Source organism: Falco cherrug, chromosome 3 (assembly GCF_023634085.1).
Source record: "Falco cherrug isolate bFalChe1 chromosome 3, bFalChe1.pri, whole genome shotgun sequence".
Lineage (NCBI taxonomy): Eukaryota > Metazoa > Chordata > Aves > Falconiformes > Falconidae > Falco > Falco cherrug.
In genome coordinates, this window is record NC_073699.1 from 95,988,610 (window position 1) to 96,132,788 (window position 144,179).

Below are 144,179 nucleotides of genomic sequence, written 5' to 3' on the forward strand. Positions count from 1 at the left end.
CTTTACAGGGACACCAGAGTAATAAATACACCTTCAAGCTCATCTCAGTTAAGAAGAAAAGAAAAACAAAAGGAAGAGGGATGTTAGGCTTAAAATATCTATAGAAGTTCAGGAGAATCAAGATTAAAAACTTTTCATTTATGTTCAAAGTAGCAGCGTAACCTACCCGGGAGAAAAATAAATACATGTATACATAAGTAGTACTCCTGCTTAAGCTAAGAGTCCCCTGTACCTGATGTGTGGAACAGTTTCTACCTTGACACAGAAAACCTCCCCAAGGACATTTGCTCTGTCTGTAGGAAAAATGCAATCTTCCTCCTGACCAAATACATATCTACTTCTGAGAGCCACTAAACACTCAGACACCATCTGTGAGCTGTGCATTCATCTGTAACACACCAATTTAGCTGGCAGGCCACTGGGGAACAAGACTCAGAAGTTGCCAAGTTAAAATGGCAATCCAGTACCAGTCGGAACTCCACCAAGCAAACAGGTGAGGTTTGCAGTGAACGCTGTAGCAGAGAGCGATGAAGCTTCAAAATAAGAAACAGCCTTGTGGTATGAAATAAAAAAAAAAAAAAGAGAGAGAGGGGAAAAAAGGCAAATAAATTAGGCACAGCTTTGATCTTTTCCATTCTGGACTTAATTAGCTGCAGCATCACACTAGGAGCATGGGTCGGTACAGCTGGAGTCAAACAGCCACCTTCATCAAGAACCCAGACTCACAGCTGATATGGACAGAGCAAGCAGGAGACACACCGCTCATCACGGTCCTACATTTCAGAAAGACCCTTTTCTCTCTGGCTGCACCACAGCGAAACTTCATCTTACACAAATACAGAACGGTCACGAGGCAAAGCCCCTTGGCTTCTTCTGTTGGAGCTGTTTTTTGCAGCAACAGGCTGAAAAAGAAATTGAATTCCTGCGTGCTTGCCTTGTTTCCCTTGCCACAGTTAAATTGTACGTGTGTAAAGGTGCTGGAGCTGGGATGCTGATTGTTAACCTGAATGCACTGTTTGCTTCACGTGCAGATTTACAATACTCATGCACCATAGGAGTAGGTGGGTATAAAGATGGGAGAAAAAACCTGAATCTATCGCTGTAAGCTTGTACATAAAAACGCTTCTAAAACACTATTAGTGTTATTGCAGTCAGATCTCTAGAAGCTTCTGTACTGATCAGACAAAAATCACCTTTCCTTTTTCATAGCAAATTCTACAAGGAAGAACTAAGCAGGTAAAACAGATGGAGTCTAGGGGGGTGATGGGACATACATTTAGAGCAGTTTTGACTTCAGGAATTAATTTTCTACTTGATATCAATTCCCTTTTTTTAGTTTATATTTTTTGTGCACCAATGTGTCCATGCAGAGAAGAGTTTGACACAAGAACAGCAGTCCATGAAGAGAATGAAGTATGATGTGACCCAGGTAACACCAATTACAATACAGTTAAAAATAAATCCTTGTGGATTTAAACAGTGCCCGAGAACGCAATCCATGAAACTACAGTGAAAATGTAATATATTAAAGAAGAAATCTTACAAACAGAAAATTTTCTGAAATATTTAGAGTATTTACAAGGCGTACTTTGTCTAAATGTAGCTATAACAAACCATTCTGGAAGAACTCTTCAAGATTTTGATGAAAGAGAACAATCTCAGGTTTGAGCAGATGACTGATGTTATAACATTGCATTTAAAAAAAATATTGCGTTAATACAACATGTTTTCTGAAAGAAACAAATCTATTTTAGGCCAGCTTAATTAAATCTTTAAGAGCCTTAGAAAAGAAGGGAAGGGAGTTATGTGCATATGCAGAATACTCTAGGATACTATTATATTTAAAACATCATAAAGCAGTTATCAAGATGAGAAAACTTAGATACTGTACAGATATCTTAAATTCAATTACCTTATGAAAAAACACAGCTATAGGAAATGTTAAACTGAAATCTTTTTAAAAGATCTTTATAAACACCACTGAAATTATGGTGGAAATTATCCATACAATTTAGTCAAACAAAATGCATCACATAATAACAGTATTAACTTTTTCTTTTCAGTTTAATGCCATGTTATTATATTTAGCTGCCTGTTTTAGAAAGTAATCTGTGTTGATGGCTCTGGAGAAAACCAAGCATTAAAGAACTAATTTAATTCCTTCTGAGCTATGTTCAATTCAAAAATATTTCTCTCAGAATGTCCCAGTACTGCAGAATCTGACTAGAAATCCACCTTGAACTATGTGCACTTTGACTAACTCTCTCCCCAAGGCAAAATGATCCTGCATGCAGCAGGGTTTTATCCCGGTCTTCTAAAGGACTTACACAGAATGTACCTGATATAACTGGACCAGAATGTCAACCATGATAGAAATTATGATCAAGACATGGAGGATACATAATGAGAACCTTATCTATTTTACAGTGGACTGCTATTGGTAGGGGAGTACCTTTAGGGGGTTGTTTACAGAAATCAGGTCTTCCGCCTTTAAAAAAAGAGAAAGAAAGAGAAAGAGAGAAGGAGAGGAGAGAAAGAAAGAAAGAGAGAAAGAGAGAAGGAAAGAAGGAGAGAAAGAAAGAAAGAAAGAAAGAACGAAAGAAAGAAAGAAAACGAAAGAAAGAACAAAAGAACAAAAGAACGAAAGAATGTAAGAACGAAAGAATGAAAGAAAGAAAGAAAGAGAAAGAAAGAAAGAAAGAAAGAAAGAAAGAAAGAAAGAAAGAAAGAAAGAAAGAAAGAAAGAAAGAAAGAAAGAAAGAAAGAAAGAAAGAAAGAAAGGAAAAAAGAAAAGAGAAAGAAGAAAAGAAAGAAAGAAAACCGTGTAATTTCTTGTGCAGTGCTCTCCTTCCTGCTTGTTATACTACATGACATAATGGATACTAGCTGTGTTTAAGGTGTTCAAGTAGTGTTATAACAGGCTGCCTTTGGGAAGAAATTCCACGAATTTTCTTTCAGTGTGAAGACATGGCTTTATTACTCTGGTTCCATAGTATAAAACAGAAATTTAAAAATTGCCACAGCTTGTTTCTCGCGAAACAATGTGTGATTGCTAGCTGCACTGGGAGTTTGAAGGATATCCCCTTATCACAAACAATCTCCAGATAACATACTTTCCTCTATTGCCCATAGCTGCATGTAAGACACGGCAAGACAAATGCAGGCTTCCTTTTCTGTTGGTGTCATCTATTGATCCAGGGAAATGCTCTTCATCTGAAATTTCCTTCCCAAAGGGGACATTTGCTATGAGAAGCAAACTTTTCTACCTGATGCTAAGAAATCCTGAATCTTGCTGCTAATTACTGCACAGCATCATGCCAACACATAGCTCTAACAGTGTGAAAAAATAAGCTCAAATGAGACAGGGGCCATCCCTTTCCTGGTAGAAATGTTGATTTGCAATACTGAGTGTAACATAATAAACTCATTATGTGCTTTCTGTGTGCTCTAGATAAAAATGTTCTCTGGGTCTATGTTTTTCTTTGGGGGCATTTCCTCTCAGACACATTCAAAACTGCTGTCCCAGGTGTGACTAAATGGCTCCAGTATGAGCCAAAACACAGAACAGCGTCACCGTGAGAAACACCAGTATCAGAGAATAATGAGAAGCAGAGGGGTAGGTAAAAGATGTTGAGGCACAAAAAGGAGACTATGTCTACAATCAAGTCCCTGCAAGAAACACATTTATTTGTGCATTTACAAAATAGGAGAGATAACAGTGTGCTCGCCTAAGACATCAGCACCCTCAGAGAAAGTTTTATCGACTGAGAGCAGAAAGTGAGGATGTAGTAAAGACACATTCCTTTAAAAATAAAAATTGACTTATAAAATACATAGCTAATCAACATCCATATTAGTATTTGTAGTTTCAAAGAACTTTTTGTATGGCTTCTAAGTAATTGAAATTTCATCAGACTGAAAAGGAACAGAGAAGCATTTATTAAAAAAAAAACCACTAAATAAATCAAATATTTCAGTGGTTGGCAGGTAGAATATTTTGGACTTTGCACCCCTAACCAAAAGAAAGGTTTGCTCAAGAGTAAAGAAGGGGCACATACTTTTTAAAGATGGCAATAAACTTCTTCCTTCAGTTCAGATATAAAGTTGTACTTCTTATCCACCACATGCAAAATTTCTAAAAAGTGACTGTCTAAAAGAGACTCAGTTGTGAGGCTTCACCCATACAATAAGGATTTCTAGGAACAGGGGAACTGACTTTCTAGTAGGTCACACGTCAGTGTTTCTCTCTGTGGGGGCAATAACTGAGGCCCTTCCCCTCTACTCTTATCCCTCTTGCTAAAACTGGCCAGCGGGTACAGAAGTTACTCGAGGCAAAGTGACAGGCAGCCTTACTGCATATACCTTGCTTTCCTACAAAACCTGGCTAAGAAATAAACCCCAGTGTTCAGGAGCCGTTAGACCAAAGCAGAAGAATAATGCATTTGAGCAGAACAAAAGCCTTGTTATTTTGCTGTCTCTGATAAACCATAGTTGGCAGGTATTGAACTTACCATGCAAACAACCTCTCTGTTTGGAGATTTTTTCCATGTGTACATTTGTCTGCAAGTGTATTTGTAAATAATACAAATACAGTTTGTTGAAATTTTTGTTTTGAAGCTCGCCGAAAATATTTTGTAACTGTCATTTTATAAAGATATGATTCTGCTTTTTCTTGGAACCTTTAGATTTTTCATCAAAGAACTCCAAATACCTGAAAGACACAACTGCAGTTTTTCAGTGTGCCCTGTTTACCCAGACAATAAAGGTAAGAAACACTTAAATAACCTCCAACAGGCGCCAAAAAGGTGATTTTGAACTTAAGCTTTGGGGTTCCCTTATTCTGCTGAGAGGCTGGATTGTTGGGGGGATGCAGTCAGTTTGCCAATCAGCCTTAACACTGATTAATTTTCTACCCCTCTATCTATGATAAAGATGTCCACACAATCCTAGAAGATGAAATCCCATTACCTTAGACCCCTAAGATTTCAGCTACTGGTCTGAATTCAGACAAGATTTCACTGGCTTGCAGTAGACTGTGTTCCTTGGACTTGATGCAAGTGATAACTCAGCCAAATACAAGCACCTACAAAACAGTTGTATCTTCCCCACCTCTGGCCTTTGCTAAAACTCGATGTGATGGACTAACAGCACTGCTGGGGCTGATGTTCCTTCCCTTTTCAACAGCTCCTGGTGTAGCAGGATCTTTATTGGTCCTTCCTTCCTATCTAGAGCTTTTCTTTAATTGCAAAGCCTAGTAATCAGATACGTTTAAACAGTACTCATTCTGTTTAGCTAAGTAGCCAGCTCATCTTCCCATGAGTTCCCATAAGTTTGGTAGCAGCACATGGATTCAAAAGCCTCAAGAAGTCAGGCAGGGCAGTCAGGGTGAGGTTTCCAAAGATACCAAAGGAATTCAGCTGCTGACATGCAACTAGAAAGAGCGCTGTGGTTACAGGACACAGACTACTTTGTAAACCCCTGTGTCGGTTCAGACAGTAATGATCTCTCAGGCTCTCAGGATTTCATACCCTCTTTTTCTTGCTTAACATGTAGCTTTAATAATCTTTATTTCCTTAAGGATCAGCCTAAAACTTATTTGATCCACAATGCATCAGAATTTACACTTACTTTAAAACTTTAGTTTTCGTATGTCCTAGTTTCTTCTTGGTGATATTTTAGTTGTGTAACCTTAAAATTGTGTTAGCACACTGTGTTGTTTTTTATTTCACTTCTGGTTTAACCTGAAGGCAAATTGGTTCACAGGTCATATTTGATGTTATTCTTTCAGCTTAAAGACTTCAAATCATTAAAAAAAAAAAGAAAGAGAGAAGGTTTTGGTGGTTTAGTTGTTTGGGGGTTGGTTTTTTGGTGCTTTTTTTTTTTTTTTTTTTTTTTGTCTGCTTATTAAATAGGTTTTGCTTGCTGGGCTCAAGGTTTGAAGGTAAAATTTACAAAGGCAATGCCTTTTGTCAGTGAACCTTCTGCTACATTTTCAGAGGCACTCAGCAAATTCCAGCAGCAGGTTTCTAGACACAAAAGACAAATACAACCACTCTGTGATTTAGAGTGGCTTTCTGTTTGTGGGTCATGAGACTCACTGCTGAGCACGTCAGAAGTTGGCTGTGGCATTTAATGAAGGTCGTCAGCAACTTCGTAGTTCCCATAGCAAAAGAGAGTGTGCTTTAGCTTTGGTTTTGGGATGTGGGTTGGTCTTCCCCCTCCCCCCCCCCCCCCCCCGACCCCTTCTTTTGGGGTTTTGATTGGAATCTGGGGCTGGAGTTAGTGGATAAATTCAGTTACTGCAAGAGAATCAAATTAAAAGTGTAGAGCAAGCTGGTGCTTTGAAAAATGTTGAACTGCACAGGTTTCTTTTTTTCAGAGACAGCATTTAACATTCAAAATAAGTATTACATTTCCCTTCAATTTGAAAGTTAAAAGTCATTCATGAATTAGGAACAATAATCATACTATATTATACCCTGCCTCATGTATGTCTCGGGAGGGCTGTGACTTGTCGTAGCATGAAGGAACCTAGAGAAATGATTGCTTGCTGCTTCAAACAGAAGATGCATAGCTAAGATGCTCATTAATGAGGCAAAGGAAAATTAATTGACATGTCTAATAGTTCTTTTAATATAGCCTCTAAGCCTTGATGTGTCAATTGTCAAATTACCCCTGATGTTCTTTCTTTCTCTTGGTGATCTTGTGTCGCATTGCTAAGGGAGAGAAATAACATTATTTTCCTTGGCCTCTCTCAGCATACTTTCTGGGCAAGGGTGTTAGACCTCCAGAAAAATGAGATGCATTAGTCCAGTTGCCTTAGCCTATCCAGATCAGGTCTAACCTCCTGAAATGCAATATTCCAGCTTTGTGGTGGCTCTGCATTAATGAAGCATCTTTCCTGAGGCATATGGTAGTAAAAAACCAAGCTTTAAAAAGCTTAAATGTGTCAGCCTTTCTGCATGTCCTCTCCACTCTTGAGCTCTCCTTTGACCCAGGTCAGTTTCTTTCAGCAAACCAGGATCTTCTCTACCTCTCATTTGTCACCAACAGTCTCTCCTTTGAAAAAGACTGCCTCTTCCACCCTGCAATAATCCAGGCTGGAAAAAAGTTGGTTCCAATCATTTGCCTGTTAGTCAACTTTGCCTGACAGTAAATCCTTTGATCAAGATGGTTACACTGTGTATATAGGCCCATCTACATTTATTTGATGGATCTTTGTCATTCCCTCTGCTATTTCATGAGTTGGTATTTCTGTCCTACATGAAGTTAGGAAGAAATGGAAAAACAGAGAAGGCAGGTGGGACATATATTGCATCTGCAATTTGTCGTCTGGCACACAAGTCCACAGGATTCCCAACACTGAACACTGTTTGAGAACTTCACATTGGCAGACTTTTTAAGCCGTAATCCCAGAAACTGAAAAAATCCTGATTACAATGTGATTTGTTCAGGGTTGGTTTTTCATATGTAAATTAAGTGGTATGATTTGGAAATCAGCCTCCTAACAGATCATAGGAGCAAATCTCCTAATGGAAAGCCATACTGGAGAATACACCTCTTTGTGTAGAATGAAAAACACTGCATAACAGTATGTCAGATCTCTGTGATTCTGTAAAATAAAAAATAATAAGAAGAAAAAAATCAATAAGATATTTTTCATGTTGTATTCGATAATCTCAGCTATTCTGCTTAGGGTATTCATACCTATGGGCTTTTCCATAAGAAACAGATCTGCATGTGCTGCAGAGCACAAACATGCTCAAGAAAGTACTGCAGAAGTCCCATCCATAGAGTTGCATGTGTGCCGTAAGGCCAAGTCATCTAGAAAGCACCAGATTTCTTGCACATTTGAAGGCTATTAGTCTACACACAATAGATCTAACATGTCTCAGGCACAGAGTCCCTTCTCACGTGCTGTAGAGCAAGTCTGTACAGTCCAGTGGATGCATCTGGAATTACCACATGGGCTGTCAAAGGTCCAGACATCTTGAACAAATGTTGAAAGTCTTCAGCTTCCACCCAGCACCAAAAGGGAGAATCTGGGAAAAGCCAGGTTCTATGAAGTTGGGTGAGAAATGAACATAAAACTGGGTAACATTTTCCTGAAGGTATTTCCATTATGTGATAATTTTTGAATAGTCCAACCAATCAGTAGTAAAAATTCAGGGAATATCATAGCTTTCATTGGCCTGAACTCTATTGATTTTGACAAAAATTTAAACAAGAGAGCAGGGAAAATATAAAAGAATAGGCAGAGCAGGAGTTTGCAAGCAAAAATGAAGGCATGCAAAAACCACGCATGTGAAGCAGAATGAATGTGAAGGTCTGCATCTGTAATGTTTTTCCATGATACATATTGCAATAAGAATACAACAAGGATGCTGAGACACAGACAGCAAGAATATTCTCTGAGTTAAAGCAAGCCAGTAGCAGGCTGGAGAACTGTCCTTATTGTCCACTTGGTCTTCTTTCATGCTTAATCTAACTCTTTGTTGCTGAGATATGGGAGTTACACAAGGTAATTACCGATGCAGGCAAAAAAACCCCGAGTTACTTATTTCATGCTGCATGGGGCCTCATTTTAACTAATATATAAATATATTTTAGAAGTTTTTAATTGTAGAATAAAGATGGATGAGACGTAGCTTTCCCTACAAGTGAAGATTTTCAAAAGTCAATTCTGATCCCAAATTGGGATGAAAATAATGAAAACTTGTTCATGTACTGATATTTTGTTTAATGAAAGGACCTGTTTCAATCACTAAAAGTGCTTTGAAACTATTTTGACCTTTTCAATTAAAAATGAACCCTTCTGTACAACATGTGAAACAAAAGTCATTTCAAAACAAATGTTCTTTTCAAAACTGGAATATTTCATGTGTCTCCAAACTTCTTTCCAACTGTCCTTTCCTGAACTGGAAGAAGAGTTAACACCAGCTCTTTCCCACAATTTCAGTTTTGGAAAGTCTTTGTTTTGCAGTGAAAAGTGCTTTGTCAAAAAACCCTCAACCATGGCAGCAATACCACACATCCTCGGTTCTGGTGAGGTCATATGCTTCCTTCATTTCAGTGGGTAGCTTGAGACAGACTGTAAAATACTGGTGTGTCTCCCATTCTGGCACCACTCTGGAAGTGCTGTGGCAGACGGTACAGGGCACTGACAGTGCAGCCACAGTGAGGAGGAGGAGTGCAAATTGGAAATGTGTCTTCCATGGTGCGATCCAAGCAATTCAGGGACCGTCCTTATGCTGAGGGATTGTGTTCTGAGTTGGCCAGAGGGCTGCTGGAGGCTGCGTGGGAGGACTGGGGAATGCTTGGCAAGTCCCTGAGAAAGACAGAGAAGGGGAGAGCTCCGCACTGAGCAAGTCACCCCTGGGATGCCAGTGAAAGGCAAAACCAAGTTTTTGCCACACAAATCCACCAGCTAAAAGGTGATTGTGGACCTGTTTAACCAGTTAATATTACAGTGCTGAAAACCCCGGACAGTTGTCTGCACTGGACTTTAAAAATGTTTTTCCCACATATCTTTTTTTCCTCCTTAGTAAGGAATAAGCTGGGACTTAGTTGTAGACAAGCGCTTGGTGCAGAGGCTTGAACAATAAACTGGTTAGATTTATTATGAGCAGAGTTGGATGACACAACGTTGGAAACATATGCAGCCAGCCTATGAGACTAGGCTTGGTTACAAAAGCCTCCACCACCAGTGTGTTTAAATTTTGAATGCCAAAGATGAGGAATGTTTCCTGTGAGCTACAGATACTTGGGCTTTCCTACAGTAAATATGAACAAGTCAGCACACAATCACCGATGCATTGCTTTTCACACTTTCTTTCTGTAAACAGCACACACTTCCTCTTGTAAAAAAATGCAACTGAACTTCAGTTTTTCAGCTGACACAACTGCCCTGCTGAAGCCACCAGACTTGCAAGCTAAATCACACTGGTGAAGTTTCTGATCTGTTTTCATTTTGCTTATTCTCTTCATATATACTTGATTATTTCTTTTTTATTCTACCACTATATCTGAATATTCTAAAATTAATAGTAAGCTATCTTTCTGGTGGTGTGCAACCACTAAAGCAATACGTTGCTTTGATTTATCAGAATTATCAGAGCTCAATTCTGATAAGTTAGTAGTAGGACAACCAACAAAAGGGCTCTTCCAAGTACAAACCTATTCATTTTCCACTTTACTTGTGTGCAAGCTTATCCCTGAATAGAAGTCATCTCTACTAGGTGAAAACACACTCTCTGTAGTAGTCTTTGCTTGGAGATTTCTAATGAACACAAGGGGTGAAGGCGTGCTCTGAGTCCAAGACTCTTACACTATCCAGACCAGCAGACTCAGACCCAGCAGGAAAGAAGGCAACACTCAGTAAACCTGGTTCATGTGGAGGCTGCAACTTTATTAAATGTAAACCACATTATGGGCTTATTTAAATTAATGGGCACAGTGGGTGCTCAACACCTCTGAAAGAGTCTGCAATAGGGCTAGCCATAAAATTTTCCATTGAGGCTGTTGTGTGAAGGGGAATTGAGACTTCTGACTAGCAGCGCTTGCCAGAAAACTGCCAGGGATAAAAACTGTGGGAATTTTTTTCTTGATAAAATGTTCAGGTTTTGGTGCTGAAAAAATAAAACTGGGTTTTTTCAGCAGTCCCTCTCCTCAGAATCAGCAATCAGCTCTTCATGTGCACAGCCCACGTGCTGTGTGAGGCACTCTTGCCCGATCACCTCCCTTGGATATACCAGAGTCAAACATCCAGCATGTGATGCAAAGGCTGAGAGACCGCGCTGCACCGGGGACATGCACGCAGTCCACCTGGGAAGCCTTGGCTTTAGAGGAAAATAGGGAGATGAGACCTGAGTGCTGTCCCCTCCACCCTCACCCCACACACCCACGTTTCTGTCAAAGAAACCAAGAAGGACAAGCAGCATAGGAGACCACCCCATGACCTACCTCTGTCAAGAGGACCAGAAGACAGGGACCACAGAGGGTGCCATGGGTCCTGCCTGTGCCACGGCGGGCAGGCAGCCAAGTGACAGCCGTTCTCAACAGAGGCACTTAATTCTTCTGGACTGGTTGTTTCAACTCTGTTCAAAAGCTGTTGTTTTCTGGAAGGGGACGACGACAATGGAATCCTTTCCTTAAATTTCATCAACGTATCGGGGCCATTGAGAACAGTTAAGGGAAAGTAGTGAGTGGTGTCTGAACAGCAACTCATCATTAGCATGAACAGTGAAAATCTCTACAAAATACTCAGTTGGAAACCAAAGGAGACTTTTTCCAGTTAAAAGACAGGAACACTGTATTGTAATTAGGTCTTGCAAGAAATAGAAATATCTTAACTGAGTGAATGGCAATTACTTGCAGTATTGTCATATTTAAAATGTCAGTGTTCAATGACTGCTTTCAGCTCACAATAATATATTTTAGACTTTTAAACATCAAAACCAATAAAGCTACATGGAGACAATGTCATTGAAATAAAAATTATCCCAAATATAGACCAGAAACATAATTTTAAATATAACAGAAATACTGTTGAAGTAATTTTAATAGCAAATAAATAAATAAGGGAAATCACACAACTGCGGTAATTAAGAAATTAAAATAAAGAATTACATAAATTGGTATATTGAACTGTACCAAATGCAAATGCATTTTTGCACAAATACTTGCAAACACAAATACTATGTTTATACTTTCACATTCTGTATAATCCCCAATCTTGTGAGTGTAAAAGAAAAAACATATTGAAGATGGCCTGCAATTACTTAAAAACAGTCTTTTGACTTGAAGTATTTTGTATTCCTATTTCCAGTCATTTATACTGACAAGATAATGATTCACAGAATCACTGATAAACAGCAACCGTGTCCTTTTTATTTGCTTCCTAACACTCCTGGAAAGCTTTATAGTAAACAATTTAGAAGATAATGAAAGGTAAAACTTCCATTTGAAAAGGTTTGATTCAACAAAATTATTGGGACAATCACTTAGGTTAAGTGTTTAGCCCAGAGGGCAGTATAAAATTTCATCAAAATTCAAACCATGCATAAATGATCTCAAACTGCAGTGTCTATTTATACCACACAACATGTTAGTCACATTTTTCACTGCAGATTGAAAGTAATGATGAAGTAACAGATAAGGATGTGTCATGGTTTAACCCCAGCTAGCAACTCAGCCCTACACAGCCACTTGCTCACTCTCCCCTGGTGGGATGGGGGAGAGAAGTGGAAGAGTAAAAATGAGAAAATTTGTGAGTTCAGATAAGGACAGTTTAATAGTCAAAGCAAAAGCTGTGCACACAAAGCAAAACAAGGAATTCATTCACCACTGCCCATCAGCAGGTGAGTGTTCAGCCATCCTCGGGGAAGCCGGGCTCCATCACGTGTAACGGCTACTTGGGAAGGCAAATGCCATCACTCTGAATGTCTCCCGCCCACTCCCTTCTTCTACCTCCTACCTTATATGCTGACCATGATGTCATATGGTCTGGGTCATGCCTGTCCTGGTTTCAGCTGGGATAGAGTTAATTTTCTTCTTAGTAGCTAGCACAGTGCTGAAGTTCGGATTTGGTGTGAGAACAATACTGATAGCACACTGATGGGTTTGGTTGTTCCTGTGTAACTTTTATACTAAGTCAAGGACCTTTCAGTTCCTTGGGCCCTGCCAATGAGAGGGCTGGATGGGCACGAGAAATTGGGAGGAGACACAGCCAGGACAGCTGACCCGAACTGACCAAAGTGATATTCCATACCATATGACATCATGCTGAGTGTATAAACTGGAGGAAGAAGGAGGAAGATGGCGACATCTGGCATTATGGCATTTGTCTTCCCGAGTAGCCATCACGCGTGATGGAGCCCGGCTGCCCTGGGGATGGCTGAACACCTGCCTGCCCATGGGAAGCGGTGGATGAATTCCTTGCTTTTCTTTGCTTGTATGCATGGCTTTTGCTTTACCTATTAAATTGTTCTTATCTCAACCCTTGAGTTTTACATCCCTTCCTGATTCTCCTCCCCATCCTATGGGTGAGGGGGGAGTGAGCAAGGGGCTGTGTAGTGCTTGGTTGTTGGCCGGGGTTAAACCACAACATTCCCTCTGGTCATCTGGGGTCAGCTGTCCAAGCTGTGTCCCCTCCCGACTTCTTGTGCCCCCCCAGCCTGCTTGTCGGTGGGGTGGGGTGAGGAGCAGAAAAGGCCTTAGCTCCACATAAGCACTGCTCAGTAATGACTAAAACATCCCTGTCTTACCAACACCATTTTCAGCACAAATCCAAAACACAGACCCATACTAGCTACTGCGAAGAAAATTAACTCTATCCCATTCAAAACCAGCACAGGATGAAAGACTGAATATGTGCTATGCTACCCACGTATAATCCAGTTAGTAGCAAACACAGATTAGAAAGTACCCTTCAACAGCATGTGTTTTTCAACTGCCTGAGAAAATCTAAACCACTAATGAGTAAAAGGGGACAGCGATGAAACCAGAAATATTTCACGTGCATGAATTAGCCTGGTAAAAAAGAAAGAGTTGATAAATCATCAGGTCAAGGATTGAAAGACAATGAGAAATGCAGTTACAGATCAAAAGAATATTACGATTTGCTAACTTTTAAGTTTGGTGTTTCTTTAAAAAAAACCCAAAAAACAAAAAACAACATTGCTAGCTTTTTTTAATCCAGAGATCAAAGTACTGTGAGTGCAAAAAGCATCATTTTTCTAAGCCAAAATTTTCACATTTTGGTGAATGCCATATGCAGAAAACTCCAATGCAGAATCTCCATTTTAAAGTGTAGAACACTGTCTTCAACCTCTAGGAAGAAATAATCACAGTGGAAAAAAGTTTACACTCCTTCTTTTTCCAATTGAAAATTTTGCTTTGGTTATTTTGGAAAGGACCGTTGAAGTATGAATTAAGAAAGATCTATGTTTTTTCATTTTAAACCTAAACAATGACAAAATCTTTAGCTGATGACAGCCGCTTAAACAAAATAGTAACTATGGTACGTAGTGTTATTTATAAGCTGATTATGGATCACTCCACTGAGTGTATCAGCTATTCTCACACACCTGCTACAGTTTTTGCCTAAAATTTTGTAGAATCAGCTTCTTGCAGTGACACTAACCTTCAGCTGAAGTCCTGTTGTTGCTAAATGGTAAATGCAAATTATTAATTGCTATTCCTTGTTTTACTGTTCTAGAAGCATCCAAGGTGCTGGATGAGCTAATAACATTGCCAATTGATGCTTCAGAGAGATTAGAATGTAGCATTGAAACTGCACAGTGTAGAATTAAACACAAATGTAAGTTGAAAGCCATGTATGAGGCTCTGCCTTCATTCAACATCACATTAGTCTCAGCACTCTCAGGTTATCATCACTCTAAGCAGAGCTAGATGTTAATGATTTGTAGCTGCCTTTTTGGTGAGGACAGGATTAGAGGAAATACTTCATAGACATCATGAGGAGTTATTTCTGAGTAAAAGTCATAGGTTAAAGCTGCACATGGAAGCAGTGGTAAGGGGAGATGACAGCTGATATCTTTGGGTGTAGAGTAACATCACCAGAAGAGACACTACTGAGAAGTAGGGGAAGGCTAAGCAGTAGAAGACCTTACAAATGACTGGGAAAGATTATAGTATGACAGATGCCTCCAATATTAGCTAATTTAAATGTCATTAGATGCATATTTCACATGTAGACAGTCTACAGTGTGATGGGAAGTGTTACAGGAGGTCAGCACGAAAGTTTACGCTTCAGTCAAAGTAAATTGTCATCACTCCACTGGAAATGGCACTTTAACAACTTACCTCAGCTAAGGATCTGCCCCTTTGTATTACTGCAACATTTGCTGCCTTTAGCAAAATACTCAAAACAGATCCTAAAGCTGGTGGAACTTAAACAAGTTTCTGCTGACTCATTGCCCCCAAAGAGAAAACAAATGTTCAAGCATTATACAGCATTTTTAGCTTATGTTATTGTTCTAAGCTTCCCATTTTTTTCAAAAAGAGTGGGATTAAATAAAATGTTTTTTCCAATTAACATTTTTACATCTTTATTTTTAGTGTAATGCTGCCATTCTTCCAATGAAGTCTAGGAAAATGGCAGAATGAAGCCTAGAGTATGTTATTTTGAGCTGATTTCCCTGTAACATTTGTAAACAGTTTGATGCACAATGTCACTAGTAGCACTATTCTCTCTTGTCTTCCCCCATTTAATGAAAATCTGTGGAATAAATGCTACAAGGCAGTACTGCTGGCATGACAAATTCCAAGCCAATAAGTCTTGCAGTTGCCAAGATGTAAGCTCTGAAACTTGGCATTTGGCATTCAGAACTAGATAACCTTACTATAGTAACTACATTCACTGTATCTACAAGAGGGATGAATAAATCAACAATAATTGAACTACTAAAAGTGTCTAATTTCCAGCATAGTGCTTCAAGCAACAACTGAAATTAAAAAACTGTTAAAACACAGCTACATACCCATACAATCTTGTCATGAATGCACTGAAGCAAAGGTTAACAAAAAAGAATGAATATGCATTCTTTGCTAGAAGTAGCATTCCTTGATCTACAGTAGTGATGAACTGTATAAATGTCAGGTCCCATCTAAGTCCCACAGAGCTTGGCGTTTCCAGTAGCAAGAATTTTTTATTGTTCCTGTAACATTACTCAAAGTAGGGAAAAGGCTACTCCGGGTGCATGTGGAATGCAGTCCCTGTTCTGAAGCCTGGCAGTGTTTCTGAAGTTAGCAATGATCATAAACCCTTGAAATATGGCTGGTATCTCCAGGGCCTGATCCTAAGCCCAGTGAAGGCAAATGGGAAGATTCCACATGGCTGCAGTTTTGTGCGGGCGAGGTTTAAAATATTACTTGTCTTGTCACTTGATTCCATAATTGAGAATTTCTTACATTGTCCAGTTCAGATTTCACTGAATTTCCCATCCACCCATCTTTTCTCCCCCTGTTAATTTTTATTAGAAAAGTACAGGTCTGGAAATCTTTAGGAAAATAACTAGCACAGTAGGTTAAATGGACTCAGTGTTTTAGAGAAACAGGATATTCTAATAAACAGAGCTTTTAATGTAATACATTTCCACACTAATACACAGGAGAGACCCTACCATTGGGATACCAGCCTGCTGTACACCGCTTTGAAAACTCTCTCCCAGAATTAATTCAGACTGATTATTAGCATAGCATGGATGCATTCACCTGGGGAACTAACTAAAAATAATAGTCAATTTACCAATGAGCCAGAGTAGGCTTTTTAATCTCCCATGACTCCACAGATCAGTAGCAGTACACTACAGAGTCACATCTCTCTGACTGCAGCACAGCTGGCATTAAGCTTTTGGGTATAGGCAATCAAAAGGAATTGCTAGAAGCCACTGATATGCTGGATGGAGCTATTCATTGGGCCACCATTTGGACAATCCTGCTAGGAGCTTAATGTCTGGGCTGCTCATTTATTAGGGACTGATTAAAAATACCAAGGAAGCATATGTCCATCTAAAGCCACTAAAAGATCATTTGGCTTCCAGGACTAGCGACCAACCTTTTGGGGACCTCAAATGTGGAAATTCCATATTTATTCAGTGTTGCCTTGAGGAAAAAAATATAGGCATTGTGGTTTTTAAAACTTTATCATATTTTTCCTGAAGCTGAGGAATAAGAGAGACACTACCATAGTGGAGATGCTGGTTCTTATAGCTGTCTCCAGGAAAACTGGCGACTCTCTTTGTGTCCTTACATTTATAACACATGTACAACAGGGAAGTATTTCTCCAGATGCACTGTGCAGGACAGTGAAATGCGTGATGAACTGCACTGAATATGCATCTTTCTCCCCCTGATATTTTGTAGGTCAAACTCTGTATCTGATGTACGTATGTTAAAGCCAGAGCAGGAAATACAAATACTCAGAGAGAGAATCTTTTCTTTCCTCAAAATTCCTGCCATGTCTAAGGCTAAATTAAATACTTGTGGCATGAAGATACATCCAAGTGTCTTTTAGAAGATGAGGATCATGATACAATGTTTTGAAATGGAAATTATTCCAACTTTGAAATACTATAACTTACCAAGCAACCAAAGATGCTAGAAGGCCCCTGTACTACATTTAACTGAAATGCAAGGCAAATACAAACAGGCAGTCATCCTGCATAAAATGATACACATGATGGTTAAGAGTGGCATTGTTTCCTCTATATAAAGAAAGCTTCAAAGGGAAAAGTAATTTTTGGATTAATGGGTAAAAAAATGCAGAACAAATTACATCAGTAGTTAGTTAAAAGCTCTGTAAAATAAGTTGCCCTCTGTTTCTGAGTAATGGGACTGATGAAGGAATGGGATCCTTTTTTCCATCCCCAGCTCTCTTCCCCTGCAATTGTTTACACTGAAAGATTAACAGTCAAAGAGAGCATCTCTGCACTTAGTGAGAAAGATGCAGTGTTCAGTACAGCTGCAAGAAAGAACAGCTGAACCAAGAGTTTCATCACTGTGAATCCCATAAAACAAGCTGCCTGGCATGTTTTCAGTCATTATCTCTCAGCAGAGACAAAAACGGGGGTAGATCTAGGTACGGGCCAGAAAAACTTATGAGGACGGAGTACACCAGAGAGCTACCTAGTCTGTTTAAAACTAAGCTCAAGGCTCAAGACAGTGATTCACACCTTCATAACAATCAAGCACAACAACTGCAAATTCCCTGTTTGCTGGGCTTCCTCTTAAATCAAAAGGCAGACAGGCTGCATTTTATTCAGAATTCTGTAACCCAACTCCCAAACCTGGCAGGTTGGGTTGGATTTCTGGACCCAAGGCCAGGCAAAGGGCAAATCCTCTCTGTCCTTTCCTATTCACCTTTCTCATCTCTGCCCTGCCCTGATTTGATATTGCCAGAGGGGGAGATACTGTATTCTGCCTAAAGCAAGGACAAAATACATGGGGTGAAATATTGTTCTGGCTAGGTGATTAAGGAGAAGGATTTTGATGATCATCCACACTTTTATCATCACCTCTGAGATGACTTTTATCATAACCCCTGTTACCAAGGCCCATATCTGCCCAAACTTTTCTGCTCCTGCTCTTTCCAGCTTAACCATCACAGCTTCTTTTTCCCACCCCTTGCGGTGTCTCAGCCTGTACTGCAAACCTGTAAGGGCAGAGACCCTCCTAACTTATCGGCTGTTTTGTCACACATCACTGTATATTTAATAATAATTATGCCTCTGCAGAGGTATTTTATTCTGATAGATTCAGAACTATCCCACCAGGGTCTTCAGCTACTTATTCATTTTGCTACAGGCTACAACAGAAAGAGTTAGAGAATTTACTGAAATAACAAAGTCATTTTACATACATATGGTCTATGCTTCTGTGCCACAGCAGTGACAGATAAAAAGCAGCAATCTATCATATTTTTCTCTCCACACTGTACTCAATAGGATCCAAAGTGTGGTACCCATTTTGCTACTAATGCACATGTATAACTCCCACTTATTTACTGTAGTGCCCTGAAGATGTGACAGTTAGCTATGTAATGCACTTATTATTTTTATTCATTCTATTCATTAGAGATGACCGTGTATGGCACACTTATAGCTTTGCTTTTCTCCACTAGTCATCAGTAATGTCATCTTTTCTAGCTCATGAAAACAAAATGTGTATTAAATGACAAACAACAAACACATCTCTCTCTCCCCGATGTTTCACAGCCAGCTTGCCAACTCTTCTACCTTCCTATGAGTCTGAATAAACCAAAGAGCAATTCAAATATGTCCAAAAGTGCTTTTGTGCTGAGCAGGAATCAAGGCTGAATAGTGTAAAATGCCTGTGAAGGAGGAATGCTGGCAGTACTCTCTCAGGGCACTTAGACTGCCCTCATGGCAACGGCTCCAACAACTTTGGGAGTCCTGATCGCTCAGTAACTGGAGAGTCAATGTTCCCAGTATTTAAGGAGAAGAGAAAGTAGCAGTTTCTGCCAAAAGCTGCATGACAGCCGTATTTTGTCAAGATGGCCAGCTTTCCCCTTACTGTTACCAAATTTGAACCACCTTCTTTCACTTTTACCAAATAGAAATCCTCTAAGGGGGAGGAAGAAAGTGGAAAAATATTTTTTTGGCAGGGAATTATAAACCTGCTCTCCTGGACAGTACTAGGACAAATTGTGAATTGCTCCAACATCAGGAGCATTTGCCTGCTCTTTCAGCTCCATTACGTATAATCAGATGGTGACCACACAAGACCCTTGCCAGGATCTCTAGGAAAACTTTGGTTTTGTACTGAAGTTGCTCAACAACTGAGCTCTCTACTCCGTTCTGCTCAAGAATATTCAAGCCAGTAGAAAAGGAAAAAAAGAGAAAAAACACAACCAACCAACCAACCATCCCGCTGGCACCTTCAGTGAGTGTTCACTCACTGATGACTCTCAACTCACACTCTCAACTGAGTGATTTCTATCACCAATTTCTCCTCTCCACTGCTCGAGGCCAGCTCTCAGCTGGTGGAGTTCTGCAGGTCTGGAACCAGCAGGAGGAAGGGGAGCAGCTGCCAACTCTTTTCATCATCCTGAACATATAAATAAAACTATTGTCAAGCATAATTGCACTGAAGACCGTAGGTACTTACAATAGTAAATGTTTCCTGTCACCATAACAACATCAAATTCTAGCAAAATCAAGTGTGTGCGTAGATACTGGAGGGCTTTTTTAAATGACCACCGTGACAGACACTTCTGAGTAAAGACTCGTGCTTCCTTAGCATGTACTTTCAATCCTTAAAATTTTGTTTCCCATTTTTTTCCATCAGTTTAGGTAAGTTTTTACATAATCCTTTTCGTTGATTTCAAATTTGTTTGCGAACAGTGTGGTCCCCTCAGTCTTCATCTCTACGTCTGAACCATCAGCAGGAAATAAACCTTATTTCTTTTTCACATTTCACTTGCACCATTTTACCACAATGCACTGGTATAAGGATGTGATTCTTCAATAGCACAAGACAGCAAGGAAATACAATCTCTCTAAATGTACGCAATTCATTGCAATTTGCCCATTTACAAATTATACTATGTAATAAAAGAAGCAACAGACAGCTTCAGAAAAATCACAGGGAATAAGAGATGCCGTAGCTGTATTTAATGATTAGTCTAGAGGATAATTTTCCAAAAAGTAAACTTTTACTGCAACAGAAAAAAAAAAAAAACCAACAAAACTAAGACTAAAGCAAAAACTCCAGAGAAACATAGAATCATAGATTCACAGAATAATTTAGGTTGGAGAAGACCTTTAAGATCATCGAGTCCAACCATTAACCTAGCACTGCCAAGTCCACCACTAAACCATGTCCCTAAGCGCCGCATCTATGCATATTTTAAACACTTCCAGGGATGGTGACTCACATGTACAGGTCTTCTATAAAAATTTGATCTGCAGAGACATGAGGACATGCACCAATGTAAACACTGATCTTACATCTGAATACATGAAGAAAAGAAAAAAAAAAATCCATGACCTGTGCTCTGCTGTGACTTGCCTGCAAAACAAAACTCCTACAAATAGTCCAGAATCAGGACTAATCGTGGTGAAACTCTGTGCTTGCACAAGGAAAGCTGAAGCACTTTTAGGAATGACATGTGAAAGATTTGAAGGCATTCAAAGAAACCAGTGGGACTTCCGATTTCTCCGAAGAGGTAAAGCTTGGCCTGCCTTTAAATCTCCATCTTGAAAAATATTAACTAGATTCCACTTCAAAATCAAATTAGAAACAATGAAACAGGATTTAGGTGGACTATGAGAAGTTACTGAGAAACTGTTTCTTCAAGTAATTTTTAAACTATTAGCACTTTTTTAAAGCAAGCAATAAAGAGCTAGTCTCCTTTTCACAAAGAAAGTTGAATGCCCGCTTTTAATGCCAGTATTTTATATATAGTGCATGAAACAGATCCTACTAGGACAGCTATAAAATACTGGTAAAATTTGACCTTTTATTTTAGGTAAATGTTACATATTTGAATAAAAGGTTGCATTTATAGGCAGCCACAGAATTCTTTTTTTTTATTTTAATGAAATCTGTAGAAAAGCTCAAGGGAAGATCCAGGGAAACTTTTTAAACAGGCAACACTAATTCTGAACAAATTTTAAACACTCAGACAAGGATTTTCCTCTAACGTAGAATTCATCACCCTCCTTTCTTGGTGTAAATTCAATCTGTTCTGTTTGTATGACATAAACAACAAGCAGTTTCACAGGAATGAGGCAAACCATATGTGAAGGTGTTTTAGAAAGCACAACAGGGAATACACCAAGCAAAGAAGCATCTGCATTTATTTCAATGTCAAATCACATGTGTATTATAAAGGGAAAGTTTATTGTTTTTATTAAAAAACAAGTTTACTATATTGTGCTGTTTACAGTTAACTCTTCCTGCACCTCAGTGTTCTCATCAATTTGGCAATAACAACACAACAAAAAAAAATCAGTGGGTAAAATCATAAAGTCTATAGGTGCAGAGGCAGGGTTGCAAAGGAGTCTTCATCCCTGTCCACGCTACCCAGGCTGGTGTTTGGTGTCAAGAGTCTTTTTCTTCTCCACCCGCCCCTTGCTACCCCTTCTTGGACAGAGGCTGCATACACTCCTGGTAGCTGCAAGTAAGAACTAAAGCCTGGCCCACCACGCCTGGTGGTGCAAGAATATAAGTCTAGGTAGGATTTATTTCTTGTGATGCTTGTGTGCAGTGGAACACGGGCTTGTCTCCTGTCCCAAGATGCTGTCTGATCCTGCACTGATGCTGCACCGACCAGCCCGCAGCCCAGCAGTCAGGGGCGACAAGCAGCACTGCTGCATGGGGCACAGGGTATTCCCTCACAAAAGGCGGCACCCTATAATAAATTACTTTTATAGAAGCTGGCCAGAGTCAGCTTAACACATTTGGAGTTCAGGAGAAAATATTTCAAAGCAGCATTTAGCCCGGGTATGAGCTACAGGCACGTTGTTAAAAAGCTAATTGCATGGAGACAAAGGATGATCGTTACTTTTATATTAGTGTGTAATATTAACCCTTAAGAGCTGTGTTTGATGATAAGTTGTTGGTGATTGAAACAGCTTGTTCATTGTTTATATTTAAACTCAAGCCTGAAGATTCCTAGAGTCACAGAAGGTGTTGGTGTCATTATTTCTTCTGTATTAAGACAGATAAAGTTTTTTTGAAATCAGGGATGTTTTCCCTATCTCCTGTAAAACTATGCATAAAAACGCAGTGTTGAAGTGCTGAAGTGTTGAAATTATTTCTCAGATCTGTATTTTTATATATATATATATATATAAAAAAATATATATTCACTTTCAGGAAATCTGGCTTTGTGACAAATAGCAATGAAGAACCTTTTTTCCTCAATTTTTTCTTGTTTCAGGAAACAGAAGAACAGGGCTAGAAAGCTTCAAACAGCAGGTTTTGAAAGGCTGCAAGGGACAAAAATTCCTCCAAACATTTTCTCTCTCAAGGTTATAGATTTCACTGTGTTTAGGCAATAGCCACTAAAAATATACATGTTCTGTTGCAGGTTACACGGGCTTTTAGTTCCAGAAACACAAGCTTCTGAGGGAAGAGAGGTTCAGAGACTGTGGTACGTCTGCAAAGTGCTTGGTGACCATTTAGCAGCTATGGGGCTGTGACCACGGCCAACCACTTCAGTGGCATTCGCTTCCATAGGTGGCCATGTTCATCTGTTGTCTTAACCTTTTGTCTCTTGTTCCGTGTTTTGGCCTCATCCCCTTCATCGCCAGATCACTGGACCTAAGCAAAAGGCTGCTGCATTCAGCACGGTACGTGGGCACAGTGGAACAGGCACTTGTGTAGGCTGCAAGATCGAAACTGAAGGCTGTGGGCTTGTGCAGCCAGAATGATCTTTTTATTACATCCGTGTATAATGCCCACTGTAAGGAGGTTTGACTATGGCCTACGGACGTGAGACACCACTGTCAAATTAATATGAACAGAAAAGGACAAGCATGCTATAGCAAGGGAAACAGAAAAAAAAAAATATCACAATTATCAGAAAACTATTTGTGATCACAAAAGAATATTTTGCTCGTACTCGCCAATCTCCCCTTTAGCAAGCCCTACAAGAAAAGAGAAGATGAGAGAGAAGAGAGAAGAAAGAAGAGAGTAAAAAATACAGAGGGTGGGGGGAGTGGAGGGTGGGGGTGGTAGAGCCTGAGACAGAGTGGATACTTTTAACTTGTCACAGTACAACACTAACTTTTAATTAATACAGGGTATGTACAACTTTGAAGACTGTTGGTCGTGCAGTATTTTATGATAAATACATTTTATGGGATTTGGTTTTTAAAGAGGATTTTGAAAAATAACCTAGCCCAATAAATGATTTACCAGCTGCAATAAAAGATCAAGGAAATTGCTCAGATTGCATCTTGGAGCATCTAAAACTCTGAAGTTTATGGAGATCTAAGCTGCCCCCAGATCTACAGTGCTATTAAAAATTTTTGTAGTAGCTAATTATCTTGCATTGCATTTTTTAAAAGGTAGCAATCCTAACAGAGAGGAAGGTCTGGAAACAAAAGAGGAGTTGATGTCCTTTGATGGAGAAAGTAGGAAGAAGGAAAGAAGAGACAGACAGAAGTGAGTAACAACTGAAACATCATGCTGGTATGGTAACAAATGGAACTAACAACTCATAAGGTATTGGATAGTCCTTCAATCACATAGGGAAAATGAATTCACACTATTTTTTTTTTTTAAATATATTATTAGGCACACATTCTTTACATGGTGTGATAAGTGTAATATCTATATTATTTGACCAAGAGTGGAGTAATCTGTTTTCCTATTTTTTTCTCTCTGATAAAGTTGATGTTTTACAACAAGCAAAGTGGAAAGCAAAGAAATTCTCACTAAATTCTGTTTTGTTCTATCTTCACAGGACTTTCACTTAATAAATAAGTAAATTTAAAAAAACACTGTTCTTATTTCAAACAGGATGGCAGAGGCAGTAGATAGAACAGCATATTGAAATAATAAAATACTAGCCTCGGCTGTCTTCAGAGGAGTGCAGGCAGCACAGTCACTATGAAGCATGCCTTGTAGCCTTTGTTTCCTACCAGAAATATAGTGTTCATGCCCTGTAACTTACTGTGCTCAGACATACCTCTGCCCCATCCAGGGAACCCTAGCAAAACCAGTGTCCCCCACAGGCATGGAGCTCCAAAGTCAACTGGGCTTCCTAAGAAAGGATGCAGAAAGGAAAAGGAAAAGCAAAAGGAAGAAAAAACCATCATTTTTTCTTGGTCCCCAAATCAGACGGCAAGGTGCAGGCCGATTTAGACAAATGCCTGTTCACCCTGCTCCTCTGGGCACCTTGTGCAATCGCACAGGCCACAGGCTTCAAAGCTTGGGGCCAGCTGCTGCAGGGATAGTGACCAGAACCAACTGCTCCAGGAGCTCTTCAGCGCTGAGGAAGGATGGACTTGGGCCCCTTTCCCAACACTTTCAAGCTGAAGAACTTTGAAAAGAATACAGAATCAGTGCTGCTGACCTGAAACATTAATGGTATCAGTGTAACTTGGCAAGACGCGGAAGAGTGACAGTGAAGTTTACCGCCACAGAAAGCAAGCACCTTCAGATAGGAAGGGTTGATGATTTGGTTGATTTAATTTGAGGTAGGTAAAATAAAACAGTGGGAGCTGGCAAAGATTTTTGCATGAACACTGCTACTTTAAAAACTATTCTTAAATTGTGGCCAAGATGGGGGAGTCCTTAATTTTCCAAAATAACCACTATTAATTCAGCAGAATTATGGCATTCTAATTATATGACTGTATGTTATTTTTCCACTTGATTGCTGCCTCCTGCAATACTCAGGGCTGACCACCTATAGGGCTGAGTTCAGATTTCTGCAGTGAAAATGCATTTTGTGTCTGTAGGGTCTTTACCCAACTTTCTGAGAAACTTTAAAGGCACCGAGTGAATGTGGCAAGTGAAAGCAAGGAATAACAAGACTAGTGATGCTGAAGGCTGCTTGACTTGCCTGATTAGATAATCCTGCTTTCAAATGTTTTGATAGGGAAGTCATTTAAAACTAAATTTTCACAGACATCCACCCGATTCTGATGCTCATTTTCTGGATGCTTTAGTTGAAACTCAAGGGGCTGATTTGCAGAAGACCATAGGTGCCAGATTGCAGCTGGGTTTTGAACATTCAAAAATATAATACAGAGTTACATGAAAGACTGTCAAATCATTTCATTTAGTGAAGGACTGAGTCTTCATTGTTTTCTACTGATTACAAATAACTGTCCAACTTTTGCAATTACCTAGAAGATGAAATCCCAGGAAAAATAATTATGAGTAACTGACGAGATTTGATTTTGATGCAGTCTTTTTAATTTCAGTTTGATTTATCTTTTCATTTTAAGTCATTACCCATACGTGTATTTTCTAACAGAGAAAATTAATAATAAAGTAATACCCAAGAAAGGTAGTGTACTGCTGTTAAAATCCTGACAATATTTTGCTAGAAATCCTTTAATTTCTTCCCCTGACACAGTGTCTCAAAGCAATGCAGTAATGTCAAAACTGCATTCTAACACAAAAACCACTTCCAATTTTTTTCTAATCAACTTCAATCATAAATAATACTAAGGAGTCAAAGAAAATCCAAGTCTCTGGTTATTTATTAGCGCTAGAAATATCGTACCTCATATCCCTAATCTATGAAGGTGAAATAAACCTTCTCCTTATTTCACAACGATTTGTAAACTTCTATTGGCAGTATGAGGAAATCAGTAATTCTGAACTTCAGGCACCATCTACATGTTGTAAATAAGGCCAGGGGCCACAGTGACCAAAAGCAGAAAATAAAATCCTTAATATTTACAGAAATAAATAGCACACACACAGAAAAATGAGCTCTGTGGGAAAATAGGATATGACATCATAATCATAACATTTATGCACGAAGGGGACAAACTGACATTGCTTAGGTGACTGTCAAGCTATGTGCTGGATTTTTCAGCCCAACAACATTCATCTGAATGCAGATACCTCTTTAATACAAGAATAACAAGGCATACTTTTGGCTTGTGAAACTATTTGTTGCTGAGATTACTTACCACACAGAAAAAGTATATTTCTCTAACTCCTGCAAGCAAAAATTGCTCTCTGCAGACGCTTTCCCTTCTTCTGGGCTTGCATTGCTCTCAGGACCTGATTCTTCTTGATAACATTGGTCAGGTGGGTTATTCCAGTTGACCTTAAAATAAAAAGAAAAAACAAGTTAGAATGGTAAGGTAATTAGCTGAGCACAGCTAGCAACGTAAGAGCTGCCACTTTTACCCTGTTTTGAACTTCTAGCTTTGTTTTATTCTTCACTTTGTAACAAATCTGCAAAACAGCAGTGGCAAAGCTGGATCAAAACACATAAGAATTGAACAGACTAGACTATTTCGGCTGGAAGAGACCTACAACAATCACCTAGTCCAACTAGCCTGACCAGCTCAGGGCTGACCAAGCCACAGCACGTTGTTAGGGGCATTGTCCAAATGCCTCTGAAACACTGGCAGGCTCGGGGCATCAACCACCTCTCCAGAAAGCCTGTTCCAGTGTTTGACAACCCTCATGGTAAAGCAATGCTTCCTAATGTCCAGTCTGAACCTCTCCTGGTGCAACTTTGAACCATTCCCAGGTGTTCTGGCGCTGGATCCCAGGGAGAAGAGCTCAGCACCTCCCTCTCTGCTTCCCCTCCTCAATGAGGAGAGAGATGAGGGTGCCCCTCAGCCTCCTCCTCTCCGGACTAGACAAACCCAGTGTCCTCAGCCACTCCTCACAGGACATGCCTTCCAGCCCCATCACCAGCTTTACTGTCCTCCTCTGGATGCATGCAAGGACCTTCACATCCTTCTTAACTTGTGGGGCTGCACACAGAGTATTTATTGTTCCTATAAGGCTGTAGTTTGATAGACCCTCTCAAGGAGACATAAGCTCAGGCTGACACCAGAAGTCATCATCCAGCCTTCTACCTGCTCGATTTTTCCTGTGTTGCACATCATGCTCCATCAGCACAAAATTGGACATCCACATAGTAAAACACACAGAGGCAACTGATCTGGGAAGAGAATTAATGCTGTTTGGCCTCCTTCTTTACTTTTCCTTTTATTAACTGGGTTAGGTCTCAGCTGGACCCATTCTGATCCAGGCCATCCTGCACTGGTGCCAGCACAAGGGAAGAGAGGGACAGTACTGCATCCTTCAGTGCTGGTACCAGTTTATGTTGGTTTAAACTACTCCTTGAGTTACAAAGGACAGAATCCTAACCTGTGCTCATCTCTGGAATAATATTTTTGTACACACAAGGCCCAATTCAGCACTGGCATTGCCTCTCTCTGGAGCGACCAGCAGGTTTTCTCACATGCTCAGCGTTATCACCCCCGGACAGAGCACCAAGCATCACTTCCACCAAAAGACACAATGAGGTCATAACTTACCAAACAGACATTTACAGGTGACTTCATGAAGCTATCTATTAATACCTTCCTAGGCATGATACCAAACTCTGTAAAGGGTTTGTTCACATTTAGTGAACAAGCCCCAAGAGAACAAAGGAAGGAAAGTTAAATCCTGTTATGTTCAAACTAGAAACAGGACTCCCTTTTTGTTCTTTCTTTTAGACAGGGGGATGGTAACTATACTGTTTAGAAGTAACCACAAAGGGAAATTTTGGTTTGCCATCCCCTGATGCAAATTTTATGGAGCAAGTGGTTGAAATTTTCTAGCCTATCCTAGAAGCTAACCTAAATGATTTAAGGTCCTATTTGACTTTTGCATTTATGAAATCTGCAATGAACAAAACATCCAAGTTTACTCTGTAGATCTCAAAAAAATCTCAGTGTTTTCAAGGAACACAGCGCTGGCATTGGATGTAGTCACATCACTGAATATTTTGCTAATTATGAAAACTACAAAGATCTTTATTTTTTTTTAACTCAGTAAACCATTTTGCTCTAAAAGGCAAATGTGTATTTTGAAGCTTGGATTACATAGACCTCATACACATTTGAATTTTAATTTAAGGCTCATGGACATAACAGACAGAGGTTCATATCCATACCTACATAATGCTAAATATGGTTATCAGTAAACAAGATACAATCATTGTATTTTCAGCAGTCACTAGAAAAGCTGCCACAAGCAACGGAATATATTGTCAAAAAGCAATCCTATGTAAACACGAATAGTTAAGGCAGAGTAGAAGCGGGTAGCGTGCTCAAAGCTGTTTTCAAATACTAAGACCAAGCAGCTACAGATAGCACCAACTTAATTCCCTAGAAAAAGTCAAGGTGGCAGAGCGGGTAGTGTGTGCAAAGCACCTTGCTTGCACTGACATAGTCTCCATGAAACTATGCCTGGGCAAAGTAGATACAAAAACATTATTTAAGACATAAATTCCAAAGGTGTTAAAGAGTATTATGAATTAATTTCTCTGAGGCTGTGCTTGATCTTGTCTGAAGTCCAAAAGGAGAAGCTCAGTCATCCACATGAGGACGGGATTATGGCCACAGAATATATTTTACTTCTCTTGGAAGTCACTGACTGGGATCATTATGTCCTTCATAGTCACCATTCATTATCTTCAATACATGCAATGGTGTGTACACTCATTGCAACAAAAACTAAGTTGTCACTAATTCCTGTCACTCAGAGGATACCCAGTGGGAGACTGTTTGCAACTCCTTTGCATAGATGAGTATGGGGGCAAGGGGGCAAGACAATAACACCTTTAGTTTGGCTGATATATCCTATATTCCTCAAAAAGGTGTCATCAGGCCCAGAAGTCCTTCTGTTTGCTTTTGTTACAAAAAAAAAAAAAAAAATGAAATAAAATAAAAAAATTCTATTTACAAAAAGAAAAGGGACAGTGAGGAGAATAATCCACTATATGAATTTCTGCTTTCTGCCTTAAATCTGTTCTTTACATTAGTCTGTAATTGTTTCCAATATATGATTGTTGTATAAAATTATTTTAGAAGACGGTTTCTGTTCTAGAGATACAAGTAGGCCCAAATTACATAATTCAGCCCAAGTGTCTAAATCTGTAACATGCTAAAACAAGGCTCTCTCTGGACATTAGGGTTCACTCATCCCATTAAAAAAGAGGGGTTCTTACAACCTTTGAAAGAAGATTTCATATGCTTACATTTCTTTTGTGCAGACGTGTTCTCGTAAGAGGCTCAGTTCAGAAATCTATTTAAACATGTCAATAACTGTAAGCTTGTGAGTAATTTCGCTGCGTCCAAAGGGACTAGGCAATGCTGAATTACCCATGGGCTTACGCACCTTACTGAAACCAGGTCACTTTAATGTGGCTTTGAGAGCCACCCACAGCTGAGGTTCCTATAAGAGCATGGCATTTTGTTCAAAGGCAATGTGCTATTATGGGATTGTAGGAAACGAATTTCACTCTGCCACTCCCATGGGTTGGGTTGCTTTGCCCATCACACCCACTCCATCAGTCCTTAAATTGGTCTTCCTATAGATATAGGGCTAGAAACACATGTGCATGCACACATAAATCTGCAGTTATGTTTATATACAAGTCTGGTTTGTCCAAGTTATCCTTACCTCCCTAAAGAAATAAATCCCTTGAAAACTTAGTCATTTAAAATGGAGGGAATTTCCAGTTGGCCAGTCTGGTTTTGCTCATTTATGTGTGGAGCATCACACTACTAAACTCAAAGTTGCAATAATATTTCCAGGCTGTTGAGTATTTGTGCCACAGTACACATACAGATAAAAACGCATAGTACACAAGTTTGTGAGTACTCCGAGAGCTATGATGACTTTTTTTCCATTTGCAATTAAAAGCATTAAAAATGTTTCAAAGTACATCTAGAACAGGGTGAGACAAATTGCCAGAATGATTAATTTGAATATTCTTTTTTGCAGTTATAATTCACTGCAGCCATGCTGATCTAAGGAGGGAAGTGGAGTAACACTTAGAAAAAAACTGCATCCTTCTTTGGAAAAATACCTAATTTAGAACAGATAATGCAGGTAGAAGCAATTCTTAGGAATAGAAAGTCTTCTTTGTGTCTTAGTTGTCAATATTTGCATCAAATTGGAAAGTTCCAGTAGTATCTCACCCAGAAAGCATTGTCATGATGCAGATGTGATTTCTCAGTAACTTGTACTGATGTCGCAACGTTTGTCCACAAATTAATTATGCCCTTGACTGAGATACTACAAATAAGGATAATAAAAGCATCTGATGGTAGAGGTCTTCTGCACAAGGACATGAGAGCTTGAAAGTTATAGATGTATAGGAAATCTATTGTGTTTAAACATTACTGAAATAATATCATCCTGCAGCACAACCTGTTGTCTGATTACTGGATGGTCTTTCCTACTGCTCCTTTGAAACTGCTGGAGAGATTAGCTCCCTATAGATCTATGCAGGAGACAGCAATACTTGGGGCCACATGAAGCCCTACAGTAGCAATGACAAAATTCACTGTGATAAATTAAAGAAACAGCAACAAGACGCAAGCCTCCAAATCATTCCTAAACGGCACAGGTAGAAGCTCCAATGGTTTCACCATGTGATTTAAGGGAGATGGTGACATTAAGATCAAGGCCAGTACCTTGTGATGTCCTCCTTGGCCTTCTTTCTGCCAAAACAAACCACAGCACTCATCTGCACTGCCACAGCAATCTTGGTGAAAATCACCATCTGTAAGGGGGGAGAAAAAGTGGATTTGTATTAGTGCATAAGACAAGGCTCTGGAAAGGAAGGAGCCGCGGTTTGTTCCCTCTCCCACCAAGATTCCATGTGACTCCAGGCAGATTATCTTTTCCTCTCTGTCCTAGTTATAAATAGGTGGTTAATTCTCTCCTGCCTTACAGAAGCGTTAGGTTGATAAATGCAGACAAGACTTCAGACACTGTTGTGCTGAAAATAACAATTGTATAGATAAGAAGGACAGGGGGAATAAAAACAAACAACAGACACAAGAACAACAACAGTGAAGGCTATTTAAACACCCCAAGGTATCTTCTTCAGAAAAGAGAAGTTCATTTTCTTGTATGGGCATGGTTGTGGATCACGAATGAGGCACAGGATCCAATGTACTTGTGTCTTCTAAGTAATGTTTACTCAAGTAGTGTATCCTTCAGACTCCTGAAAAGCAGTGACCTGTGGAAGGAACAAAAATATATTCCCACATCACAGGAAGCAATGGTGCGATGGAAACAAAAGGTCTGTATTGCACTTCTTAACATACGGCACATGGAGGATAAGCTAAAAATACACTTAATAATTATTTCACTACTTTTTTTCAGTTACTTCCACTTTCCCTAGTGAAAGACCACCGAGTATACTTAAAATCACAGTACAGGCAGACTCTGCTCTTAGGTGTTATAGTTGTAGATATACAATATACACATATACAACGTCACAGCTTTGAGCCTGTGTGTTTGTGTATGTACCTATGAATATCTTTCTTTTTCTTAATTTCCGTATGTATACACATGTATAGGTGTGTATACGCTGAGCATTCATAGCGGACGAGGTATTTACGTCATCTGTGGTGAAAGAAGACATCTACCGAGATCAGTGAAACTGTGTAACGTACAGCTGCTGGGTATGTCGCATGTGTGCACACCTTCAAATTGTTCAGATTGTCTCCTCATATCCCATATATGTGATACATGTACAAACCCATAAACAGACATTCAAATATAAATGTACCTTTGTAAAGATGGTTACTGTGGTTTTCTTTGTTGTTCAATTTTTTTTAATTTTGGCTCACTAAGATGGGTTTCTAAACAGCTTTGCTGAAATAATGAAGACTTTGACAATGTTTTTGGAGGCAAATGAATAAAACAGTAATTACCTTGGCCAAAAAAAACCAGCACAATAAAAAGAATAAAGAAAGCAATAATGGTCTACATTTAAGAAATGGGAGGGAGAAGGAACTCAAGTTTGTTATTTAATCATGACATGCTCTTTTCATATTTTATTTGTAAGGCTCTGAATGCTCTTTTCTTTCTATACCAGTGAGCTCATTACTTTAATTCCTCATAGATTTCTCTGAACAATTTTTGCTAAGTAAAAACACAATGTAATTCTTCAATGGCTGTAACAGTAAGAAGCTGCTCAAATTAACGATCAATAAAAACTACAGAAAAATTCTGTATGAAAATAAATAAATAAAGGAGAAGATGGGAAATGCTTGCAATTAGACAGGATGAAAAATCTAAAAAGAAATTAAATTTAGTTGTAATACATTTCCCATTCTTTTCTTCATGAAAATTACTACTGAAGTGGTTTTTTTTCTGTAATTTAAATGTTAAGCTGCCAGATGTGTGTCTCATGCTTGAAGAGTTGAAGCTTTGCATTATTTAGCATATTAAGATTCACAGAATTTAAAAAAGGGCTCCTTTATTGCCTGGAGGTTCTAATTAAGTAAACCTTAGCCTGGTACATTTAAAACTTGCAATACAAGAGATTTTGCTTCCTCTTTTTTTCTCTGTAGCCAAGTCTCTTCAATATAATAAATATAGAAAATACTTAGGATGATATAATTTTTCTTTGGCTTGAGGAATTAAACATATCTATTATTTTAAGAAGTTTTTAATAGAGGCCAGCAATCAGAAAGACATTTAAAGACTCCAATCTACTTTTTAATCATAGGAGTTGCTCTTAGTTAGTGGGGAAAATGTGTCTTATAAAACTGAGCTATGTAGAAATTGTTTCTTCCACATGCTCCAAACAAAGCAGTTGTGAAAAACAAGAATCACACAGTTCTTTATTATTAAATTGCATTTTACTTTTTTATAACTTTTTATAATTGACCACAGAAAACTAATAAAGCATTAATTAGCTGCACTATCAGCAATTTGTTCATTGAAGGAGCTGGGATGGCTGCATCAGAAACTGTAATAACATAGAAACTCCTTTGACATACAGTACCCATAAATCATACTTTAAATACAGTTATTTTTGCCATTTTAGAAAATGTCAGAGGTGTCAACTTTGTCCAGATATAGCACTTAGCAGTGACTATTTTAGTAAATTGACTCAAAATACATTTTGTTCCCTGACAGGGCAACATAATACCATTCATGATAAAAATGAACAATTTGAGGAGGAGAAAACAGCACCAAGCAAAAATGATCAAAGACAGGTATCATAGCCATGATAAAAGTACAATAGCAAGTGTAAACTCTCTGACAATAGGTTTATTTGGAAGTCAACACACACATGCATAAGAGTAGGAAAATGTGAGTATGCCAGAGCCTGGAAAAAGATAATAAAATTCTTAATCCAGTGCTATAAATCTGTGATCAGGAATTAATAAATCCAGCAGAATAGTTTTAATGCTGTACATTTGTATAAGAAAAATTGGAAAAAATGGGTGGTGTTTTTTCCCCAGCATTGTGAAATGGACGTGGTAAGAGTAATGCCTGAATCTGGGAAAGTGTGGTGAGATGGAGTTTGCTTCCAGACCTTGACAGCCCTCAGAGCAGTCTTATTTCTTGGTGATATTAAGTCCAAACAAAACAACTTAGATGCTACACAGCTCACACCTGGTAGGGGATACAAAGAAAGTGTCACCTGCACCAAGTCCCTGAGTTCAGCTGAGACCTGCATTTTTAAAACTGGATGGAAAGAGGCTGGAAACTAAAATGTTAGTGTTAATCTGTTACCTCTCTCAGCATCAGCCTTCTTGGGCCAGTAGTTGAGAGCAATAGTAGGACCTTTAATAATGGACAGTATGTCTTACTACTTCTTAATCCTTGTAGAGTGTAACATAACCATTTTTATCCTCTGCATTCAGTCTGGAAGTTATCCTCTTTGGTTACATCTTCTGTAACAAATACTGTGGCGCAACAGGAATGGATCTGTAGAATGAAACCAGCAATTCGAAGGACACCACTAAACACTGGGGACCCCACTATTTGTTGAAGAGTTTATGTCAGACTGGCTCTAGTCTGGCAGCTCCGGGGGAGGTGAGGAGGTTGGGGACTATCAGGGGGTGCAAGACAGAGGACAGATCGCTGGAATGGCACCTCACCTTCCTGAGAGAGGCTCAACAGGCAGGCAGGACATATGGTACAGAGGATCTCTGTCCTTTCTCCACCTGGCTGAACACAGTAACTTGAGGGACAGGGGGTCATGGTGACAAGTTCCTGCGTGGCACAGCAGGTTGTCCCCTCTGTGCCCACCCCACCTGCCCCTGCGTAACAGCTGTGAGGCTTTACAAGTGGAACCGAACAACAAGGACAATGGTTCATCTACCACGGAGGTGTCGCCACTACCCCCTGCATACAAAACTGCTTCCATAAACTAAAAAAGATTCATTGTCACAGGAGCCTTCCTTCTGAAAGGAACAAGAGGCCCGATATGCAGAGTGGACCCACTTCTCAGGGCAGTCTGCTGCCTCCCTGGGGCCCAGGCTAAAGGTGGGAAGGGAAAGCTTCCTACCCTGGTACGGCCCACAGTTTATTACCCATTACTGATTTTTCAGGTAGGCAGCGATGAACTTGCAGCAAGAAGTTTGAGGGCAATCAAGGGGGACTTCCAGGCCTTGGGATGAATGGTTAAAGGATCAGGAGCACAAGCGGTGTTCTCCTCTATCCTTCCAGCCGCAGGCAATGGTGAGGAAAGCAACAGGCAGAGCCAGCAGATCAATACCTGGCTCCGAGCCTGGTGTCACTGGCAGAATTTTGGGGTTTTTGATCACGGGTCAGTTTACATGACACCAGGCTTGCTGGCAACATGCAAGGTACACCTGTCTGAAAGCGGGAAAAGGATTCATGCACAGGAGCTAGAAGGGCTCACTGAAAGAGCTTTAAACTGGGTTGGAAGGGGGAAAGGGATAAAACCAGGCTCGCTAGAGATCAGCCTAGGGGCAGCACAGCAATGTTTGAGGGACAATGTGCTGGTGAGGTCCTTCAGTCTCAGTGGAGGTAGAGGTTGGAGATCCATGTGGCAGCAGAGAAGCTGAGGGTATTGATGTGTTAGAAACCATGGAAGCACCTGAGAACAATCACCTAGGAATTAGGGCTTTCCTCCCCAAAAAGGTGGTGGCACCCATAGAGCATCTACACCAATGCACGCAGCATGGGCAACAAACAGGAGGAGCTAGAAGCCATTACACAGCAGGAAAACCATGACATAGTTGCCATCACAGAAACATGATGGGATGGCTCACACAACTGGAATGTTGCAACAGATGGCTAAAAATTCTTCAGAAGGGACAGCCAAGGAAGGAGAGGCTGTGGAGTAACCCTGTATGTATGTATGTTGTAGCCCGTAACAGTATGGAGCTGTTGATTGTCTAGAGCTTAACGATGGTGATGATGGGATTCAGTGTTTATGGGAAGGATCAGAGGGAAGGCAACAAAGCAGGTATCATGGCTGGAGTTTATTATAGACCACCCAACCAGGATGAAGAGGCAGATAAAATATTCTATAAGCAGCTGGGAGGAGTCTCACCATCACTAGCCCTTGTTCTCGGGGGTACTTCAACTTACCAGATGTCTGCTGGAAACACAATACAACAGAGAGGAAACAGTCTAGAAAGTTCCCAGAGCATGTGGAAGAACTTCCTGACACAGCTGGTCAGTGAGCCGACGAGGGAAGGCGCTGGCTGGGCCTGTTGTTTGTGAACAGAGGACTCGTGGGTGATGTGATGGCTGGAGGCTGCCTTGGGCACAGCGATCACGAAATGACAGTTTTCTGTTGCCAGAGAAGTGAGGGGGGTCAGCAGAACCGCTGCCTTGGACTCCCTGAGGGCAGACTTCAGCCTATTTAGGAACCTGGTTGAGAGCCTCCCTTGGGAGGCAGTCCTGGAGGAAAAAGGAGTCCAGGAGGACTGGACATTCTTCAGGAAGGCAATCTGAAAGACACAGAAGCAGGCCACCCCCATGTGTCAAAAGATGAGCTAGGAATATAAGGAGAGTTTATGACCTTTGGAAGGAGGGGCAGGCCACTCAGCAGGACTAGAAAGATATCATGAGGTTATGCAGGGAGAAAATCAGAAGGGCCAGAGCCCCACTAGAACTTAATCTGGCTACTGCTGTAAAAGACAATTAAAAATGTTTCTATGAATACATTGGCAATAAAAGGAGGGCTAGGGAGAATCTCTAACCCTTATTAGACGAAGGGGGAACACAGTGACAAAGGATGAGGAAAAGGCTGAGGTACTTAATGCTGCCTTTGCCTCAGTCTTTAATATTAATACCAGTTGTTCTCTGAGTACCCAGCCCCCTGAGCTGGGACACAGTGACAGGGAACAGAATGAAGCCCCCACAATCCAAGGGGGAATGGTCAGCAACCTGCTACACCACTTAGAGCCACACAAGTCTACGGGGCTGGATTGGATCACCCAAGGGTACTGAGGGAGCTGGTTGAAGTGCTCACTGAGCCACTTTCCATCATTTACCAGCAGTCCTGGCTAACTGGGGGGGTCCCAGTTGACTGGAAGTTGGAAAATGTGATGTCCGTCTACAAGAAGGGCTGGAAGGAGGATGCGGGGAACTATAGGTCTGTCAGTCTGACCTCGGTGATAGGGTTGGTTATGGAGCAGGTCACCTTGAGTGCTATCACACAGCACATACAAGACAACCAGGTGATCAGGCCCAGTCACCAAGGGTTTCTGAAAGGCAGGTCCTGCTTGACAAACCTGATCTCCGTGACAAGGCGACCTGCTTAGTGGGTGAGGGAAAGGCTGTGGATGTTATCTACTTAGACTTTAGTAAAGCTTTTGACACCACCTCCCACAGCATTCTCCTGGAGAAAGTGGCTGCTTATGGCTTGGGCAGGTGTGTTCTTCGCTGGGTAAAATACTTCCCGTATGGGTGAGCCCAAAGAGTGGTAGTGAATGGAGTGACATCCATTTGGCAGCCAGTCACAAGTGGTGTTCCCCAGGGCTCCGTGCTGGGGCCAGTTCTGCTCAATATCTTTATCAATGACCTGCATGCAGGGATTGAGTGCACCCCCAGTAAGGTTGCAGATGACACCAAGTTGTGGGGGAGCGTTGATGTGCTGGAGGGCAGGAGGCTCTGCAGAAGGATCTGGGCAGGCTGGACTGATGGTCCAAGGCAAATTGCATAAAGCTTAACAAGGCCCAGTGCTGGGTCCTGCACTTGGGTCACAACAGCCCCCCGCAGTGCTGCGGGCTGGGGGCAGAGCAGCTGGAAAGCTGCCCAGCGGGGAAGGGCCGGGGGGGGGGGCGGTCAGCAGGCGGCTGGGCATGAGCCCCCAGCGTGCCCAGGTGGCCAAGGGGGCCAGCAGCACCCTGGCTGGTGTCAGCAATAGTGTGGCCAGCAGGACCCGGGCAGTGACCGTCCCCTGTGCTGGGCACTGGTGAGGCTGCACCTCAAACCCTGGGTGCAGTTTTGGGCCCCTCACTACAAGGAAGACATTGAGGTGCTGGAGAGTGTCCAGAGCCAGGCAGGGGCTGGGGAAGGGGCTGGGGCACAGATGGGGAGGGGCTGGGGGAACTGGGGGTGTTTAGTCTGGAGATGAGGGGGCTCATGGGGGACGTTGTCACTCTCTAAAACTGCCTGAGAGGAGGCTGTAGTGAGGTGGGTGTTGGTCTCTTATCCCAAGTAACAAGCAACAGGACAAGAGGAAAAGGCCTCAAGTTGGGCCAGGGGAGGTTTAGATCGGATATTAGGAAAAATTCTTCACTGAAAGGGTTGTCAAGTTCTGGTACAGGCAGCCCAGGGAAGCGGTTGAGTCACAATCCCTGGAGGCGTTTAAAAGACATGTAGGTGTGGTGCTGAGGGACATGGCTTAGTGGTGAACTTAGCAGTGCTAGGTTTATGGTTGGACTCGACCTTAAAGGCCTTTTCCAACCTAAACGATTCTATAATTTGAGTGGTGCCATCCAGCAGTGGGGTAGCAGACAAAGAAATCACCAGCTTGATTAGATTACAGCACAGAAACAGAAAATAACATGAAAATCCTATCTGGACTCCCTCCCTAGTAATACCCTGGCCTGTGGGAAATCTAACAGCACGGTGAGAGTCAGAAAAGAAAAGAGTTTGGATTACGTGGATTGCACAACTGTAAGCAGGAGCTAAACTCGATCCTATCTGCAAGAATCAACACAATCTTTTACACAGTCCTGCTCAGAGGAGGAAAAGACCAGCAGAGAAAGAGAAGGTTCAGCTATCTGAGGCTCTACTTGTAAAAAAAATGAAGGGCAAGAAATCTTCATTTAAAAACATAACTTTGTTGCCTTTAAAGTGGCATCCATGAGGAACTACCAATGAGAATAGCTTTGGGGGTTTTGGTTTAGGTAATTATTTTTGCATCTGCATATGACTGTTATGTAGAGGCAAACAGCATGTCAGAAGAATCTCACTGCAGTATGGTGAGAAATATTGCATGGAAGGGTCACCCATTTTCATGAAATTGTTTCAGAAGTGGCTGTGAGCATAAATATAATCCTCTCAACACAACCATTTCTCACCTACACAAGTGTGTTTTAACAAACAAAAAACTTTTTCTCCAAAGGTAATGATAAAATTAGAATGAAGCTGTCTCTATGTTTGGTATTTTGATATAAAGGAGACATCTTAATATCTTTTTAATACATTTCTGAGTGTTATCTGCTAGTGTACTAACACCTCAGTTAGCCTGATATCATTTTTGCTTAGGTGTTATTCTGAAGATTTGTTAAAACAGAAATGGTTTTTGATGTCATGAAAGGACACAATTCACTTCCCACACTTTTTCCACCGATGCAGAGAGGGGTTTGAAGTGAAGATGTTAAATAAGATTAATATTTAATATCTAATTTTCAGCATTCAGTTGATGTTAGAAGACAGACATTGAGTGAAAGAATCCTGAGCTGGAAGGTTTGAAAATCAGGGGCTAGAAATTTGTTCCGGGTGTGCCATAGAAAGGTGACAGAGCAGAGGGCTGAAGGAACCACAGAAGTGGTGTTAAACCCCAAAATGGGCAGAATGAAAGCTGCTTGTAACAGTCAGACTAACAATATTTGTGAGAAACATTTTACGTGTTTCCAGGGGGTTTACTGTGGTACATGCATAATTGGGGGCTTTGAAAAAATAAATCAGGCTTCACATGGGAGGAAAGCTGTGAAGCAGCTGCCTGCTGGGATGAGCGTTGGTGGGGAGGAAAATGCAGGCACTGTTGAAGCACCAAATTAAACATCAGTTACAGTATAAATGCTAGTTTATATGTGGTTCTGCAGAAATTATCCAGGGTTTTAAAAATGAAGGTGTTTCCCTCCCTAGTTCTGAGTGCAGATATTGAGTTTAATGGTTACATTACTGACAGTGTTCCATCACAGAAAATCTGTGCTTTAGTGATGTGCCTTTTGAAACCAAATTTTTGCATTAAATTAACATGTAATAGACTTAGCAAGTACCAGAAATTGAGCTCATCAAGTAAAACTTCTGTTGTCTTGTGAATAAAGATAATTACACAAAATATTTTTCACCTAATTCAAATCCATGGATGAAAGCCATTGGAGATCTGCTTGTAGTTCAGGTAGACTCCCTTCTATACACAACCTGTTTTTTAAAATCCTCAGTAGATTATAGTATTATCTCTTAGAGTATACTGAGTCAGATCCTCTGATGATGCAAAACAATGCCCTTTGAATCTAACCTTGCTTTGATAAAAGTTTTAGTAATTCAATACTTTTCAAAATCAGGCCACTTCTGTAACTGCATTGTTTCAGGGTATTCATAAGGCACCCTCTTGAATTGAAAACATGGACTCTAAAAATGCTTTGTTTGGTATTGGATCTCTGCCAAACTCCACATAACTAATTTGAATAAAAATTCAGTGTGGTAGTTTTAGACCTAGATAAGCAATAGTGATAGGGGTGGGGGGAAAAGAGTAGAAGGAATAGTTGTATACCTGCACAAATAATAACTGGGGTTTGAGAAAGGTGGAAACATCTAAATGTGGGCAAGGAAAAGAATTCAGCCAAAACTTTTAAAAGCTGCCAAAAGCAAATGTCAAATACCATTAAACATTATTTGAAACAACTTTTGTTCATGCACATTTCTCATGTTTTAAATACTGTGAGTATTCTAAACTGCTTTGGACAACTAATGCTGGGTAAATGGATTAAATGTTCTTCAAAGCAGATTCCACTATGTAAAAGTTGGGCTAAACTAGGGCTGTGATTACATTCTGGGAAGGACCAACATCTAGAAAAGACATGCTAATGAAGTGTTGGTCTTATTAGGATGTGTATTGAGAATCTTTGAAAGATAGGAAATTTTTATTGCTTTTTTCTGTAAGGTGTTTAACCTTTTGTCACCAACACCATTAAACAAAAATTGACACCAGCTCTTTATTCTACTTCTTACACATCTATGATGGTCAACATCAATACTCAGCATTTATGGATACTGAATAAGCACAATGCCATACTAGCTCCTACCTCTATTTGTGCCTGCTTAACATGACATATTCAAAAGATGTACCTGTAACAGCAGATGCATAGTCCCAGTCTTCTTGGGCAGTCAACAGAGAAGGACAGCTCCAAAGAAATGGTTTTTGAAATACATTTCATGGGTTGCTGTCCTGGTTTCAGCTGGGATAGAGTTAATTTTCTTCTTAGTAGCTAGCACAGTGCTGAGGTTTGGATTTGGTGTGAAAACAATACTGATAGCACACTGATGGTTTTAGTATAAACATTACCTAGCAACAACTAAGTCAAGGACTTTTCAGTTTCTTGGGCCTTGCCAGTGAGAGGGCTGGATGGGCACGGGAAACTGGGAGGAGACACAGCCAGGACAGCTGACCTGAGCTAGCCAAAGTGATATTCCATACTATATGATGTCATGCTGAGTGTATAAACTGGGGGTAGAAGAAGGAAGATGGGGACATCCGGCATTATGGTGTTTGTCTTCCCGAGTAGCCATCATGCATGATGGAGCCCGGCTGCCCTGGGGATGGCTGAACACCTGCCCGCCCATGGGAAGCGGTGGATGAATTCCTTGCTTTGCTTTGCTTGCGTGTGCAGCGTTTGCTTTACCTATTAAATTGTTCTTATCTCAATCCTTGAGTTTTACATCCCTTCCTGATTCTCCTCCCCATCCTATGGGTGAGGGGGGAGTGAGTGAGTGGCTGCATGGTGCTTGGTTGCCAGCCAGGGTTAAACCACAACAGTTGCTGTAAAAGGAAAGCTAGCACGTCAATTAGCTTCAAATCAGCATCCAAAATTCTACTGCATAATTTCAGGCAGCCCACAGACTTGAAGACGACTACAAACTACTGTTTACATAGATAAGAAGCAGCTATCAGACCTCAGGTTACTATCTCTTACTTAGTATTTCTCAGTTCAATGTCTAAACATGACTTACAGCCTCCTGGTACCAAAGGAGAGTCACTCTCTCCTTTCAAAAGAAGGAATTAATTTCTTTTCACTCGCACTTTCAGCTCTCTCTACACACTGGTTGAGGGAGTGAGAATTGCCCTTTCCCTTAAAATGAAAGCTGACCCTCACCTGGTTTGTGGTGGCCGTGAGAGTCAGGAGCAATGGGCACAGTTGTAGATCTCAGGTCAGCTCCCAGTACCCTCTCCACTGCCTCAGCTACTCAATCTTGCCTGTTCATCCTAAACATCCATAAAGTGACCAGGGGTCTTGGCTCAGCCAGGGCACATGCATGGGTGAGGGTATGAAGGGGAGTGCAGGCAGCAGCAGTATCTGTGCTTGCACAGTCATTTTCCTTTTGCGAGATGGAAAGCACAATTCACTACCCAGGTTACTAAGTGGGGGTGGCTGTCTGTGACGTTGGTACCTTCAGATCCCTGTGCCATGATGAATCTGCCTCTGGCTATCGTGGTGGCATCTGAGTTTAGGAGAGGACCTAGGGCTTGCGTTAATTCTCAGACTTAAAAAATAACATAAAATAGAAAGAACCACACAGTGCAACTTGCAAGGCTTTGCCTTCAAAAGAAACCCCACATCCCAAAAGTTAATGTTACCTGATGTTAATACAGGCAAACACTCTTATGTAATTTAGCTCAGCACAATTAACAAAGGATATTGCTATTAACATGTTGCAGGAAGAAAAAATACTTCCCAAGCACCTAACAGCAACATGTTGTGATCCATGGATATAAATGACCAAATAAAATGAAAGGATGTAAAAATGTCACGGAAACACCAGCCATAATCTAACGTTGTCAGTGCACTCCACACACACCTTGTAATTACTAACACATTTAGCCTACAAATACTTCTTAGACAGGGGAGCCCACCATTTCTGTACCTTTTCACCTAAGCTGCTTTTGATCCCTCACAATTGATTTAAACTTCTCCATCGCTTCCTTTGCCTAGTGAAATAATGATGAGATGGTATCACAAGCAAGGGGGAAGGGAGATGGAGGTATTTACACACACGCCAAGCAGATCTATTTGCAAACTTTCAGTAAATTAAATAATGCAATAAAAGTCCTAACCTGCTGGAAGCATTTTAAGCTCGTCTCTTTTCCTCCCAGCTTCTTCTGACACACACGCTTCTCCTCCTTTCGCAGTATTAAACTGCTTTTCCACTTCCTTTACAACAGTGGGAATACTTCCCTTATGGGTGTCAGGATCTTTCGGGGAGGTCAGAGGTTGCCCTGCAGAGGAAATGACAAGCTGTGAAATGTAAAAGAACAATTCCTTCCACATGTTTCCTTGCTCCAGGAGCAGTAAGGGGTTGTCGGCTTAGCATCACGATGGGCTGGGCCAGGCCTTTGCCTAGCAGTCCTGTCAAAACTAATTTACAATTAAAGACCTGCGCAACTGTTTAAAGCTTTACAACTCTGGCGAGTCTCAAGGACTGCCGAAACCAAGTGGTACAAACCAACCTTATTTTTAACAGCCAGGCAGGCAGACAGAAAGAAGACAGACTGAAAAATGCTCTGAATTGTACAGTAACCAGATAATCTGTATTCCTGAAAACGGTCCTTCTGTATAACATTTATTTCTGCTATAAACTCATAGTTTGGGAACTGAAAACATTTCAGCTGTTCTAACTTTTCTTCTGGTTGATGCATAGGGCACATGAGCCATGTGCTGCAGTTAGACAGTAAACCTTCTAGGGGGAGGGAAAAATAAAGTTTAGGAAAAAAATGAGCTATTTGTTCATTGTACGAAAATAAGTGTCCTTAAAACCTTTTCAGACAGCCTAGTTGCTTTTTTCTTTACACTCCCAAAGTACAGTACAGCAGGGAGGAATGAGGAACAAGCAGAGTTTCTGGAAAGACAACATTATAGACACATAGGAAATTTGTATGGAAGTATTTAGTCCAAAGGCAGCTGAGGTAGTGGGAGTCTTTCTACATGACAAACCTACCCAGCAAAGCAGCAGCAGCAAACACTTCTGCTAGCCCAGATACTGAGAGCAGCGTAATCATGCTAACACATCACTGTACCTAAGCTAATATAGCCTGTGTCACAGCCCTACTACAGCAAGATCATCCTGCTGCTGGGACCAAACTAGCCTGGCTACCTTTGAACACTTTTCTTGAAAATCTTGCCTCGTTAACACCTCTCCTCCAACACAGCCAGGCTAAGCAGAACTCCTGTCTGGATTTCACACTGTACTTCTTGGGATAACTTCTGCTTAAAGAGATGTACAATTGGTCATGCCTATTTAGGTACAGGTAGTGATTTCTGCTGTAATTTGAGCAAAAACTGCACACACAACTTGCCATTATAAAAATAAAAATATATTATTGTTTCAGTATCTTAATCCTCCTCAGCAACTCTTCCACCTTCTCCCTTGTAATCACCCTTTTTAGGTCTTGAGTGCACATCATTACATGCTAGTACAGTGCTGACCATAACTTCAGGACTTCAAACTGGCCAATATTAGAGAGGTATAAGTCGCTAGAATGAAAAAGGGTTTCCTTTGGTTCCACAAACTACAGAGCATAAAATCACCCCTGGTTTGCTAGTGGCCTGTTTTATTTGATCCCCATTTCTGATAGGCACAAATACGCATTTGCATGTCAGGTCAGAGCAACAGCTTAGACATAAGAGCAAGCGTTTGGAAGAATGTTCCCACAAGCAGAGAGTAACACTTCCCAAATGAGTCTGAGTCTGACCTAAAAGAGAACAAATACACAAGTGCTGTCCAGCCACTTTTCCAAAGACAAAAGAGCTGCCACTTTCAAAAAAGACTGAGTTACATTGACATTTTGCATGTTAATCTCTTCCTTTTATGGACACTAAAGTCAAAGGGGATCTTGCTGTGAATTTCACAGTGAGAAAGAGTGCTTTCTTGAAGAATTTCTGTATTTAGTGTTTTATATGGAAAGCCACATTTCTGAAGTTTTCATGCATCTAGAAGACTGAGTTACTTAGATCCAAGCCTAACAAGGTGACATTTCTGGTAGTTGCATCAGATTTGGTAGTTGCATCTGGTAGTTGCTACTTATGCTGCTTCTGTTAAGAGTTGTCACCACCTTCCACACAACCATAGCTAATGAATTCCATGGAGAAATTGTCATTTATTCATTGACAGGGACTGTTGATCCCTCAATGGGGCAACAGATCAACAGAGGTTTTAAAAAAAAAAAAACCTGAAGGATGGTGGTCGTGAACGCAGAAGCTGTCTTTTTCCATGAACCTCTCATGGAATACCACTTCAAAAGAATACATACAGTTTGGACTGAGACACACACGAGATCTGATAATGTGCATCTGTGACCTACAAAGGAGGTGGGATGGGAGGTATTAAGTTGCATTCCCCTGCGTTGTAGACTGGAAGAGAGATCGTGTGCAGCAGCAAAGAGCCATACCTAGCCCAACACAGAGCCGTGGTTTGAAAGAATAATGTAACCTGGAGTTAATGGAAATAATACGGAGGTTCTGTCTTAGACTTCTAAAACCAAGACAAATTTGAAGTGAAGGTTAAAACACCATCTCCTAACCTGCTCTATTTTGCTTATATGTTGCAGCACCACATATGGTATCGATATGTAAGATCACTCACTATTTAGACTACTGCAGCAATGTGAGTTACAGAGCACCAGTCTTCATTTAGACTGTTCTTGCTTTCCCTGGTTTGTGTCTCAGCCTTAATGTCACTTTAACAGAGCTTTCCCCCCCCCCCCCCCCCACTTTTGGTGGTTTAACAGATATAATACAGCATTTATAGAGCATATCGATGTGTGACAGCTTGCCACAGATCATAAACACATTTTTCTGTTGGAAATGTTGAAGTCGTGATTTTCACCAAGTGATCTCCAGTTCTCTAAGGTTTGCTCCTTTAATTGTAAATAGCCAGAAAGTCATCAAGCTAGCATTTAATAAACTTTTAATTTGAAATGGATTACCACATGTTGTGTTTGTTTACCCATTATTAAATCTCTTAGCAACATATCACCAGCAGAAACAGCATACTGTAGCACTGCATAGATACATTAAAAAACAAACCCATGGGGGATATTAGCAGCTAATAATATCTTTAAAGAAGGCTCCAAGAAAAATAAATAAATATAAACAATATAAAAAATTGCTCCTAGAAATCTTGTTAGTGCAGATCTGTTTGACACTGAAATTGCAGACCTTCCATGATCAGCGTATTTCAGAGGTCTGCGTGCAAAATAGGGCATACACTAGTGCTCTCAGCTCTTGGAAATCAGTCTTTCTGGACTTCTCAATCTGAGTATCACGAGCTTTTCTATGTGTTTCCAGACATGTGACCTATTTAGTTGCAGTGTCGATGTGCATGTGTGTACACGTGCATGGGAAGACTGATGGTAGGGCCAAACAATGGTAAGGACAAGTCTGATTTATTAAGAACTTGTCCATGACACTTCACTAGTGAGAAAAATTGGCTGCAACTCCACCTTTTGGATCTGCTATTCATGGTTTTGTGCTGCATCTCTAAGCACTTTAGCAGATGTGTAGAAGATATATGGCAACAAAAAGGACCTTACTACTCAGTACAATGTACATTTATGCCTCCATGCTTCTCATATCAGGGTGGTTATATAAAAAGCCTTTTGATCACAGTGCAATTGCTGCTTAGCCTGAAAGTGTCACAGGGCAAACTTCATTTTCTTTATCTCCTAAACCATCACTGACTGTCTGAAAAGTACTTCTACTGACCTCTTTTCGTGTTATGCTTCCAACCTGAGCTGCACATGCACCACACTAAATGATTATCACTTATCTGCTGCTCTTTTTTTTCCTTCCAATATCCTCCTCTTTCTCCTCCGATGCCTTTTACAGTGCATCACCCCTGATGTTCTCAAATGCCTGAGGAACCTCTTCCTGAAATACTAAATCTCTGTTTCAGATCTGCGCATAATATTCAAACAAACACTACAACCTGTGAGTTGGCCGCATCCCTCAGTTCATTAAACAAGAGGGAATATAGGAATGTCTGTATACTAAAAAAAAAATATTTTGGGCCATAGCAGTCAGATCCCACATGCCAAAAAAGAAAAACCAACAGCAGTGTCCTGCCATTCTTCTCATTCCTGGATTTCTAACAGGAGCAATTTGTGAGTCCATTACAATATGGCCAATTACGTCTTCAGCGCAGCTACACCAGGAGACACACAGAGGCCAGGGAGGATGCTCAGTCTAAAAGTAACATTCAACAATTTTTTAAGAAAGCTCCTGGGGAGGTCTGCTGCACATAAGCAAATGATAATTTGTCTTTCCTATGGGTTACCACTTGATTGAATCTTAATGGAATTTCATAGGGGTAGCATAAGGCATGCCTCTGATGCCAGAACTACCTTCCCTGCCAAATCTGAAGTCCCTGTTGTAGCCCAGGGAGGTGCTAGAGCTCTTCCAGAAATAATTAGACAAAAACATAACTACTTTTTCTTTCTTTTTTCTTCCTGTAAGTTTGGTGTCATAAGCAACTTTCCAAGCATTCTTCAGCCTCAAGCCAAGGCCAGCATGAAAAGTTTCACCCCCAGCAGAGAGGCCAGTTTAAATTGCTCACAACTGAAAGCAAAGTTAAGCAATAATAATAAAAAGAATCAGAGTACTCCTGCTGTAACACATGTTGGACCAATATCTGAATGAGAAAAATCTGGCTTAACAAGAACAATAATGACTAGCCAGCATTAAAATGAAACTATGGGTTTCTTCAATGAAAGCTTGAACATAAACATGAAAGTTTGAATCTATCACCTTGTGGTCCAGACTGCTCAACCTTCTCTGAGACACCATTCTTTTCAGCAATGCTTGAATACGTGAGAAGCTCAGGTGGGAGATGAAGATGCATATCACACTTACTTTGCTTATCTGAATCCTGTGGTAGTTTAATTATCTATTAAGGGAAAAAAAAAAAAATAATATGAGGATAAGCAATTCAGTATTCTACAAAGCCAGAACATACTTGTTTGTACACTATTTGTGAACTCTAGAAGTCCAAGATGCTGCTATGAGTATTTTAGGAAGTTCTTGTTTCTCTATACTCCATTTACTACACTTTTCTCTCATATCACTTTCCCGTGTATGTCTTCCCCATGCTTACAGACTGAAGCAGACATCCCAGTCAATGGGGGTGACTCACAATCCAAGTTCAGAATCACCTGGGAAAACACAGATAATCTGGATAATTAAATCATCTCCTTTTATACACCGAGTTGAAAGACTAATTTTGCAGCTTTGGGGTCCCTGCCCCCCGGCAAACATTCTGACTCTTATGTTATTTTTTTACCATAGCTTAGCTAATACTATTTCTGACATTCCTAGTATATCTTCGGTATAATTTTTTGTAAAATTCTTATTTCTCTACATGATTCTGAAGCTATTTTCACTTACTTTCACTCCTGGTAGACCCAAAAATGAAGATTGCCTGAAAATCATCACTACGAGAAAATGAATAACTACACTTTCTATTCAGTAAACCCATATGTTCAGAATTCATCTGTTTTGATAAGAGTTTTTTCCTGACCCAGACATAACTAACTATAAAAAAGGTATAAGTCTGAGGTTTTTTTAAGATTCTGAATGAGGAAACATATCTCAGTTACAATAAAGACCTTAATTTGCAAGTCCAGAAACAAAGCTTCTGCTGAAGAGGAGTTCTTAATTCAGGCCTATTTTCAAGATATACAAAAAACTTTCACACCTGAACTATATATAAAAACTATTCAAAAGTAAGGTTCCTACCACACCAGAGCCTTGCTTGCTAGAGCTGGGGGCCCCAGACGTACAGATTCAACAATATGATAAATATTATTTTATTTTGTAGCCATGTGAAAGCATCTCTGAGATTCACTAAAATTGTAGAGGAAATTAACATGTACTGGTGGCAGGCTTAAACTCAGAATTTCAACTTCTGATCCAATTACTCGGCACTCGAAAAAATATTTTGATATTTGAAACAGTCCTAAACTTTAGCTGTATAAAAACCCACTAATTTAATGTAAAATTTAGAAATAGATGTGATTTTTATTTACTTTATATACCTATACTGGGTAGGTTGATAAAAAGGACAGTATCGATTTTAAGGCTGACAGCAAAAGCGGAATATGTTTGGAGGAACAATTACTAAACTAACAGATCTAATTTTTTTTTAAATACAAACCTGAAAGTAGAGATTGCATAACCAATGATCCAAGTCTTGGGAAATGAAATTTTCAATTTTTTTGAATCGGTCAACTTTGGAGTCATAATGGCCTCTGAGGAAGGGACATTTAAATTTTCCCTCTAAAGCATTAAAATTGTTGTCACACAAGGGAAAAGCTCCCCATCCCACTTCTCGATCGATGCAAGTGCAGGTCCCACGAAGAAGGAAGAGTTCAAAGAGAAGGACCATGCCTGGCTTCACAGCCTTTCTAGGTGGTAGAACCTAGCAAAAGAAGAAAAGGGAAGATTTATTAGTCATAAAAACATCACAAGGGAACCAAGTTTCTTTTATCATATAAAGCTTTACAAACTTCATACCTTTGAACCAATTTTGCATGCTAAAACAATTAACAACTCTTCTCTTTCCACCAAATCATGCATTTGAACAATTTTCCACTCCAACAGAATATGCTGTGCTTTTCTTTCATGCTAATTTTCTGATTTCTTTTTTTTTTCCCCTTGGCTTTCTGAATGTGTTCATTTTGTCTTTATTTACCAGTGGTAGAAAAACATTGCCACTAGAAAACTTTAAGACAGAGTAACTAACCTACTTGGGAATCTGAGATGTCCCTGTGAGGGCTTACTGGTTCACCACTGGGTTCTTGCAACAATTTCGGAGAGTTCATCCAAATACCCAGTGAGAACACTTGCAGGCTTGCTCCTCACTGAGTCATAAGCTCTTCTCCACCCAGTTCTGGGAATTATATTGGTACACAATAGCTTTCCTCCTTCAAATTAAAGCAGGGAAACTCTTCTTGCAAAGTATGTGAACCTCAGGGTAGGGTCAAAAAGGATTTTGAGGTAGTAAACTCTCAGCATACCAAAGAGTGGTAAACACTGTTTACATTTTTCATAAGATACCTAGAGATATTCTTCTGAGCAGCTTGGAGCTAAGGGAGAGGGTTACCAGTGCCTCAGGGCCTGGAGCAATTGTGTTCCCATGGCAAAGATTTGAAAATCGGGGTGAAGAAACACCCTGAAGTAATGAATTTATGTAAATCTCTCTGTCAGGTTTGCTGTGTGAAGCAATGCAAGATCATGGAGAAGAGGTTGGAGAAGGAAGCAGGGCAAAGACAAAAGGTTCCGGTCCTATGCCACAATTTTAAGTAATTTTTTAAATTATTGTAGGGGTTGACCCAGGTCCTGTTGAACAGTTCTAACACATTCAAAAGGGCATATAAAACAAAAACCATACGAAAGCTAGAACACTATGACTACCATCATACTCTGGCTGACAGCTTTGAAGGGTAGTCACCTGGGGACAAGGGGAACAAATACACCAGCTACACCTCTCACAAAGCAAAACATCTGTATCACCACTGCTCCTACACATTCTCCTGGATTACAGAGAACTGGGACTGCCTAATCTCTTAAATAAACTGTCTTGGATGCTTCTCTGATAGAGATATTTTTCTGTTATTTGGATGTTTTCCACATTTTATTGTTCCTATTACAATCCTCACAGTTCATAGAAGCAAATGCCTTGCTACTTGCCATGCAGAAGCTCCTGCCCAGCCTTACCCTGCCTTCCAGCCAAGGTAGAGAAAGAGGAGCCTTTTTCTTTCCTCCCTGTGAACTGGCATGTACTTATAGAAGGCCACAATATTCAAGGGTATCCTCTGACTTTGAGTGTCCCGTAAGATATACCCTCAGTATTTTTTGAAACTCAGAATAAGGCCTCCAAATAGAAGACATCCATCCAAACCAATCACACACTATTAAAATCCTAAAATACCAAAATCTTATTAAATTAGCAAGGATTTCCCCAATCAGACAACATTCTGCAGCCAATAACCAGACACAAATTTCTACTGCTTCTAATATTTCTGCACGTAAGTACACAACTCAACACAGCTCTTTCTTGACTGATATTTTTAAATACAAGCATCACTTTTTTAAACTCCTGATTGAACAGTAAGCAAGATAATAAGCACAACTCAGGTACAGCCAAGCTTTTTCTTTTTTTCTGAAGCAGCTAAGGGATTTACCCATATCAGTAACTGCTATGTTAGGAGATGATACATGTTTGTAGTTGTGCTAGATTATTTTTTTTTTGAAGAGGCAAATATAAATTATTATTTCTAATAATATACTTTCCCATTTCAAGTTGTATATTGTGATTAGATAACAGCAAGAAAGAGGAAGCCATTTAAGGAAATCTTTTAAAACTATAAATATTGTCATTATTATGTAGGTGTACTTTATATTAATTATGTAAATATATTCTAAGACTTAGTGTAGGCTTAAAATGAAACAGAAGCATCTGTTGAAAAATGCCATAACCCTGTGGCAGCTGCTATTAAACCATTAACAGTATCAGGTTTCATTTAAACCAGATTTACCATTTTCTGTAACAGCCCGTGGGAAAGCTAAAAACATTAGGCACAAATTACTGACAAAAGAGATCCTTAATCAAGCCATACATTTCATTTGGCTAGCTGAGTGCTAGATAGTAACCTCTGTGCTACAAATTAAAGGTGGTGGTTACAAGGCTATGATCAAAGACAATTACCTGCATTATTGAACAATCCCAAAGCATATGCAGCTGAAATCACTACTGTATCGCAACATCCCTTTTGGTTTCTCCCTTATTTCCCAGACTTACTCTTTTCTTAGGAAGAAATCCAACAGTATATGCTCTTCTACCAACCTGCCTATAAACAGACAGTAGTCAAACAGTTGGTGTAATGGTAATCATTGTGACTATCAAAAATTTATTTCTTTGTTTCTGGCTGACAGTTATTTTTCATTTGCTATAAGCTCTCATCCTGGACCTAGACTGCAAACTCACTTTTTGGGACTGGAAGCATCCCTTTGCTTACAGTTACAAGGGCTGGATGTTTAAGCCATGCCATGATCCAAACACACGATGACAAAACAAAACCAAGGATTTTGTCACATACCTATGTGCTGCAAAGTCTGAGGTTGTAAGGACTATCATTTTGGGAGTCTTTATGCATGAACACTGGGTGCCTGACCCAGGTAGGGCAGTGTCACACACCTCAGTTTACACAGTCAAATAAAACATACCTACTAAGTAAGGAATTTCTTTATGTTGAATCCATACAAAAATCCTCACCAAGTCCTTGCCTGTTACTCTATGCCAACAGGCCAAGCATTCATGCGGGCACCTGTGGGCTTTCATTTCCATCCCGATGGGCACTGGGAGTGTGATTTACATGGGGGAACAGCTGTTTAGGAAGGGACTGCCAGGCTGAAGCAGAAAAGTTCCAAAAAGGAGGCAGGTCCCCTCAACAGCCCTATGCTAAACCTATTCCCATCACCACGATGAACGCACAACTCCGTCACAGCTCACTGTCCCACAGCCTGAGGGTCAGAGAGCCCTGGGAGGGAGCTGGATGTTGTGCCACCTGCCCTTCATTAGCCTCCTCCTAGGCGTTGAGCCTGAGAGCACTGATCTGGGGCACAGCCAGAAGGACCCATAGGCATAGATGCACCAAGGCATTTCGGCACATAGCTCTGACTGAAATCCACAGTCTTTGAGTGCCTGCATGCCTCTGTGGGTTTGGGCTGTCATGCTCAGGTACAGTGCAGGAGACAGCTCAGGTGGTTAGAGGAGGAGGAGGGGACTCAATGGTTTCTCTCTCTCAAGAGACTTGGGACAGTACCTGGGATGGGCAAGGCACAGGCAGCTCATACTGACAGCTTTGTTTTGATGGGCTGTTTCGCTTCTGAATAATACTTAAAAAAAAAAAAAAAAGATTAGCAGTTACATTTTCCATGCTAGTAGCAACCTCTTGCAAGGCACTATTTGATAAGTTAGTCCACAAGCCTGCATCAACGCTGTTGATGTTCAAAGAGAGCATCCTATGTAAACACAGCCTCCTGGGTTTTAATGGGTCTTCTCTCGAACACCTTAGCTCAGGTAAAATTTCCATTGAGGTCTGTGAGATATATAACCTTTCACAGTGCTATGAAAGCATCCAGCGCCCACTTTTTACGGGTGTAATTTCTCCTGCAAAGAGAGATGCAGCAGAGAATAAATAATGCTCATGCGTGCCTGCACAGGCACAAGTAATTCTTCTTAGACTGCAGTTAACAGTGTTGCATTTAATTGAATTAAATCATAGTGAACTAAAATTATCTCTTGCCACTATTTCTGAATTCAACTGTTTTATATCAGTTTTATTGTAATATATCTTACTTCCCCATATGCCACCATAATTTCAGCAAAGAAATAATTTACGAGAGAGAGAGAATGAATTCTATTTGAATATTTAAATAAACAGATCGAGTGTGAGGATTTGGGGGGTTTTGTCTGACTTAATCTTGGGTTTTAGCCTTGTCAGGGAAGAAATAAACCTTTACTTCTCTCCTCTGCACCTTCAAATATTTTCAGTTTAGAAGAAAAGGGACAAAAGTTACATTACTTACTTCACATAACACAAAGATTTGACCACTAAACATGTACAACTCAAATGGATTAAAGTGAAATAGAATATGAAAGGCAATTCAGTGTTTACGTATTATATAGAAGAATCTTGCAAAACACCCTATAAATTAATAGCTCATTGTTTCTGATTATGAAAACTGCGGCAAATGACCCCCACTGGTGTAAAATATGGGTAGAAAGCCTTTTAAATAGGAAGCAGTTCCCATCAAACTATTTCATTAACAAATAAAAAATTACTTCGCTATATAAGGTGAATAGTGCTGCAGACAAGTCTGTTATCATCAAAATAAGGTAGAGCTTTCACAACCAGATTTCAAGCCCTCCCTGTTTACGTGCCAGGTCAGCATACAGGCAGAGGGAAGGGCATTCTTGGGAAGTGTTTGTATAACTTTGAAATTTATAAAAGGCCAGAGGGGAGGGAATAGAAACATGGACTGAGGTAAAAATAAAATATCATGTTGTTAGAGTTTTCCAAAAGTCCTATCTATCACCAGAATATCCTGGAGTAGCTGGAAACTTACTTCCCCAGCTTTCTATTGCTGCCTGTCTTTGAACAGGTATCTGAATACAAAATAACACATATCAAAGAAGGACCATGCAGTGCACTATCATTCATTTCCCCATATATATGTTTTTTCCTATATTCTGAAAAAAAGAATAGACGTTTCAAGCCTGTCATAAGTCAAACAACCCCCTGACTCCTCTCCCTGCAGCTTGCAGATCTCCTTAAACCTTTATACAGTACCACCATCTTTCCTGTGACCCAGTACCCCAACCCCCCTACTGTGGCGGAGTATGGACCAGAAGTGGTTGTGCAGCACGTGAGCTCAGGACCAGGGATGAGTTGCGCAGAGCACAGGGCAGCAGTGTTTGTAAGCAGGCGATTTATTCATTGCTCAGTCCCACACCGGTGACAGCAAGCAGGAATTCTGACACGCTGTGCCAAAGCACTCCAAAGCCTTCCCAGAGCCACACCAAGCACCCCGATGGGAACACCTCCTGCCCTCTCCCATGCTGCCAGAGCAGCAATGATTCCCCACTGCCCCTCTTTCCTCTAGGAGAGATAAGTCAGTGCGTAGTTAACTCCAGCAGCTTCGCATGCAGCACGACTACCTTACACCAGAGGACCAGAATCTGGCCTTTTATCTTCCCAAATACAGGGGAATAATGTTTGCATTCTGTGAGCTTTAGCCTCTACATCTGTTGCTAATTGTCCTGGCACATCTGCTGCTAATTCTTTTCTGTTCTTTGACCAGCAGGGAGTAGTAATGTATGGTACAGCCAGCTCTAGCCTCCCTGAGCGTTTCTGGTGATATACCGCTGGCAGGGGTGGATTCTGACCTCATCATGCAAGGGGAGAAATTGCCTTTGTAAGAGGAAGGCAGGAACCCCAGTTCCTTCTCCTACCACTCCTGTCTCACTTATTTATTCCTGAGATTGATTCCAGCACAGTCAGAGCATGAGTTTCCCAGGATAACGTAGGCCACTGACATGAAACAGCAAAGTTTATTTCTTTTGTGTCAAGAGGACGCGTACTTTGCTCAGAAACCACTCGGAGCCAAGGAGTCTCATGAAGACGTGGCTCATTTGGCACGCAGGGCTGAGTCACGCAGCGGTACCACTCTGCTGCCCCGGGCTCCAGCGCAGGAGCAGGCGGCTTTCCTCTCCTCTTTGCTCTACCAGCTGCTCCACCTCGGGTCTGTTTGCTGATGCTGTTCTGGATTCCCCATCATTCCTCGCATAACACAGCATCCTCTTCTCCCACAAGCTCCAGTCCATCCAGGGATGCAGCAACACCCCCTTCACCAGGGAAGTTGTGCCACTGCTCAGTTCACACTCCTGCAGTATTTCCTGGATGATCCCAACCTGGTCAGGCTCTGCTGTCTTCCCAGGGGCTCAGCTACCGCCCTTCCAGCAAAGAAACAGGAAGATCAACTCCTGATAATAAATCCCCTTTTCCTTGTGTGCTCTGCTTAAAAACTGTGTGTTAAAACAGGATTGCTTGTTATTTTGTGGCGTATTTTCCCCATTTCTGTAGTACAACTTTGCAAATAACTTAATCATCCCAAATTCACAGATAACTATTTAAAATGTGAAATGCCTCAAAACTAGGTATTTTAAGGAAAATAAAGTGTCTTCTGAGGGTGTTTTGCTGGTTCCCATGACTTGCAGATACAGACTAAAACACAGCTTAAGCCCCATTTCTCAGTTCCAGGCTCTCAGCTCTAGCAAGTCGTGGAATTGCTCCATTGTTTTTCCACTCACAGCACTTTTTGTTGGGGAGGGCATTTATTTTGTTCTTGGTGTCCTCTGTTGTTTGGAGTTTACTTGGAGGTAAGTACACAAGCAGGGGCTTCTGCATTCTGCCTTCCCACTGATCCGCCCCAGATAACATATGACTTTTGTACAGCTATTGTATCCTACTGCTCATGTCAAGTTCTCTTACAGATGTAATTTCTTATCAGGTAGGGAATAGGGCATGGAGTGGTCCAAAATAAAAGCCTGTCCCTAGATTCTCCTGATTTTTAACATGTGTCTGCTAGATTTTCCAACGCAGACCACATATCTTACCCTAGAATCAGATATGATGCATTATAATGTAGGCCACATTTCTCAGGTCTTTGGGCAGTGTGCTGAAGGAGCACACACAGTACAGTCCAGCGGGTGTTTCCAAGAACTACTCCACTGGAACACAAAGACTAGGCAATGTGTAAAAACTCCAGTTAGTTACTGAAAACAAAACCTGGGATAAGTACTAACCTTTTGCATCTGTAAGTCAATTGCATAATGCTAAATAAAGTAAATATAATAATTTTAATATGCAATGGCATTGTAATGTCAGCACACCAGAGTTAATGGATCCCTTCAAGTCTTCACACAGTGCTGGAAATGGAGCTTTCCACATTGGGGAAGTCCATCTATGTGCAGCAAACATCTCCAGAGAAACCACCTGGCTGCAGCTCATGGTTGGACTAGAATCTGTGCAGAGCACAGCACGGGGCCAGAGTAGGTCCCTGTGACACTGTCTGCTGGGCACACAGCAAGGAGAAAGACTCATGGCCATTTGGGAAGAAGAGCACTAGCAGCCAGCCTGAGCAGTGCAGGACCCTTGGCCCCGTGGTGTAAGCAGCGCCCAGGGCTGCTCACTGCATGCCACAGAGGTCCAGCTCCAGGGTGGCAGAGAGGCATGACAGCTGGAACAGAATTGTTCTGAAAACATGTGTTTCGAGGAGCTGTTGCAAAAAGACATTTAGCAAATAGCAATCAAAAACCAAAACCCCAACCAAACGCAGATAAACAAAACAGAAGCAGTGGTAAGTATGTGTTCCTACTGCGTGAACAAAACATCAAACCTTCAGCCTTGAAATAAATACAAGCATCCATCTAAGCTTAGTTCTTGCATTTACCAAAAGGTTCACGTAGCACCTTATCATCCCAACTACAAATAATTGCATCCAGGGAAAATTTAAGTGGCTCTCATTTTGAAAGTCCTCTGGCACTGCCAAGCATTATTACTTCCTATCTTTTTTCATAGTGTATCAAACTCTTATGTTATGTCCTACAAAGTGTCCTAGAGCTAAATTTTCTTCATCTGTGCCAGCACTTCACTAAAGAATAAAATAAAGGGGGGGTGGGGGCGAAGTTTGTGCTCTACTTTTCCTAATGATACCTTTGTTTTGTAATTACTAAAAGCATCAGTCCTTAGACAGCTGCTGACATACAGAAAATAAGGTCCTTGAAACTGTTTGTTTCATCATATTTTAAGAATTAATACCTTAGGTCATGTTAATCAGTTTCTGATATATGTAGTTTTCAAAATGCACTTCAGGGAAGAAACTGTTGGCAATGACTAATAACAACAAAGATATGAACTTTATTTGTTAGATCTCCAACTCCAAATGTGAACATTACCAAAGTACTTTGCCTTCTTAAGTATTTAGGAAGCCTGAAATAAAAAATAAATCCACTTCATTCAGTGAAATAGAACATCCTCTTTTTCCAAGCAAAAGAGTTCAAATTTATTAATTTTGTAGCTATATTTTAAAATGAGTGTCAGCCCCTGCTAGATGACTGCATGATAAGTGTCCTGAAACTTCAGGAAAAGGCACTAAATTTTTCACAGCATTTGTGTTTCATTTTCAGTGTAATAAAAATATGGTGCCCTTTTAATAATGAATAATAGATCTCCTGGTATGATTTACATGCGTGGATTAAATGTCATGTTTGAAAAGTTGCTGTTTTATTCATATTGAATTTCCCTCAAGTAAAACAAAATGGTACCCAGCTACTGTTATAATATTGCTAGTACCTTGCCACACTGATACATAAATATTAACCAGTTGATATACTCTTTAAAAATCTACAGATCTGTGAACTGATCTGTCAGCAACAGTGGCTTTATATGCATATTAACTGATTTAGTGCCATCCTGAGTTTCAGATACGTTGGGGAAAATGCATAACACCGGTGCTCACATACTTCTGAAGCTCACATTTTTCTCACTGAAGTGATGATTTTGGAAGGCTAGCACAGAGTAAGGACCGATGCTGAATGGGTGCAGAGGGACTGGGATTAAAAAGCAGCTTGGGGAGCCCAACGCTGACATGATTGTCCCTGTTACTCCTCAGCAGTGCTGGACTGACATCCCAGATGACTGGATGGTTTAATGAATGTTTTTTAAATGGCACTTGCAGACAGTTTCATTGGCTTATAGTGCTCTTTGCAACAGCAGAATATTCCCTATCTGAACTTCCTCTTCTGAACAAAAATCTCACTTCCTAACAGGCAATATTTTTTCCAGAAAAGCATTACAGAAATGTTTATCATATATTGCAAATACTTGAAATAGGAACACCTTCCTTAAAAGTTCCTTCTCTTAGAAAGAGAAACTTGCAATACACAACAAAATATTTTGGTCCTGATAATTGAAATTATAGCTGAAAACATTTTTTTATTTTTTTTAAGGAAGAGAAGCGTTTTTGCCACACTCCAATTTTCATTCCATTGAAACCAATGAATATTTTGACTCTGCAAAGTGAGGATTTGTTCTTACTGTTGTAATTGTTTCATACAACTACCTTAATGTTTACTGCATTAACTTAAGAAAGGCTGACAGGAAAAAAAAAAATAAACCAGCTCACTTTTTATTTTTCTGAGCAAAATTAAACTTTTGCATCCCACAACTCATTTCTGCTCTTCAAGTCATCATTAAACTGAAAAACGTAGTTTGACTTGCTAATACTGGGACATGGACCCTGTGGAGTAATAAGACACTGCTTTAAATAACCGTGAACAAGAAATGTTTACTGACTACTTAAGTCTTATTTCTAGTAGAATCTTAGCTACCATGAGACAGCGATAAGGAAATGATACTGGTAATCTAGTTGATCTAGTGTAAATATGATGCAGTCAGATCTGTGCAAGTGCTGCAAAGAACAATCTAATTGCATAACTGCCTTGCTAGATGCACTGTAAGCATCTCGTCTCCTTTTCTACCATCTTCTTACTCAACTTGCATTCCAGGAAAATCAGGCAGTACAAGAGTATATTGGAAGTTTAAGAACAAAGCTTCTTTACTGCCAGAGTTAACCTACCGCATTTTTTGAATATCAGTTTGAGTTCACGTTCAGTTTCTGTGATAATACAGGTGAAGTTCCAAAACAACTATTGCTTCACCTAAAGCTGCCAGCGTTAACCCATCTAAGTCCAAAGTCCCCTTGCATAAACTAAATATATGGAAATGTCCTTGAAATGCTGGGTCCAAAACAAGTCCCCTTCAGATCATTCTGTTCGCTGCCATTCCTAACATTTTCAAGTCATTTGAAACAGGCATTGCATGTTATTGTAATCCAAAGCATTAAATACATGTTGTTTTGTCCAGCATAATTTAAGGGGAAAAATTGACTCATGTGACTGTCTGGCCTTACTGAAAGCCAAATAAAATTCAGCTGGAGCTATTAGAAGCCACTGCCTAATATGCAGCTAGAGGTTATTGGGGGAGGTAGGTTGACAAACTAAAAAGGAGGACAGTGAAGGAGGGGAAAGAAGGGAAGCTGGCAAGCTGGAGCAAAGAACATTGATTAATGAACAAAAAACATTTTTGAAAGGTCGGGTGCGCAAGTCAGACTAGCCCCGAGGCAGATCTAACTTACATGACCAGCACTTTCTGTATGCAGCAGGTAACCCATGCTGACACCAACTTCGCTGACATGACAGGGTTATTATTTTTGGAAGGATGTAGCGTTCTGGAACAATTTCTCTAATATATTAGTTAAAACTAAGCTTTCCTTCAATATCAAGCATGCATGTCTTTTTTTTCACCATGTTTACACTGAACTCCTATCGTTATTCTGGCCAATGAAAACAAAAGCTTATTCTTCATTTGTGAGCACTTGTATTTTCCCCCTGTAATATATCCCAGGGCAGCAGTGCCGTATATAAGATTGTGTTCAAATCCAGATGCTCATCTGGAGCCCACCACTAAGACCTCACTACTTACACTAAGTTTTGCAGTAGATGCTAACCATCTGAAGCCTAAAATTTGCCTCATCTCAGCACAGATCCTAAAGGTTTCTTTAGAAACGTACCTTAAGGCCATGGACCAATACTGAGGTGGAAGAACAGAAAGATAGAAATATTCATGGTATGACATCTACATCTTCAAAAGGAACTGGTGGAGGAGATTCTTTAAAATTAAGCTTCTGCTGCCCATTCTACAGTAATGAACACAGGGAACCATCAGAAGATCATTTAGTCCAACTTCTCCTCCTGGTCCTGCATTTTAAGTGGACTTGCCCAAGATCTGCACCCTGGTTCACTAGACTAAAAATGAAGTTTCGTGGAGGTGCTAATTAAGGTCCGCTGTGAGACTCAGAGAGGACTTCAAAGAAAACTCTGGTAAAATGGTAAAACTACCAACCCTTTCTCTCAGACCTTTGGATGAACCATAGTAGCCATCACTATGCAGTTCCTGAGGTGACTGCAACCCAGTAGACTTCTCACGTGCTCCTCACAAATCCATGTCAGGAGTTCCTTAGCACTGAGGAGCAGCTGGACAAAAAATGGGTCAATCTGAACTAGCTCTTGCTTTGCTCTGAGGGCTGAGATAGGCAGTTTGGAACAGGGAACGTTCCCCAGGTAGGAGCAAAAGCAACAAACAAGAGCCAGGAAAAACACGAAGCTGAAAGAAAGAAGCAGGGCACGCCAAAGTCGTTCAGTTGTACTGCCCGTAGCCTTCCTTCGATGAAGCCTGAGAGGACAGTGAGGCAGCAAGCAGGATGCATGCGCTCTGCCTAGGGAGGAATTTCTCAGTGATTTCTCTGACAGACATATGTATTTGTTTTAACATCATGTGACATTCACATTCACAATTTCCCTCTCTATACATGTGATTATTTTCATACCAACAGCTGTATTTACAGACACTCTTCACTACCCATTACAGATGACAAACAATTAAAAAGGAGAAAATGTGACTTATCAGCACTTTAGATATCACAGACCCAATACTTGAAATTACCTATCCACAAATAACTGAAAGCTCAGTGCCATACATAAAAGTCGCTTTTTCTGAAAGCTCTTTGGGATAGGGATTGTTTGCTCTGTATCTACACAACACTTTGCACAACGGAAGGGGCGGAGGAGGAAATCTACTGTTCCACTGCAAGCTAAATATTTGAAAATGGAAGATTCTGTTATCCTACCAATGCCTCATAACACACAAAGAAGCCACACAGAGAGATGGGAGTTGTTTTTCAAACCATGAAGAAGCTTACATGTGCCAGAGAGTTTATCTGAGACCAGTGTTTCAACCAGCACTAGGCATTAGCTACAACAGTGAGCAACTGACACACAACAATCCTGCCACGCACAGCATGCTTAGGCAGGAAAATATGTGTGCCTCAGTCACAAAAGACAGAATAAAGCCTCAAGTGTTTGGGCTCCTTCCAAAATAATCCAAATGCTGCTTTTTTGGCAAATGGGGGTCAATGGAGCTAAAAACTCACAGAAGGATTTGGGCATTCATGTGTTTATATACACCCACTCGTTCATTTATTATTCTAAAGCTACTTTACAGAAATCAAATTACATAGCTGACAAGCTGCATAGATAAGAGAGAATAAAAGTAAAATTTAAAATTAGCTGACAACACTATATGATGTAGTGTATATTTGGCACTTTTAGAGTGAGTGATGAGGGTTAACCTAGGGGAAAAAAAATTGCACCTTCCTAAATTGCACCTTAAATTATTAAATAAATTATTAACATGATGGAATGCATTAAATATATAAGCCTGAAGGAGAAAGAGCGGATGTGTTTTAACTTTCAAAGCAAAGACAGCATATTTAAGAAGTGTTGCTTACTGTCTGGATACTTTGTCTGAAGTAGATTTCAGTGTTGTAGAAGTTTCCGTTGTGATGAACAGGAGCCGTTGTCCCAGCCCGAGGCTGCTCCTGCAGTTTGGGCCAATCCAGCAAGCCACCACCTAAGCGGCTGAGAACAGACACTTTGAGGGTGTAGTAGCCTTTAGGGACCTTATCTTTGATTCCCCTCAGGCATTTGACGTGAATGTCTATCAGCTGTGGAGTCTTGGAGCAGTCAACCTAGGGAGAAGGCTCTGAGTTACTGACCTGGGTTGATCTGACCTTAACCATACAATTAGCAAGAACAAATTTCTTCAAGAAAATAACTACCGAAATGCAGACAACATGCTTCTTGTTCAACCTGCAATTACCTATTGCTAACCCAGGATCTGCAATTAGGGAGGTCAAAAGTCATGGAGATGACAGATTAAAAAAAATAATACAAATACTACTAATAAAATGTTCGGCATCCTTGGGGAAAGGTGGAGCTGTTGAAGTATGACACCAGAAGCCGTTAGCCTGCAATAATAAGGCAGAATTAACTGGAAAACAATACCTTCAGAAATGCAGCACGCTTTGCAAGACAGGCACGATATGTGATGTGACGAGCAGGCTGCAGGCACGGAGTGAAAGACGGGGCAGGCCATGTTTTAATACTAATTATTAGCCTTGCCAAAGCTGTTAGCGCTGTGTAACACGCAGGCTATCCTTTCACCTTCTGATTATCATATAATCAGATTCTCTTAAAAATAGTAATCAAAGTGCAACACGTGTAGAGTTTAATAACAACTCCCTACAGGCACCTTTATTCCAAGTCCAGACAAAAGGAAACATCTGCTGCTTGCTGTTGACAAGATGTTGTCTGAGTTACAGAACGTTTAGTATGGAATAAACGCTGTGCTGCTATTAGAAATGCCTTTCTGGTGCTTTCCTTGTACTTTCAGCTTAACGTGCACAGGTTGGCAGAGGGGAACAGGCACAGCAGTAGAATCCTTACAAGTCTTGCCTGAGTAAAGGCGCCGGGTCTCTCCCACTACACCAGCAGGTACTTCAGTGCTGCCCAAATGCAATCTGCAGGGTCAAGCACATAACAGGGAATCCCAATTTGGTTTCAGTGTTTACTTCAATGGATAAAATTGCTCCTGCAATAACTATTTAGTGCTTCAAATCAGCAATGATTTCCCTCCACCCCCAAGGAATCAATTTCTTCCATTATTTTGAGAAAACACTAGTGGCTAGGTCATCTTCTTTTAATGAAATGTGATACAAGAACCCATGCCACACTTCAGAATCAAATGGCTACCTTGACTACTAGGTTTAGTAATCTCACAGTTTAAGCCTACAGTAGCTAATAATCTCTTCTTTAATCCTGTCTTGGATTTATTTTGGAAGAGATAGCATATTTCCATATAGATAGAAAGCTTCTGGAATTAAATTAAGCAGTTAAATAAACAGTCGAATTTGTTAAACTTCTTTTGTTTCTCAACACAAACCATACTTAACAACTAATCTGAATGACAATTATTTTCAGCTTAATTAGAAAATCTTAATTAACAATGAAGATTTAACCTTAATATTTTTGGTTTCTGAATCATATATAAAAAAATTAACATTATGTGAATAAATAAGACAATCTTTTGAAACCTCAAGGCAGGATTACTGATGCAGGCAGACTTCGTTATTAAACACATTCTAAATTAAACGCCTCTGTGAATTTTATACTGAAATATATTGTGATAGTTTTGCATGCCAAATGTGACATTTTGTATTTTAGATTCATCTTCTGTAGTAATTTTGGAAATGTCATACAAACAAAGATTTTGTCATTTACCAATGGAATTACTATGCATGGCCGGTTAGCCATCTCTTTTCTGGCTCTTCTGGTTGTTTCAAGTCAGCAAGCCATAAAAAATCTTTATCTCTCTGAAACACAGCAATTTGGAAGATAATCGAATAGTGACTGGGGGGCAGAAACGCCAGTCTGAGGAATTATACCACAATCTCTCTTGCATTTACAACCTTCCTCAAAGCGAGTGTCAGTCGAGTAGGAAAAGGAGATAGAAGATTCATCATATTTCAAGCCTGTCTCATTTGCATGGTGGCATAGCTGTCTCATCTCCTGCTGAAAGACTTTGCTTGGCCAGCGCTGACAAACTGTTTTGAAGAACTCTTGCCATGCACAAATGATTCATCATTAATAGCTTCAGACATTCTCTTTAAGTGTATGGTTACTTCTGCTGGAAAGCGTATTTTGAAACCTGCTAAATTCTATCCTCTTAAACTATGAAAAGAAAAAAAGAAGAAAAAAAAAACAACAATGCAATGCAATTGATCTAGACATTTAGCAGGTCACACGAGGGAAAATAGCACTCATGGAGAACCTCACCTTCCCACAAGGTCCTGCTGCTCCATTTAATCCAGTATTCACACCTGCAAGGTTATCAAAGCTGGCTACCTTTTCTTCTTCACATCCGTTCTCCTCTGCTTTCAGGGGTTGACTTCCCACTCTGCAGCAGTTAGAAAGGGAAGAGGGTGGAAGGACTGAAAAGAAATTAACTACAACGCAGACACAGAAAGCACTTGCCATTGGAAATACATCACAGTTTGATCTTTTCCTTGAATATATCATAAGCCTTGCAGGGCACCCAGGAGAAACAGCAGTGTGCTGAAGCAGAGAAATGGCTCGGTTTCAAAAAGCTGGGCACAAAAAATGCATTCACAGCCCTAGTAACACAACCAGTATTTGTCAGTCTCTGCCACAGGTCGACATAAGGAAACTAAAGTTTCCCTGCCCATGTATAATCAGCTCTGTCTAGCGTCGAGGCTCAGGTTCTAGGTTAAGAATATTAAAGTAGAAAGCCGTTGCCTCTGTCGATGCTTTGACGACTGATTGACAGCTTCAATAAATTGGAACGGGTTTTTGGAAACCATTGGTTCCTTGGGGAACAGGTTGCTCTAAACCACTGAAAAAAATCATATTATAGGTATAATTCTAACTTTTTTTCAAAAAAAGCTTATAAATTTATATATAAATCATATAATGTATAAATACACTAAAAGATCTTATATATATATGAAACCTCTCTATATAAAAATAAATTAATAAGTCATATGTACATGCACATACACAAATTCTCAACTTCCTGTGAACCATTAAACCTTCCTTGGCATTCATATTTTAACTTCTTATGTAATTAGAGTAATTTTAGGGGTAATTATATCAACTGCAAGATTTTTCTGTTTTAAAGAGAGGTCTCTGTAGCAACACAGAACACCAGCAAATAGTGTAAGAACAGCCCTACACTAGATAACCCAACGCTGCCCTGCTCGGTGCATAGGATACACAAAAAGCACAGTACCCTATGGAGAAAGCCTTGTTGCTAGAGCACAGCAGGAGCAAATTCAAAACCAAGTCAGTTATAACAAGCATTATAAAGCTTTATACTTTAATAAACCCATCCCTTCTTTCAAGAGACACAGAATCGTGAGCGACTCCTTTCTCCCTTCTCGGCACAAGTATCTAAAGAGAAATGGTCCCAAGTGAAAACATCTGTAGATGCTCTGCTAGCTTCAAAGCACTTCAGGTCTTGCTTCCACAACCTGCTTTAAAAGGCTGGGGAGGGTCAGACGGCCACGCCAGCGCTGGCAATGTTCCAGCCACACTTGCAGGTGGAGCCAGGGCAGGCAGCAGAGCAAAGACACAGCAGCTTTCAGGAGCTGGAGGTCGTTGTGGTTGTTTGTGGCTCAAGGCCAGCCACATGCCACCCTGGAGGTCAAGGGACCTGCCTGCAGTGTAGTTAGAGGTGTCACATGGAGCCAAGGAGAAATCTTTACATTATGTACAGTTGCAATTCAGGATTAGCTTGGGCATCTAGAACACAGGCAATGAAAGGACAGGTCCTTTTAGTTTGCCAAACCATGTGCATTTCAGTTTTTAGCCACAAAATAAAATGCTAAAATTTGATGTTCATTAAAAAAAGGAAAAAGAATCAAAACCATCAACATCTCGCTGGACTGTACTTCTGAAGCATTCTTTCAGTATTTTCTAACTTGCTCTTAGAAAATTCAACTCCAGTGGCTTCATTCCTGTTTCCTCCTTTGCATGCTAGGTGATAATATGAGAAGACTCCACATTTGTAAAATGAACATGGTTCTTTATGAAGAAAATTACAGAGACTCTGCAATGATGCTAAACATCCCAGTCACAAGCACAAGTGCTAGCTGGGGAATGCAGATTGTCAAATTCCCCTCTTTTGAAACAGATGCTCCCATCTCCAAGTTCCTGGCCCATTGCTACAAATCAGCTTCTACTTGGACTTTGCCTGTGCTTTTTTTTTTTTTTTTTAGAAACAGATATATATATTTACATCAGTGTAAATATATATATTTAATATGTATATAAAATATATACATATTTTACATCAGTAAAATTACCACTGCTGTACAGCTAAATTGTTTTCCAGATTCCTCTACCATTAGAACTGCATCAAGTAAATGCTTAGGCAATAGCTGAATTAGTTGGAAGGTCTGTGTAGACACTAGTCTCTATGACATACATGGGAATTTTTCCCAAGCCAGGACTGATGAGAACTAAGGACTGAAAACAAGAAGCACAGGGTCAAGCACCTTCGAAATTTTATCCTTGAGCTGCACTCGAGTCAACTTGGGTCCAGCTGTCCTAAATGGTAGTAATATATGATGGTTCTTGAAAGGCACTATCTAACTCATAGAGCTGAAACTTCTGAGAATTTAACTTCTCTCCTTCAGAAGAATGGTCTGTTTGGAACTTTGTACTTATTTAGTTTCTCATGATGGAAATTATTTCACTTAATTTGGTTAGAGCTGCATTGACACAGGGGTTCATTAGGACACACATTTGCTTGCAATTCAATTTAAAATTAAATACACTTTGTTGTTGATTTTATTACTTTTAAACTACTGTATCTAGTGCCTTTATTAGCTGCTAATACACAATTATGAAGGTAAACAGTTTTCATTACTGAACATCAAACATTTAAATAACCACATTTGATCTCTTTCCTCGTTGCACTATTTTTCTCTTTTCCCTCCTTTTGCTGGGTATTGGACTGAATAGTGAAGTGAGTTACTCAGTGAAGTCAGGCCTCTTTTGTGCTCACCAGCATGCTCATCGGCTGTCACAGCAGAGCATAGCTTCCTCTGCTGTATCCATGAGGGTTATTTACTCCTTCATTTCTTTACAGGCAATGTGATGCATGTATTTATCTGAAGGTAACGTGTAGCTTGATCACAAACCCATTGCTCTGATTCAGATTTCCCTCACCCTCTAAGGATAATTCAGAGGCAGGGATGAAGGGCACTGGGAGAAGCCATTTGGTCACCTTTTGAAGTGCACTGTGTGTAGCACTTAAAAATTACAACCCAGGCTGGGTATCTGAAAATGGAGGTATCCAAACAGAGGCCTCTTTCAAAAGCACAGGCTGAATTTTTCTAGGCCTGAGGTCCTTTGTTTGGGAGAAGTTCCATTCATTAATATCCGTAAAGCACTAAAAGATCTTTGGAAGGAAAGCACCTTAGATAGAAGTACAAAGTATCCCTTATCTGACATACCTTTGAAAGAGTTCATGAATCCTGGCTTTCAACTTTTGTTTCTTGTGGTGAGAGACTTCCTTGTGGTGCTTTGAGTCCCACATGCCAAAGGGAATAAAAGAAAAAGAAAAAACTTACAGTTTGTTTCCTAATGTGCAGAAAGAACATGGAAATAAAGCCGTAAAAGTGCAATTTTCCAGAGGTTTGCCTTAGGTCTTCCAGTTGAAAGTATTCAGCAGTAATCAGGAATTTCAGCCACTAATACTTTATTTCATTATTTTTTCTGTAACCTTTTTCCATATATTTTTCCATGTTTACTCCATTATTTCCAAGGGAAAGTGAACTCTAATCTTGTTTTAAAAGCTTGATCAGTACAATGTGTATTTGTGCATGGTAGTACCCTTGCAGTCCTTATTTTTACACCACCTAACACATTGTCATATATATGCATACATACATATACGCATGCATAAGCCTGTTTGTACACACGCAACAAAATATAACACACAAAACAGGCATAGACTGCCAGAGAGACCACAACCTGCCCCTCTTTAAATCTGCCATAAATCTTGATGCCTTGTCTTACCACAACTGTTTCTGAATGTCTGATAAGAGGAACTAGCATTTTTAGAGGTTGCAACTCCTAGGAAGCTGACTGACATGAGAAGTCCTCTCTCCTTGGGGTTCTGCAGCTCTTCAGCATGAAGCTGGAGGGCTTGAAGTTATTTTACTCTTGAACACCAAGCTGAAAAAGTCATTCCATCAAGAAGCCAGCATCCACATCTTCTGGGCTGTGTTCTCCATGCAAAACCTGAAAACAATAACCCTGCTGAAGGGTGACAACTCAGGAAAACAAAATTCTTCTCCCTAACCTGTACTATTCAGAGATCTTGCTGAGGATTCAAGGACATTTCTCATGTCTGGATCTTCTGTGGATGTCCCTGAGGCAGACGTAAAACATGCCTACAACACTACCAATAAACAAGAAGGCTTCCTACTCTATACCCTATAGTCTAAACAGCGTAAAATTATTTCTTGCTTCCACTCACTCTCATCAAGCCTCAAAGCCAAAGAAACATTTTGGGAGGGAAACAATGTAATAGTCAATGGAAACAAATTCCCCAATGGAGACTCCATATCTGGCTGTTGAATTCTCTCCTATTTTAAATTTTTAGGCTGTTTTCATGGAAGCTTAGGAATCTCTATTGAAGACTAAGGCAAAGCATCCTGCTTATTTCCAAAATGAAAATTATCAGCATATAAAAGCAGACTACAGAAACATTACAAAAGCCCGTGCACGTAGCTTTTAGCATACATTTTTTAACCCTGTAAAATCAAAGCAGAGACAACGTAATTGTCTTAAAATCCAGCATGATTTGTTGGTAGTCCTAGCAGACAGGCTCTGATGGATGCAATAAATCCTCCAGGCCCTGATCAAGCATCACAGGTGCACGATTACAAAGCTGACATGACCAAACTTGCTCAAAGCAAGACCTTCGAAGCTCTCCACATGACACTTGCATCACGGGCATTGCTTCCTTCACACTGCTCCTCCATCAGCAGGAACCAAACCCTCCTGCTCTCCTGCTCAGCTTTTGGCTGGAGTTCACTAGAAGTCCCCGGAGCAGGGACCAGGACCTGTTTCTCTCCTGTTCCCACAAATGTTGGCACTGACTTTCTTTCCCCAGCCCAGTGAATCACCACCTATGCCACTTCCCCAGGAAGGGCTGGGAGCTGGCTCCGATCCCGACTCTGCTCCAGCAGAGCTGGTAGCTGCCAGGTTAGGGTGATCGGACCCTCCTCATGCCACTTCCCGCAGTCCAGTGGGGGCTGCAGCCACTGGGGAATGTGCAAGCTGTTCCTTCCCGGCTGCCCCGCAGGAACGTGCCCTCCCAGGCACAGGGGACCCATCCCACGGCAGCAAGGACCAAGCAGTGAGGGACAGGCATCAGGCTGGGGTGTTTGGGAGGGTGCCCAGAAACAGACCTCAAAGCCTCTGAGAAAGTTTAATGACAAAAACTACCAAGTGAAAGACATCAAGTGTTGCCAGCGTCTGGTGGCAGATGAGAAGGGGTTTAAGGTTTTGGGCTGAGGCAGTTGGAGCTAAAGTTCAGAAAGCAAGAGGAAGGCTGGATTCATGATTTTCCTTCTGGAAGCAGCTTTTGGTGATGCCTGGGATAGCCATTTTTGAGGTGAGCACTTAGATTAAGAAATAAGATGAAATGGAATACTCACTTCATGTAAAATATCAAGTAGCCATATTACAACATTCAGACTTACCAATCCAGGCTTATGCTGAGCCAGAAATGGAGATATTTAAAAAAAAAAAAAAATATATTACCAGACTCCCATAGCTGTCCAATCCCCTTGTTTATCTTTCTAATCTTAATTAAATAATGAATATTCAAAAGAAAATATGAATCAAGGTTCTCTGCATGAACTGCACTGTTTTCCATCTCTCAGCCTCTGAAGTGGCAATGGGAATATGATTTAAAACTATTTCTTCTGGATCCTAGTGAAATATTTGTCACAGTGTGTCATGATAATTTTTAAAAAGCTCTATCATCTACCTAATAAATTTGTTAAGTTTATTCAAATCTTATTGAACAGGAAAAGTGCAATGAGTCATGGTTAATATTTCTTTACCTACACTAAGAAATAAAATATATCAAAAATTCAATGCTTAGGGTCCTATTCAGAAAACCTCTATGAGTCTGTAATACATCTTCTACATGATTAAAAAAAAAACAGGAAACTTGCTTTAAAATGAATTATTCACCACCTTGAATAAATTTCCATCTTTCCTATTTGCAAAACCCCAAAGTCAGTTATGTAAATTTTAACCTACACTAATTACCTCAAGGGTGTGCAAGCTAAAGGAAAGTAGATGCAGTAGAAAAAAAAATCCCAGACATTTCCATCACCAGGAAGCAATTTCATAGAGGAAAAAATGTGTAAGTTTTCAAAAACAGAGCAGCCCATGTAATTTTTTAAATGTGGAATAATCACTGCTGCAATATCCCTTGAATCAGAGATTTACTGGAATAAACCCAAGCGTTTTTTCTCAATGGCATATACCATCACCCACATGGCTAAGTGCTCGTTTCTCATCATGATACCGACATTGTCTAGACTGTAAAAATGACCCATTGTTGGCAACAGCCGTTCCCAACAAGACGGCACAAAATGTGGTTTAGCTTCAAGTCAATGTAGACATTGCAGAAACCTTCAGAAAAAAAGTGACTAAAATCTGCCAACCACTGGATACCCTTCAGAGCTCTCCTGGGATATACAGCAGAAAGTGGAGCATTGTTTGAAGGCAGAAGGGCTCAATCACAGCATCATTTTGTCCAACTCCCTGTCCTGATACCGGGTGCTGCTTCAGCTGTGAGCAGCTCTTTCACACATCTTTCTCAGCTTCTTCATCTTCTGTCTTGAGGTCTAATTACACAAATGGCTCATCTACTGATTTCAGAGAGCATGATCACAACCAGTATTTGAAAAAGCTCTTTTAGTCTGGGCCCAGCCTAGAGATATACAATGCCAAGTATTGTTTCTATTGTGAACAAAACCAAGAACCTGACTCAATACTATTAATCAGTGCTGACTGGCTATTTTCACTGTGAAACTATTTCACAAACTGTAGGACTTGACTCCTACAGCAATTATCAATTTGGAAAAAAAAATAAAGAAAATCCCACTCAAACACATCCTTTCCTCTTAGGAGAAAGCCCACAGAATTCAGCAAAGCTTTGAAGCAAAACAGAATTGGTTTTCTATCGTTTAGCAAAAATAGAGCATATTTAGGGAAAATATTTACCCTCCCCTTTTTATCAGTCCTAGCACTGGTATGCCAACCTTCTGGTGAGGTACTTGCCCCACGGTGATTTGAAACAGTCGGTTGAGCCCTGGCCCTGACGAAATTATATTCTTACAAGGAGTGCTGTGGGGGTCCACCTTCCCGCAAGTCCTCCTCGGGGTCAGGGTGCATCAGAGGCAGCGTGGAGACACCACTAGTGGGGTCTCCAGCAGCCTCCCACCACCCACAGGGATCCCACATGCTGAGGATGCTGGTGCCTCCCCTTAGTTCCACTCCGTAAGAAATCACATTGGTACCTCACAGTGCAAGCAGTGCCATCTTTCCAGCTGTAAGCAAATGCCCAAATAAAAGCTTTTACCTAGGATTTCCATCACAAATGGTTTTACAGCGGTGAAAATGCTATCCACTACATTTTTAAAGGTGGGAGAAGTGAGATGCCAGTGAGAAGTGACTTGCCTGAGCTCACTGAGCAAAGTGACAGCAGGACTAGACACAAACCCCCCGTCTTTAGTCCCACTGGTCTGGTACCACCTAGTCCTCCTCCTCCACAGTCTGGCTGCTGCACGGAGATTCACTCGCAGTGATTTTCAACTTCTAGCGCACTGTATACCACAAAACAAGTAAACAATGAAGAACAATTGGAGACGAAGGGGGAAAAAAAATATTGCAAGAAAAGTTAACATTCCTTTCAGGCCAAGTGGGATTTTGAGAGTCTTGCCCTCTCCATGTCAACTACAGACAGATCACAGGGAAGCGAGGCATTGTAAGTGTCGTGAGTAACCTTCTTTGAAAGCAAAGTCCCTGGTAGCTGGATACAGTCTGCTCTGAAAATTGTACTGTCCATTGCCGGTTGGAATTTGGGGCACCTTGTCTCGGAGGTGGCCGCACCAGGAGGTAAAGTTGTGTCAAAATCCTGGATATGTGGTAGTATTGTTCAGGGTGCACTCTGGCAAAAATTTGTCACAAACTTGCAGATGTGTTTTCAAAAGGGAAAGGGAAAAAGCAACAAAGCAACATCCACAATCCCCCATGACTTTCCCTCCAAATAAAAAATTAAACCTATTTACTGTTCATGAGCCCAAAATTAAAAACTTAAGACAATCGAGTCATTTGTAAGAGCTAGGGAGAAAAAATATAACGCATACTCTTTTAAAATTGATACTGCAGAACACAAAGTGAGATTTACTTTAGTCATGCTACAGCGTTATTACACTGAGTAATAGATACATTTAGTGACAACATTATAGGCTGATCATTTTGATAAATCTGTAAAGCATTGCATTATCTCTGACAACACAGTGAAGACTCAGCTACCAGTCAACACAAAAAGGCAGTATCCTGCTGACAAGGTGGGTGCTTTCATAAGACATTTAATATAAAAAACATTAATTTTGGACAGTTGTGGAAACTAGTGTAAAGCAGGTGTGATGAACAAGGACCTGAGCTTCCCCAAAACTCAGATGTTTTCATTCAAGATTTTCATTCAAGAGGGTAGTACTAACAAATTAAAAGATGCTTAAGATGCAGTGAGGAAACTGGAGGGATGTCTGCTGCAGAGCTACCCGGCTTCTACAAAATAAAGATTTTGCCCCTCCAGCCTCAAAAAAAGAGGACTTGTTCTTCTCATTTCTGTCTTGCTGTTCACAGACAGATCACCTGTAGTTTCTTCAGAATCACCAGGTGCTCCTTTAGATGCTTCTTATTTCACAGTTGAGAAGATGTAGCTTCAAGGTCATAAAGCTTTGATGTCCTCATCAAAATCTACGGAGTGTTGTAAGTGTATGCAAGGCCATCTATCAGAGTTTCTGACAACCATAGCCGAGCACTGAAAATGTATGATGCTGAAATGGCATTTGCCATTGATAAAGAGACTTTAAGCAGAAATACGCTAGCCTGTCAAAGCTGCGCAAGTTCAGACGTCTCCAGATTAGCCTAGAAATCAACAGCTACTAAGAACCTTCAGTTTTAGCCTAAATAGTAATATATAATGGCTGATGATAACTACATTTTATTAGGGAACATATTCCCTCCAGTATAAACTCCTGCAGCATGAGCAATGCTAGTGGAAACTAACCGAACTATGCCAATCTATGGATCTAAAATGAATAGTTTACATTAAAAATGAAAAAGAAATAATGTTCATAAGCTATGACATGAGCTTCAGGGTTTTATGATCTTTTCTACTTTCTGGATACTGACAGCAAATCGTGGCATGAAAAACTGAAGAGAAACTGAAAGGAAATACCAATCGGAAATGCTGAGACTTTTTTTTTTTTTTTTGTGGTTTTTCCCCCATTCTTCCTCAATTTAAAAATGTTTGTTAATTTCAGCACAGCATGTTTTTATTATTTCTACAGCCTTTTCAAAGTCCCTCATGAAACTTTACTCCTTTAATCCTCTTACCCTTCCCTAAAGCAGGTATCTAATTTTAGGTCTGTTTTGCAGATAGGGAAAACAAAGTCATAATAACTTATTTGCTTGTTCCAGCCTCAAAAACATGATGTCTTGGTCTGAGGTTACAGTCTATCCCATCTTTCTGAGTCCCCATTTTTTTTTTTTTGACTGTCAATAAAGCATCGCCTCACGAATTTCTCTCCATAACTGTAATCTTAAAGCACAGGCTTTAACTTTATCCAGTAACTTCCATTTCTACTGGCTTTCACATCATCTTCTGTTTCAAGTGTGCAGACATACACTTGAACACTTTATAATAAAAATAGATATTCACTTACAATTAGTATATGAAAATTACAGAGAGGGAAACAATGCTTATAGTATAGTTTACTATATGATTGTCTTAAATACGACAGTGGCAATAACAAGTTGCCATGGTTAATGATTTTTCTGTGTAGAGAACAGCTGTCCTCCTGCAAGACCACATCCTGCTCCATCTCTCTGATGAAAGTTACAGGTGGAAATTGTTTCACATTTTCAGCTGAAAAGTAATCCCTCCTTCCCCAATTTGAATGTTGACATGAGCAATTGTATCATAACATCATACTATGCTGACACATCTTTGAGTGAATGTATGCATTTTAGTATACGTTCGTATCGTAACCACCTAGTCCTGGAAGCTGCGTCTTGTCTAAGGGTTTAGTACAGTGAAAGAAACCAACTGTGCTAACAGATTGCCAGCAAGTTGAGCAACAGGGATGATTTCCCACCTTTGTACTAAGTTAGTAAGCAAGCACGCCTGAAATGCAACTGGACTGTCTTTCCCAGTATTTCTATGCCTCAACTTACAGGTGACCTGCTTATGTTTCACACTAGTAAACTGGTGTGAACCACTCCAAAGCCCTTAAAAACTCAGATTACACATGGAAAACCCAATATACCTCAAAGTGAGCCCTGCTTTGAGCAGAAGGTTGGAGTAGACAGCCTCCAGAGGTCTGGTCCTTCCCCACATAACTGTTCTACAAAGTAAAGGTCAAAAGCATTATCCAGCAGAGGTTCCACTGGAAAAATTCAGCTCTACTCTAAGACTGCAGAAGCAAAAAAAAAAGTTACAACATTTAAAGCAATTCATTTATCTGCAGCTCATAAAATCTATGTAATCTATTAACGCTGCTAAGGAGTCTCCTGTCATAAAAGCTCACCAACAGTAGACATAGCTGCACCTGTGACTACAGTTTGGCTCCAGATGTGTTAAAAATACAAATAAAATCTCCCGGGGGGGAAGTAATTCTGGAGAATACATGAGCAACTGAAACTGTGTTTTCATTGTGTTCATTTTTGCAGGTTTGTGCCTTTCTACATCAGTAATGCTCACTCTTTCCTTAACAATCCTCATCTGAGCTCTTTTAACAGGTGGTCAGTACTTGATGAAGTCACTTAAACTTCAATAGGCCTTGGCAATCACTGATTCTCTTTGAAGTATCTTTCCAATTGTCTCTGTTTATTGAACCATAGAAATAGACTTCCTTACTGGACTTTATATTAGGATAATGAGCCAGAGAGCTGACCAGTCAGATTACCTTAAGCAGCAGCAAATGCAGTATCATCATTTACAGTAGCTGCAGGATTCATTGTTCCAGCTCAATAGAATATCAAGAATTACTCTAGTTATTTAATTGCCCCTCTGATCTTAAAGAGTGAAAGAACACAGTAAAAACTAAGCAGATTCCTTTTTAGTGAAAAATGTAAGAAATATATAGATTTCCATCACTTCCATCTAAATATTTACTTACCCATAAATCCACATAACTCCTGAACAAAGCAATCAAAAAAGAATTACAATTAAAAAGAGCAGCTATAGCAATATTACGGATATTGTGACAACCTCTTTACAAATATATAAAACATCTTTTCAACAGTTCTGCCTCTGTTGACATTCATTTCCATCGCTCCCCTTCCATCTCCCTGACTTCTTTAAAAAAAAAAAAAGTGTATATCTGCATGTCCAGAAGAAATGGGGGAGGAACCTTAGAAATTCAGAGGGTTCCCAGGCTTCCCACCGAGGAAGCAGGAGGAAGCCTGATAAAATAAAGCTATTTAGAATTCTCAGGCTGCCAGCCTACAGGGTAGAGAAGACCCCTAGATACACACACTGGCATGCTGGTCAGACTTTTGGTCTGCTCAGTGGGTGCTGACACACATCTGAGGGCCATGGACACTCACTAGGCAGGACATCAGAAGCCCAAGGGCCAGAAGCCAAATATCTCAAGCTCTGGGAAGTTCACCTTGAGTTTTTTCCAATGAAACCTATGTTTAAGGGAAGTGCTTTTTCCCCAGTCCAAGAGCAGTCTACCTGGCAGGACTATAATGAATCCAAAAAGCTTGGCCTAATAACAGATTTCAAAAGGAAATTAGGTGCTAAGGGCTTTTGATGAGTGTAGATTTCAGTCTATCTGCACCCTCGTTCTTCCTCTGTAAAATGGAGATACCCATAATTCCTACTGTTTCACATCAATTACATGGAAACCATTAAGCTAACAGACTGTAAAGATGCTTTAACACTCAAATAATGAGTGTAGCATATAGGTAGCTTGCCTAAAATTAAGTCACCCACTTTTAAGACATGGTGTAAATGAAACACTGCCGGCTTTTGTATTCTTGACCTACAATTCTCAGAAAAAAAAACCCAAAAAATTACTCATTTGCACATGACAGCCATTTAAAATCTTGGCAAATGTCAAAAAGAAGTAGCCAGGTTTCAGCTGAGGAAAAGTCACTTTCAATTCTGCATTCCTCTTAGGTGCAGATATTCACATAAGTATTATATTCACAAAGAACGATCAGAAGGGATTGCAGAATGCTTTGTAGGCTACGGCTTTGACAAGGGGAGGTCTGCAGGTACCATTCAGGTGTAAATGACAGTATTATCCAGTGGGGTAGAACACGCAAACAAATGTGCATTGGTGTTTCGTATGACCGAGGCCTGATCCCACTGATTAAATTCCTGACTGGGGGGTAGATTTGTCACCATCTTACATAGTACCAAATTTTACCTACGTGTTATCCACCATTAACCAAAGGAAAACTGATCACTCCATCATCATATAAATTGATCTTGCTGTGACTTGGCGAGGAGTCAGAGCAGTGATGATATTGACCCTGTAAGAATATTAGGTCTAATGCCCAGAGGCATTAACCTTAGTTTAACCAAAAGGTAAATCTCATGATGAAAGGCAACATTTTATTACTATCTGCCTGCAACAAATAGCTCATTTCTTACTACTATAACTCAATTTCTGGTACCGAAGAGCAAAACTCGCGTTTTACTTTCAGAGGCTCATGAGTAATTTGCATTGAGGTCATGGATCAAAACTGATTATGTAGTTGTAATGATCAAGTCTTGCAAGGTGTTATGCCTAGCACAGAGAGAGAAATGTAGTGGCTGAATCCTGTAGAGAGAGACAGGGGTTTTGAATAAATTACATTTAGTTAAGAATGCCGAACAAGTTGCAGGAAGAAGATGGCAAAGCAGGAAAGATGTTCTTGACTTTCAGGGCAGTACTGATCCTTCCAGTTGCCCCATTATTATTTTTTTTCTGACAGAACCTACGTAAAACTGAGTAGTCACTTCTATCGTCTCAGTTCAGAATGAGCTGAAAATCCTACTGCTGGTATTTTTCCATGGCATTTGAATTAATGACTGGCAAGATTATGTTGCCAAAGGCCCATCAAGTGCAATCTCACTCCAATCACCAGTGTTTGCTTCATCCTCGGCAGTCTCTCGTGCTTTGAGAGCATATTGCCTTTAATCAAACACATTAAGCCAGCATTACGTCAGGTCTTTCCTTGCATATTTCTCTGCTCTGTAAGATCAAGTTCTGCCCATAAGCATGTGTCCCTGCATTGTCTCATGACAGATGGTTTTGTGCAGCATTCCGCATCCCCAGCCTTGGGTGTACCTGCTCAGCTTCTACCACAACACAGTCCCAAAGTTACAATTTTCTCTCAATGGAGTATTTTTCTCTATTCAAAGCAAATGTCATCAGGGCTTTTGAAATCCATAGGCCTACATGATAGGCCACAGGAAACAGTACTGCTTCCCAAATTTAATATTCTTTAGAGTGTTTGTTAACAGAACATTGACATCTGCTTAATGCTTTCTTTACAAGAATCTATCAGATCTCCCCTTAATGTATTTCTTGCTAACTTCAACTCTCAACTTTTGCATTTACAAAACAGAACATGAAGTAAAAACACAGCTTAAAGCTCTGGAGCTAAAATTTTGCATAAACCTTTATTATTATTGTTATCATTTTGAAAGCATATCTGCTCTTTCAAAACTTAATCTTAATGATCTCATGCACTGAGCTGCTCTTTAAACAAAAGCCAGCCATTTACTGTAAAGCTACAAAACAGAGAAGAAAAGCAATGAACTAAGGGGTAGGTAGTTAATGCATAGCTGTCCTCTTCGTGCCAACGCTGCCAGCAAAGCTCTAGTGCAAATCAGATGCCTCACTGGAGAGAATTTTTGGCAGCCTAAAAAGAAACAGCAACAGCTCAAGTGTATTTCTGAACCTTGCTTACAAACCCAGTCTCATGTACTGTAAACCTTCACTTGCTATTTTTAACCCTTGGGCGCCTGTGTTTTCATTTTGTCAAAGCAAAGGAATGTGAGAGAGATGTCTATTAGACTCCTTCACTCAGCCCAGGGGTTAATTACTCAGTTTGGTAGACATTTGAAAATATTATGTTACCTCTAACGGCAAAATTGATAGAAGCTTGTTTCAGGCTCACTTTATGTCATTATGGCAGATTAAATTAACTAATCATAAATTACACTGGCTAAAGTACATCTGCTACTCACTAAACCTGCAGAAGGAAGGGAAAGGGCTTTTTTCTGAGTAAAAAGTAAATGCCATGCAGCAAATTAAAGACTTTTTCAAATCAATAAACATACATTCAAGCAACAAAAGCTGGAAGCATCCCAAAGATGGTAGCAACAGATTCTGAAGACCACAGCAGCAGCCTAACACTGAACTTGTAGCTGCTGCAGAAAGACATCAACGCTGAACACTGCAGGGATATATCCACAGATCAAAGAGTAAAGACAGTCCATTAAAGAAGAAATAAGGTAAATTTAAGAAGAATAAGCATGCTTGCATTACTGTTAGACATCTTGGAGTACCAATATGACATAAAAGGTGTGTGTTTGCAGCCTCTACTTCCAATTTCCCCTTCCATTTTCTGTTCAAAGGGGCTGAACGCACCATTTCTATGTGCTTCCAAGGAAAGGATGGATGTATGCATCACTGATCCGAAAGACAATATATATTTTACAGCTATCCTCCTGTCGGCCTCCACACTGCAGGATGCAGGTGTGACAGCTGATACCACGTTAGTATGATTGAATTCCTAAACAGGGAATGGACAACTGAAGTTAAAGTTGTGTGGGACAAATGGAGAGAAAAATAGGCATTCGAGACTTCTGTGTAGTATGAAGCATTGACTCCCTATCTGTAAGCTCATGGTAGACCAGCTCAATCAATCACATTAAATTAGGATTTTTCTTTCTTTTGCAAGAAAATAAGGAAGAAAAGCAGTATTACATTATATTACATGTGGATGCCCATATGCATTTGTCAGTGTAAAAAACAGAATATTGTTTTGAAGTGACTAGATAGCTTGTTCCTGTCTAGGAAACAACCTTTGCTGAACAACTCCAAAAAGAGTCCAAGTAAGACGATCAGCCTCCCAGGGACCATGTTTAGAGGGAGGGTAAACAAAGCACGGATAAGTCTATGGTGTTCTGTCAGGTGTCGCAAAGCGTCACAGAGTTTTGGGGCATCCAAATAGCCCAAATTTAAAGGTGTGAGCTGACAACATATTACAGTGTCTCCTGGAAAGGTACAGCACACACTTCACCTGTTCCCAGGTTCCTAACTCCATCAGTCCCTTGAGGCAGATGATACTCTTAGTACCATCTAAATCCTTTTCCCTCATGTTTCCCTCCCATTTTGTGTTCTCTGATCAATATTCCCAAACCATCTTCTATGCATGATTCACACAGCTACAATAAAAAGTCAGAAGGAATGAAACACAGCTACATGAGGATTTAGAGGAAAGCAGCAAGGAAGGGCATTGTGTCCCTCACCAACATGCAGAAGGCAATGATGAGGTTTAGTCCTGCAGTGAAAAAATTCTAAAAACTTCCTCTGAAAATAAAAGAAAGCTTAGATCACCATCAGTCACTGGATAACCTATTTTAAGCCCATCAGAGCCAGTGTGCTGTTCTCATGTTGCTAATTAAAAATGATAGATTCATCAATTAATCTCTCTTCCTGTCCCCTAATCTTGGTACGAGATTTTTCAAAGGGACAAATGGTAGTTATGTGCCCACAAGTAACAGTTCAGTCCTGAAAACTTGTGCCTTTGTCAACACAAACCCAACCTTTACACAATGAAACAACAAAAAGAAAACTGTAGGAAGCGTTGCCACCCTGAAAAACACAACAGATTTATAATTCGGGAATAATCTTATCCTCTGTACTATGAATATTGCTACATAAATCCTTCCTGGGCTGCAATCCGAACTTGCTCATTGATAGATGAATAAGCCTCTGTTAAATTTGGCAGAGAGGGATGTCCTAAGCTTAGGCTCTTGATTGAAACTCAATTGCAATACTTACTACAGAGCAGTCAGAGACACTCCACTATTTAGGAAAGAAGCAATGAAGGCAATCTATTTTTATCCACATTGAAATGGAGACAAAGACAAAAGTCCTGCTGTTAGCTTAGCAAAGTGCCAGTCACATAAAGCAAGCCAACAAAATGGGTTATCTTTTCCCCTTTCAATATATGTATCACCAGGCAGTGAAATAGAATTGGGGTGTACAAGGTTAACAAGCCAGCATCATGTTATGAAGCAAGCGATAAAATTGTCTTATAGTTCTTAACTCTGACCTGTTCCAGTGAAAAGCTGCCAAGCAGAATTATGTCATCCTGAACATCTCTCTCAAACTGTTCGATATATGAAGGAATCTCTTCATCTTCAAGCTCCCTGTGAAGGTCACATGCCTTACTGGAGCTGACAGGCATCACAGAGTCTGAAAAATCTTCGCTGGCGACAAGGGCTGCTTGAAACAAAAGTGGTAGATTATCTCTTAGCAAGCGCACTGGTTAGTACCTTCTCAGTTCATGTTTGGCCCACCAACATTTTAAAACAACAATTCATGCCGTAAAATGAACAGTAATAAGTAACAGCAGTAGAACAACGGGTGGGTTCCAAGTGTCATTACCAGGAAAACTCTCCTCCAGACCAACATCCGCATACAGGTACAAATTCAGTACATGCAGCTTCTTCCTTAAATTATTTTTCTATGGCATGCTTTGCATTTCCACTGTCACTTCCCCCCCTCCCCCTAAATCTTGAAGGAATTGGGATTTTGATTGACTTTGGCTTTCGCTCCTGAGGAAGAAGAGGAATAACTGCAATTGAAAGGGAGTTTTAGGTGGAGCCACACCAAGCATTTCACCTCCCTCCCACTCACCCCAGAGGACTGGATTCCTCCCTTAGGTGTGTGCACACATCTCCTGCCTAAGTAAGTGAGTCCAGTTCTGTTCTCACCCACATCATTCCCCTGATTTCACCGTGGTGACATACGCAGAACCAAAAGGTATGTGCTACACACAAATAAAAATAAATCCCATTCATAAAGTTACTTCCCACCTTAAAGAGACGCTGTGTCCTTTTTTTCAGTTTAATTCATCATGCTACATTGAAAAAATGGATCTTCTCATTGGTATCTTCTATGGTACTAATACTAGTTTGGGTCATAAATAAAGACAACTGTTTTTGCTCGTTTCTCCATGTTAGGATCACTAAGAAATGACAGATATCAGGTTGTCCACATCTGACTATCTTTCTTGCCACGTATTTCTGTGTGTAAGTTTTTATAGGTCTCTGTGCCTTTCTCTGCAAGAAATTGCCATATCTAGTTATTTGCTTTTCTCTTTGTCCATCCCAAGACATGAAAGCAGTTAAAAGATTTTTTCCCCCCCTCACTCCCCTTTGAAGTCTCTCATTCTCTAATGAAGACCAGAAAAGGAAAGATAAAACTAAGGCTATTAACATTTTCAGTTTTGCTCACTACTCATTGTTTAATGACTTTAATTGTTGAGCCTCCCAAGTACTTAAATCACCTCGGTGCCACCAACACACAGGAAGTAGGCTGGGATTTGGGTTGTTCTTTTTAATTTAATTACAACAGGATACAACCCAAAATCATGTTGGGGGAAGTGTACAGTAGATATAAACAACCAAAACCATTACCTTAGGGTACACAATCTATCCATGTAGCATCTTACAAGCCTAATGAAAAGCGATTTGACCTACAATTATTAACTCCAAAATCAAAACTATATTTACATTTAAATTTACTGTAACGTTAAGGGTTTGGCTAGGAGAGAGAAAATCCAGGAAGTGCTGGAAAAGGAAACGTTGCCAACAGCAAAGATGCAGCATCGCTTGATCCCCTCGATGCTGTGCTGTACACTACGGGCCATATGCTCAGCTGGTATAAATCAGCTGCTTTACTGCTTTCACAGGGGCAGTGCAAGTTTGCATCCTGGGAAGACTGTATATTCCTATCTCACCATCCTCTGGGTGTAGAGAGACAGTTCTTATATATCAAAAAAGGAATAAAAACATTTGGCTCACAAGGACAACCATGCAGGGATTCATCAAAATATCCTTTTTCTTTTTTGTGTTTATTATTTTTGTTATCAAGTGGACTCAGTTTGGGTGGAAGACGCTGGGCTCATTAGCACATGTTTTGTGGAAAAAGAGCAAAAGAAGAGAGAGAATGTTGTCAAAAGCCTTTTTGAGGGAAGTAACTGCTAAAAAACCAGAGATAAATTATGATCCTGATTTGAAAAATATTCAATTAAAAGATACACATGCTCATTTAAGCACAGTTGGAAAAACTCTTCCTTTGCCTGAGCTGGAGGCAGGGGGGAAACAGGGTGGTTTAGCTGGTCTATTCCTTCTATGATAGATTTGCAAAGAAATCCCTGAAACTCAGTCACTATCAGGTTGCTCCTTATCTGAACTTACCCACAGGCTAGAGGCTTGGGCAGCCGCCCCCGAGTAACACTTGACCAAAACAAACCTCCACCTCTTTGCTGTACAGAAGTAGCCGTGGTGTTAAAAATGCTACTACTTTCTGCACACGGAAGGAAGCTGCTGAAAATTTATGAACAAATTCACTGATAGATTGATAAACTAATTAAAAATGGGCTGCTCCAAGTTGCTAGCATCTGCATCGAACTTTTCATTGCCTCGGCTGTACTTAACACCGTGAGCTGTACTTTCCCATGTAGTTTAAATCACTTCTCCTTAGCACAGTCTGTATTTGCAGATGCTGCGCTGTAATTAAAACAATCTCTCTGGTATTAGCTTGGCTGCTTGTAACTTCATTTACTCCTGCATTTGTCCATCGGATAGCAGTGGTTTATATACTGAATTGAGAATTTAAAGGGTAGGTTCACAAGCAGACTACAGCTCAGCATGGGTTTGAATGCATAAAGCAGCTATAAACTTCACATGGAAAATGCATTTGGGCTGCCTGGTTCTAGAAGACTCTGTGTATAAATTGTAGCCAGAAGAGTACCTCACCAAAGGTTCCTGCATCAGTTTCAAACAAGCAAAATGTGATGAAACATTGCACTTCCATTTTTTTGGTTGTTGCCAAAGAATAATATAATAGAAAATATTTTTTACGGTATTCACCTAGCATGATTTTACATGAATCACTATCTTACATTGTTCGAGAGGTTTTAACCCTAGGTAAGAAATATACAGTCTATATCTTTCTCTAAAAACCAACTAGGCAATGTTACCTTTTAAGTTGCCTTATAATATGAACTAAGACATACCACAAGGTGACCAACAGGTTACTCAGTGACAAAATGCTTTAAATATACAATTATATAAATTCTGAGCCATGCTCTTTCCTTTCCTTTGGGGATCATCTATTAATTAAGACTGTATGACTACGTGATTTTTCAGCTCAGTGGTCAAATGAAGAAAAGAAGCAGTTCTGTAATACTGGAACCAAATGAATCCTAGTTTTCTATGGATTTTCTGATGTCTGAGAAGGGTCAAACTCCCATATTAGCTTTTCCCTCAGCGGAGAGATTAATAATGCTTGTCTACTCGGCTCAGCTGCCCACTTCCATAAAACTGATAGGGAAGTCAGGCCTGCGAGACTTGCTCTGTGTTAAAAAAAAGGTCTGGAAGTGAACAACAGGTTCAAAAATTAGGAAGGAGAAACACAGACAGAAATAAATACAAAACCTGATATATGTACACAGAGGTGGAGACTGTACAAGCCTTGCTTCCTCAGGAGAATCTTGCTTTTTCCTTGATTTTATTCACCCAAACCAAGAAAAAATGAAAAATTCAGCTAGGGCCCAAGATTCACCCGCAGGACCAGCTTTGATACCCATTATGGCATTTTTAAGAAACAAAAGCACTGAGGCACTGCTCAAGATACAAGACAGCAGTGGGCTGCAGTGTCTTTCCCACTCGCTGCCTTCATGCCTGCACAGGGGGCTCCAACACGCACCTGCAGCATCGCATTTGCTTGTCCTTGAATCGGTGAGCTGGCAGCTCAGCACCCTTCGTGCGAGACCACCATCCGCAGAGCACACCGTGCCCATTCAGATGGCTTTGGGTGGGTGAGAGATTTGAACATAACACCCCACATAGCCACACAGGAGTAAGACCATTTTGCCTCTCATAGAGGTCTGATAAAACTAGCTGGCAAAAAAGGAATTCTTAACTCAAACATACCTGATGATTTTAAATCAGAAACATTTGAGGGGATCCTTATTGCTCTCTAAATATGCTGTTTGCTATTATCCTCTGCAAAGCACCTGTTTGTCTTAACAATATTCATTAATGTCATTTGCAACATAACATGAAGTTTTAGGGCCCCTAGCTGAAGGAGAGAGTAACCCCTGATGGGTGGGTGGGAAGGTTTGCCCTTCACTCCCTGGTTTCCTTGTTTAAAAGAGGACAAATACATGTGGTGCAATTCAGCTCGCTCACCTTTAGTCACCCAAAAAACAACAGTCAAGTCTAAGTCAGTTGCCCAAGACCCTCCTGGGGCCAAAGGAAAGACACGAACTGCTTCCAGGGTGCGATTTGTCGAATCGGCTAAGAGGTGTCTGCATGAGGCCAGCTGAACTGCTGCCCAGGGCTGCTTCTCTCTCCCCCTCCCACCACTCTGGGGGACCCCTAGAAGCTAACAGAAAGGGTATGAGTCCCTACCCTGGGGCAGCCTGTGAAATGACATCAGGACATTTTCCTTAATCATACAGGGTTATTTTGATGATAAAGCTATTGAAGAATATGAGATGTTATAAATATTGGTCGACAGGAACTACAGAAGTACCACAGACGACATCCCATGCCAATCTTTATGGAAACAACATTGACTTCACAGCTAAACACGTTTTTATTTTAATCTACGTTGTTGCAGGATAAAACCAACAACCAACCTGCAGCACTACCATAATCCTTCTCAGCAGTGTAAACATTAACACTCACCAATAGAGAGCTTGCTAATAATTTGTCAAAGGTTTTTGCTTAAACTATCTGCATTAATTAATTGTGATGGTTGTACTCCGTTTTTTTCCCCCTTGCATTTAAAATGCAACAAAATGGGTTTCAAAGATGTTACTGATAGGACCAGTGCCAGTTCAAGGGATTTTGCAACCCGAGGGAGGTAAAAATGTTTGCCCCTTCTACAACAAAGTTGCTCACAAACTAAATAGTCATAAAAAAATTTGCAGCTCCTGGAGCTTCACTGCTGTAGGCAGCCATCTGTTCTGTCTTTCTGACAAGAGTAGGTCCTGTGTCTATCTGAAATATAATGGGAAACCTCATACAGATGCAAAGAACAGAAAATGCTTTTGCACAAAAGACCGCTGCTGAAAAAGGAGAGAGAGATACCCAAAAATACGAGGGCAGCCCTGAGCTGGGGCTTGTTCATACGTCAGTTCTCCTAGGATGGACTAGAGGAGAGCAGCAGACATGCACCTTGTGCAAGGGCTGAGCTAGTAACAGTTTCGTAAATTAACTGGGTGTTAAATAACACCTGTAAAAATAAGTGAAGCCAAAGTAAGGCTGTTGGCTTGAGGTGAAGAAATCTTTTCTACACTTTGTTGTTTTTACTGTAGATGGAACATCAATTCGTATTTTTTAGCAAAGCCACAGAAGACATTTTCTTACTCGCCTGTTAGTGTAAAGCCTTACGTAGATAACCTCAAACACTGTGTGATATGACCCACACATTGACGAATGGCCCACTCATTTATGAGCTTAAATAAAGATTTAGGTTTCTTGCTTTGAGCACACAAGCAATGATATTTCCAGTCTTCTTTCGTAAGGGTGGAATTCAACGTGCAATGAAGCAGTCTAGAGAAAGCATGCCACTTAAGTTACACTTAAAACCACATAAACATGACTCAAAACAAAAACATTTGGGGAAAAAGATCTTACAGGCTCACATTAAAATCAACGTCCCTTTTGCTTCTGAGTTCAAGGGGATGGATTACCCACTCCTCTACCCACATCCAGACTCAAAAGAGTTTTATTTTTCTTTATGCAAATGATTTTGTTATTTACCTTGGAAGTCCAGCATCTTGTTTTCTTCATCTAGAAGCTTCATCAGCTTACCATACAGAATTTGCTCATCAAATTTCACAGGATCTTAAAAACAAACACAGTGAAACATCTATTGTTTATTCCTGTAGTATTTCAAGAAACACTATTTTAAACTATAAAGATATAAAAACACAAAAGTTAAGAAACCATTTGACACTTAAAAAATCATTTTCACATCACTAGTTTCATAGCAGAGGTGACTGTCATTTTCTTCTGAGTTATGACAGATGGTTTAAAATAAAAATACTATATAATCACATAATTTTAAATGGTGAGCAATATTATATCTTGATCTGGACTGAAACTGGTTTACTAATTTTGCTAATAGACTACTTGAAACCATTATTTATTTTCAAATTGCCAGATTAATTCTATTTGACTCAATAAAAACTCAAAGTACCTAATTTCTTTTCTAATGTGATTTTTAATCTTTATCAGAAATTTTACCTTGATGTTCATAATACTAGCAAGTTATCTAGTATGAGTAGTCATTACAGCACACTATAAATTTAGATTTTGGGGCAGTCATTCAAATTCCCAGTAACATCTGCAGATTTTAAAAAGGAGCAAGGGGGACACACATCTTTTTCCATGACACCAAAAAAAAAACCAACCCACAAAAAAACACTCCAAGTGTCTATATTCAAGGGAGAAATAACCAGTTGAGACTGTCACCTCTCCCAGTCTCCAAGACTCTGGCTTCTCTTAAGTTGTCAGCAAAGACAGGTAGGCAGAAGGCCAAAGAGGTGCATACAAGGTACACCAAGTACAGATACAGGTAACATTGGGTGGCTCTTGTTAAGTGCCCAATAGAATCCCAAAGAAATATTTTTTTTTTTTTATCATGAAATTTCAGGACCAAGTTTTTCAGTTACACTGAGCATTCAAACAGGGAGGCTTCTGCAAACCTCTTCTGCAAGTGCAGAATCTTTTCTATTTCTTTTAGCATGTAACACTGAAATGTTCCCTTGGCGAGGGGGGAAAGTAAATCCATAGTGGGGTGTTGTTTGTTCTCAGGGCATTATCAACTCAGACAAATTTCCAGAACAAATTTAATTTATCAAATCCAGGAAAGATAATTGCCAATATCTTCATTTTCACAGAATAATCCATTAAAGAATCCCATATGATGAGCACATTAAAATGATATTTAACTTCGCATAATAGAGTTAGTGGCTGAAGATTTGCTTTTCGCCAGCTACTCTCTTTGGGCATTGGGCCTGACTTGCTTAAGTTGTAAGAAGAGTGTAACTTTAAAATGTGCTGTGCTTTATTCAACCTGTTCTGGTTTTGTCTCTTGTTAGTGACAAGCTGCTAGCTAGAAAGAGGAGGTAAACAAATATGGTTTCCAACCAAGGGTTGCCCGTGTAGGACCAGACTTCACTTCTGACTGTCCTTCTAACTCCATCTGCTACATACAAATGCAGATCCACTTATTTAACCCTTCTGCAAGGAAAACTAAACCAGACAATGAGCCTGGTTTGTGAGTCTCACCAAAACAGACTGGTCAAGGTAGGAAGGGACCTCTGGAGGTCATCTGGTCCAGTCCCCCTTGCTCAAACAGAGCCACCTAGAGTCAAGTTGCCCAGGACCATGTCCAGACAGCTTTTGAACATCTCCAAGGCGAAAGACTTTCTCTTGGCAGAGGTGTGGGTAAATACAGCATTACAACTGCTCTGCAAGTATCAACACAACCAACCTGAGGCCCAAAATGCTGCTAACAGACCTTTAATAAACAAATATGCCCCCAACCTGTGAGTGGCTTTTTTGCTGGGAAGAAAAAGGATGAGCACCAAAGGACAGTTGTTCATATATGGATCTCGGGTCTAGTCTGACATCCATGTGCCTAAAACCACCTCTCCACTCACACCCCCAGAACTGGATAGACTTTCTCAGAGGTTTCATCTGTTCCAAAAGTATAAAAAAAAAAAAAAAAAGCCCACACCTAAAACCAAACGAACCAAAAACCCAAGCAATCAAAAACACAAAACACCAAACCAAAAAACACAATGAACATTTAAGGTTAAGTGTGTGTCACTCAGCATCTTCACCACAGTCAAGAGAACATGTATCCCTTATATCACCACTTTATCTGTACATGTTTTTAGGCATACAGTTACAGGAGTCTAATCCACTTTTCATTCTCTGGTTATGAAGTGGATCGTGACTCATGAAGCTTATTCATAAGATGAACCAAGGCAGTACCAAGAAAAAAACAATCTTTCGTTTAAGAACTCCAAGCCAGAAGTTGACTTCCAAGGTATTACTTTGCTGCACTGTACAATGAACGGGGAAATTAAAGGAGTTAGATGTAATTCACCCTTGATAAACATTAATTATTTTTTTTTACCAGTGCACAGAAATTAGTTACTGACATGTAGTCCGAGTTAGTCTGCTTTTCTCAGTCACACAAGTTTTTGCCTCAAAAGTTTAAGCCTCCATATCTACTCAAAGTTTCTCATTAATTTCAGAAATAGCCTACTTTGAGACCCTTTATAGCAGGTAATTTTTCTTGGATTTGGCTACACCTGCATGCTTAGACACTCTGCAGTACAAATGAGCACAAGGTTTAAAAAAGCAAAGGGCTAGGAAGGGAACAAGAACTGGGTCTTGCGTGCTATTGGGTTGTTAGTGCTTCACAACAGGAGCTGGGCCAAAGCACTCAGCACATAGCTAAGCACTTTATTACCATGATGATGTTCTTACTTAAGTCCATGCAAATTCAGGCAGGCCTATTCCCACCCTTTTTTATCTAAAAGCCATGACAGCAAAGGAGAATTTCCTGCACTAGACAATACCTCCTGGTTAATCTCTCTCATACCCATGCATAACTTTTGTTCTACCGGCTTTGCAGTCACACCCTCCCATTCCTCACCATCGCCCACAGACAGCAAAGCTAAACATCTGGGTTAAACTGGCAAAAAGAAACCAGAAAAGCCTTCTTGTGTGCTGGGAACTTTTACAGACTCTGAGGTTTCCTTCTGTTAGGTGAAGACACGCTCAGCTCAGTAATGAAACTGCTCTCCTAGAAGGAATTTGAGAGCAGGGTTGCAAAAAAGCTACAGCTTAGTACTCAGTTCTGGGCTAACTTCATTAATTAAAGAGAACATGGCATAGACAATGTCCTTGGAGTGTGCTTCATGTTGTTACTATAGCAGAACGAACACACCACAGGCTCGCTTTTACCCATCCTTTAACTCACTGTCCTTGATCAAAGCCTATGTATACTGCCTATCGTGTTCAGAGCGGTTAAGGCATATAATTTAAATTGTAAACCTCAATATTTAAATAGAACTGCATATGTGATCTTTGTCACCTCATTTTCATGAATGGAAAAGAATATTCTGACACCAAAATTACATACTTAATTCTGCCTCACCTTCTTCACTGACCTCCATCCCACACTGCCTTGGGTTTATTTCCTCATCCATCAACGGGTCAAAGTAATTTCTGCTGTATTCATTTCCTGTGGAAAGCACATGAAGTAAGGGTCAGCGATTATTAGAAGCACATGAACCAAAATGTTAATTTTGAAATCGACACCAGCAAGCAAAGGGGCATTTTTTGCTACTTTATAAGCTTAATTTTTTTAACAAGTCCTCTAAGCCTACTAGTACTGCAATTATCATCTTGTGAAAGGTCAGAAAAGGTAATTCTGGAAACAAGTGCACTTTATGTTACTTTTGCTCAGGAACTAATGAGAAAAATTCTCAAATTTAGATGATGGAAAGATAAAAAAAATTTAAAAAATCCAGCATCCCCAACATACACCAAATTATTCTTGAAACACGTCGTACAAGTGAATTACCCATGCTGCAGAGGAATTTGTGTTTCACAGCTGACCTCTCCAATTTCAACAGTTTTAAATTTCACCACTGAGGTTTCAACGTCTGGTGCATCTTTAATACTGTATTCAACCAGAAAAGTGTTTAATTACAGAGGAGATACTAGAATACTGCCTCATTAATCTGAACAGCAATTATTTTCAGTTGGGCTAGGTAACTAATCCAAGATTTTGATGGGATAAAACTACTCACTTTAGCACTTTCCATTTCAACAGCTAGCTTTATCTGCTCTTTAGAAACTAATCAAGTTCACCAAAAAAAAGTCATTTGTTAGACTTATCGAGCAATGATCAAGCTGCCTAGAGGAACTCCTAGTAAAAGCCAGAAGATTCTTCTCTACACAAGAGGAGGTGGCCTTTTTCCTCAAAATGTCCTTCCTTCAGCAAAAGTGCTACACTTTATTAAAACCATCCTCACATTCACTGGGTTTGCCAGCAGAGTAAATAATTACTAAACAGAGAAAAAGTAAAATAATTAAATCTATAACAAACTTTAAAATTGCTTGAATACACATAGATCTATATCCTGGAAAATACATAAGAGCTAAATATACGAGGGGGTTAATTTATCCAGGATACACTATAGCAGTCTACAGTGTATTTGTTTTAGGATCAAAAATAATCCAAGCAGCAGCTCCTTTTCAGAGACTAAATGAAACTTTGATATGAAACTAGGTTTAATTTATATTTCTGGACTGGCACATTTTGACTGTCAGTCTCTGTTCCTTCAATGTAGTAAGTACAAGAACTGAAAATTTGCTTTACCTTGAGGTCTCAATAAAGAAAAAATAAATGAGTTTCATTTTTGTTACTTTATCTGTCAACAACTACTAGGCTGGTATGAATCTTGGCAGTATGTAATCAAAGTCTTATGTACTGCAATAACAGAGCCATTCTACCTTATTCACTGTAATTGTTTTTCTCTAGCACAAAGCACCGTGATGTTATATGAACACCCCTTCACATGTAGGTAAAATAATTCACCCATGTGCTAAAAAAGAAAATGATGATGCATTTCTTTATTCAATTACTTCATAGCTGTAAATGTAAATTGCTGGAAAGTATGTTGCAACTGTACAAGCAATAGTCAGCTGGCGTATAGGTTTTTTGCAGTCTTAATATCACAACAGCTTTTATTGAATGTTAACACCCCGTGTTCTTTATCCTGTGGGTCTGGTGTGAAACTCTGAGGACAATTGGAAAACTCTTCTGGACAGAATAATTGGCATTTAGGAGGAAGTGTCATGTTATATTTGAGTCTGAGAGGCATGGAAACCATTATTCAAAAAAGAGATGTATTGACAAATACCATTAAACAGCTTGCTCTTTTGTCCTCTCCAAAAAAAGAAAAACCTCAACCCTTCTTTGAGGAGTAAGAGACAATTTGTCCAGGGTTTTGGCTCTGTTAGAACCACGCACAACTAGAGCCAGAAGGTTATGCAGAAGTAAAAAGAAGAACCACGTTTGATTTCTCCTGAGCAAGGCACACACTTTAAAACCCGTGTAGTTAGAACGAGTGGTAAATGCCAGAACCACCTCCTTACGGTGATTTTGTAGACAACAAGCCATTTCAAACTGCAGGACTCCACAGAAGACTTTCAGTGAGGCCTTCTGACGACTCAAAATCACTGCAAACCTCAGATCACTGCTCGAGGGGTGGCTGGGTGTGGGGAGGATTTGGGGTCTTTTTCCCCCCCCTCAGCTCAACACACACCTTGAGAACTGGTGTGACCAGGAGGGTCTGGGCCAGTCCTCAGATTTACTGGGGGCAGGGGGAGTTTTTTTAGCTTGAAAATACAAAATTATCAATTTTAGTCAACATAACATACTGCCCAAGGCATTTTGCTAATAACATTTTGTGAGCATGTGAATGGATTACTAATCATTTCGCATTTGCTTTTGGAAATATTTGAAAGTGTATAACATGTAAATTAACAGTCCACTAAGGAATTCACATTGCTCTGCTTCGTGGTATAAACACAGTAAATGTTAATACAGAGCTTGCTTGCAGGTATTTTGAACAGCAGTGTATAGCTTGGTGCTTTCAGTCAGCAAGTTACTTTGAATACCTGCTCCTACAAAGACTTGGCCAACTTTAGAAACTTAGGTCTTTGCTTTGATCCAGAGGTTTGATCAAACCCATTAACTCAATTTGAAACCCCATTCAAACCTCAAAATTGCATTACTTCATGTGGAAGACAGAATGGATAATTCAGGAAATCAGAATTGAAGTGCAAAACCACAGATTATCTAAAAAGTCAAACAAAAATGGAAAGAAGGGTGTTGGCACAACAGTGACCAGGTGGGAATTTATACAGTTTAATTAAAGCAAGAGAAGTTGCTAATAAAATTAGCATAATCCTTGGATGCAGCCCATGGGACTGCACACGTATTACTAGGACCAGACGAAACTCTAAGATGGCTTTTAAATTGTCTGTAGTCAATTATACGGTCTATGTCCTGAGAATACCACAGAAATGGCACGAACAAGCTGCGTTTCTACATCTTCTGCTCCACAAAGAGATCAGGTAGCCCATATCAATATCACCTCAAGGGCAGAGCCTGGAATTTGGATAACAGGCAATTTTATTACATTCATATTGTACTACTGATCTAGGTTTTTAGTTAATGAAAGAACAGACAAAACTCTGTTGGATTTAAGTGCCTCCTAAACAGCGTAAAAGTGAAGGAATTATTAATAACCAGGTGACTGATTACTTAGAATTTGAATAAGCATCTACTGATGCTTGTTTTCAGAGTGATGCTGGGTCTTGGGGATAAAAGCAGAAATTTTGGCATGAGCCAGTTTTCATTAGAAGACAGAATTACAGATCATGGCCAAGGAAACTGGACTTACTAAGTAACAGCTCTCCATTTTCAGGCAGTGGGGTCAACACATGTCTCTACCAATGACTTGGTAGACACTACTGGGCAAATCATAAAAGCCTTTTGCATAAGATAGAATAAGACAGAGGCATCTTGGAAAGATGAAATTCCAGTCTGAGACGGCATTTTGACCCAAAGTGCTTTTGAAACATAGTGGGGAATGGAAAAGAGTAGTCCTCCTTTCCACACAGCTGTCTCAAAGCATCGATATCAGCAGCAATTCCTGTTAGTAAACATCATGGTAAATATTCACTGTCTCCATTCGACAGAATTGAACTTATTTCCCTAGGGATACTTTTCATTTTACTTTGCAGATACAGCCCCGTGGGCAGCCCGAACATAAGGTTCCATGCTAGCGTATTTCCCAGTTTCTTTATGAGAAAAGAGTACGGAACGGAACGAGCCAAAGCAGCAGCCTGGGGTCAGACCTGAATCCCCTCTAAGAGAGGTGCCCACCTCCACTGGGCCAGCAAGGACTAAGACTTGAGATCAGGAGGAAGGGGAGAGAAGGATCCCGCTTACTGTACTTCCAACGGCTTCACTGCTTCACCCTTCCTCGAGGCGTGGCAGGTCTTGGAACCAGCCCTTTTGCTCTGTATCATTCAGCACCTACATCGACAGAGCTTGGGACCCACAAGTTGCTTTTTTGTGGATACAGGTCTTTGCTTCTAATCTGCACCTTGTAAAAAAAAAAATCTATAAAGAATTATAAAGAAAATAATTCTAAATGTTTAAAGCATAAGAGTGGAGAAAGAAGCTATCCTCTTAAAAAAAAAAATCTCACGGAACGCAGAAATGAGGAAAAAGAAAAATCATCGCTAAAACTGCATGAACAGTGATAACCCTTGGGCAGTCAAAGACTGACGGGACTCCCAGTGAATATATAGGTGCTTAACTGATCGAAATAATGATTTAAAACCAGAAAACACATCAAGAAAGTTTGAAACTTTTACAAGGAAACATTTTGAGGTTTTATTCCAGAATTCTGTGTAGCTAGGATTTACTCACATCTAAATGTCATGAAGATGTTAAAAATAAAATTTCAGTTTTGAAGAACATAGTGAACTGATATGTAATCCATAAAACAACGTTAGCTCTCCCTTCTCATTTTGGCAAGAAAAGAAAACAAAGAATTATTATAAATTAACTGGAAGTTATACTTTTAGTTTGGATTTTTAATTATCATTACTGAACCATGATCTTTGTTACATTTACCTCAGCTCATAAGCGTTACAAATACCTTTAATTAAATTTATATAGGTTGATCTAGGTTACATATAGAAGCTGAAAGAAACCTTAAGACACATCATTACTATTTTAGATTTACATCTAACATTACCATCTATGTCATAAATATAAATAAATATTAACTTTATTATTTTAGACACAGATCTAAAAGAAGATTTCCTGGGAAGCACAGAGTTATTCCAGATTATCACTAAATAGAGAGGGGAGAGTGTTTTACATAGAGCTTCACGATTTCATGAGGACCAAGCAGAATTCAATGAAAAATTGCATGTAAATGGCATCCCCAACCTGAGGAGCATGAAGCAAGTGGCTGGACAGTAGGTTATATCTGAAAACACAGCTTGGTTAAATACTACCATCATCGTGTGAGTTCTCCGTTTTTAAAAAGTTTTAAAGGTATCATATGTCACTTTCCTTATCCTCAGCAGAGACCATAGGTAACGGGTAAACCACATAACTGTGCCTTATTATGTTTATGTTGTAAGCCTTGAATAAACTCGCTTGTCAGCTTTGACAGGACGCTGGCAAAGGGGCCGTTCGTGACCTTGAGCAGCGCCGACCATGCTGCGCCTTCACCCATGCTTGGGAAACGCCACACTGCATCACGGCACCCACTTTTCTGTCCCCCCACTACTACAGTCCTGGAAGACTTACCACATTTGCTGCTTTTGCTGCTGTTAAAGCAAAGGTATAGGGTAGGATTTTTTTTTTTTTTTTTCCTGCAGGCAACAGAGGGCACTGTGCCAAGGGACGCCAGTGAGAGACCTGCTGCTTTTCCTGGAAAAACGCTGGTGGTTGAAGGCGTGAGAAAAAGATTTACTGATGATGATGGAGTTCATTTAGGAACAGTATTAGATAATGTGACATATGTCAATAGGGAAAATGGATTCTGAGTGCTCCCAGGCTGGCAGGCTCGGCTGCTCCCACACTATTCCAGCGAGGGAACTTGCCAGATTCTGAGAGTCCACAGCGCTATTATGAAGTAAACAATTTGCAAGTGTAATAAATTAGCCTTAAAAATACATATTCAGTCACCTTCTGAAAAAGTATTTCCCAATTATAAAATGCATCCATTCTTCACAATTCTTCTCCCCCTACCTTTCACAAATTCAATTTTAGCACATCACTTAGATGAGTGGTGCAGTATCCCTGTTGTTGAAATTGCATGCAATGGATCACGTTTTGCACACTACATTACACCTTGTCCCGTTCTGCTGATTTCAATTGGATTACACATTGTGTAATTCAACGCAAAATTACTTCCAATGACAACCCTTTTATTCCTATGCATACATGGTGATCCATCATGCCCTGCATACCAGGTTTGGCATTTCCATTTCAAGTCCCTGTTGGAATCAGAAAGCATGGAACCACATACACAGAACTTGAATTATTAGATATAAACTTTGCCGTTGTTTAAGAAAAAGAGGGTACAGTTTTGATTCATATTTCTGGTCTCATCCTTTATGCAAATCATTTTTTCCAACACAGCCAGTGTCACAAGCTCTCATTTCCTTCACATGCAGCACAAATGTGAGTTTCCAGCAGATGCCTGTATTTTCATCTATGTTTATTGTCTCTCCAGTGGGTACCTACCACCCCTCTGGAATTAAATTAGACCCTGCTCAAAAAGCTTCAGCCTCCAGTTCCCTGTAAACAGACTAAACTCAACGCATTTGCTTATGTTTTTATCAAGTTGATATCCCACACAGCTCCTTCACCCTTTTCTGTCTGTGTATACCCCAATCAAGGTCCTCGCCCAGTTACACTCCTGAGCAAGAAAGGACTTACAATAACATCCCTACCACATCTGAACTACCTTCAGCACTAACCGTTCCTTAGCAAAAGCTTCTCTCTACTTTAGCTTTCGATAAGGAGCAGAACTGTTCTATTTTATAGTGAGATTTTTCCCATAGGACACACACAGCACTGTATTAGATATCTTCAACCTAGGTCTGCAGCTAGGAGTTGGTGCAGCAGAGCACCATGCAGAGACACTGATTTGCTCCCAGAAGCAGTACAGACATGTTAAAGCCATGCTGTACCTGGGATAATTAGAAGAACAGTTTCTGGTCTTCGATTGAAAAAGCTTTTTTTCCCTCCTTTTTTCTTTTTTTTTCTTCCTCCCCCTCCCCAGTGTTGTTAATCTCTGTGGGCAGATTTATTGGAGCATGATATGAGATGTTAACAGCGCCTGTTGCAGATAAAATGATAGAATTAATTAGAGCTTTTGATTTTAGGAGATAATCTAGTTCTGAAAAAAGATTTATATATTGGGGATGATAGAGGGGGAAAATGAATGCTTTGTGTCATCTGGAGACAATTTTAACTTGAATCATCAACATTTAGGGTCAGATTGCCTCTAGCCTTTGTACAAGCGAGCAGGACACAGGAGAACACAATTAGCCTTTCTTTCATCTTCCATCAAAAGCCACGGAGCATCACAGTCTCCGAAGGTGCTTATGCAATCACCAGGTGCAAGGCAGACCATGTAGTGGGAGGATGCTCAAAAAGCCCCGTACCTGTATTCTGCGGCTTGCATGCGTGGTTGGCACCCCAGAAAGATCAGTCTAATTTGTTCTGACATATATTCCCTCTATATGGTTGGGCTGGAAGTTTTACCTATCTTGTAGAAATGTGCACAGTGCCATTGCACAAGGCTCTTCTCAGGAGTAGCTGGACCAAACCTGTGTAACACTGTGGCTGTGGTGAGCACAGCAGCTGAGGACAAAAATGTATCAGATGCTAAAAATAGAAACTTTTGCTTTACAGGCCTGTGATAAAATGTTAAATACAGTAGTCCTGAGTTAAGGGGTTGCTTATGACGTACCTCACCCATGAAGTTGAGCAGCTGCCCTCCTATTCTGCCGTCAGCCAAAGATGGCATATTCCGGAGGTTTGGTGCTTCCATCACAACAGTTTGTTGGAAGCCCTTTGCTGGGCAGAGACTTTCCCAAGCCAGCCTGAACATTAGGGCACTCTACAAAGTGTTTTGGGTTTAAACGCCTCTGGAGAAAAGAGAAAAACCAATACCAGCTCACCTTGAGATCAAGTACCTGGCAACTGAGGAACAGGAGGACGTAGCTTCCTGACATTCCAGGTTTGGGTGACCTAACCCCAAATATTTTTCCCAAGGAAATTTGCCTATTAGACCTGCCACATTGGGACGGCCAACATGAAAATTTCTGGCAAATTCAATATTTGCTGAGGGATAGAAAGGCAGAAGAATTGGTTGAATTTAGTCGTGAGGAAAGCCTAAGTGCTTTCAGAAACAAATAAATTGCACAGTTTGGCAAAGATAAGGCTGCTGCTAGACAACCTTAATTTCACAAGCAATATATGAAAGAAATGAAGGTGATAGGAGCAATCAGCAAAGAGTCAGCATAGAATCAAGAAGAGGAAATAGGGTAGAAGCCAATGCAACCAATTAGCTGGCTGAAAATCAGGAGATTAATCTGTGTAAATAGTCAGCCAGTTCCCCTGGGTCACTATAACATTTAACAGCAGTACCATGTCTTCACCATATAGGAGTGATGATGGAAAGCATACAGCAGAATGAGTTACTCAGTGGCTTATTCCTGAACAACAGTCTACTGATGATGATGATGATAAAAATTGGAATTTTGTCCATCATGGGAAATAGGACAGTGCGAGACATGGAGCAGCCTAACAAACAGAGCAATGGATTAGGGACAAGAGGTTTTATTTCAATTTCCATCACAGGCCTGCAGGGTGACTGCAGATATGGCCTCATGCCCTGCCCCAATTTCCTCACCAGCAAAGGATGTGGGAGCCTTGCACTTTGAGTCACGAGAAGAGTCCCCACCAATCTGGTTTGAAAAGCGAAAAAGTCTTGGAAAAAACCACTGGAAAGATTTGATCAGTTTCTTGAAAACAAGAATCAGTTCACAACCTCCCCTTTTCAGGAGATATTCTGTTATCAGAGGAGAGGGGATTGGAAAAGTCAATACAGCACAACCATACCTGTGAATGAAGCTGGGGGAAAATGCAGGCACGTTGCAATACCACATACCTCTGCACTGGCTATTTAATTTATACACCTCCAAGCGACGTGTGTTCTGCAGAGCAGCCTCCTGTGCAGACATATCCAAATTCTAGGAATGGGGTTTAAGGCTGTCTTGAACATGCAACTGACTGTTCACACTCCTTTCTGGTATCCTTAGCACGGAGGTGTGTGAGAAGGCATCTCAAAAAGTAGGTGGAGGTTTTTCCTAGAGAACGCTTCCCTCCAGCAATTGCTGACAGAGGAACAGGCTGCGACACTGTTGCAAGATGGAGGAAATGATAGCAACCCCTGTAGCTATTATTTGCTGCCATTAACAACACGGGCGATGGGTGGAAAGATAATGGAAAGGCAATACCATCCCTGTGCCCTGCCTTCAAGTGCATAGCCTGAAAATCCAGCTTGATGTTTATATAGTGTTTTCAACCTGTAATCTGCTAAATACAGCGATTAAATAATTGTGCTTAAGGTTATAACTGGTTTTAAATTGTACAGTTTAACACTGAGCATTAGAATTGATAAATGCCATTCCCCGTTGAGTAAGTAACCGAACCTAAGCCTGGGGGCTGAAAGCTGGAGGAGCATCCCATGACTGTGGAGGGGAGGAAACCCCAAAAGGAGGAGTATTTTGTTGGCAGCTGAGGAAGAAAAGGGGAGGAAAATGAAAGGGAGCAGTGAAGGGGCCTAAAACACTTGCTTTACACAGGTTGTGCTTGTTGTACTCGGCAGGCATCTCCCTCCAGGTAAGGACGCCTGTTGTGACGTGACGAAAGGATTGCCTTTTTACTGGCATAGCCAAGCCGGGGGCAGCAAGCTGTGCCAGCGTGTGTGGGCACCCCCTTCTAAAGAAACAGCTTCCAGCTTGGCCTTCAAGTCTTGCCTCCCGGGAGATGTGAGACTTCTCTGCAAAAAATCTCTCTGGTGAACCACCCAGTGGCTCCTGAGAGCTGAGGGGAGGGAGAGGAAGCTGTGAAAGAGTTTCTCCTATGCTAGAAGCTGGTGGTAGTTTTCAACACCACGTATGGTTTTGCTATGAACTGAAGCAACAGCAGCTACCAGCACGGAGCAAAGCAAAGGAAAGAAGACTCAAGGAACCAATCCCTTTGGCTCTGGCAGTCTCAAACCAAAAGAGATGGCCACATGAAGGGGTACGCTACCTGTAAGACCTCGTCTTCACCAAGGACTGTGACATGACCATTTATATGTTACTACACTCATGTGACACTGCTTACCTATGCACTTGGCTTTTCCCTTTCCCTCTAATGAAGTATTGTTACACTTGGGAATGGGGAAAATTAGCTCACGAGGTGCCAGAAGGTTTAGTTCAATTTTTTTCCCAGGTTTCAGGACAGGCTTGAAGCTGTTTGTTTTATTAGCAGCCCTTGATAAATTTGAACTGGCCCCGTGACTGCCAAACAAGTCCTGACATAAGTTAGACTAAGAATAATTTAATGCAAGGTTGGGCCAGATGATCTCTAGAGATCTCTTCCAATCTAGATATTTTTATGAAGGTATAAATGCATGATTATTATTTTTTTCTAATAGCTGCATGATTTAGAGGCAGAGCTATGTGAATAACTGATCTTTTGGTTAACTGGATGAACAGAAGGTCAAGGAGGGAGACACAGTGTTGGGAAACAAAATTTTCCAACACTCGGCAAGCTTCCCTCTCCCATTACAGAAACACTTAGCAGTGTATCAAGACATTGCATTCCAGGCAAAATGTAACAATTTCTACTCCTTTCACAAAGATTATATTCAGTTAGGGTTTTTTGAACAAAATGCTACTTAGGATGAAAAATCAAAATGTTTAAAAACACATTTCAGGCTTTTAAAAAAATGTGTTTTCTTGAGGGAACTATTCATGAATTTCTGAAGAGGCGACTGAAAGCATGGATAGTCTCCAGCGAGCTCGACTTCATTTTTTGCCAGATAGACTATTTCATTAAAAAACAATCAATCCCTTTGTCTGCTTAATCACTGTTCTGACAAGCTGCAAAGGAAAGACGAAGAATTCCTGCTCCGTGCAGCACTGCACAGAGTCACATGAAGGCTAAATGGAAAGCCAAACCTAATTTTGCAAGGGGCCATTAGGAGCCGTGGGCTCTCCAGTCCCACAAGGATAAAATCTTAATACAACAAGGTCCAATGTTTTAAAAGCAAATGCCTGAAGTTCTGCTCGCCAGCCTGCACTTGCCCATTTAAATACCTGGGCTGGCCCGCAAGGGTACTCAGTGAGCAGCACCACCGCCTGCAAGTTTAATGGGAAACGCGGGGTGATCAGGACTTTTCAAAGACAGACCAGTTTGGTACCTTGGGAGGTCTTGGGCCTTGGATGCGCATTCACATATTCGTGGATGCACACAGTCCGTTTGAAGTTAATGAGACCACACAGTCCAATAAGTTAAATATATTTTTTTAATGGATATTTAGGGAAATTTTGCATTTGACTTCAGGCATTTTTGCTTTTATGTTAAATCTTGGCCCAAGATTTTCCTCATATAGCTCACAAGATGCCTCTAAATTCTTTTCCTCACCTTCTTCCTCACTGGGTTACTAAGTAAAAATAAGCATTCATCATAACATTCAGCAGTAATAATAATTCAAATTGGAGTAATTCAATAATAGGCTAAAAGATATTAAACCTCTGCAAGAGGAAAGCTGACATCAGTGAAGATCCTTATAGTTTGTTTGAATAAACCTAAATAATAAACAGAAGTCGCTTCCTGAGGTGCTGACTCTTTTGGGTGCTGCATCAAAGCTGAGATTAAAAGCCAGGATCTCTCCCCTAGACATGCCAAGCGAATATGACTTTCCAACCATCTGAGCAACACTGGCTGACAAAAATAATGAAAGACAAAGCAGAGGCAAGATGCTGATTGACTGAGGGCATATGGGAGACCCAAGGACAACAATTAATCATGGATCTGTAAGCTTTTTCAAACTTCTCAGTGCTCGGGAGCCAGGGAGGGAGCAGCATCTGTGTGGTTGGACCAGCTGTGGTGCCTCCAAAACAAAACCCAACCCAACCCAAGTTACCGGGAAGAGCTGCCATGGGAGCTGGATCCTCGCCGCTGGCGAGCCCTGCGCATCCTGTACCTCCTTACCAGGAGTCTCTTGAGCATGGAGACGGAGCCCAGGTCTCTCAATATATAGACAGCAATGTTTTGGGCACTATTTTGGGTTTCGCATCCAGGGTTTGCAGAGGTGCCTGTTTGGACATGTCGGGATGGGAACACCCAGCAGAGGCCACGGAGTGTGCAGGTTGGATGGGGAACACAACCACTGTTGTTGCCTTTGACGCTAATCAGGTTTGATGTCTCACCTCTTGGTTCGGCATGGGCTTGCAGCCTGAGTTTTTGTTGGTGAGCTGCAAGGGTGCTATCTGGGTTGTCATGTCTAATAACTTTCTCTTCTGAAGGCTGATATGCTGAAAGATCTGTGCTGCTGATGTTAAAAGCTGGATTTTCAATGCCTTCTGTTGCTGCTCTCTCTTCTTTTACTATAGAAAACAAGGAGGTCAGAAGAGCACATTATAGCAAAGTGTATTTCAATGACAAGCAGAAAATTCCTTCTAGTAATTCCTTTGCTGAAAGACTCAAGTGTATCGTCCTCAAATGTCGCCAAAACAGAATTAGGTTAAAATTAACTCTAAAAAAAAAAAAAAAAAAAAAAAGAATAAATGATTAAAATAATTACAAATTGCACCCTGACAAGCAAGAGCAAAATTTCGCCCACAGCCATTTGTCTGTAATTAGTTAATTAATCCTTACACAAATTATGAGCAATAACTCATCAAGCAAGGCTCACCCATCAGAAATTCAGCCGACTTGGATTTCTTCTGCTTAGTTTGCTTCAGAGCCTTCTGCTGGAACTTCTGGAGGGAAATTGTTAAATGAATAAATTAGCTAAAGAACGAAGATCATCCTTTATGATCCACAACTAACACAGTATTTTAAATATGGGATGGCATTGAAATGTCATTTAATTTACATCTCTGCTAAAGGGGTCAAACACTAATTGAACAACAGAAGTGGAAGAATTAAATAAAATAGAAGAAAAGTTAAAACAAATGCCAAATGAAGGTCACATTAAAATACTTTGTTTTTTCCCATTTTTAATTAATGCAAAGAAACCTCAACAAATGAAGAACATTATAAGACTTGTCTTTACAGTATGCATTCAGCAGCAACTGCTTTATTTCACTTGCAGAACTGCAGCATTTCATTTAGAAAAGTTTGGTTATGCAGCGTATTTATAGACAGACTTCCCTGACATCCCCTGTTCTTTTCTTTTCTAGGTCCACTTACATAATCAGCGTGCTTCTTCATCACAGAGCAGCTAAAAACGAACAAGTTCTACCCTTTCATACGAGGCAATAAAATAAAAATAACGCCAAAACAATTTACAACAGGATGTCGCAAAAGAGAGGTCACAGCCCAGGGCAGAGGGGAAGCAGGACTCATTACAACAATGAAAAGTTCATTTAATATTAGAGAGATGTCAACAATGGTTACAGTGAAAACAAATAGCAGGAGATCTTGGAGGACCTAAACTCTGACGAGTTCCATGTTATATTCCTGTGGGAAAGCAAGGCTCAAAAACATGTGGTCACATATTCCACCAGGAAGACCCAAGCACTAAACGTTGTCCTTGCATAACACCTTGGGCAGCGTTAGCAGGAGTCACGTGTGGACTAGTGCGTGGCTACAAACCCCTGTAACAGACACAAACAGTCCAAGCAAGCAAAGAATACCTAAATCAAACCACATCAAGGGGTATTAATCAAAGCCAAAACCAAAGTAAGAAAAGAATTCAGACCCATTTGTTTTCTAATGTCATGTGACAGCTTCCAAAAACAGCATTATTTTTTCAAGCCAGTTGCTTAATTGTCCAGTGATAAAGACCACTCCTGGCGACACAGCTCCTGAAAACTGTCAATACAGAGGGATTAATTACAAGACCCATTGAAAAATGGCAATTTTTATAGCATCCATCTTTCCTGTTTGATTGTGGGTGTCAATTTCCAGTAAAAAAAACAGCACTTGCAGCAGACAATCAATAAATCTGTCCAAAATAACTGAACCATACAATAGACAGATTAAAATAGATGTTAATATCCTCAGATATATACACACACACGCGTATATGTTATTCTGAAAACAGTGGACCTCCTCTAAATTAAGTCTATTATCCTACTAAAAAGAAAATATGCATAAAAATGACCAGACACATTCTGAAAGCTACAATAAATAAATACTGTAACAGAAATAATTCCTACAAGTCACATGCAGCACAACTGAATGTCATGATAATTTTGACAGAAGTTCAATGGGTTCAGAAATTCGGTCTACTGCTTCTGATTTTTTTCCCAACTGAAAAATCTTTCAAAAAAATACATATTCGTTCATTTAGTATCTTTAGAATGTTACCCCTTTTCCAATATTAAAGCATTGCTGCATTTCTGCATACCATAAAATTTTAATTGAGTCAGTTTTAAAGATTCCAGCAGTATTTGTAACACTGCTGTGTGGTAATTATTCTTATTATGCTGCATATAATCACCACACAAAATCTTAAACTTAACTTTAACAGCTAAAGAAAACAACATCTAGACAAGAATTCTGGGACAAATCTCCAACTGGTGTAAATCAGTTTACATCTGTAACTTTGACAGAATTAAGATGATCTGCATTATATGCTATGTATTCCTTCCGCACACTAGATTTCCCTAGCAAAACCAATTGCAGGCTGTATTGGCCATAGCCAACTGTCAATTGCTACAGTCTGCAAAATGCATAAGCTCCTTTCACAACAACAAGAAAAAAAGTATTCCTCCTCCCCCACATCTAATAAAGATGCAGAGTATGGTTTGATGTTTTGGAGTGTGTGTGTGTGTGTCTATCTCGCAGTTTTTTGTTTGGGGGGTTTCTTTGGTTGGTCAGTTGTTTTGTTATGGGTTTTTTTTTTTTTAAGTATTCACTATAGTTAACACCAATTTATTTTTTTTTAGGGACACAATAGACTACATTCTTTGACACTTCACTCACACAAACACAAATAATTATTTTTAAGTAGTTGATATAACAGAGTTGTGACTCCTACTTACTTACAAAAAATGATGTTCTCATCCCTTAACGTGATCAAGTTTTGAAAAGGTGCCTTTCATGAGTTCGTATTTTTCGAATGAAAGCAATGCCTGATTTTCAACAGCACAGAGGAATTCTTCCAGGATTACTTCTCAACATAACTGAATAACTGAGTATTTTGGTGGTGGCCTTTGTTTAATCAATACATGTTCTTGTCACTTTGTGCTTCAGAGAAAATTAGAAGACATTTTCCTTTCATACCTATCTCCAGCCAGTTTCCTCATCCTTGTCTCTTTTACACATGAGCACTTTTAAGTAGTGTAAATTACACTCTTTCCCCCCACCCTTCTCTTCATTTTAGGTTACCTTCCCCAGCCCCCCTACCCTTATGACACTTTGCCTTCTCATCAGAGAACAGGTAGGAAATTATCCAGCTGCATTTTATATTCATTCTATCATTAGTCACTACTAGTTAATATATGTATTTACGCAAATTTATGTCTAAAGCAATTGTTCTTTAATCAGTTCACATGTACCTGCAAAACTTATGTTTCCAATAGCAAATTAAATAAAATCATTTCAGTGAGCACTTGCCATATTTGCAGGCAAAGTCCAGTTGTGTGAGCATACCCAGACAAAGGTATGTGAATGCACATCTGTACAGAAAGCCCCATTCTAATTTTAGTACATTATCCAAAAATAAGCATAAAAAAGCACTCCTACAGAGAAGTGAAGTTACACCACTTGAAGCCAGAACCTCAAGTGACACAAAGGCTGTGCAGGTTTACACCTGCGGTGGAGGTGGTCCAGCTTGCATCCACAAATATACACGTCAGACCTGTCCATCCACCACCAGCACACAGAAAGGGGATGTCCTTTGCTTGCAAAGTCAAGTTTAAAGGGTGATGTTGCTGCTGATAGCAACGTATCCTATCTCAAAGCTCCACCACGGTTAGTGAAAAATAAAAAGTCTTGCCTTTTAACTTTTTTAAAAAAAAAAAAAAAATGCCTTTTTACCTGGAGTGTGCTGCATTACAGCAAAGGCACAGGGAATTAGAATTGTCTGAGCACAGTGCAGACTAATCAGTGTGCCATTCAAAAAGTGACCTAAACCTTTAAAATGCCTTTTTGCATGCCGTCATCATTAAAACGCACCGCCTGCTTTCCGATACCAATTGAAACAAAGGAAAACCGGGAATACCAGAAACCACTGCACTCGGGTCTGAGGAGAGCAGCGAGCACCACAACAACAGCAGCAGCAACAGTGAGGGAAAAAAACCCTCATTTATAACCAGTGACAACTAAAACCTATGAAGTTTTTAAAAGAATGTGATTGTTGTCAAAAGGAATTGGGTACAACAATGCTGCGTTCAGCTCTGGTTCCACTCAAAGCTGTGGCTGAGGGGCTCTGGGAAAGCTGCTGGAAGGCTGGTGGGCACAGACCAGCAAGAAAGTGAATTTTGCATACTGTACGGATCATCGCTCAGTTCAGGGCAGTCATATTGAATCTGTGATCAACCAATTGTGCTTCATGAAACCGTCAGCCCTCATTTATGTCTAGCTGTTTTCTTCTGTCCTGCTGTAAACAAGCTCTGCTCTGAGCTGTCTCCCTACCCTTATCTGCTTACGAAGATCACACAGACAGACCTCATCAGCAGCCTTAGAGTTAAAGTTAAAGTTACTGCTTCCAGACAGCAGTCCCCATGCAAGCTGGAAGTCAAAAAGAAGAGCAACTTTGGAATGACAGAGTTTTAGTTCCTTTTAGGAAATGCATACCTTAGATTCATACACATACTGGCATGTTATGTCTCTTTCATGAAATTAAATTAGGTGTTCCTAATATGAACAACTGTTTCTAACATCAGCAAACTAGCTCAGCAGATTCATCCATGGGGTTTTTTGTGGGTTGGTTGTTTGGTTGGTTTTGTTGGTTTGTTGTTGGTTTTTTTTTTTTTCCTTTGGGGCCTTGTTTGAATACAGCCAAAAGAGAAGTAGCTGGAAATATTGTCAATCTGGTAGGGCTCCAAGAACCTAATAATGCCTGAAATGCTCTAAGGAGTGTAATGATGGTAAACAGGAACAGGTATGTTGGCTTCTGTTCTCATTCACTTCAGCGAGAGCATTAGCCTTTCAACATAAAGCAGAGCACAGTTTTCAAAGAACGATCCTCTCGCATAAAAAAGGATGGAGCCTTACTAAAAATAAATTCCTCTATGAACGTGCACACACAAACCCGTTAGTTGGTATTTACAGCATTTAATTCTTGCAACCAGCTGCTAAGTCCCAGTTAAGGCTTTCCTTTATGCAGCTGGAGCTGGAACCTTTTTCTTTCTCCAAGCCTATTACTTTGTCTATTTAAGGGATGGCAGCCAAAGAGAACCAGCTTGTAATTTGCACCTGTCTGCTTTAAGCACTCCATGTTAGATTTTGCAGAGAGCAAACTCTTCATTGCTAATGAGAATGACACTTAGTAGGGTCAAACGTATTTTTTTAGCTGACTCTGCAGCAATTAAAAAAATAAATAAACAAGTACCCACCTCATTTAAGCCCACTCCAGCTAGAGAACGAGGCTAAAGGAAAAAAAAAAAAAAAAAAAGAGCAGCTCGGTGTGTAGGTGGAAGATGTAACCACATGTGTCTAGTCTAATGCAATATCAGGCACAGCAAGGCATGACTGAACCTGTGCGCTGCCCGTGCAGGAGCACGCGGGCAAGCTTTTGACTCTTGCCCTATAAAATTCAGAATTATTTCAGCAAATGGCCACATGCAAAGAATCCTTCTGAATTTCTACATACGGGGCTGCCTTTTGAGAACTCACAGTACACTTTGCTACCTACAGGGTCAGATCTATGAGAAAATTTCTCTGAGAAATGCACGCTTTGCTCCCGATCCAGAGGTGTGCAAGCGTTGCCATGCAGAGACACACTAGCTGGGGTGTAAAGCAGTGAAGGCGTACGTCAAGGTGTACAAAAATCATTATTATTATTTATTATTATTATTACTTTACATAAACTACCTCAGCATGTTTGCTTCTTGCTAGAAAAGGAGCTTTCAGTCAACTGTGGTATCATTTACAATTGCATTGAAAGAAACAACAATTTCAGGGGCGTATTAGTTTAGTTAACTAAGTAGTCGTCTTTTCCTTGCTTGCTCTTAAAATAGAAAAGCCCTCAAAAAACTCAAGCAGCACAGCTGATGACAAGAACAGAAGTGCTGGGGAAAAAAAATAGAAGGGAAGTAAAACAAAGTAAAACATACAATTTATTAAAGAAAACATTGGTGCTGCATTTTGATTTCAGAAATTGTCCCCATTTGTACTTCCTGTTTAAACAATAACTAACATGATGATGGGTTAAATGAAGTTGAGATTGTCACAAACATGGCCTCACTAGTAATTAATGTAGTTTAATATGGTTGTTGGCACACATCTCACATGACAGATAATGTTCCAACATGTCACTGATAGGACCTTTCAGCACAGCTTTAGGAGATCTACCAGGCATTGCTGAGGTTGGTTAGGTCAAAGGGTTGAACCATGTGTAATTCAGAACAGAGGAGGTCCCACGGTCACTCCACAAAAACAATTACACTACTTATTTCGCTCCATCCCTTGCCCGAAATTCACAAGCCTCACAGTTTCAGTGCAGTCAATCTCACTCTGCCCTGGGGCTATGAGCCACATGAAAATATGTGGTGCTGTGTTTATAAATCTAATCAAAAATAGAAACAGTAGACAAGCACAATGAGGTCCTACTATGGATCATGGGAATTCTCTAAATTCTGAAGGCACTTTTGTTTAACTTCTGCGGGCCTTCTCCTACCACTACATTGTCTGGTACTCTCGTTAATCATCCCCTTGACTTGTCAATGATATGAAGGAGACTACACGTCTGCTGACTTCCCTCCCATGACACTACAAATAATATTATGAAATAGCAATGCTAGGACTAGCCCCTTTAATTTTTATGTTTTAAAGCATGGGTTTTCTTCACTTACCTCTTTCTCCATGCCAGCCTGCCCTTTCTCAGACCTGCAAGCAGAAAACACTTCCTCCTGCAACAAAGGAGAGGGAGAGCATCTGAATTTTCAGCCCGCACACAGTCATTAATACCCTTAGGTTTAACACACAGGCTTGCACAGCACCAGCCTAGAAACCTGCCAGGATGGGAGGTCTTTTCCTGCTGCAGTCCCTGCTCCTGTCTTGCCAAAGAGCAAAATACTGTTCCTTCACTTATCTTTTTGAAAAGAACCTTGCATCAGTTCACATTAAAATACCCAACAAACCAGGATAGACAAGAAAAGCATAGTTTAAGCTCGGATGAAATAACATGAACAAAGATGTGGTTTGGAGTGGAAGTAGCCCAGAAGCAGGTAATTCCTACCCCCAGGCAGTAACTACCAAAACAACACAGAATTTGCTGTGGAATACACCTAACTTGAAGATTACAATACCAAAGCTGCCAGAGTCGGGAATGCTTCTGTGACCCTGCATTTACATCAGTCCCACTAGCACCTCTCTCCCTGCACCGGAATTTCCATTCAAAGGATGGAATTATCCTCTACTCTGAGGTTATAACCATTAAGCAAACATACAATAACTTCACAAGTTACAGATCACATCAGCAAAAATGCCTCGATTTTATACTTTTGTCTCTATGTGGGAAAAAAAATTATTCATTCAAAACGGCTAGACAGGTTGCCCCTGCACTGACCAATGTCAATAGGAAAACTCCATCTGACTCTGCAGTCGCAGGACCTGAACCACAATGAATAGAAAGATTCTTCCTTTGCCAGCTTTTCCCTTCTGCATTTATACAAACACACATTCGGATTATTTTGCAGAGCCTGAAAACAAAACAAGGCTTGGAACAATTGAAAAGATCCCTTTAGAGACCCTCAGGAGCTATAATTGACCTTCTGGGTCAGAAGATGCCCTGTACAAAGTACATGTTTGGCCCCAGTTGAGGAAACTCTCTCTCCTGAGGGCACCAGGCAAAGAAGTGCTTCATTCTAAGTACGCACTGAAGTTTCATTGAAATCCCTACAATGGACAGTGGACAGGGCCACAGATTCACTGGGGAGAAAGGCTGCTTTGTCACTCTGGTTGCTCAGTAATGAACGAAGGGCTGAGCTCCTGCCCAAGCCTTGCTGACGCTGAGAGCCTACTGACCTTTGCCATTGCTCCTCGATTTTGGTGCCCTCCTTGGGGTGCCAAGGCCATTGCAGCATTGACAGGGGCTGCAATTCTGGCAGCTGCTGCTCCTCCTGCAGCCAGCCCTTCCCAGATGGTGTCGCAGAAACCATGCCCGACCTCCGCTGCTCCACAGCACTCAGATTTTGAAAATAAAACCCCACTGAGATCACGCAGGTAGGCTCAGGTTAAGTATCTAGTCATTGTATGGCTCAGAAAATAACTCCAGAACCCCCATTCCAAAATCTGGGATGGGTTTCCTGGCCAAGGTCATATGTGCATCACTTTTTCAGCTGTTGCTCTAATCTGATTGCACATCCACTGAACACAACAGGTAACTAGTTTTGATCCCAATGGCATGGCACGCTCCTTGTTATGACTCAAACGGGAGCAGCAAAAAAGAACCTGTATGAACCAGAGACAATAAAAGCTCAAAACAGCTCCTTTCCTCTCCAAAGTAGAATCACAAGAAGCTGCCAGCAGAAGGAACTGATAAAGCTGTAAACTGTGAATTCAACATTTTCACCTGTGGTCAACACCTGCTTATTGAAGAGGAGCCAAAGACGCAGCAATAAGGACTTTCAAAGCCACAGTAGTCCCAGGAATCCGAACAGTAATGGGAAGACTTGGAGTCTCATCTTAAAGAATGTGGCTGACCAAATGAGGAAAGCAAAGCAAAGATATAAACAATTAGTTCAGAGGAGACATTAATAACATTGGTGCCTTAACAGTGATTTTCTTAGAATTCAGGAACTTACTTTTATTTGGGTTTTCTGGGGATTGTTTGTTTGTTTGGGGGACACTTTGGTGTGTTTTTTTTTTAAAGGAAGGTGCTGGACGTGGCTTTTCCTGGTTTTTTTTTAATACTGATGGGGCAACATATTCAACACTGCATTAACTGATGTTGACTGTGGCCTTACTTAACCTCATCGGCCTATTTTCTTTAGCTGGATAACAGCTGAATCAGCATTAAACTGGCTTGCAGTCCTGAAAGAGTACAGCAAAAACAGAGTACAGGATTCTTCTATCAAAAAAACAACATAAACCATATTCCAGATCTCACCAGATATATATATATTTTTATACCCAGCTGCTGTAATATTTTGCATGATTTAGGGGTGAACTTCAGTTATTTTTAAGTACATTTGTAGTAAAATGACAAAGCAAAACAATGACGTAGAAGTTCTTAAACCAGATGCTTGCACTTTCTCTTTTTTTGTTTTTTTTTCATTTTTTCCCTAATTATGCTTCTCTTCCCCCCACAAGAGGAACAACTAAGGAAGCTATATTAAATATGCAAGATATCTGAATAGCTTTCTGTAATGAAAATAATCTATTTTTAATCCAAAGATAGAGGAATTAAATAAAGAGATGCAACAAAAATAACTCTTATAGCACCACAACTGCATTGACGGGCTCCTGGCACCAGTCACAGATCTGGGAGAGATCATAACAATACACCTTTCCACTGGAGCAGGCTGAGGTATCTTTTTCTCACATTAGTTGATATTATATCCTGTATCAGCTACTGGAAATCACTTGGTGTGCATGAAGAGCCGGTATACAAGAAGGGTCTTTCAAATGTAGCCATGAAACGTATTGTTCTTGCCATGCTGGCACGGAGAAAAAAAAAAAAACTGTCCTGTTTGTAGGCGTGTGCCCAGCATCTCCTTAAAGCACTCCCCAGTGTGCAGGCATGTTATCACGGGCCAAGGAGAGCGATGCTGGGCACAGCTAAAGTACTGGTGATTGCTGGCGGAGAAATAGCGGGTTCGTAGCAGGAGTAGCAAAGCAACAGTCTGTCATCACGGTGGCTGCCCTCACTCCTTTCTCACCTTCACCTGGGTACACAATTTATCACATGCTAAGAAGAAGTGCTGTGGGATCTCTGTGCTACAATATCGGCAGAAACCACTGAGTAAATGATAACCCTAACAACCTACTTGTAATTCCCTTCGGACTCCCTCATAAATACCAGCTAGCCAGCATTGGTCTTTAAGAAGTATTTCTTCAGGGGAAAATTGCACCTCTGGTGAAAAGAATTCATCAGTCACTTAAATTCAGCAGGACTGACCTTTGAAGCCACAAGCGCTGTGCTTACCCTTATTTAATCACCAATTTTGGGAGCAGGTCCTTCAAAGTAATCTCAGATACTTTCCATCCTTACTCTTTTTTTTTTTAAATTTAAAAAGTAAGGCATTTACTGCAAATATGCTTTTATAAAGATCATTAACACATTTAAAATTAAGCTCACATTCAATTACTTTGCTTGATAGGTGGTAATGTTCCTAGACTTTTTCTGTGTACTTGACAAAGTAGGTAGATACATGATTTTTCTATTGATAAACCTCCGTAGGCTGCTAAGCAGCACTCAGCTGCTCACTTACCTGCCCTCCAGTGGAACGGGGGAGAGAATCAGAAGGGTAAAAGTGCAAAAATTCACAGGTTGAGATGAAGATAGTTTAATTTTTTTTTTCAAAGGAGGAAAAAAGCCACAAAAAAAAAGCCATCGCAAATCCAAAACATAGCCCCATACAAGCCACTGTGGAGAAATTTAACTCTGTCCCAACCAAAACCAGTACACTACATGTGTGAAAGTGGCAAATACCAAATTTTAGTTTCCGTGCCACCACTCCAATATTCCCATTTGTCACCAAATGGAAAGCACCACGCACAAACCCCCATCACACTGCTTCAGAGCCTGGTTTATGGACAGTCATCTCCCTGATGAAGTCCCAGGGCTCATGTTTGACTGTGCTGAAATTTTTAATGGTCATCACCCCAACAGTCAGTACTGGGGGAAGAGCAATGTCAGCCCCAGCCCGGACAAAAGGCTTTCCAGAATGGGATGACAAGCTCCAGCATTTTTTGCCAGGCTCTTCTTTGGCATCACTACCCAACACAAGGCTTAGAAATGGCTCCAGATAGTGGGCAGCAAGATTGGAGGACCGAGCACGGTAAGGAAACCTCATTCTCCTTATGGTCACTGTGAAACGTGAATCTCTCTTTTCTACTTGTAAAAAAAAGCACAATACATAATATACATAATACACATACCTCTGTGACTCCACCAGCCATGGTGGATTTCTGCTGACCCCACTGGATGCCACATCATCAGCACTGCTGCTGTCCTTACTTCTCCCTTCCCATCCACATCCCAGTCCTTATCCAGCAAAGGAAAAGGGGTTTTTACCACAAAAAGCTTTTGTGACTTGTAATTCTTAAGTAACATGGCCTCCACGTGGCAGCAGCATGTCAGTTAGGAGTACCAAGCTGTACATGAAATCCTAAGAAATGTATATACTTAAGAGACAAAACCAGCAAATGATTTTGCTTGTGCAAAAACAATATTGTAAAATCTAAGGGGTCACCATATGCAAAGGTAAATAAATATCTAGACAGGTAGAAAATGCTTACCATCGGTAAACACGTTCGCAAATATAATATATTTTGACCACGGACAATTTTAGCGACAACAGCTCCAACTTTTTAAAAAGTGTGTCAGAGTTCCCTCTCCAATTTATTTTCAGGGATTAAATACTTCATTTGGTGACTGTCTGTATTAGCCACTTTAGCACTTCCTCATGAACTTCTACTATTCATTCTCCGGTTTCCACTACTACTACAAAGAAAAGCCAAACAAATCAAAACAATTATTTTAATACAATGAAGTTTAGGGAATCAGTCTATGATTATTGGAGCATCATTTTCCAGGAAAGTTTCCCTGCAAAGAGCATGTGGTGTGCACTAGGAAAAAGGCAGTTGTGCTGTTTATCAGTTACAGATTAAAATTTCAAATTTACAGATAAAATTATAATGTTGAAGGGTCTTTTCTCTGAATTAAGCAATATAAGCAAGGATACATTGGAAAATACAAGAAAATGTATCTTGTAAAAGTAACACTTTTTACACATACACCACTTCAGGTATCAACTGTTGCTAATAGATCAGTAGAAGGTTTTTTTCAGTCAAAAAGACAGAAATCATACCATATGAGCGATCCCAGAGGGAATACCTCTAGTGATTCAAAACATATTTCACTTGCCTCTGGCATGAGTTTCTGGATTAGTGTCATATACTTGTCAACACAAAACAACATAGGCTATTTGTTCATACGTTCTCATCGCTCCTCCTCCTGTTGTTCTGTACGCCAGCTGACATTGACTATATATACACATCAATACATTCAACCTGGTGAGTGCATTCCTCTGTCAGATACTTGTTAATGAGACATAACCACTGAGTATAGATGAAGGGAAACTGAGGTAATGACATCTATAACTGAGAAAGTGACAAAACAGACAGGGACTTAACAGTGCTGTTTGCATACTAATATTGTGTAAAGACATAGTTTGACTAATAAGCAGAGTTGCAGCTTGTTTTTTGAGATCCAGCTAGCTGATAAGACCCAGACACACACAGCCTGAAGTTTGTAGTGGTTTCCATTAGTTTTCAAGCAATAACAGCAGGAAAACACATGCCTGGCATGTTTTAAACTGGATGTCCTCAGCCAGCACGGGGAGGTGTGGAGTTTCTTTCTTCTTTTCCAGCCAGAAAATCAGCAATTGGAATTCTGACTCTGGGATTTGAATTCTTGAACCAAATCTCCTTCTGAAATAAATGCTAGTGATGTTTCATTTATTACTCATGAAAAGCAGCCACCTCAAGACCCTGAGCAGGCAAAGAATAGTCAAGAACAACTTCACCCTAATTCCTGCATTTTGGGATGGGTGACATATCTTAGAGGCCTGAAGCTGGTTTCTAACCAATAGTAGCTGTAAAAATGGTATGCATGACTTCTGTATCATCTGATAGAGTAGAAGAGTCGGCAGCAATGCTATGACGTGTTCTTTTTGGTGACAAAGCAAAAGCTTGATAAGTTTCTGCTCTCTGCCCCCTTCCTTTCTCCAGCCATTCATTCCTGTCCCTGGGCTGAAGCTCACTGCAGTCTTATTGGGCTGGTCTTACTGTAGGTCTAAGCCTAGTTAAAAATATCTGTCCCCAAAACACTTTTTGTGTTATTTACCTTGAAACACTTCACTGGTCCTGCAACATGGCTGTACCACCACAACCAGGGCACAAGGAACTCCAGCAATGAAGATCCATCAGAGGAAACACATTCTGAAACTAGACCCCATAATGACATTAGAGTTTACTGCTAGCCCCGTAAGCTAGGGATCTGAAAATATTTATGTTCCTCCAGCATTAGAACAAAGCAGAAAACTGCACTGATTGACATCACTAGAGCTCGAACAGAATCTACCAACACTTCTCCTTTTGCAATAGGTATTGCAGATTAAAAAAAAAAAAAATGGGGGGAAGGAAAGACTTCACCAAGGTAGCATGCAGCTCTGATTTAGGGATTTAGAACTAGGGAACAGAGACACTCCCATGCCCAGCAGTCCAGCCCACCTGGCTCCAGAGAGGATGCCTACACAGAGCACAATTTCTCAGCTGTCCCCTGCCTGAGAAGAGTAGGGCAGCCCCACTCCCTTCTCACCCACTTGAGTACTACTTGCTGCCCCACAGCTAGTTGCTCAGTTTTGGATTGGGGCAGCCTAGAAGTCAAAACCAGGAAATTTGCCTTTCTGTAAAAGGTAAGCAAAAGGCTTACAGATCAGTGAAGTCTTTTGAGGTTTTAATGGCACGCTGGCATTTTGATAGCCTCTCTGAAAAGAGCCAGTTTCCCTGGAGAAGCAAGTAAGCTGACCCAGAAGCAGATGTTTTCCCAGCATCACTCACTTTGTTGCAGAATAAGTGAGTTTTGGCTCTCTTGTCTTTTGCTAGTTTGGGTCATACCCATAGTTCAATCTAAAAACAGCTTTTAATACAGCATTTTTCACTACTACAGTAAAGGAGTTTGAAAAGCAACTCTACAAAGCACATCATTTACTACAGTCTACAAGCTGATTGCCTATTTAGGATTTGGTTTGGCCAATTACAACTAAAAGACATATTACATAATAAGTGGAAAAGAATAACAGAAAAGGAAGCCCGTAATTCATAGGGCTCAATCCCGAAAACCACTTATGCGCACACTTCTTTATGTTTGCATAAATTATTTCATTGAATACAGGAGACTAATGTGTAAATGCACTCACAACTGAGAACATTTGTAGTAAGAGAACGTGTGAAAATTTCTACAAAACTAAGAAGGCATGATTGCCTTCATCCTTCCTTCCTGCTTTCCTCCTCCAAATACCAAATTAAGGACATAAGGAGCTCATTCTAACAGCATTTTCAGTAGTTTCAGGTTGGTGTAATTTCACTGACTTGAAATAATTATTTCTCATTTGGTGAAGGTGAAGAAATTACTTTCGAATACTTACTGCTGATCAATCACACTCTAAAAACTAAAGGCATTGAAGTGGACATAAAATAGCTCAAATACTGAGTTATTGTCCATCTGAAATTTCAACATTTATTTTTTCCTATCCTAAAAAGCAGAGGGTTTCCTCATGCAAATGTTAACAGAGGGACTTAATACAGACTTCAATAGGGTGCTGCTGTAACATGAGATCATATGCATTTTCTTGTTACCATAATTCATTTATGTCCACGTATTGAGAAGTGGTTAGCTATTTAACTGAATCCAAAAATTATAGTTGAGAGATTAAAAATTTTCACCAGTGCCCACTTACTACTGCCTTTGCTTATCAAGTGAAACCTATTCTGAGCTGTTACTACCCGCAACAGGAGTTGCAGATTGGCCCGTTAGTTACAACAGCTCAGCAGAGCAGTAGTAACCTCCAGCTATTGATAAGCAGCAGCTTTTTCAATCAGACTGATTTTCCCACTGCAGCCCATACACGGTGCTCTGCAGACGTTAAATAAGGCACAGAGTCCACTGGAACCAATGAGAAGACTATTATTGGTTTTGAAACATTTTTTAGTGTGGCATCAATACCACACAAGTCCTGTCCAAAATGTAGGGACAGCTAGAAACCTCAGAAAATGTAGAGAAGCTGGTATGAACAGCAGAAGTGACCTTTGTAAAGTACCAGCATTCACAGAGGGCTGTGTCTCTGGTTGGACAGGCGACTGACAGGCATCACTTACACTGCATGCTTATGTTAGGTGACATTTTCTTGTGGATTTTTCTCACAATAGCTGAAAATACTGAAATGCAACCATCTCTGTTTTACTTCCTTCTGTGTAAAGTCAATTAGCTTCCTAGACTGCTAACACCAAAACTAAACAAGTATTTGCATAAGGTCATGTTAAACTCTTGTAGCTTCAGCCTCTCCCTCAGACTTCAGAAACTTGTTGAAAGGGTGAGCACAGCCCTGACCCACATGTGAGCGAGGGGGTAAGTCTGCTCAATGTCACCGTGACTTATCACATCAGGACTTGGAAGAAACCGCCAATAGATCTTCGGGACCATCTGACCCACCCCCATGGTTTTTTCCTCTGTAGTTGAGCCCTCAAAAAAAAGGAGATGATAGTAAAATGCAAAAGATTTTGCTTATGATACTCCTTGCAGACCTTAGCTCACTGATGTGCTCTTCCTAGGTAAGACTTAGGATGTTCCAAGTGGAAACTGTATTGCAAGTGGCTATTTGTCTCCGAATGGGTGGGTTAATTCTCCATTTTTCCCTTCACTCTCATGAAACCCAAAGGAATAACATTTTGATTTGAAGTTACTGATATACCCATAGGTTAAGTTTAAGCTTTTGGTTAGTTACTTTTAACACTTCACACTTGCCTGAAGATGAAGGTGAAAAGGTGAAGATTTAAGGTGAAAAAGAAAGGGTCTACCCTATTACTCTTTCTTAAGATCCATAAAGGATGCCTTAAAAAATTCCGTTTTTGAGTTTGGGGGGTGGGGGCCTTTTTTTTTATTATTATCCAAATTAAGAATGTCAAATCTTTTCTTTCAAGAGGTTTTAGAGATGCTTCCAGAACACTGGAGAGTGGATTAGGAAATATCTTCATCTGCTGAATGAGTGAAGCTGATGGATGTTTCACATGGTCGAGCATTTCAGTTAATTAAGACCAAAGAAAGCAAAACAAAACATGACCCATCACAGGAGTTTATGCTGCAGTGAGCTGTGTGTGGGCAAGCCACTCCTCAAGCAATATCCAGCAGGACTCCATGAGAACCTAAAGGTCCTCTGCAATGGCACCACTACAGGACTATGAGCTGAGACTAACATGGAGCCCATCCTCTAACTGCCTGGTCAAACACTATTCCATCAGCCACTTACTTGGATCAGGTGAACAGATTTTGGATATTCAGCTTAAGTGAACAAGAAGACTGGGCATTATAAAGCTTACCTTTAATCTTGAGGGCTTTTTCTTTGCTTTGTACTAAACCATGCCAATGTATCTGAGACAGCAGTAAATATCATGTGAGTACTAGCCCTCAGTAGCACGCTATAAACCTCTCAGCACTTTATCCCTGCCCCAAATACATTGTTTAATGGCAATAAACCAGACCTAAATATGGAATTCAGCTAGAGGTTCTGAAGTCCATGCTTTCGGACAGAAGGAAAGTATGCCAGGTCTCTAAGGTGGTGGTTTTATGATGCTAATAATGATGCTTCACTGTACTGACTCCTTTTTTCCATTAGACACTTACAACAACAGGACAGATCAGAACCAAGAGTCATCTTGATCATCCCACCTGCAAAAACAATAGACATAATATTTTTCAGGAGAGTTGTTTTGTCCTCTCATGAGACTTATAATCACTTTGTAGGTTTTAATATTGAGTTCAAAGATGGGTTTCACCTTAACAAAAATATGGATCCAGATTCAGGACACCACGTATCCCACAACAAAGCATATGCAGGCATTCAACATATTAAAAGCACTAACTTTTTTCTTTCCCTCCCTTGCCCCTCCAAGGAGAAAAATCACAGAAAGAAGGTGGGTTTCAGGAACCAAGATATTCTGCTTGTACCCAAAAAAACTTAGGTTCAGTTCCTGGCTTTGCTTCAGGTTTATTGTGCAATCTTGGGCAAGTCTCCATGCTAAACCACAAAAATTGGTGGCCAGCATGGGCATACAAGTCGAGAAAAGCTGCATCAAGCTGGCCAGACCGGAGGATCTGTTTCAAACCCTTAAAGTCCAGCCTGCCTGAAGCAGAGTCTGGATTTTGGAATAGCCCCCGGGAAAGCATCCTTGCACCAAAACCATTCCCTGGAGGGGAAGCTGCCATGGTAGTGCAGGAAAGGATGCAGCGCTCTGCCCCAGCACCATCAGCCTGACACAGGAGCTGAGCTGTCCCATGCACAGCCATCACTGCACCTAGGCACAGCTATTGGGGTCAGGGGTTCCCTCTCCTAGGGGAAAAGGCTTTTTAAGAAGTTAAGTTTGGGATGAGAAGAGAAATAACCTAGAGAGTTTCAGCAAGATGCAACCCTTGCTTCAGTTTCAACCAAGAACAAGCTTGTATGGCATTCTTTGAAAATAAATCTCAACCTATATGCTGACATCTGGGTTCAAGCTGACCAGGAACACACAATCCTCCTTCTCCTGAGAACAAGCGAGGTAATTGCATGAGTCTCAACATGAAGTTTACACTTCATACCCTATTCATCAACTAACAAACAGCTTCCTTTGGCACACAGACAACAGGAACAGGCTGGTTTCATATCAGGGTGTCAAAGAATTTGCTTCAGCTTGGACCATGAATGTTCAGCCTTGACACTGACAAGATGCTTTGAGAGCAGCTTCCTTCACACCATCTGCAAATGGTGCTACTGAATACTTTCCAGCACTCAGCCCAGGGGCAAAGTTTGTATCTTAACATGCCCAAATGAGGAAAATCTACTGCAGTGTCCTAAACCAACAGCACTACAGGTGCAGAAAGTTACTAAACACTAGCAGCTGCTTTTTACACAGCACAAGGATACTTGAACAGGGCAACAGAGGAAATTGGGAAATGGGGTGTGGGTGTGAAACAGGTTGCCATGATCATGGATATGGGAGAAGGAGGCCATGTGAAACCCTAGCAGATAGGGCTTTTTATTAGCAGTAGATCTGCCTGGTTTTATATGAAGCATTTGTAGGTGATGGGCAAAAAAAAGCCAGTGCATGTTAACAATGACCCTGTGCCAGGTCTTCAGACTCTTCAAGCTGTTACCCACACTTTAGTAGAGCTATGTCATCCTATACCTACAGTGGATAAGCCTCTGATTTGTGGTGGGGAAAGCCTTTTAACTTTTTTTAAAATGCAGTTTCTCCTAGCAATCGTTACCCAAGGACAGAGCATACTTCAAAGCCCGAACACTGCAGGCTGTTGGTAGCGATAGTCTCAGGTCTGAACCCACGAACCAATGCTGCACGCTATGTTGAGCTAAACTTCTGTTTACATTTCATAGAACCATAGAATGGTTTGGGTTGGAAAGGGCTGTAAAGATCACCTAGTCCCAACCCCCCTGCTATGGGCAGGGACATCTTGCACTAAACCAGGTTGCCCAAAGCCCCATCCAGCCTGGCCCTGAACACTGCCAGGGATGGGGCATCCACAGCTCCTCTGGGCAACCTGTTCCACTGCCTCACCGCCCTCACAGTAAATTTCTTCCTTGTATCTAACCTAAACTTACCCTCTTCCAGTTTAAAGCCATTCCCCATGTAGTGTCCTATCACTACATGCCCTTGGAAAAAGTCCCTCTCCAGCTTTCTTGTATGTCCCCTTTAGGTGCTGGAAGGCTGCTCTAAGCTCTCCCTGGAACCTTCTCTTCTCCAAGCTGAACTACCCCAACTCCTTCAGCCTGTCTTCATAGGAGAGGTGCTCCAGGCCTCTGATCATCTTCATGGCCCACCTCTGGACTTGCTCCAACAGCTTCACGTCCTTCTTATGTTAGGGTCCCAGAGCTGAATACAGGACTCTAGGTGGGGTCTCATGTGAGTAGAGTAGAGGGGGGAAATCACTTCCCTTGACCTGCTGGTCATGCTTCTTTAGATGCAGCCTAGGGTACGGTTGGCTTTCTGGGCTGCAAATGTAGATTGCCCGGTCATGTTGAGCTTCTTGTCAACCAACACCCCCAAGTCTTTGTCCTCAAGGCTGCTCTCAATCCAATCTCTGCCCAGCCTGTATTTGTGCTTGGGATTGCCCCAACCCACGTGCGACCTTTACACTTGCCCTTGTTGAACTTTGTGAGGCTTGCACAGGCCCACCTCTCAAGCCTGTCAAGGTCCCTCTGGATGGCATCCCTCTGGCTCCAGCATGTTGACTGCACCACACGGCTTGGTGTCGTCAGCAAACTTGCTGGGGGTGTACTCAAGCCCACTGTCCAGGTCGCCAACAAAGATGTTAACCAGTGCCAGTCCCAATACCAGCCCCTGAGGAATGCCACTTGTCACTTGCAGACATTGTGGAATCAAATGTTTCGCTCCTACTTGTTCCTGTTCCCATGTAACAGTATCTTAACTCACGTACTAACAACACAGCATGATATGTGCTTACACAGTTATATTTAAATATTTTTATATGAAAGTTAAATAAAACAGAAGTAAAAATGACTGATAAAGATCTTCCTCTTTTCCTTTGTATTGCTGCCATTAATACTGTAAGTTGCGTCTTAAACACTAGCCAAACAATTCAGACTCATTTGGGAACTCGTCAGACTTGTGCTCCTGGCCTTCCAGTAAGAATTGTCACAAGCTGCAAGACTCAGATCTTCTCAGCTCCTCCCACCACCTCTTGTCCATCATTATCCCAGATTAATGCCTGTGCCTCCTTTGTTCTGCACCAGCCTTTGCTGACAGTTCTGCAGAAAAGTATTTTGCTGTACCACATGTTGAGAAATGCATGCCAGCAACCATCCTTCTCATTTAAATGACTACAGAGGAGTCACATCACGCCATTTTCTCTGGATCATTTGTGCAATGTCAGGTAAGGCAGGATGTGACTCAGCCATGACTCGCTTCAGAAGTAGGACTCTGTGAACTGAAACCAGAAGATTTCACATCGGGAATTCTTGCGACTGGCAGTCAAAGGAAAGTGAACCAAGATAAATGTCATGGTAGCTGCTCTAAACCTTGGTCTTCTACTGTGCGTCCCCACATCCCTTCCTCAGAAGACATTAATCTACCAGTCCTCTGATGGGAAAGGAGAATAGAGAAAGTGATTTTTCTTTGTTTCTATTCCCTTATTTCTTCAGCTCCACAGGAGAAATCTCTTTCCTGCAGCTCCGGGCTGTTTAGCAATTGGTCTGTCAGCAGTGCCCAGAGCAACCCTTCCCAGCTGGGATATCATGTCTCCTCTTTCCCTTCTGGTGAGGGTGGCTTAGAAACCACCTTCTCATGAACCATGCCTCAGCTTCCACCTTTGCTTTGAGACAGTGTCTCATTATACTTTGCCTGAGGAAACTCCAGATCTCATCTGCTCTGAAAGATGACTTGAGGACTTACACTTTCAAAAAAAAAAAAAAAAAAAAAAACAAACACAATTAAGAAACCACAAAGAACCTTGCTTAGAGTTCCTAACCTCAGAGATGTGCACATGCACACACTGAAGCCCTCACCGAGGCCCTGGAAGGCCACATCTCTAATACATCTCAAGGTTTAATAATGTGTGTTCACATACCTTTAGATTGGAAAGTCACTTTTTCCTGTGACTTTTTAGTAGCTGAAAGAATTCACAGCCTCTTTTACACAGTGTGGTGAGGGTGAATGAATTTCATAGTGCTAAGTTTCATAGAATTAAACCGATTCCAGCATGAGTTACATATGGATAGGATGCCAGATACACCCACGTTTTAATCCTTTGATATTCATGGAAATAAAAAGCCTTTATCAATTCCACTAATCCAAACTAATCTTTGAATGGAATACTTGGCACTAAGAGACAATATTTTTAACCAAAATAAGCAAGGTGATCCATTTCTATTCCATACACTGTTTTAGCTACTGGGTCCCTCCCACTAGTTTTCCTTAGCCTGACATGACTCAGAAATGGCTCTGCAAATACTGTTCTTCAATACAGATCTATACGCACAGGTGGACCTGCTAGAAGATAATACAGATCCAAAGAGGTGACAGAATGCTCAGAAAGGAGAGAAATACTTGGAAAGTTATAAAAAGATAATAACCTTTTAGGACAGTTCCCACAATTTTGGCAGGTAAACGTGTCTGATACGAGCATTTCAGTCATGCACAGATAGATGACACACGTGTGTGGGCAGAGGATGAAATTGGGTGTGGACTGCGTGCCTCTACAATGGGTACAGCGATAGGTCTAACTCGGCACCAGTGGCACTGAGTCATCTGTTCAGAGCTTAGAGTTCCTCATCCTTCCCCTTGATGACATGGAAAAATCCTGGCTGGATTGCCTGCAAATTTGTCCTCTCTGTGGCCCAGTCTGAGGGAAAGATCAACAGCACAGCAGGGTTTCCACACAGTCAGAACCCCTCCGCAAAGTCCACTGGTTCTCACAAAAAGGGATCATATACCCTCAACTACAACACTGAGCACTCAGAACAGTTATTTTGCCTCATTCATCCTCTTACAGAATGAATGTGGGTGAAAATAAACAGGCTTTGTGAGTATCTTAGGGTCACTTGAAAGATTTAACTCAGAGGCAATTGGAAAAACCCAAGCATCTAACCTAGTGCATGGAAGTATGTAAAAAGAAAGCGGTATCTAACCCAGGGCAGTAATCGCTGCGATCACCAAAGATGCTTACAGTGAGTAAACAGCTCTATATTCTGAAATCATACCCAGCACAATTTTCACATTGTCCTTTGCCTATCTTTTGAACACAAACTGGTAAATTATCTACACGCCAACAAACACAATGGCATGATTTCAGACATGTACTCTCTTATCCTCCAAACAAAACCACAACTGTGGCCAACCTTAACAGCTTGAGTCAAAGAAAATCTCAGGAAATCTTAATGAAGAAGTGAGAATATCACAGAATAACACTCTAAGGGAGATAGCTAAAGTTGCTTTACTTCTTGTATCATCTGGTAAACTGTGGCATAAACCTGGTAAAAATAAATATTCCTGCTGTAGTAAGGAAATAAAAAAAATGCTGTAACTGCATAATTTCCAGATGCAGGTCTTGACCACTTCACAAAGGCAATCAAGTGTGAAGCATTATAGGAGAGGAATTATATATAGCAGGGGAATTGTATTACCCACACCACTAACAAACAACAGGGGGAATAAAAGGTGGCACTTGTTGGAATAGGTGTTGTTTCCCATTCTCCCCCCAGCAGGTAAAGCATGTGCTTTCTGTAGCAAGAGCAGATTGTAGGGGGTGAGCAACCAGAGCAGTGGCTAAAGAGCCCCTCTAGTCGAGAAGCAACTGATAGAACATGCCAGGAGCAGGGCTTTAGGCTGGACATCAAGCCTATCACTCTGTCCACTCCTCCTGCTTCTGCTGTCCCACAGAAGCGGCTTCTGTATCAGTAAAATCTTTCAGATCAGATCCCCTAGATAATGTTGGTATCCAACTTGTCTCTTGACATCTGGCTTTGTGGTAATCTCGATTGGTAATCAAATTCTCAGAGAATGGTTTGTCTGTTGAAGAAATCATCAAGCAAGCATGCAAAATGCTGGATAACCCAGAGCTACACATCAACAAGATCTCTGTTTGCTTGTCATGTACTTCAAAAGGCAGATGGCATTCAACAAAGTGGAAGGGGAGAAGTCAACATTTAAGAAGAAATACTTTCAGGGAGAAGGTAAAATGGGAAATCATTTGATAAAGGATGTCATGAAAACAAACAATTTAACAGGATCCCAGAAAAGATAGAATAATTGCATGGCTAAAAATGTTCTCATTTAATTATTAAAAATAATTAAAGAAATACTGAAATAACGTCTCTATTAGAGCTTCTAGAGAATGACAGACTATCTCATCCCTGCCTAATACAGAATTTCTTTTTCTTTCCTCTGAAACAGCTGGAGACCACCACCATGGGAGACAAGGAACTGAACTGGATGAACTCTGAATCTAACATAATCACAGTTTCTGTTCTCTCTAAAAAGCATGATCAAATGATTAATGAAGAGAGTGGGCCATAAACTGAGACATAGCTGATCCCAGAAAGTGAGTCAAACCTGAAAGTTCACCAACACAGATTTTCATATCAATAGGAAAGATCAATTTGGTCAGAAGGTTCCTGACACAGAAGTCAAAGTGAATGACTAAAATCTGGGTAGGCAAGATCCTGCAGCACTCATCAGATAAAATCAGTTAAAAATGCAGTTTGTTACGTAAGTCAGCCAGCTAGCTGCATGTCCCAACAACGGTACCCCCAAAAATGCAAACCCCAGCTGCATGTAAATAGAGAATTCATTCTTCACATACACCCTGGTTACCTCTTACTAGTATCAAGCAAACACTTATTATCAGGGTTTGTAGAGGTCTGAAAACAGAAGCCCAAGCAATGTTATCTCAGGGTTTTCTTGTGCCCCCCAGGCGCTCTCTGTGTCCTCTGCTGTCTATATGCAGCAGCTGGACCATAAGCTTACTGCAAAGGGAGCTGCCTTTTGTTCTGTGTTTGCAGAAAACGTGTGAGTGACGACAGCAGTAGGAATAATAAATACAAATGGTATTACACACACATGCAAACATCCCTGCAGAAAATTCAGCCATAGGGTAAATACCAAAATTTTACTCGTCACTTAGTTATTTATAAAATCAGAGAGACCTAGAAATAGCAAAAAACACTTATCCTTGCCAAAACCTTCTCCCAGAGTGGACAGCCCCAGGGGCTGAGATCTGAGCTCTGCTCCAAACAGCAGTGGTACCTCCCCAGCGGGGAATTCCCAAAACAGGAAAGATACCCCAGAGCTGACACAAAGCCAATAGATCTGGCTCCCATGCCAGACTTCCTCCAGCTGTCAAGGCAAGAAGTGTGTCATGGTTAAAGAACCTGCTGTGTTCTGGCTACTCCCCACTGGAGCTGCGGCGGGCTGGGCAGAGACAAGAGGAGCTCGAGGGCTCTGCTGAGCATCCCTGGCCCAAGATCAGAAACACTCATCCAGCCCCGTCCACTCTGGTGGCATCCGGCCCTGCACAGCATCACAGGGCTTTTATCAGTCTCTATAAGCTTTCTACCACCCTCTCTGCAGTAGTGCTTATATGGTGTTACTCATTAATAGTTCATCTGCAGTAATGCTTATATGGCTTTGCTGGATGGACTCTTCCTTGCCACCACTCCCCTCCCCTCAGAGCCATACCTGTGAAGTTTTAATTTGCTTTCAAGGTATTAGAAACATGCTTGCAGGATCAGGACCTTGCCAGGGACTGTAAGTGCACAATCCAAAGCTTTAAGCGGGTCCATGCATCACTGAGGTTATATCTGCAAGTGACAGGGTAAGCTTTCAGGAAGGGTGGTTTTATCTGCTGATATAACAGTGGGCAGAGAGAGATCATTTGCAAGTTGTTCTGGACCAGTATAAACCCAGACTTTGAAAGTCCTATGTGGTTGCACAATGACTCATGGCTGATCTCTGTCTTGCCTGTCAACATTCACCATTGCTCTAGATGTGTATCATTGCTAAAGCACTGCAGAAGACCATGACAAGGGGCAGAAGTGAACAATATTAATTTACAATGCATCACAGCTCACTCAGCTTCTGTACAAAACAGAGAATTGTGGAAATAACAAATATTTTAGGACTTCTTAAAATAAAATTTAAACAGAACTCAAGTCTTGTTTTACACCACCTGTAAAAGAAAAATTAATTGGAGGAGCACAACCAGAATGCTAGCAAGGTCTTTTAAAAACCTCCGTTGGGTTCTGTTGCATCCAAGTCTATTCAAAACAGTTCACGCAAATATGCATGTACATAGGTGCATTCATATGCACATATCTACACGTGTATAAATATACAGTAAAGCATCCCTCTGCTGTGGCATCCTTTCAAATACAGAACCATTTTAAAACCCTTCATGAGAGTTGAGAGACAGACCCAGCCTTACCTTCCCAATTCCCAGCTTCTCTTCACCTTTTGAAACCGAATCCTTGTTGCTGTCTCTATGGTGACAGTGACGTCCAGGTCCCCTTGATGAGATGGCTGCTGGCACACGCATCAGGTGCCAGAGCAAATCCATCAGCACCAGAAACCTCTCCAGCCCCTCCATGGATACTCTTCTCCAGAACTGGGTCTGACAACCCAGTAAAGAAAATAGTGTTAAACCACCATCCCATGCCTAAAAGAGGGGGAAACTGGGTCTAAATATGGGGTCTAAAAGCTCTTTTATTTTGCTCTTCAATACTAATTACTGCTACTTGGGAAACCAAAGTGATAGCACTGTTATCAAAGAGTGTATCTGGATAACCTACACAGAATCAGCTAATTACAGGTAATTTCTCCCAGGAGGGCTGACAGTGAGAAGATATTTGCGTCACAAAGTAGAAATGGCTGATAAGCAGCATGATGAAAACCTCCTGCAACGTCTGTCCACCCGGCACATGGAACCAGCAGTGACAGAAGGATGTTTCTTGGCTCCTGGTTAGTGGAGAGAGGAGCAAGAGGGGAGATTTTTATCGAGTGTTAAGTGAGGAGCAGCAGGTGGACCTGCAAAGGTGTGCCTTTCAGGCAGCCACGGGAGGTGGCTCCGGTGACTTTCTCTGCTTAGGAAAGACACGGTGAGTCACCGGGGTTACAAAACACCAGCTATTATTTATAACCCTGGTTAAATTTTACAACGTATATACCTATCTGTCGTGTAACGCTGAAACACACCTCCATCGTAACATGTCTTCTTGTAGCAGCTTACAGGCACAGGGAAGGATGTCCCATTCCCACCAGCACTTTCCCTCTAGGTTCCCAAATGGGGGAAAGTGCCTCAGGGAAACAGGTCTGACTTTCTGCCTCAGTCCCCTACCAGCACCTGCTGATACTGCACACCCTGTAGGTGCTCTAGATTCTCTTTATATTTCACTGACCTTTTGTAAGGTTGCAGCAGAAGGTGCCTGGCACAGCTCTGTCACTGCAGCTTTGCTCCCTACTGCAGGGGAGGAGATAAGGGCCAGCAGCATTTGTGGCAGCAGGTCTTGCCCAGAGGATTTAACTGTGTGTGACACACTGCTGCAATCAGCTCACTTGCAATTCCTTTCCCATAAGGTCACCCACACAAAATTTAAGGGTCCTATTCAATCCAAAGAAATATTTGGAAAATTCAAAAAAGACACAGATTAGTCCTGTATTTCCTTAAGCTTCCATGTCCTTTTTCACCAGTCAGCCAAAAATACACGTAGCACGTCATCCTAAAGATGAAAATATTAATAGCCTGGCAAACAAATACAATCCAGAAAAGACATAATAGCAATAGTACATTACTAACACTTGCATTGCTGTAATGCTTGTTAAAAGTCTAGTCCCAGAGCGGGTCACTGATGTGCCAAACCTACTTTGTAGAGGTTTTTCCCCGTGTTCTTTTCTTGATCCTTATTCATGTGTCGCTTCTTTTCTAACGCTCGAACTGTAAATGCTTGGGATTAGGGAATGTTTGTTGCTCTGTGTGCTGCCCTTCTCATGCTGGGTTGCTGGTCCCTGCCTGAGGCTTTAGATGCTACAACAATATAAAAACAAAGCAGTTTGAGAGGAAATACAAAAAAGTCCAGAAGGAGACAGTGGTACACATCTTAGTCACATATGTAACGGCACTTCCCCGAGAAATGAGGATTGCACCCAAATAATACAGTGCCTCAGTTTGCATGGTTGGTAAGCACAGAGATCATCTTTTCAACCAAAGTGATGGAGTTTTCTCCATATTTTCCTCCTCACAGAAGCACCAGCTATAGGTGCACTGCAGAAGCCAATAAATTTGCTTTTAAACAATCGCAACAGAAGTTCAAATTAAGAGCCATCTCTCCTCGTCCATACAGAATTAATTTCTATTTCATGGCAAAGAGGTACAAAACGCGTGTCTCAGTCAAACCATGGGATGCAGAGGTCACTGGACTGAGAAGGGTTGTATGTCCTGATGTTAGCAGAGTTGCACAGGTGCCGACCAGTCCCTTTCTATCAGGGAACTGCAGCCAGCCCCACCAACACAACGAGGAGAAGTAGACCAGCAAAGGTGACGTTGCCAAGCCCGTCAGCAGCCAAGGAGTATCGGGAAGATCCAGGAAACCAAGGTATAATTTAAACCATTCCTTCTCCAGTCTCCACAGACGCCTGACAGCAAAGGGTGACCACAGGGCACAGTAGTATCAGCGTGACAGCACACAGTGTAACTCCACAGTTAAGTGGGTTACACTGAAGGTCAGAGTATCACAGAGCATTGCAGAACAGAGAGCAGCCTCCAAGGTCTAACCTGTAACTCACAGGAGAGTTTAATGGGAAATGCACGACCAGAAGAGGGGCAGGCTTTAAAGTAACTAACATGAAAGATAAATAGAAGTTTTCCTCAGAGCATCTGAAACAAAATCTTTGGATACAATCACTTTGGATCTGCAAACTACAACTGATACCTGTGCATGAACACCACAAAAAGAAAAGGAAATGTCAAGGAGGGGGTCTCATATCTAGGCTTGCTGAGACTATGAAGTGATCTTTCTAAGAGATTTATTTTTCTTCCTACTGTTCACCATGCAAAATCCCATATACTCCATAAGAACAGCACATACTCCCTTCTCAACCTATACCCATCTATTATATTTCACAGGTATTTAACATCACCAGCTAGACTTCATACATCCAAGGAACATACGTGTCCTAGCGCCATATCTGTTTTGCCATTTTTATTTTGTGGCCATCTCTGTTGTGCCAAACTGTGTGACTTCTGAGATTTTCTCATCTAGGAAAATAAAACCCGCCAGCCTCCCTTCACCTCCACCCCCACTTGCAAAAATAAAAAAAAAAGGGGGGGGGGAGAGGAGGAGAGGGGAGGAGGTAGGAATTCCTGTTGCTACTGAGCCAAATCAGGATGAGCTTTTCACAGAACAAGTTCTCTGACATTTTGCTATTTTCATGCTTTTTAAACTTCTGATGGTAACTGTTTAACACATTTCTAATTGGAAATACACAATAATAATTAAAATAGTTTTTTTAATATAAAAAGGCTATAATTAAGTCTTTTGCTTTGTTCGACAAAACTATGATTTCTACCAAAACACATGACCAGCCCTCGGGTGGTCTATTCACAGCAAACAATGTACTGTCCTGGGCACACAAGAAGACAAGATGTTGTTTAATTGAGCCTCAGATTTCATTTACTTAACTTTTATGGAAAGTACCAGTAATAACTCGTAGAGGGCACACCATTATTTCTTCTTTCATCAACTCTACATGATAAAATGCTGCCATTATCAGCTTCTTCTTTCTCACGCACTCAGTTATGTTCATTGCTGGACACTGGCGTCCTTTTTGTATAAGGGTTAAAAAGCCAGAGGGAGGAAGTTGTTTCTTCACTACATCAAACATGCAGAAATACCCAATATCCATTGCCAAGTTTTCCAAGAGATTTCTTTCTTGAAGTCTACTTTTAGTTCTTAAGGCAGAGGCAGCTTGGTTGCCCTGCTCCTTAGATCCTGAACCCAGATAAGTCACCAAAAGATGGCCAACTCGTTTCCTAAGATCAGGTAAAAAATGCCATCTCTACAATCAGAAAACAGTACTTCATTATTTCTGGATAGCTTTGCTATCAGACATAATATTGTGAAGCTCACAAACCATTTTCACCATTCTCAGAGTCTCAGACATCTTTGGAAGTGCCTGTCCAAAGCTGCTCAGACCCACCTAGCATGAAGTCGCTTCACGGCAGTTGACTCTGATAACATCATTTCCATAAGTGGAATGTCTGAAGACGTCTGCCTTTGAGGTGACCTGTCTGAAGAAGTCCTGTTTGTTTATGCTGGATTGGTTATACCTACTACACAGAAAACTGGTCAAGAGAGACAAAGAGGAGCTCTCTGCGCATGGGGCGCTTTAGTGAATAGTCCATTTCCACAGAGCTTAAGAGCAAAGGGAGGTGGAGTTAGCAGTGAGGAGGTGAGTTGGCATGGCCATCATAATCTGTTTGCTCTGCTTCCTGGAGACACCATCAGCTCCTGGGATCACTGTAAGACTGATCCCATGTCCTCCAGCTTCCCCCCATCCTTACACTTGCAAACCCTATTCTGCAACCATTGCATCACCTACATGAAGAGAACAATTGTCTCCCTCGAGCAGAAGGTGAGCTGGCTGTATCCATCTCACCCAACAGCCGTGCTCTCCTTTGTTTGAATCTGCAGAGCCAGCACACCCAAGGCAGATTGTGTTTATCCTACCTGCAGCAGTACAAGTCCACTTTGAAGTGCTCTCTCCAGCGATGCCTGTGTCCTCCTGCCTGGAAAATAAGTTTGCTCGCTCTGTACTGGAGCCAGCATGAAAACCAGTGTGTAACCAATACAAATATTCAGAGACTTCGGGACTCAAGCGTTCGCTCAAATTTTGAGTCAATATGACAGCATGAATAGTCCAGAGCTTCCCGTGTCACGATCACCACAGTTCAGCGATGGTTTGCTACCTGCCAAGTGTGTCTGTATTCACAGAACAAACTCAGAACAAGCACACGTAGCCACTCAGTTATGCCTGCCCATAAGGACTCAGATGTAACACATTCTCTCATCTACATATTTCCATTCCACTAACATTACTGAAGAAACATTTCATTTTCAGTTGTGTTTTCAAGAAGGCTAACAAGGGGCTCATGAATACATCAAAGCAAAGTCATTCATTTACACAAATGTTTCTGATTACTTCTCACCCAACCACTCAGACAAAACTTTATTTAAACATTTAGAAGGAAAATCAAGTGTTTTTCAGGACCACCTCTCATAACCCTAGGTCCTGATCTATTCCCATATATGCAGAACATCCACAGGACATGAAACGAAGCACAGGTACCAGCTCTCTGCAAACGCGGGGTCTACCAGAAAACTGTCTTTCAGCTGAGAGGGAGCCATCTCCGGCAAATGCAATGAGCTATCAAAACAGTGGGAAGTACACTGCTCTACACACATTGAAAATATGTTCCCTTAAGGGTCTCGCACAAACTACACCTTTGGTTGACTTTTGAATGGAGTCTCCAGGTGGTTAAAGTGCTGATATTGCATTATTTATGGTGATTGAAATGCATCTAAGTAGTGCTTAGCAATAGAATTTACACAAAGTCACTTGATGGAAAAAATACGGGGGGGGGGGGGGGGGGGAGGAGGTTGTTTACAAAACAAGTTACAGTAATAAAGCTGCTAGGCTGAGCCAAGAGACCTCTTAGTAAATCATTTATTCCACAGTTTGACAATATTTACAAAGGTTTTTACATGAATTATTTACTCAAGCTTTTATAACTTGTAACGTACTGTACACAAAACAGCAAAAACACATTAGAGCTACAAACCTGGGAACATACAGTTATGCAATGACAGATGGAGGAAAGGGCTCCGACAAAGCCAAGTTTACAACTAACACAAGCAACAGCCTTTTCTATCTGTCATCAATAAAAGGATGAGGACTAGGAGGAAAATGTGATTCAAGGAAACAAGACAATTTTTCAAAAGCTACATTCTTTGTGATTGCTGGATTTGGTTATTTAAAAACGAGTCTTTTGTTTTGAGTGTCTAATTCTAAGAATTGCCGTTTCAGTGAGTTACCACCCACTAATGAAAGGCTGTATAGCACAAAAGCCGGAGTTTACATGAAGGAAACCCCCAAATTCTATGGCTCACTCTATTAGCTTTAGGTTAACTCAAGTGTTATTGTGTATGTATCTAACCAGCCTGCTCAGAGGTGCCAGAAGTGTTAGTGCCCGTGCCAGGAAGCTTTGGGCACAACCCTTTGGAAGAGAGAATCATTGCTCAAAATACTTCTAACCGAATTAAAAAAGAACGAGGGGGTGGGGCTGCAAAGGTTTCCTGACCCCATAGTGCAGATGGAGAACAGAGACAAGCACAACACCTGAGGCACAGCAAAGACCCTTCAGCGCAGATTCATGGAGCTCTAAACACAGAACTGGCTCTTCCATCCTGTCATGGTCCAGCCCCGGCCAGTAACCAAGCCCCATGCAGCCACTCGCTCACTCCTCCCCAAAGCGGGATGGAGGAGAGGGTCAGAAGAGTAAAAATGAGAAAACTCGTAGGATGAGATGAGGACAGTTTAATAGTCAAAGCAGAAGCCATGCACACAAGCAAAGCAAAACAAAGAAATTAATTCACCACTGCCCATCAGCAGGTGGGTGTTCAGCCATCCCCAGGGAAGCCGGGCTCCATCATGCCTAACAGTGACTTAGGAAGACAAATGCCATCACACCAAATGTCCCCTCCTTCCTTCTTCTTCCCCAGCTTATATACTCAGCATGACGTCATATGGTATGGAATATCGCTTTGGCTAGTTCAGGTCAGCTGTCCTGGCTGTGTCCCCGCCCAGTTTTCATGTGCCACTCCAGCCCTCTGGCTGGCAGGGCCCCAGAAACTGAAAGGTCCTTGACTTATCATAAACATCACCCAGCAACAACCAAAACCAACACTGTTCTCACACCAAATCCAAAACACAGCACTGCACCAGCTACTAAGAAGAAACTTAACGCTATCCCAGCTGAAACCAGGACACATCCCCACCTCTTACTGCCCAGCATCAGGAAACAAAACAATGGCTGTCAACATCAGTAACTTCTCACACTGTGAAAAGGTATCCCACATGACTTCACCCTGCTCTCCTGCCAAAAAAAAATGAAAAGCAAGGGAACCCCCACACTAAGTGAGGCACAGGATTCACTGGTACCACGACAGCACATTCTGTCTCTCTTCCACAACCTTCAACCCTCATGCAACACACCACCACCCTTATGATGCTCCCTGATGGAAGGCAAAGGGAAAGCAAAATCCCCAAAACTTGGTCTTACAGTGCAGGAAGATATAGAGCTATAATGAAGAACTTTCCCTAGAGAAGACTTTGAAACCTGTAGGGACAGAGCATCATCACACATTCTCTTCCCACCTGACACTCAGGTTGGATGTGGCATACAAGGGATCTTTTCCTTCTGGTTGACTTGAGAACTAGCAGGTCTTTAAGACAACACGCATGCCGTGAGGATGAACCCTGCACCGCTGGGGCTGCTGAGACCCCGGCATGAAGCCTAAAAGCTGTGACTTGACCAGGACCCAAAGGAAGCCTTCAACCATGCAGACAGTACAGCTGAAGCTACAGTTATTAACAGCGAGGAACCAGGGAGTTGTCTGTGCCCGGAATTCTGGAATGCCTTAAAAGTGGGTTCAGAAGGAAGAAGAAGGAGTGCCACACATCCAGCACCCTGATGTCTCATACAGAACTCAGTAAGGTCCTTCTGCACAGGGCAAAGTCCTGGACATGTCACCACAGGGGACCAAGCCCATCAGTTACCATGTACCAGCTCTAAGCCCTCTCACAGAAGCTCTGAGCCCTCTATTTTTAAACAAGAAGTAGAAAAAAAGTACAATAATCTACATCCAACTAGTAAGGAAAAGTCTCTAAAATTTTTTCTTGATGCTGCTCGATTTTCTTCATCTCAGAACAACCTTCAAGATCTTTTTCACCACCTTTGAGGAAAGAAAAGGACAACAAAATTATTTTAGCTCTCTTTTTTATAAAAGTCTTTTCCCAAAAGAACAGCAGCTTAAGATTTTTTTATTATTATTATTTTTTAACCAAATACTGCCCTCAAAATTTTGGTCTGAATTAATGAGCTAAAGTTTCAAAGACTAAAACAGGACTCACCAGACCATACAACCTCAAGCAAAACTGACAGATCCAGGTGAAAATTTAAGATGATAGCAAATATCAAACCAAAGTTACAACTGTAGTAGAAATGCAAAGGACTCTCTGTCTAGCTGAATTACAAAACCAGGCTGGATACAACATAGGTGAGTCACTGGGCCACAGACTGTATAGCAGAGACGGCGATTAGGCACTCTAACACTGCCAGCGACTACAGGGACAATAGTCACTGCGATGTCAAATCAGCCTCTGATGCATGGTTAGAATAGTAAACATGAGCACAGCTACAGATATAATAAAACTGGAAAAGGTACATACGAAGGCAAGAAAGAAGATCAAAGATATTGAATGCTTTCTGTCTAAGAAACAATTAAATAGTCTGGAATTCTTCGCCTGCAAAACAGATCAGAAGGAGCATCTGACAGAGATCTATAAAACAGCAAGCGGCTTGGAGAAAACAGCATTGCTCACTGTCTCCTCTACTGCCAGAACTACTGGTCATCCAATGAAATTAACAAGTAGTAGGTTTGAAATAAAGATGAGTACACTTCCTACATGTTGCATAGTTAAGTACTCTCTGTCACAAGATGTTGTGGAGCTTACACAGGCTTAAAACCAGGCAGAATCTTTCCTGGAAGAGAAGCCCAGCAAAGCCCATGAACACACAGACATCATCGCTTGCTCAGGGAGTCCCTAAGATTGGAAAAACACACTGAGGAAAAATTTTGGAGATGCCAGTCACTCTTAGCACCTTTGCATGATGAGAAACCAGGGAGCAGTGCTGAGCATGGGGCTAATTTGATTTTCTTGAATGCTCACTTCTGTCTTTAGTACTTTTTAAAGTGAAGATGGAATGAGTGGGAGGAGTTGGTCCACACAAGCCCAGATCAAAGAAGGGGACAGAGCACACTTCTCCCAGTAGGCTACCTAAACCAGGAAAATTAAGATGATTTCTAGACACATGGCTGGGTTTGGAGAAAGACTATAAAACCATTCAAATACACTGTAACTAGAACAGATAAGAGGAGGAATGAGGAATTGCATGAGAAAACACCCACTAGCTCCCCATTTTTGTCACAAGACCAGCTTCATTGAGAGACTGTCAGGTAAATGACAGAAAGCTCCAGTCACTAGCTAAAGTTCACAAGCTTTACTTAGTTTTCCTTCAGGTCTTAGTATGCTGTAGGTCTAATAGCAATGGATTTTTTATTTTTTTTCCCCCTCCTTTTTTGACACTTCCAATTAGGTTTTCCTTCTGCTGGTTTCTAAGGATCATTCCCTGGAGGCAGACGTGTATCCTTGCCCTTGTTAACTGCTTTTGAAATATTGCTGCTATTGTCAGGAGCTATGCTATTGACTGAACTGCTCTGGAGTCCATTCATGATATCTGGTGGACATGTGCCCCTTAGAGAAGTTACTATTCCTGGCTACTGCTCATCTATGTGATGGAGGGAGATATTACTGTGATTTGTATCTAGTCAAAGCATGCAAAGCATCGACATCATGAGACAGCAGGAAGAGCTGAAACTTTCAATTACTTCTGTGGAAGCTGCAGATGGTCTCCACTGACTTCTGAGTGAGGTAGGACACATAGCTGTGTACATTCACACATCACATGGCAATGAATTACTCATGAGAGAACTCTCCAGGATGCTCTTTCAAGCCTGAAGGTGTCAAGACAAAACTTAGATCACTGCTTTTTAGTTCATAAGTGCCTCAGAAAACAGGATGTCTCTGGAAAGAGGGTATTGTTGGGTTAACTTTTAGAAAAGCGGGTGTACAAGAAACATGGTACAAGTTTAGCTGATATTATACCAACTGGTGTCCAAAATCTCATCTGAAACCAAATTTGCACCAAATGGAAGTCTTACCTAGTGACTGTGCTGCAGACCAAAAACACAGCCAGAGACCCAATGAGAAATTAATTTGTATTTTCCTATAAGTAAGCATCTATTCATGTATGTATTTCAGATAATGCCCTTAGTGTTCCCAGTTGTATAACCCAAGACTCGACAAGATTGGTTTCAAGGACATCCTTCGTGACAGGGACAAACTTTTACTATTACAAAAGTGCAGAGGCAAAACATCCCTATTTTTGGGAGAAGTACCCAAGTACTGCTACATTCAAATAATTGATTGTTACAAGAGCAGGCCTTAAGACAACACAGAAGCAAATCAAACAATAATAGTTTGCAATAGCAGGCTATCCTAAATTGACCTGGAGGAGTTTGTAAACGTGTTTTTGATTGTTGACATTTTAGAGACAATTCATTTAAAGAAACCAGACTGAAGTGTTACACCTCACATAAAGCCCATTTTTCATCCCAGGCTGGAATGCAAACGTGTGTTAATCTCAGTGCAATCAGAAGGAAAGGAATTTGCCAAAAGATTTTAATCCTGTAAATAATGGTTTCATTAAGAACCATACACGACTCCAGAGGGAACTCTAAATATTAAGATTGGTAATAAAATCATTAGTTGCTCCAAGTTATTCAGCATATCATGGATCCCTAAAAAGTTAATGACAGTTAGTTAAGAGCAAGCTACAGATGGACCAAACATTAGCCGGTTCATTTAAAATTGGGCTAGAAATAGTAGTTCACACTGTGGGGGAGCAATCCTCAACAATGGGGCAATGAGATCAAATACTTAAAAAGATATTTTTTGATCACTAATTTCTAGTCACAGTCATAATTATTTCTTTTTGTGAGGTCCAAGAGTTAAGGTTTTTTGAATGCATAACAATGACTCATAAAAGCCTCACAAGAGTACTGTAATTATTAAAAATAAAACAAATGGTTTTGCCTCCAGATTCCAAACCTTCCGAATTTCCTAGAACACAGTCTAGATAACCTGAAAGTTTAAAGAGATCACTTTTTTCCTCCTGGTGAGTCTGAGACAAGATTTTATGTATGTATGTGTTGTGTATATATGCATACATACGTAGAGATAAGTCAAAAGAGTCTGGATCCCAGAACTTTGAGATACTTTGACTACTGTCCAAAACGTTGTGTTCAGATGCACACAGGTAAGCCACCTGCTAAACTCAGCCCTTAACAGCAAAACCATCCTGGTTGTGGTGGCCAGCTGGAGAGGCACGTGTGGTCCACACACACTGCGGCTCTGCCGTCAGCACAGGGTACGAGTCGGTACCAGGCAGGTGAGGGATCCTCTTCCCAGCCTGACCCCGCATCCCACTCCAGGGGGACCAGGGGTTGCAGCAGCAGGCTGAGGTGGCAGCAGCTGCTCCCCACCAAGCCACAGGAGCTGGTGGGCAGTGAGCCAGCACAGCTGCCACCCCACATCTCACTGCCCCAGGCACCATGGGGCCCCCCCCTCACACCTGCCACCCACCCCTGCCATGTGGCACCCGCCAGCAAGGGGGCTGGCGGTCCCCTCTAGGTTGTCACAGCCCCGTGGGTCTCAGTGGGTGACAGCAAAGAGCGCCAGTGGGATGCTGCAAAACAGCAGAGCAGCTAGAGCTAGCTGGAACACGGCTGCTCTGTTGTAGCAATGCAGGTTCAGACCAAAGGAGCAAGAGGTGCTGTGGCTGGGGGATGAGGGAGGGAAGAAAGTCATCTGGAGGGTTTTCCTCACCTGGTTGGAAGAGTTCTACAACTAAAAAAAAAAAAAAAAAAAGACAAGACAAGACAGACGCACACAAAACCCAACACACACCAAAAAACCCCACCAACCACAAAAAAAACAAACCAGCACTCCTACCAGGGTGCTGAATTGCAGCTCATGGACAAGAGCATCCCCTTCCACAAAACCACAAGAAAGGCTTTTTCCCCTTGCTGTGCAGAACAAACCCACATCCTCACCTTGCCAGCTGCAGTAGCTTCTGCACCCCTCTTACACACACTTTGCTAAAGTATTAACGCAGCCGGTACGAGCAGCTACTGCAGTAGCCCCATTACAGTATTCCTTCAAATACCGTAATAAACCAATGACCTGATATTAGTCCCATAGCAAACACACACTTAGTGGTTTACGCTGCTGGAGTTTTCTGTAGTTTTGAATGCTTTTGACAGTTTAATAAGACAATTAAATAGCACATTTTGTCTGCAGACATTTTTCACATTTTTATGAAGCACTTTCATAGGAGCAGACTGGGTATCCCAATGCATAGGAGGGAGAACAGGACTCCTTTACTTCCAACACCTGCTTTCTTCACCAACTTTTCTGAGTTTTCCTCATCAAAAATGATAATTTTTTTAATCTAGTCATCACGAGACAAAATACTGATACCACTTCTACTTAACTGAATGGGAAAAAAATCCCAGTGACAAAAAATAATTGCATTTTGGACACTAGTCTTAGACACTAATATTTTATCATATTTAACAAAAAATACTCATTAAAACTCCAGTCCCAGCATTATACAAAAGGTTCATGTCACTCCTGCCAAAACACATTTACCCAAGAACTCTATTCCAAACAAACAGATAACATTTCCATTTCTACTTTTGTGTGCATCCATGTATCAATGTACCCATTCTAACAATTAGGCTATTAAAAAAAAAATCTTCCTCACTATTGTGCTAATAAGCTTCATAAGTGCAGTGACAGTGCTGCTAAATTAAGCATACTTTGGGCTAATTTTATGTTTTTATCACAATACTAGAGAAGTATTAGGAAGCTATTATTTTGTCAGCTTTCTCATTTAGCAAAGCAGCTTCAATTTATTAACAGTGTGGAGTGTGAATGAATCAATATGTTTCATTGGGCAATGTGTCATTTGTTAATCGGATATTGATGAGATTATTGACGCGCAGCTAATTAATCTCAAACCCTGCGCTAGCCTTCATATGTTTCCTTAATTATGTTCTTCATCTTAGTCTTCCAACTTTGGCATACAGACGCCGGCTTGTAGACAGTGAGTGAAGTAAGCTGTCAGAGGGGGTTTTCACACATTTACAATCCCTTGGCAGCAAAATTATTTTCCTACTTGTAAATAGGTATCAAACAAATATTTAATAATATTTGCCAGAAGACTGATATTGATTTGGCAGGGAGTCACTCCAAATTAGCTTAGCAAGAGATCTTGCATCAGAAGAAGCATACTTAAATAGATATATCTAACAAGCATTAAATAATTATGGAACTATAAACCTGTAATCATTGGGAAGGACTAAAATTGCTCCTCTGCAGTAGTTATCGTTGGACTTCTGGCTACGGAGACCCACTGTAACAGGGTGTAGTTCTTCCCTCCTGCTGCAGAGACACAAATATTTTTGTGCTCCAATTTTCTTTTACCAGCCAGCCAAGCTTAGCAAAAGGAAAACTGCTTTTTTAATGAGATAGAGAAGACAGGAATGATTTCAGAGGGTGTGACGGGGTCACACACCCTAATTTCATAGGGTGCCTACAGAGGTCTGTCTGAGGAGGGGGCGGAGGGGGGGTAGTTAATTTTTGCTCATCCCCTTCTGGCCGAGGGCACAGCCCTGCAGTGGGATGTGAAGACCTGCCAAGTGCTGGTTTGCCCGTTCCAGCTGGAGTCAGCTGAGGACACCGGCATCCCAGGCGCCAGGGACAAAGGGAGCTGCAGCAGCACAGCTCAGTGGGGTGGCACCCGGCTGGAAACCCTTTGTGCTCCCTACTCGGGCACAATAGCTTTAATGGATATACAATTTGCATGGGGCTTATTATTTTCGTGGGGTTTTTAACCCATAGAAACACATCCAACGGAACTAAGAAGTAAAGTAAATCCTGGTTAAGGCCTGTGCTGAGTAAAACGCAACAAATCTGCTCTACCCAGGCAAGGATCCTCTCTGAAGGGCAAGCAGGTAGATGCTGAATACATGTTGATATATAAAAAATATCATTTAAAGTGTCTATTTCACCTCTACAATGTCTGCTTTAAATTCCATAACAATTTTTATTTTTTTTAAATCGGGAATCTGGAGCACTCTGGAGAAAAACTACCCTTGTCAGCTGCAAACAAATGAGAGGGCAAAGACAGTTTTTACTCCCCCCTCCCCTCTCCTCTCATGCCTAGCCTTATTTTCAAGGAGGAAGAAGAAAAAATATTTCACAGCTGGAAACAAGGTGGACTGGTACCCCACGTGCTATTGAAAATCTCCAGGGTGACTGCCTGGTGTGTCCTGCTCACACAGGACTCACCTTATCACCAAACTTAGAGTCAGGTAAGAAATTCCCTCAGGTCTATTTGATGACGACTTGTGAGGTATTTTTTGTCTCTGCCTACAACCACCAGGATGGATAACCTACCTTAGGAAATCCCCTGCTATCGCAGGGACCTAGGACACTGGTGAGAAGCCCTCCATAATAGCGCATCTTACCCATCTTTATAGCTTTCAAGGTGAGCACGGCATAGCATCTCAGGACTCCATACTTACTAGGCACCTGGGAAAGGCATTTTTCTCTGGATTAGTCATGCGCTGCCTGTGATTCCAATGCCTCATTTGATAACTCAGATGGCCCCTTCAAGCCCCCTTTCAGGGAACCCTAAGTTTTAGGCTTCCCACTGGATATTTGCATGACAGCCAGGAGAAGCATGAGAGGGTGGCACACCTGGTACCCCAGGCCACAAGCTCTGCTAAACGTATGGAATAGGATTTGGGGTAGAAAGAGGAGGTCAGGTTAAATAACAGACAATGGAGAGAGGGTGGGTTGTCTTCAAAGCCTATTTATGATCAGCCCTTCCAGATAGGAAAGGTAATCAGCAGTAGATCGCAAGGTGAAAGCAATCTATAACGAACCATGGAAGCATTTTGGTCCACCTTCAAAAATTCAGGCAACAGGACTATAAATGGTCCTTAGCTTTCAAAACCAAATCATTCCAGTAGCAAGTCACGCTGCTGGGGACATCCATGTTACCTGTGCATGCATCATTGTGTGGGAACAACACTACCATGTTTCAGCTAGCCAGGTTTCAAGTTATTTTGGAAAAGCAGCCTTTAAAAATGCTCCCATTTTGTTTGAAAGCAAGCCAAGAATACTCACACAACTGCACAGCTCACTAGGTCTTGCAAGCTACAGCAGATAGACTTGAATATATCTCTTATCTTAAAGTACGAGGGTTCTTCCCCAAGATTTTATTTTATTCCATATTTATAGAGATCCTTCTGAAAGGAATCAACAGGCTTCTAAACCTTGGATAACCAGCACTGAGTTTGCCAGTAACCTTATCATCATACCAGTGTTCACAGCTGCTCAGTTCATTTTTTCAAAATGTTGACCAACAGGTTTATGTTGTGATTTATTCCAGAGAAAACGAGAATGGTAAAAACTTCATTTGATATGACACTACAGCAGTAATCATCCTAATTGGCCTTTGTTTCTGTTTGTCATCTATAATTATTCTCTGCGTCAATTATCAAGTTTGACTACAGCATTTAGGATCAGTGAGTTCCTTAATATGCCATTATAAAAATCTTTACAGCCATACATTTACTCAGCAAGTTGAAAATCCAGCCTGAAAGTAACACAAATCTATATTTCTTATAAGTTTCTAGAACTGATGAAAAGAATAAAAAAACCCATGTTATTCCTGAGGATATCTTGACCAATTATGATCTGTACAAAATTCTATTTGCAAGAGAATTCACAGCATCCCAAAACAATTAGCCATTCCCTGCCAAATTAACCAGCCCATGCCAAATCTGGTCAGCCCCTGTCCCTTCACCTCAAAATAAAGGAAAAAAAAATTCAAAATCACGATGTGAAAGTAAAGCAAACATTTTGCCAATAATGTTTTTAAATTGTTCTGATTTTTTTCAAGGCACAGGTTCTGTTATTGATACTTACTTCTCAGCCAAACCACAACCATAGCATTATTTGCATCTCTATATGGGAAAACACTTTTCTCTAAATAGGGATGAGGTTATTGATGGTAGTGGTGGTGTTTCCTCTGGACATACCAGGCCTGGGAGAGAGACATCCCACCCAGCTGCCCTTCCCAGCTCATAGAGCTGCATCAAAACCAACATGACTTTTCCAGTGTATTGTTTACTCTATTCCATCAGAAGTCTGACATGGGGTTTTCTTCTATTTATAAGCCTTAATATATTTCTGCCATCTCTGAATGCTGTTACACTTCAAAAAAACTGGTTGCAATTTTACACAAATATCTCATGCAGTTGCTATTCCAGGGGTCTAGTCTCAGTTTTCTACGTTACCCCCCCAAATACTAGTGCTTGTATCAATCTGACTGTGTGTTTGCAGAGCGCTTTAAAACAGCTGAAAGCACTTACACTTACTTTATTCCTAAAACACTATATATACAGGACAAATCTGTATCTTGTGTAAGGAGTCATTCTCTTCCTAATTCCCCATTAATGGCAAACTTACTTCAGGTTTACATCAGGGAGAAAACAGAGGCTCTGCATTTGGGTGGTGTGATTTAACCCTGAAATAGGAAGGCAGGCATGCACATTGCTTTCAAAATAAATATGTTTTTACGTTTGATCTGAGGATTTAAAAATCAGAATCAGAACTCAAGGCCAGGCTGTGTTTTCATTTTTACACCTGCATCAGTGCACTGTTCGTTTTGCAATAGAGCTGCTCCAGACATGGGGATAAGTGACAGAGGAATCACGCCCCATCGGCACAGTTTTTCTACAAACAAAGCTCTTTAATACCCATTCTCTGCATTTCCCTACATGCTGCAGATTCTACCCAGTAAACCTTACATTTTCAAAGTCTATTCTACATTTTCTTAATTCTAATTAAACAAATCTTAATCTTGACTTTAATGGCTGCAATTATGATACTTCATTATGTTAAATGTTAGTTGCAACGTAAGAATAAATTGTATAAACAGTTTAGCTGCAATTGCATGGAGTCTAACTGTACATTACTCATTAACAAGATGTGGGTAGCGGCAATTATAACATTTCCTCCTAATGTCCCTATTTATTGAGTCTCAGCAGCAAGCCCCCTTTTCACAACACACACTGATTGACGATAGCAGCTTTTGTACTTGTGAAGAACAGGCACAGGAACCTGCTGTGTGCCTGTAAACTCAGATCGATGGAAGTACACATTAGCTCTTAGCCTCACAGGCCGGAGTTCCTGAAGGTCAAAATAGCCATCAGCATCACTGTAGGGTACAGAAATCATTTCACAAATTGTGAACAAAAACAACACAACTTGCTTTGCAGTTTGATTATTGTTTATAGATACAGCAAGCCAAAAATTAAAGCATAGCCTTAAGGCAGCGTAATTATTTACAGCTGAAGACTCATATCATTATTAGCGTGCTCCTAATTGCTTGAAGTTATATCAATGTTAGCTGATTTAACACATTTTTGATAAGAGGCATGGAAATTGTTTTCTCTGCATATGGAATGTTGGATCATTTGTGTTGGTTTTTTTTTTTTTTTAAGGTCTTCCCTCTTCCCCCTTCTTTCAAAATGTCCCTTGCTTGCCATTGAAAAAAGCCCCACACCCATAAATTCTCCTTTATCCTAGATGTCTGTAACTATCACTGTAGTGCTTTGTTGTGTTTCTGTGGAACCATATATATGAATTTAGCTGGACTAAAACCGTGCCAGCTTTTGGCTTTCACTAAAAATGGACTTGATAATTTCATATCAATATCAACTAACTAGAGAATAAATCACACTTTTGCTTTGTGTGGCACATCCTGATCTTTCACTTCTCCCTACAGTACTTGAGCCGAAAGCCAGCTGAAGGAAAGCAGTGCCAGTCTCCTCACCAAAGGCAGCAGGGAAAACCTCATGGACTGAGGTGGCATCTGCATGGGGTGCCACATACCCCTTTTTGCAGACAGGCAAGGGTTATCTGCTAGAACATCACTGTATCCAATTCCCCTGATCTACAGAAAAGACAAATTAGGTTTGCTATTAATAAACCAGAGCAACAAACAATTTGAGAACATTTCATCTCACCCAACCTGTAATTTGTCACTCAATTTGTTCCTCTCATCCCAACCAGGAGAGCAGTCAAGCACTGACACAGGCAAAGCCTGGAGCCCCTGTTGGTCAAACACCAGGAGAGGTGAGCTAATGCTGGGGAGGGGGAAGGAGGGATTCTCTGGGAGGCAGGGACTCTGGAAGGCAGGCTGGGGATGCTGCTGATAAAAAAAATCACAGCATATGGGGAAAGGTCCCCCCCATAGCACCAAGCAAAGGGTGTGTGAGTAACTGTAAATTTAACACTTCTGGAGTCAGGCGCACCTGACTTTACGAGCTTAAAAACATTCTTTCAACTGTGTACATAATGCAGTACAGACTTCTCAAGGCATATCAAATACAAATAAGATCTTACTTTCCTTCTGTAACTTGCTTCCCACCCTCTAATGAGAGCGCCTATGTTTTAATCACCACATCGGGTATTTCT

At 40.8% G+C, this 144,179-nt stretch overlaps 1 protein-coding gene across 1 annotated transcript; it reads right to left on the reverse strand.

Moving 5' to 3' along the window:
- Positions 1-26,169: 26,169 nt before the first annotated feature.
- On the reverse strand, positions 26,170-108,016 carry LOC102057166 (orofacial cleft 1 candidate gene 1 protein homolog). The gene is made up of 8 exons (XM_055704820.1): positions 108,005-108,016; positions 101,731-101,797; positions 101,246-101,422; positions 89,298-89,384; positions 85,880-85,963; positions 80,149-80,318; positions 30,672-30,760; positions 26,170-26,287 (listed from the first exon to the last, which is right to left on the reverse strand). Exons 1-8 carry the CDS (start codon positions 108,014-108,016, stop codon positions 26,170-26,172), a joined length of 804 nt encoding a protein of 267 aa, XP_055560795.1.
- Positions 108,017-144,179: the final 36,163 nt, after the last annotated feature.

Excerpts from the sequence above, each read along its gene's own strand:
- LOC102057166 (XM_055704820.1), bottom strand. Across the intron at positions 101,423-101,730 it reads GTCGGCTGAATTTCTGATGG|TAAAAGAAGAGAGAGCAGCA; the intron begins GTGAGCCTTGCT and ends TGTTTTCTATAG. Across the intron at positions 85,964-89,297 it reads GATGGAGGTCAGTGAAGAAG|ATCCTGTGAAATTTGATGAG; the intron begins GTGAGGCAGAAT and ends TTTGTTTTTAAG.